This window comes from Mya arenaria, chromosome 9 (assembly GCF_026914265.1).
Source record: "Mya arenaria isolate MELC-2E11 chromosome 9, ASM2691426v1".
Taxonomy (NCBI): Eukaryota; Metazoa; Mollusca; class Bivalvia; order Myida; family Myidae; genus Mya; species Mya arenaria.
This window is the reverse complement of record NC_069130.1, coordinates 47,859,772-47,969,184: the sequence shown is the minus strand read 5'-3', so window position 1 is coordinate 47,969,184 and position 109,413 is coordinate 47,859,772. Positions and strand designations below refer to the sequence as shown.

General features: G+C 36.4%; 4 protein-coding genes across 13 annotated transcripts; 2 read left to right on the top strand and 2 right to left on the bottom strand.

Moving 5' to 3' along the window:
• Nucleotides 1-6,026: 6,026 nt before the first annotated feature.
• LOC128203559 (uncharacterized) lies at nucleotides 6,027-15,548 on the bottom strand. Of its 6 annotated transcripts, none has more exons than XM_052905025.1 (16): nucleotides 15,392-15,548; nucleotides 13,680-13,812; nucleotides 13,154-13,364; nucleotides 12,164-12,351; nucleotides 11,705-11,786; nucleotides 11,011-11,082; nucleotides 10,537-10,643; nucleotides 10,346-10,436; nucleotides 10,070-10,150; nucleotides 9,560-9,694; nucleotides 8,417-8,513; nucleotides 8,167-8,249; nucleotides 7,722-7,864; nucleotides 7,028-7,115; nucleotides 6,332-6,481; nucleotides 6,027-6,131 (listed from the first exon to the last, which is right to left on the bottom strand). In XM_052905025.1, the coding sequence occupies exons 1-13, from the start codon at nucleotides 15,540-15,542 to the stop codon at nucleotides 7,859-7,861; spliced, it is 1,437 nt and encodes a 478-aa protein (XP_052760985.1). In that variant the 5' UTR covers nucleotides 15,543-15,548; the 3' UTR covers nucleotides 6,027-6,131; nucleotides 6,332-6,481; nucleotides 7,028-7,115; nucleotides 7,722-7,858. The 6 variants fall into 6 exon arrangements, with proteins under 6 accessions (XP_052760985.1, XP_052760983.1, XP_052760984.1 ...); XM_052905023.1 differs by having other exon boundaries at nucleotides 7,781-7,864; XM_052905024.1 differs by having other exon boundaries at nucleotides 7,785-7,864.
• Nucleotides 15,549-15,951: 403 nt separating this feature from the next.
• On the bottom strand, nucleotides 15,952-33,195 carry LOC128203562 (protein melted-like). The gene is made up of 10 exons (XM_052905028.1): nucleotides 33,062-33,195; nucleotides 28,988-29,130; nucleotides 28,752-28,817; nucleotides 28,262-28,346; nucleotides 24,477-24,537; nucleotides 23,044-23,295; nucleotides 18,939-19,127; nucleotides 18,583-18,688; nucleotides 17,706-17,823; nucleotides 15,952-16,098 (listed from the first exon to the last, which is right to left on the bottom strand). The coding sequence occupies exons 6-10, from the start codon at nucleotides 23,166-23,168 to the stop codon at nucleotides 15,953-15,955; spliced, it is 684 nt and encodes a 227-aa protein (XP_052760988.1). The 5' UTR covers nucleotides 23,169-23,295; nucleotides 24,477-24,537; nucleotides 28,262-28,346; nucleotides 28,752-28,817; nucleotides 28,988-29,130; nucleotides 33,062-33,195; the 3' UTR covers nucleotide 15,952.
• A 2,427-nt stretch (nucleotides 33,196-35,622) lies between these two features.
• Nucleotides 35,623-69,741, top strand: LOC128203565 (uncharacterized). 4 transcript variants are annotated; one of them, XM_052905035.1, is made up of 13 exons: nucleotides 35,623-35,693; nucleotides 42,330-42,564; nucleotides 43,017-43,167; nucleotides 43,948-44,006; nucleotides 44,651-44,782; nucleotides 46,816-46,899; nucleotides 47,548-47,708; nucleotides 48,927-48,989; nucleotides 50,189-50,292; nucleotides 50,963-51,050; nucleotides 51,708-51,802; nucleotides 65,323-65,698; nucleotides 68,498-69,741. In XM_052905035.1, coding segments are annotated over exons 3-10 (612 nt in total). In that variant the 5' UTR covers nucleotides 35,623-35,693; nucleotides 42,330-42,564; nucleotides 43,017-43,165; the 3' UTR covers nucleotides 50,970-51,050; nucleotides 51,708-51,802; nucleotides 65,323-65,698; nucleotides 68,498-69,741. The 4 variants fall into 4 exon arrangements, with proteins under 4 accessions (XP_052760995.1, XP_052760993.1, XP_052760994.1 ...); XM_052905033.1 differs by lacking the exon at nucleotides 42,330-42,564 and having other exon boundaries at nucleotides 65,323-65,465; XM_052905034.1 differs by lacking the exons at nucleotides 35,623-35,693; nucleotides 42,330-42,564 and adding an exon at nucleotides 36,480-36,615 and having other exon boundaries at nucleotides 65,323-65,465.
• Nucleotides 69,742-77,020: 7,279 nt separating this feature from the next.
• LOC128203558 (uncharacterized) lies at nucleotides 77,021-108,715 on the top strand. Of its 2 annotated transcripts, none has more exons than XM_052905018.1 (5): nucleotides 77,021-77,448; nucleotides 94,181-94,766; nucleotides 97,460-97,618; nucleotides 102,115-102,172; nucleotides 105,403-108,715. In XM_052905018.1, the coding sequence occupies exons 2-5, from the start codon at nucleotides 94,209-94,211 to the stop codon at nucleotides 107,667-107,669; spliced, it is 3,042 nt and encodes a 1,013-aa protein (XP_052760978.1). In that variant the 5' UTR covers nucleotides 77,021-77,448; nucleotides 94,181-94,208; the 3' UTR covers nucleotides 107,670-108,715. The 2 variants fall into 2 exon arrangements, with proteins under 2 accessions (XP_052760978.1, XP_052760979.1); XM_052905019.1 differs by lacking the exon at nucleotides 77,021-77,448 and adding an exon at nucleotides 86,454-86,568.
• Nucleotides 108,716-109,413: the final 698 nt, after the last annotated feature.

Genomic DNA, 109,413 nt, shown 5'->3' with positions numbered 1-109,413 from the left:
AGTCACGCGCAACAACGGTTGGTAAAAAGTATATCATGCCATTTCAAAACAGCGCAATCAGAAATATAAGTATGCAATACTTTTAATTATCAAAGTGCTGAAAGCACTGATGGACTAGGGCTTCATTCAGGGGAATGTTGACAACCATGTTCTAAGCATTGAAAAAATCGGCTCACATCACAAGGGGTCACTGTTTAATGGGCTAGCTTAAACTTTAGACTAAAACTGCTAAAAATCTAGTTAAGTGTGTGTAGAGTGAGAGGGGTGGGGGGTGGGGGGCTAAAGCGTTAAATCAGATAAACTCATAGTTCTTTTGAATTTCTGAAAAGTCGTTAAATAAGACTTGTACAAATTAATTTACGTGGTCGGCACACATACTTCTTTAATTTGATCAAATCCTTTTATATCAAAGGTCTGTTATTTGCAGTTTCAGAGAAGATTTTCAATGATGTAATTATATATTATATAGAAAACCTGTCACCTCTTTTTTAGGGGAGCTTTAAACCAAATGCAGAGCCATACTTTGAACAATCTTTGTAAAAGACATCTACATTGTACACCTATGTCAGACTGCATACACAATGCTATTATGAAGTAGTTTCTATTTAAAAAGTGAAATTTTATTACGGTATGAGTTTAATGCTGCACTCTCATTTTGACAACTTTTGTCTTGGAACGAGCCAATTTTTGCGAAAATCCATAGAAACCAGTTATATAAGACTACTGACCAAAATTTAGATGGCAGGTTTTTATACTTAAGTTAAAAAAAATGATGTTTTAAGCATTTTTCTTAAACTGTTAGTAACGGTTTAAGCCATAAAACATTAATTTCGGAACGGAAATATGACAAAATACGAGCTGATTGTTTGTCAGCAATCTGATATCATTGGTTTGAAGATGTTTACGCAAACATTTGCTCTTTCGAACACAAAAAAAAGTTGTTAAAACGGTAAATCTGTGAGAGGGTAGCTTTAAACTATCACGGAGACATGCAAATCATGTCGACTTCGGAATACCAGCATTGTATACAAAGGATAACAATACTTTTTTTAACCAACTTTCCTGGTTGTTTTCTACTAAGACCGCACGCTTTATTCGCTTTACGTATGAGTTCACAAGATATTTCGAATGCGCGACGGGCACCGCGGTTAGCTGATACTGGTTTCTTTTCGGATAAAAGAGAAAGAGGGTACTAGTCTATCAATACAGAGCATTGAACGGAAAAAATTCGATGCGTACTTTTCCAATATGTTCATATTCTTATTGCATATAATCTGACCGTATGCAAGAACATTCATGTAGTTAACCCGATTAACTCACTCGCTACGTCTGAATTTCTTGTGCTTCATTAAAAGAACATACAGTTAGCTTGAATTGTTCTGTTCTGGTACTACTTTGATTATTCAAATTCTCTAACGGCAATCCAATCAAAATACAGCATATGAATACATTACGTCAGTGAACCCCCAGATGCGGCTAGAGAATGCAGATAGCGGGTTTATGGCTATGAACTAGGCCACAAGTGCGCGCGCCCTAGTCCAAAAATTGAAAATAGATAATCGTAAAACCGATTTAAGAGGAACTATTTGACGTCAATAGTGATTTTAAAATCCTGCGCTTTTTGACGTCAGTACCCTGGGTACCCTACGTCGCACGAGCTTTTTGTGAAATCTTCAAAAGGGCGTTTTTAGTCATTTTTTCCACAAATTCATTATTTTAGATATGCAAGAAAATATCAATTATATAATTTTGGTCCGGATCGAAAAATCCGACACTCGGACACGCTGCGTGGCAAGCGTCGTTACCGGCTTACGCGCGTGCCCTCGGGTGGGATTTTTCTATCCATACCGGAAACATATTATATATACTTATAATCCTCCATCAGGATAATGCCCTACTTCATACTGCGGCGACCACTCAGCATGAGATTAGCGTCCTAGCGCTGGAGGTTTTCCCATATCCGCCGTACTCACCTGACCTGGCCCCGTTTGACTTTGCTATTTTCCCGGAGTTCAAGTCCCACCTCAAAGTTCTCCGATTTAAAAGTTAACGAGAGCTAAAAACAGCTGCAAACGCATCGATACACCAGTACCCGGCAGAGTACATTCGGGATATCATCTTCAACAAATGGCCAAAGAGATATAAACGTTGTTTACAATGGTTCGGAGCCTATTTTGAGAAGAAGTGAGCTCACACCAGGCCCCAATAACACGAAAACACTTCAGTCAAATCTCAATCACAGCTCATTTTACCAGCATCAGAAGTTATTGAAAATAACATACGAGTTTACACCTTTGAATAGGAATTTTATCATAGAATATGTTGAAGTATGACTTTGGTCAAGATCCCAAGGGAATACTTTTCTACAGTCAAAAATGTATTAAGGTACAATCCTTGTTTCTTAACAACTACTCAAGCATACGTTTTGCTTTGGAGTTAATTTGTGTGAGTCATTATAAACAAGTTGATGAGTTTCAATATAAATAGATTAAACACAAAATTTAAATACTAATTTTGAAAGGTTGTCTTTTATAAACAAAATGATAAAGTTATAGGCTAAAACAAAGTTGGTTTTAAGGGCCTTTGCTTAAAATGGTTCTATGTTACAATTTTGTTAATTTATTTTTGAGGTTAAACCTTCAGCAAGCACAATCTTTATGCAGTTCACATTCGTTGTCATTTAATACGGGTTTTTTAAACGAGCTTTCTAAATTGATGGCCCCGAATATTGGGTCATTTATGTCATAAGTTCTTATAGACAATTTACAGCGCTAAAATAAAACAAAAATATCGCTTAAAATATTTTTTGATGATGTAACGTCATATCTTTTTGATTGATATTATAACATTTATGATATAAAAAATTCTTACATCTAAGACCAATCAATTACAAACACGACTTTTGAATATGCTTTTTTTATTATGAAAACACGTCATCACAATTATTATGTCAAGAAAATTTGTTGACATTAGTGACAGATAAAAATACCAAAATAAATGTCAGGCTCCATAACCAGTATAGTTAGTATAGGGATTAACAAAAAACGACAAAGGTATGGATTGTAACAATGACACAGGTGTTCTAGGGTAATAGTTGAAAGTCAGGCGCGTAGCTGACTATACGCGAGTACGCGGCTGAATCCACATGATTTTGACAAAAAGTCAGACAAAGTTGCACTATGCGTACTTGACTACTTGATCCTAAAACTGTCCATTTTCCAGCACTAAAAACACACCTCAGAATGCCCAGAATGCACTCTGGTTATCAAATATTTCCGAGGGAGCATGCTCCCGAACCGCCTAGCCCAATAATGAATCCACGCGAATATAAGGCTAGCTACACCCTTGACAGTCAAGCCTCATAGTGATAGCATTGTGTATTAAATATGGCTGCAGTACTCTCAAATGCTTTGAAACATTCTTGATTCATTTTAATACTACGTCTACAAACGTTATATATTGCACCTCTATTTGAAAAGGTTAACAACAGAAAAATGTCTATATGAACAGCAAAGACACATACAGAAGACCAATACAGGAAGACCCATACTGGAGCCCTATTACAGAATTATTTATTTTTTAATAAAGAATGTGCCTTTACCTTAGAGTCAAGAATTTCCTAATTTGCTGTGTTGCACTCTAAAAGATGCTTATATGCTTAATGTATATTCTGGCATTAATTTATGGAAACTGAAGTTTTAAAACTAAAATAAACTATAGAAAGTGTTAGGTTTTGAAAGAAATTTAACAATTTAGAATTTCACATGTTAGTTATAAGATTCTAAACAATGTTAAGAAATTTCTGCATTACAGCCCCTGTTCTACTAAAAATTAATACAGCAATCGAAATAATTAACTGTAATTATGAAAACATAGGCAAATGGTCTTGTCTTTAATAGAAACAACACTTAATACTTAAAACGCCATTGGACATTTCGTATAATCAGTTCGTTTTTATTTAATTCTTATGAAAATAACTGGCTACACACTTGATGTAAACAAGAAAAATACATTGACATGTTAGCAGATGGTCACTTATGCATTCATGACAATTTCCTATCAAATATTATCTTAAAAGTATTTTAAATTACGATTAGACACTAATACACTGTTTTACTAATTAAAGGGCACTAAACTTTTGTTAGACAGAGCAAAATGGGACAGAGGTGGCAACAGCCCGTGATGACCAAATTTCCTATGAAGTCTTATAATTTCCCATGCTAACCAACATTTCAATGATGTTTCATGAAAGTAGGTGTAATACAATGCTGGAGATGATTTTAATGTAACATTATGCACTTGAATATTCAATATTTTCATTTCTTAACATGACATGAATGTCAACATTGTGGTTTTCTGGTGATAACATTTGCCTTTGGTTTATTATAAATTAAACAAAACTGAATCTTGCATCAATATTGTTATTACTGCCTCAATGTATGCTTTTATTTACACATTTGATAATTGTGTGTATAAACGAATACGAATAAAACAAATAATGTATACTTTAACAAAACACATATATACATGTAAACACCACTTTTCTGATAAATGTGTAACAATGTTTCCATTCTACCATTATCAATTAATACTAATTTTAAATTGTCTTCATAAAAATAACTTACAATGGGTTTTTACTATGATAATCCATTTGCGTCATAAGCGCCACGTTTTGTTGAAATAAGAAAATACAGTTTTGAAGTAATTACCATTTTTTGGAAAAAGGTTTTTTACATGTATGTTTTTTTTCAGATGCAATTATCAGTTCATTAATGTGGACATATACAATACTGAGTTACCTATTAACATTAATAAATGCATGGCCATATCACCATTATAAAATTCACTTTCAAAACATTCACATAAGTATATCCATAAATGTATTTAAATGAATAAACATAGACCAACAAATATAAACTACAATAAAACAAAAGAGAAACAGGCTGAGCCATCAAAATACACCAGCAGTTAAGACACCAAAAAATGGAAAGTGGACACAAATGGTCAACCATCTTTCATCAATAATGTTTGTACTTGGTTACAAACTACAAATTTTTGTATCACAGTATATGCACTTTGTCAAAATGCTAACATTTTTATTCATTCAGATATGTACACTTTGTTATAATTACAGCAATTCTACATCTGAAGTTCTGAAGATCTTAATATCACTGTCTATCACAGCGTGTGCACTGTGTTACAAATGCTATAACTTTGTATCGCGTACAGCAGATCGAGGTCTGTTTGGAATGGTTATGGTGACGTTTTCCACAACAGTACACTCTCCATCATTCTGAGCCTTGGGCACAGCTAGATGGATGCACTGTACCCAGGGCTCAATGTTTTGTTGGCCTTTTGCCTTAAACACATAGTTCTGGTCTGTTGTGAAGATTTCAAACCCCTTAGGAATATCACGAATGCCTTTGCGAACAGCTTTCACACTCTGTATTTCTCGCACTGGTAACGTTTCTTTTCTCTAGAGTGGAAAACATTTGTGTTATTATAAGATCTCCTACTGGAATAATTACAGCCAGGACAAGACAAAATGAAGGTATTTTCACCTTGAATAAGTCCTTGACATGGAATTTTGACCAATGACCTTAACGTGTGACATTGACCTTTGACGAAAAGTCTTTGGTCTTGCACTTAACAGCAAGCTTCACATGATGAACACTTGTGACAAATCACTTAAAAATTACCAAGTGCATTATCAAGTTGGACTTACTGATGGACATACAACCGGACGCACTAACATACACCTGGTTGACCGCCGTTGTGGTAACTATGTCTATCTCACTTCAAGCAGACACAACAAATACAGAGTGGAATAAAATCTCAAGGTGATTTATGTTTCACCATGCCCTTACCTTCAGCTAACACAATCTAATTCCAGTTAGACTTTGGAGTCACATAGGAATAAGTTCTAATGTCAGTTAAATTTAGGTTATATAAAGTGTTACATATGGAATTACTTACCTGTAGGTCTAATGTGAGTTAAAATACAGTGAATATAAAGTGTAACATACCGAATCACTTTTGCTGTAGGTTATCTGGCTGCCGGAGAGAGTAAAGTATCGGTTCTTCCACCGCTTCAGAAACTTCCAGCGCCCTTTCTTCTCCTTCAACTGACCCTGTCCAGTAGAGAATAGTAAATATTATATCTTTTAAATTATAAACAGCTGAGCCGTGACTGGGCTGCCAGCGGGCAGTAAAATCGGGCAAGATTCAAGTGTTCACAAACGATCATGCCTGGATTGCTATCGTGCATCAATCACCAGTACAATTAAAGTATGATTTAAAAATTCAAATATTTGAAAAACTGTTAACATACAGCAATGACTGGACTTCCATCAGGCATCAGCTCAGACATTTTCTTCGGGTGGTTACACATGAAGCAGGCCCAGTACTTGCGAGGGGCGTTAAACTCGAACACATCAAAGTATCGGTCACCATGGAGCTCCTGAAGCAAGGCATCCTGGTCCTGGAAAATGTTTGGATAAGACTGCATTCAAATGGTAACTGGACAATTCGGCACCAAACGAATTCGCCATAGTCAATTTGGCACCAACAAATTCGGCACCCAGTCGACTCGGCACCATAAAGCATAGTCAATTCGGCACATAATTCAAATTATCTTTAACTCAACTGTTCTCACTTGCATTCGTTATATGGTTCGTTTATATCAATTAAACTACCTTTCAAAAAAAATCGATCATCCAATATGAGTATCATGAATCGTTTTTTTTTGTTATACAGTGTATTTTGTTGTGTTTTCTATATCTTTCTTTACGTCTAAATTTATTACAGCGGTTCTTATTGTAACAGCATACGCATTTGTTTATTGGAGGATAGTTTGCTTCTTATTTTTTTAACTCTAATTAAAGTCAGTAAAACGCGTGCGCTGTGAGTAAGTAATGATTACAAGAAACGTTCATTTTCAAAAATGTAATTCAAAATTTAAAAGCAATTCATACATTATCATAAATAGTCATTTGCAAATACAATTTTAGTTAATAATTGAATATACATGAACGTTTGCAAAGATTGGATCTTGAGCTGATCTTCCCTCGATGCGTAAGTTTCTTCGTGTAGCTAAAACTTAACACCAAATGGATCTGAAATGAATGGGTAAAAACATAAAACAATGTTAAACCTATTTTCTCCATTTCGATATCTTACATTGGTTTGGATTTTTAGAGAATTAGAACAGATGCAAGCGAACATTTGGCTGTTTAAACCTAGGTGGTTTACTGAAATGCTAGTTTGTAGTATTCAAAATGAATGCATATTTTCTTATTTTAAAACAAATTATTTAATATACAGCTTTTGTCTTTAAAAAAACCCCCAGAGACCTGTACAATTCTGACAGCGCTCTAAGAGTTAAATGGTTCAGTCATTGATTCTAGTCATTTATCATTCGAACTATTGATTTATATATGATTTGTGGAGATTCTTGCCAGTTCATGTTGTATTATTAACATCGGTTTGATGCTAGTCAGATTTTATAGTTATGATTCTTACCATGTCTAGCCAACTGTTTGTTTTATAATAGTTGCCATGTTCATTTAATTGTAATACAACTTGATATTATTACACAGTCTATATTAAAATTGTTTGTGCAATGATATCATGTTTTATTAATACTACAAAATGTATGCATTTTGAAAGTTTTGTTTAAAACATTTGCCAAAAATGAATTGTCTAAATGTTATTTGATTCACTTTTTCACTAGGTTATATTTGCAAAGTGTAAAGATGAACTGCTTCCCTGGTAAACATACTGACAATATTCAAAATTGCACATAATGTTGCCACTGCTGGGAGTCGAACACAAGTCTTGCCCTTCAAAAGGATGCATTCTACACCTGAAATACATGTACATTGGCTGTCAAACTAGCAGTTTTAACTTAATTAAGGCAGAAAGTTTGAATCTATATATACCACACTGAATTTGTTTATTAAAAAATAATTCACCTGAAACAGACATGAATATTGGATCATTCTGACATTTTAGAACATTAAAAAAAAAAAATCCCTACCTACCGACCCATCATTTTTTCAGCATGTTACAGGAAACAGACATATTTTTTTAGGCCTAATAGTAACTTTATATTTCATAAATTTTGATCTCTTCGTTATTTTCATGTTAACATATTTTATAACTCACAGGTCCAGGATTTTGCTCAACATCATTTGATAAAAGTAATTTTAATTTGGAGAAATCGGCGTGATCTGCGATATCCAATTCATCTGTAAGAAATCACAAATTTCTGAATTCATGTACACTTGAGCCTTAATAACTTTTATTTTTACACAGATATTAAGTTGATAAGTAAGTGTTGACAAAAAGAAGCATGAATAACATGAAAAAATTATATAAACAATGTTTGATTTAGTACCCAAGAAAGAAATTAAACCTTGATGGGGAGGTGAAGTTTTTTCTACAGGGTTCAGGCTGGATGTTGAAATGGTGCTCTTCGAGTTTGGCTGACTTCTGCTGCTCTTCGTTGATTTCTTGTTCGTAAATTGTAATAAAATAATTTCATTAAACATTAATATCCCTTTTTATTATTTTAACATTAAAATTACCCTAATGGGAAGTTCATTATATATAGATGATGCTTGTTTTGTTTTTCAATGTAATATTGTAATTTATTTCACTGAACGAGCAAGATAAATGTCATTTCAGAAAGGATATCATAAATTTATAATTTGAGTTCCTGGACCCTGTTTGCACTAAAGTATGGTTTTGACATTAAAACTGACTAAAATTTCAGAACAGTGTAAATAACCATTTTGTTTTACTGATAAATTTCTTTTATTAGACAGAAAGCACATAATGAATATTACATATAAATCTGTCATTTTTGGCATTAATTCAATTAAATTTGATTAACATTACAATGAATTGACAATTATTGACAAGCAAGAATCATTGATTATCTAATGAGCATTAAGATTCAGTAAATAAACAAAACTAATGCATATATACAATTATAAACATATCTTTCACTGGGGATGAGGGGAATGTCACATAGAGAAAGTAGACAATCCAATGTATCTTACGCCAATATAAATTTATTGCCACATTTTCATCAAATTCTTGTTTTAAATAGTGGTTTGGGTTGTGTGTTTTTTATAAATGACTGTATCACATTTGGATATGTGTTCATGCTCTGTCTTATTGCATAACACAATGTAACAATCCTCCCTTTTTACATGTAAATGTTTACATCAACACCAGCTGGTATCAATTTAAGCTGTTTCCAATACCTGACAAATATGCAAGACGGTTAGACCCGTGTTGAGCATTTTCATATCAGTTAATAAATTTAAGGGGCCAGGGGGAAATTTCCGAAAAGGGGGTGGGGGATCAAAATATACCAATTTAATCATAGCCACCTTATTAAAACTTACAAAGTAGTCATGTAAGAAATGAAGATGCCAAGGACTATGAAAAATTTATTATACAATGTATAATTATAAACTAAGAGGTAAAACCCATTCACTGATATAAAAAAAACTTGTTTACCGTACTACTCAGTAAATATCTAACATACCCGATGACAGAAAGAATTGTCAGTGTTCTTCTTGTATTTGGTCCCTCCAGGTACATGGCGACGACAGAAATGGTCCAGTAGGAAATCTTCTCTAGAACACTTCACTGGGCATAGGGGGCAGTCAAACCATGTCTGCTACAGTTAACGGACACAATGCATTCAATATTTCTTGCTTCAAGTTATAAAATGAGGTTTTTACAATTCACTTCGACACTTTTCGTAATATTGCACGTTAAAACATTTCAACAGAAAGCATCAAAGCAATACACCAAAACATTCTTAGAAATAAATAGAAAAAAAAATATGATAATAATAATAATGCAAACTCAAGGGCTATAACTCTGGTTTTACTAAATGAAGCTGGGAATGAAATCCTCATAGATTAACAAAGGCATTGGTTTTGCATTTGCCTACCCTTTTTTTATTAAATTATTGGAAAACTGAATTGTATTTAATTTAAATGATGCTGCAATTTGTTACAAATTGCAATTTCATGTAGCATGTTCTTACCTTGTTTATCTTCTTAACTCCAGTCATTGTAGAGCAGACAGGTAGGCACTTCTTTGTGGTAATGGCGTTTTCTTTCGGGCACTAAATATGCAAGATATCAAAGCATTTATTATCCATAACCACCATCAAAAGTGTTTCTTCTCTCTATTTCAAGAACACATCAGAACACTAGGACATTGTTATGGCTCAGAAAATGATTAGGATTAACTTTGATAGTTATGTTGATTTTAATCTTCTTTGAAGAAACTACATCACTACAGGAATATTGTAACTTACCATCCAGATGCTATGTACATTGTCTGCCTTCACCTTTACCGTTACATCAGATGTCAACGGAATTTCAACGTGATCTTTATACTGCTCAGATCTACAAATATACATGTGGAAACATAATTGTAACATCAATTAATTGATTTGACAAGTAAATTAAACAGAAGCTTTAACATCAGCAAATATATTTCATTTACCTTTGAACTTTCAGCTGTCTGTGTTGCGTAAATTTTCTTCGCCTTGCCCTTCGATGTTTGTTTGATCTGTGGTTACATGGTCTGGCTGATCTAGCACATTCATCAACCTAAATATTAATGACAAAAAACGTTGGCTACCTTCTGGGTATAAGTCAATCAGGATATATAAAAATATAGCAAAATATGGAAATGTTTCAGGTTGTTTAACCCTTGTCCCTACCAAAGGTAGACAAGAAACAGACATGCTTTAAATGTTTTCATCAATGAATGTATTTAAGCTTAGTTATGTAAATGCTCATTAAATTTTATTAAAATTGTTGCATTGCCCATCTGAAACAGCTTAACAGGCTTTCAAAAAGAACACCAGCACAGGAATCTCAGATTGACATAAGTTTTTTTTGCACTATTACCTATATTTATTAAATAATTATGTTATAATATATATTTTAAGTAGAAAACAAACATAACAGAGACCTTCAATACATTGCGCCTTGGTAACTTCACATTATGCTGCACTGAGGTAACATCTGGAACTTCAGCTGCTGGCTGTAAGAATAAAACAAATGTTCCTTTTGCGGTCATAATATGAAGTTCAGTTCATCTGTTTTATGAAGTCACTATAATTAAGAATAACCTTTGTTATCTCCTCTGAATAGAGGCATTTTCAAAATAAAAAGAACAGTGGTACAAAATAGGAATTAAGGCAAAAAACACATGTAACATATTTGATTCTTCCATGCTAAGGTTAAAACACTTGACATTGACCACTTTTGCCTTAGTAAATAAGTGTTAATTTACTTTCGACACAAAATAGATAAAATATATATTAGCACAAGCCCCATCCCTGCACTGGTAAAATGTGTTTTGGCTTCCTCAATTTCTGGGTTTTATACTGCAGGGCTTGTTAAAAAAATCAAATGCCAAGCATTTATACATGAATTCGGGGTTGTTCATCCGAAAGACTAACTTGATGACTGACCAAATGTTACGAATATCAAATTAGAAAAGGTTCAGAATTGTTTGAATTACCTGTAAATGATAACTTATGAATGAACATCCTATATCTACCAACCAACACAAGCATCTTATCAGAGAATTCAATGCTTTTGATAAATTATAGCTATTCATCTAGCAAATGCCATCCATTTAGAGCAAGTGTTGTATTTACCAAACGGACTATTTCCGAGTACAGAGGCTGCTTGCTGGCCTGGACATTCTGGTCACTGACTGGTTCAACAGCAGCTGCCAGGCTTTGAAAATAGTCAGAGCTAAAAATAAGGCACCAGGAAAATATTGTTTTTAATATCTCAGACGTAGGGAGTTAGGAACACCATATGAACTATAATTAAATGGACATCCTTCTTTTAACTGACTAACATATTACAAACCGAACAAGAGTCATACTTAACCTTGCATCATACAACAAGCAATTAAGTGAGACAGTATCGAACAATGCCAACATTTAATATAATTCTTATCATTGTAAAATATTTCATGTTAATTCATCAACACGACATGTTCATCTTATACCCTTAAACAACACTGAGGTAATGACAATATTCGGATATTTTACACAGGCAAAAAACTAATTAACTCAGCTGAATTGAAATATATTTGAAACAAATACCACTGGTCAAAGCTTGATGCATCAATCTCTGCTGAATGTGGTTGGCGTATGTCTTCATTCCAATGTACATCCTGCTGATAGGCTATTTCACTCCAGGAATACACATCCTCCTCAATCACCTGACTACAATGTCTACCACCAACACCACTCAGATGAAGTCCATCACGACCCAACACATCAGCACATTCCTTAATTGTATATAAAAACAGAATGCATGGTTTAACAAACTTTTCAATCATTGGAATATTAAGTCTTCATCTTTGCTATCTTCAATATACTATCTTGTTAACCGAGATACAGAAACAAAAATAATGATATTGCTCATATACTGTTTTTGAAAAAGTTGGTGAATATTATATAAATATTGCATGCCTTCCAGTGTGACAGTACATATTGTTAACATGAGGGAAATACTGTTACCCGAGGAGATGCCATGCAATATTTATTTTATTATACCGAACACAGTTACATTTATATACATGATATATAAGATTTTTACCATAACACAACTTTCAAGTTTAATCAATTTATTCTGTAATTATTGTTTGTTTACTTTAGCTGTCATTTTGTTGCAAATGTTGTTTAGAAATAAGGCAAACACCGGTTGTAACCAGATTCACAATACATTTTAATAAGCGCTTACCACCTCAGACTTGGGAAACCAAAAAATGCCTATTTTAAGACGTGCGTGCTATGTGACAGTATCATGTCAACCGGTCAAAACGATACTGTCAGTGTGTGACAGTACGAAATTGCCCATGATGGGAATATGAGAAATTAACATGGGCAGGTCACGTGACTTATAATAATGATATATGTATACCAATGAAATAAACAATATCATTATGACAACCCATATCCACAAAGGCATAAAAATGCATTACAGTTACATATTTCTACCTGTCTATATAAATAAGGATCATCTTAAATTTGCCAAATATCTACAACTTTTATTTCTGTATTGCATAAACTTATTTTGTTGATTTATACCTGAGCTCCATATCCAAGGAATCTGATGTATGGGATGGCCTCTGAAATGTCCATTAGCATGGTGTTAGCATTCTGGATCCATCTGTTGAAGACTCTCGCTAATGTTGAAGATACTCGTCTGTCATTCTTTTTTCGTGGCAGAATAGAACATAAAACAATCTCAGTTTCCGGACTCGTCTCGTGGATACTATCACATACCTCAGTGACTCTCCTTTGAAATAAACATACATTATTAGACTATTAATAAAGCCAAGGCAAACAAGTAGTGACTTCTTCAAATAAAGCATTATAAAGTCGTAATAACACTTTGTCATAACTTTCTTGAATCAGGCATATTTCATAACATTAAAACTTGAGGAAAAGGAGATTAAATAAAATTTCATAAATTGTTTTGTTACTTAGTAGACAAAATGTGTGTCATAGAAATAGAGTACGCCGAAGGGAGTTTTTAAAAACTGGTACCTTGACGAAGCTTATTGAAAAGACTGCTTCATACATAATAGAATCAAACATATTTAATGTGTACCTATAAAACACATCCTCTCTGGCTTGAACATCATTGGAGCCAAGATGAATATAGACACATGGGTAAAACTCCTTCTTCAATGAAAGCTGCAGAACTGCCACAAATCCCTTCTTGTCATTCACAAACTTGGCTCCTACAATTGAGGTAAACTGAACAATGGTAGCTTTTGTTTTGTTTTTATGTTTTCTTTAACCACGACCCCCCCCCCCCCCCCTTTGGGTCCAGAATACCGGTGACTTTGACTCTTGGTCCTGCAAATCCCGGGTTTAACCCCAGCCCTGTGGGGACAAACTGCTAACCCTAACCCCGGTAAGGACCATTTCTTGGGGGGGGGGGGGGGCCTGGTTACAATTGACTGATGCATTAATAATATTATTTTGGTATTGGATGGTTCAAATCAATCAAGAAACATTTGATTCAATAATTAATATGGAATGGAATATGCAGTACCATATCTTGTATGATTGGCACATGGAATTTAATTGGTATTAAATAAAAAAACATTTTTCCTTTTCTTTTCACATAATACACTGTTTAAAAAGTGGTTGTGTGGAGTTCTTGTTTGTCCATATACATAAAAAATTTATTCAGTTTAAATATAAACAGTAAAAAACAGTAAAAATAAAATTTATGGTCCAGTGAAACAGCCTTGAGAAGCCTTTGCACAAAATTAATCACTGGAATGCCATGCTAGTGCAATCATGGGTTCAAGCCACACACAGGATGCACTCTTTCTCGCAGGACTACTTAAATACTGATATATCAAAAGTAAAATGCAAGAATCTCTGGATCAGCCTAAAAGGTTATTGGTGGAAGGCATGAAGCGTGTGTATATGCGTGTGTGTGTGCATGTGTAAAAACCAGCTGCCCAGCTAGCCAATTGGTTAGAGGGCTGTGCTATTGTTCTGGTATTCATGTGTCCAGCCACCACACTGGGTACTTTCACTACCTCCACGGATGTCTTTATTGGTGTCAGAAAAGAAAGAACCGAGTGCCAGAATCACCCTTAAATGTAAATAGAGAGTGTTTGGATACGAAATCCTACATGTCCGGAAAGCTCAGTTGGTTCGAGCAGTTCTGGGTTGAAAGCCAACACTGCATGGACACACTTTTCCTCACAGAATACCCTTGAGATAATAGTGCTACGCTAATTCACCAGTCAATATTGTAACCATGGCCCCCAGGGTCAGGGGAATAGCCGGGACTTTGACTTTCGGTCCAGCCAACCCCGGGTAAAATCCCTGCCCTGCGGGAACGAACTGATGGTTAAACCCCGGCCAAATGCCCCCGCACCTCAGAGACTCTACATAAAGCCCAATCTCGGCTTAATTTGGCGCTATGACAAAAACACCGTAGTCACCCGGCCCTGCGGGGCCACCTGGAAAGTAGAAACATGGCCCTTTTCACCGGCTATCCCTGGTATTCCCCCGGACCGGGGGGGGGGGGGGTGGGTTACAATTTACTGGTGCATAACATAGTGTTTACAGTAATAACCATCAAATATATCAGGGCAAATTGGATACTATAAGGAATAAGGTCTTCGGGTTGATGAAATATGTCGTCTGCAAAACTGAAGGAAACTATAAGTTGAATATTGTGGCAGATTATTTGGGTCATAATACATTCACTAACATCTTTATGCAATATTGAAGCAATATAGTTCGCCATAATCATTTAAATAACATCCATTTGCCTTTTAAAAATGTGTGTACCTGATACTGGGAGGCATCGAATAGTGGACCAATTTAGAATCGCTGCTTGGATACGATGTACGTTGGAATCACCTGCCACAAGCGCACTACCAAGACATCCACTTGAATCTGCAATGGAAGAAAACACACGCTCCTCGACCTGGATGTGCATCTCGACAGAAAAGAAAATATTGACAAATAATGCTGGTTTTGTTTTAAATAAAGTCGCGAAATCAAATGACGATTCACAATACAAGCGAAAACGCGATAAATAATTCTAGGAACTTAATTCAGTCACAATTATATTCAAAAAAAAGGCGCGAGTAGTATTTTGATTTAAAGTTTGGTCAGCGATGATATCTAAGCAAGCTTAAATCTCAGTTTCAATCTCAAGAAATTCGAATCGAATCTCTCTCGTGAGCTTTCCGTGACAGAAAGCATCAGTTTCCGGGTCATTTCTCCAGAAGTGTGCGTAGATCGTATAACCTTTGCAATACGTCATGTGCTATTTTAAGCATTTTCCATATAAGGTAATCCTCTACTTCCGATACCGAAAAACTTACAACAGGCCTCTCTATGACTTCATACCTGGACAGCCAGGAACATGAGATGGATCCAGGTCTTTGGAAGCTTGGTGTTTAGGATGAAAAACTGCTTCCCATATAAACAATTTGTCCCCTTTATTCCACACTGGAAATTGAGACGAACATAGCGCTTATGTCTGCCGTCTGAAAATACATAATTTAAACACTTAAATTTTGCAATAAAATACAATTTGGATTCATTTTACAAAATATCTATTTCCAACTTCTGGGCGTTAGTTGTGTTGTTTATTTTATTCCTGTTGATGGAGTTATATTTGGGGGCATGATTAATTGTGTACAACAAGCGACAGACAAAGTCCCCTCCATCACTATTTGCATAGACTGTCAAATCCCCCCACCACCAATATTTGCATAGACTGTCAAATCCCCCCACCACCAATATTTGCATAGATGGTCAAATCCCCCCCACCAATATTTGCATAGATGGTCAAATCCCCATCCACCAATATTTGCATTTACAGTCAAATACCCCCACCACCAATATTTGCATAGACGGTCAAATCCCCCACCACCAATATTTACATAGACAGACACAATACCCCCCCCCCCCCCCCCACCAATATTTGCAAAGACAGACAAAATTCCCTCACCACCAATATTTGCATAGATGGTCAAATCCCCATCCACCAATATTTGCATAGATGGTCAAATCCCCATCCACTAATATTTGCATAGACTGTCAAATCCCCCCACCACCAATATTTGCATAGACTGTCAAATCCCCACACCACCAATATTTGCATAGATGGTCAAATCCCCCAACCACCATTATTTGCATAGATGGTCAAATCCCCCCATCGTCAATATTTGCATAGATGGTCAAATCCCCCCACCACCAATATTTGCATAGATGGTCAAATCCCCCACCACCAATATTTGCATAGATGGTCAAATCCCCCACCACCAATATTTGCATAGATGGTCAAATCCCCTACCACCAATATTTGCATAGATGGTCAAATCCCCTACCACCAATATTTGCATAGATGGTCATATCCCCCATCACCAATATTTGCATAGATGGTCAAATCCCCCACCACCAATATTTGCATAGACGGTCAAATCCCCCACCACCAATATTTACATAGACAGACAAAATACCCCCCCCCCACCAATATTTGCAAAGACAAACAAAATGCCCTCACCAGCAATATTGGTAAATAGGCAGACAAAATTCCCACCATTACCAAAATTTTGCATAGGCAGACAAAACTCCCCCACCACAAATATTTGCATAGACCGTCAAATCTCTCCACCACCAATATGTGCATACGTAGATATATACTCCACCACCAATATTTGCAAAGGTGGACAAATTCCCCCCACCATTATTTGCTAAGGCAGAAAAAGTTCTCCACCACCCCAATATGTTAACATTTATTGCATAACTTGTACTATATTTAGATGTTCACATTCCTACTCACAAACAACTTAATAGATTGATTACCTACAACCTTGACTTTGTAGGTCATTGGAGAAATTGGTGGACTTTTTCTTTGTCCATGGAGGTGTATGGCCATACAACATATCCAATTTTACCCACAATGCCATATTTTGTACAAGGATGGGTCCTATCCGAGGCTATTCCATCTAATTACTTCCTATAAGACAATTTACCGTGCCTTACTTATACCTTATCACAATTTGTGATTTTGCTTAAGTGTAACTACAATCCTTAATAAGTGCATATGGCGTACATGTTCAACATCTACGAACTTGTCCTGCCTTACCCACAATGCTGCATTTGGCTGGTAGGGGAATCCTAGCGGAAAGACTGCTGATAAACTTCCTGATTGTGTCCATGTGTTTCTCGCAGAAGTGCTGAACACCATCTCGAAGTGGCTCAGGCTGGAAAAGGAGTTTGCCTAGTGTTAGCTTTTACTGAACTGTAAACAAGAGAATAATGGGTGTCTTGTGTTGGTTGTTATTCGTTCATCCAAACAAAGGGCAATAAATGCCATTATCATTTAAGCAAGAGTTATCAATCTTGCTTCTCATTTGCATATTGTCTCTTGAAAAATGAGGACTAAGTTGTACCGATGTTTGAATGTATTGAACAGTTTAGAGTAATGGCAATGGTTCAAGTTGTTGCACTACAACAATGAGGACAATGTCAAGACCATCCAAAATACCCTTAATGTTATTATTCAAACAACAGGCAAGATTTGAATGGCAGGATAATTTCATGCAGGAAAGACATTAAAAAAATGACACTGTAATGACTTGTTCAGTATTTGACTAAAGGTCGTTTCATTTAAAAAAAACTTTAAAATTCTTCAATCATATGGATATATTGATTATAGAATCCGTGACACTCATAAAAGGTTTCTAGAAAATTAATATTTAGGGTTACTGGCCTCATTCCTTGAAGTATCCTTAATCCTTTACAACAGGATTAATCTAAGATTAATATTTTACTTTGGGTTTAATTTGTGTAATATTTGAATTTGAAGAGTTTCGTAGTTTGAAAGAAAAATATCTTTTAGATAATCATGATAAATTAATTTTGTTAATTAAAATCAAAATTAAGTATTAAATTAGGTTTAATGAAATAATCTACTTCAGCTTGTTATGCATAAGCAATTTCTAGATAATTGTGGCCCGTACCGGAAGTCCTGAGCTGCTGTTCTCGCTGTTTAGAGATGCTCTATCCAGGGTTGATGTCGGGCTGACTGGTCGGTCACTCAGTGATCTCGAGTTGGCGATACTCATTCTAAAGTAATTAAAAACGTTTGTGGTATGCACATACAGGTTTATAATTGAATAATGCTTTTCAAATGCCAGAAATGTACTTGTATCTTGTTGTATAAAAGTGTTTTCTTTATTTTTGTCTTAACTTCACTCATTTTAGCGAACGCTATCCTTGTCAGCGATAATACATTATACTAAAATATAGTTTTTGTTAATAAGTTATTTTCAAAAGCATGTGTCCTCCTTTCGCATATGATAAGAAAGGTACCAACCTTGATGATGGTGTGAGACTAAGCTGACTGGATCTGTTGCTGTGTGGGACTTGTTGTTGTTGCTGCTGCTGCTGTTGTTGCTGTCTCACACCGACGACATTACTGGGGTAGGCTGAGTTGCCAACAGTGATAATGGTCACTGTCCCTTCCGTCTGGCTGGATACGGACCGCACCTCCTTTGGACCCGAGCTAGAGTAGAAATATGTGAGGCTGACAATTGAGGGGCACACTTTAGGTTGATAAAGGGGCAACGTATAAGTTAATAAAGGGGCGCCCTATAGGCTGATAAAGGGGCACCCTATAAGTTGATAAAGGGGCACTATATAATCACTATAGGTTGATAAAGGGGCACTATATATTCACTATAGGTAAAAAAGGGGACACACCATAGGTTGATAAAGGGACACACTATAGGTTGATAAAGTGACACACACTAGGTTGATAAAGGGACACACTATATGTTGATAAAGGGACACACAAAAGGCTTATAAAGGGGCACACTATAGGTTGATAAATATACACACTATATGCTGATAAAGGGACACACTATAGGTTAATAAATAGACACACTATAGGCTGATAAAGGGACACACTATAGGTTAATAAATAGACACACCATAGGCTGATAAAGGGACACACTATAGGTTGATAAAGAGGCACACCATAGGCTGATAAAGGGGCACATCATAGGTTGATAAAGGGACACACTATAGGTTGATAAAGGGACACACTAAAGGTTGATAAAGGGATACACTATAGGTTGATAAAGGGACACACATAAAGGGGCACACTATAGGCTGATAAAGGGGCACACTATAGGCTGATAAAGGGGCACACTATAGGTTGATAAGGGGACACACTATAAGTTGTGGCTGAAATAAAAAAATATAATTAACTATATGACTCAGGATTACAATATTTTATTGGGCCAAATAAAAAAAATGTCTTGTTTCTGGTCACCCGACCGACCCTACTTTTTACCCCCCGACCGTTTTTTTTTTATAGCGTAAAGACCGTTTTTTATAATTAGCGTAAAGTGAGCCGGGATTCCCGGTCCCGGCGCCGAAGAGTAAACCGCGCTATCCGACAGTAATATTATATTTGTGACGTGTTTTTTATACGGCCGTCTCGAAGATGGCTGGCCCTGCGCAGACGACGTCTGTTACGCATTTGATAGCCATAAAAATAGACAAATGTTCGCACTTCAACGGTTGTAGTGTCATTAAAGTTGCCCATTCGCAAACAACAATAAAAAGTCTTTTCATCGATTTACATGGCGAGCGAGAAAATGTCCGACTTGAAACTAAATGTTCGGTAAGTTGTATGGTTGTTTAGATATCGTAAAAGGGCCATCGTAAAACAAATAATGCCTCGACCAAGAATGACAGTTTTGGCACCGACATTTTCGTAATTCAAAAGACTATCTATACACATATACAAGGTTTATTTGAATCGGACGAATTAAGGCAAAATAATGCCGACGAAGCGTGAATCATTATGCTGAGTGAATGGATTTAAATACTTCGTCTCTCTCAAATACCGAACGTCATATTAAAACGTTTCATTTTTGGACCTTCGTTTTTAAGGTTTTAAAGGATTAAAATTAATTTTCTGTATGAAGAACCATTGACATTACACTTAGTTAGGTGCCCGATACTATAATTAAAGCAGATAGAAGAATGAAGGGGCTATCTCTTATCTGGGTTATTTGATCAGTTTGCTTTTAATAAATAAAGTAGGAACTGTGGTCATTTAGATAAAAAGAGCTCCAGATATAAAACATATTTTGTGTTTTCATGATAAATATTTTCTTTGTGTATCCATCAAATCCTATCTTGTAACACCCAGCTTTTTGAGGCAATACTAGTCCTGCTCACATAGAAGAAAGGGTTTGCTGGATAAATATAAAAGAGATCTATGTGAAGCTCTGCATATATATTTATTTTTTTACAGACCGATGTACTGCCAGATTCTGAATTATTCGAGATTGATCCAGAACTAACAATTGGTGACCTAAAGGGGTTCTATCCTGTCAAATCACTGAAACTGCAATGTGTAACTGCAACACCAGATGAAACGAGCAGTACCAAAGGGGTACCAATAGCCACCACTTTGAATGCCTTCAATATTCTTCTGGCTGGCACGAAGGTTTTGGCTATGAATGCATATATATATATACCTTGATAAATTGGTCTATGGGGTTGGGACATGGGGATGTCTTGAATGAATAATGAACAGGTGAAAATGCTTATAGATTTATTCATATAAACACATGTCATTTTATTATTATTTTCATATATATGTGTGTGTGTGTGTGTGTGCGTGCGTGCGTGCGTGCGTGCGTGCGTGCGTGCGTGCGTGCGTGTGTGTGTAAATATGATCAGAACAAAGACATCATTTTTTATAAAACCTGTGAAAAAAATATTTAGATAAATATCTGACTCAAAATTTTCATATTAAACATAAAAAAATATACAGCTAAAGGTTATCACAGACATAGTTTTATGCATTGCATAAATCACTGAATCTAATAAAATGATATTTTGTCTCTGTGATGTTTAAATACCCAGTATTACGGTTTCTTCCATCCATGTTTATATTTGTTTTCTGACAAAGAATGACAATTGTTTCTTGAGATTATTTCAAATTCTAGTCTTGGACTTGTTGCTTCTTGTCATGTAATAGTGCTGTTGTTGTTCTGTTAAACTAATAAATACATAAATATGGTTATAAACTTGTGTCCAGTTTCCTTTAAGCCATATTTGATGATGTTGTATTGGCAGACAATATTTCATCATTTTTCAAACGCTATACTATTTCATTCCAAAGGTTTGAATAAAAAAATAAAAAAAAACAAAAAAAAAAACACCTACCTACCGACCCTGTTTTTTTTTAGGCATGTGACCAGAAACAAGACATGTTTTTTTTTTGGCCTTAACTTTGCGATGGTAAATGCTATATGGCAAACTTGTTGCATCCATTGATTTGTAATTATTTCTACCTTGTTTCCTTCATTTAAAAAAGTATAAACTATGAACATTAGAGGGGAATTACTTGTATTGAATTGCAATTATTAAAACTAGAGATTGCTCTTTTGAAAAAGTCCTTGTCTCCCCTATTGTGTGGATATAGCTGAGAAAAAATAAATGATGGACGTGAAATTAGTAATTTTGGACTGGAGACAAACTAACAGTGAAGTTTGGTTTATTCACCTCTATTGAATAGTGAAGAGAAAAAAGTGTTGTTGATTAATCTTGGAAAATGTAAACAAAGTTTGCATTGTATTAAATTTCTGGGCGCAAGCGTTATTCAATTTTTGATCAGAAACCCTTTTTCTGCTCAAGGTTATCGTGACCTTGACCTTTGACCTACTGATTACAAAATCATTAGGGATCATCTACATGACCAACTTGTATACCAAGTATTAAGTTCTTGGGTGCAAGTGTTCTTCTGTTACTAAGCGGTAAATGTTACTTCACCTCAAGGTCATGGCAACCTTGACCTTTGACCTACTAATCTCAAAATCAATAGGAGTCACATACTAGTCATGACTAACTAGTATAGCAAGTATTAAGGTTCTGGGGAATAGCGTTTTAAAGTTATTGAGCAGAAACCATTTTTAACTTAAGGTCATTGCCAACACATTGTTTTTTACCTGAAGGTAACCTTGACCTTTGACCTTTTAATCTCAAAATCAATAGGGGTCATCTTCTAGTCATGAACAACTAGCATTCCAAGTATGAAATTCCTGGACCCAAAGGGTCTTAAGTATTTGAGCGGAAACCAATTCTTCACCTCAAGGTCATGGTGACCTTGACATTTGACCTAGTGAACCAAAAATCAATACTAGTCATGACCAACTACTAGCATACCAAATTCCTGGGTCTAAGCATTCCATCATTATTGAGCAGAAACGAAGTGTAACGCTCAGACTGACTGACGGACTGACCAACGGACAGGGCCAAAACAATATGTCTCCCCATGAAAGGGGGTGACATAATTACTTGAATTGACCTTACTTTGTGTGCTTGCATCAATTAGCAGACGTTTTCTATTAACTAAACACAATGTAAGGGAGATAACTAGACAAAAACCAAATACATACTTCAACCGATTCTTTCCCTTTGCCAACAAGGAACAGCACAGAGAAGATGCTGCGAATCTGATGCCACAGGAACGCCCTCCCGACGATCGTGAGTTCGCACATTGTGAATCCGTCATCGGTCTCATCTAGAGTCTTGACTTCAACCTCCATGATTTTTCGAACATAGTTTGTAATGCCATCTTTAACATTGAACTTGCAGAAGTTGCGGAAGTCATATTAGCCAATCAATTTTTTGCCAGCTTCTTCCATGAGCTGTGTTGAATTAAAAAAAATCATAAAATCAGGAAATTTTAAGTCTTCAGATGATGTTTTTCTCCAAATCAATATTTACATGAAAATCAAACATTTTTTAAAGTCACACTCGTATTTAAATTCAATACATAAACATATTCGTATTTAAAATCAATACATAGACATATACAACAAACAAATTTTGAGTAATAAACCTTTAACTGCTTACTATATAATGCATTTGTGGAAAATATATTACTGGTAACAAGATTGTAACTGTGTATTTAAAAGATGAAAATGCACAAATATTAAATGACTGGTTAGTCCTATAGATTTACAATGATCAACTATCATTTCATAAGGTAGAAATACAGTGCTTTCTGCACCTTTCTTTAAAATTAAACATGCTATCCTTCATAAGAAACATGGTGTTGTATACATGTATATTCTTACTTTTCGGTAAATTAAAACAATTGAATTAAGTATGGTACATCTTATTTGGGAGTGGAAGTGCATCTTCTTAGTTTCCTTTGGAGTTTGCTACCCAAAAAATCTTTTAAGCATTTTTGCCTTAAACAAGAGCTTACAAGTTATTACAACATAAAATTAATCACTCTTGTTGGCACAAGGTTGTGCGAGTATGTGGTCTTGTTGAGGAGTAAAACAGAGTACTTGGAAAAAACCCACTTGGTTGGTAACCATGGTAACCACAAATCAAACTCACATGCTGTTTTACCAACCCAGATTGCCTAGGTCAGAAGGGAGTGTACTAACCAATGGCTAACCGGACATGCTTTATCTTTGAGGTAGGGATGTGTGTCTTACACTCAACACATCGTCTTTAACTTCCAAACACATGTGCAAAGTCATTTTAAAATATGACAAAAATACAGTCAGGACACAACAAACTATACGGTATATGCATATATTCTATATATAATGTCCAGGGCTGATCTTAATAAAGCATCTGAAGTCAATTCCTTACTCCTCATTTTCTTCAATGAAGTATCAAACTTATCATGATATATTAACTTAATACAATCTGACATATTTTATTTTCATTGCTTTAATTCAAGTTACATACTTTTATGTAAAAGAACACTGAATTCTTTTAATTTGACTATGAACGTTTTAGAAAATTGACTCAAATTAAGAAATGACTTGAGATGTTTTATGAATACCGCCCCAGGTTTATTACTTACCAGTATATTTCGGTCTCCTTTAGGGAAGGAATACTTGTACGTTCTTGTCCTGCAGCTGAACCTGAAATGATACCATTGGTTGACGGTATACCGTAGGAATCCTCTTTCCCCGTTCATCAATGTACTACAAACATGTCAACTGCTCAGACCTTGCCAGTTTTGAATGCGTTATTTAAATATATATTACAATTTCAGATTTAGGGAAAATGTTAGAGTTTTTCACATCATCAAAGACACCAATGCTATGTGACAATACTTTCGTGTAACTTGGTATACATAGCAGAACTTCTATAGATTGGAATGTATAATGTTTATTTACGCCCCCATCGTCTTTGACCCAAGTAAGGGTATCAGGCTTGTAAGGTAGTGGGGCTTAGCGCACAGGCAGAATGAAACCAACGTAAGGGCAATCCTGCTTTTAAAGTGTGCCAGAGTAAAGCAGATGATATGATCTCGTATTTACCTACCAAAATACAGGTAGTATTTTCAGTGAGGAGCCAGAGATTGGAGGTCAAGAGTCTTACATTCAAGAGTCTGCAACAAGTCCACGCTTCTACAGTTTTGGCAAACAGTTTATAAAGAAATACAATACAGTTTCCACCTACGGAGCATGGATTTCATCCAACTCATAACTTAAAGCCATAAGTGTTATTGATCAGGATAAAATGATGATCAAGTATTGTCGATAATCGATTGTAAAATCTATTATCAAATGTGGCGTATTCTCTTAAACAAGATGCCAATGCGGCAACGCCGCATTAAAACCGGATTTTTATTTGACGATGCAATTTTGCAAACTGAGGATTTGAGCTTGTGACCTAGTATTTTTAACCAAAAAGATCCATATTTATACTGAGTATGTATGTAAAGTAACCAAATGTCATGAAAACTGAAAAAAAATCAATATCCTGCAGGAAAACACTGTAATTTATGCTTAAATTCTATTAAACTTTAATGTGACTATGATATCCTGGAGAAAAAAATGTAAAAGTTTCTTGAAAATCTATTATACTTAAATGTGCCTAAGATATCCTGGAGGAAAAAAATGTAAAAGTTTCATGAAAAGTTTCATGATTTTTAAAAAAAAATATTATGACATCAGGAAAATATTTCCTAAGATTTGACCTAGTGACCTAGTTTTTGATCTGAGGTGACCCATATTCACAAATGTTTAAGACAACAAGCAGACAAATATTCTGAGCAAGTTTCATAAAGATTTGACAAAAATTAATGAATTTTTATGGCCGTGGAATTCTTTCTCCTAAGGCAGTAACTCTGTAATTAGCTGAAATAGAATTGCAATTCCTGTACACTGCACTCCCTCTCATTATGATCTATCACTGTATGAAGTTTTATTAAATTCCAACCAATAGTTTTAAAGTTATGCTCCGGACAAGAAAAAGGTAACAAAGGGCAATAACTCTGTAATTGGCTGAAAAAGAATTGCGGTTCCTGTACATTACACTTCCTCTCATTATGATCTATCACTGTATGAAGTTTTATTAAATTCCATCCAATAGTTTTCAAGTTATGCACAGGACAAAAAAACAAAGGGCAGTAACTCTGTAATTAGCTGAAATAGAATTGCGGTTCCTGTACACTGCACTCCCTCTCATTATGATCTATCACTGTATGAAGTTTTATTTAATTCCATATAATAGTTTTCAAGTTATGCTCCGGACAAGAAAAAGTAACAAAGGGCACTAACTATGTAATAAGCTGAAATAGAATTGCGGTTCCTGTACACTGCACTCCCTCTCATTATGATCTATCACTGTATGATGTTTTATTAAATCCCATCCCATAGTTTTTAAGTTATGCTGCGGACAAGAAAAAAGTAACAAAGGGCAGTATATATAACTCTGTTATCAGCTGAAATAGAGTTATGGTTCTTGTATACTTTTCAAGTTATACTCCGGATAAAACAAGCATTTTCAGTGAAAAGATATCCCCCGCCAACGATGGCTTGTTTGTGCTTGATGGCTTATTTGTGCTTGAAGGTTAAAAAAAAAATCTCAGAAAGAATAAGATAAGCACATTGGTTTATCCCTTTCCGAGCCAAATTATAAAATATCGACCAGGACTACTTTATGATAAAAAAAATTAACGAAATAAATCAGAGGGATGATTAAATAAAATTGTCTTTTCCGAAACTGCTTACTCGGAAACATCAATCATTGCAAAATAGTACAGTATAAGATAAGACGCCACCTTTAAAAGCGGCGTTTTATCTGGAACTGCACTATTTTCAACAGCATAGGTATGCGGTGAATGGGTTAAAAATCGATATTACAAAACTAAGGGGATGTCATTTATTACTACTTAAATAACACAGGAAAAATGTGAATACTAGGTTTTGCTACTTAAACCAACAGTGACACAAATACAATAGATATCTTTACTCTTCTTAAAGTGGCGCTAAAATGCATGGATAATTATATATCAGACAGTGTTATAATAAATGTAAATGATTTGATACCATATTCATTCAGTTGACTTCACAACGGCACATGTTTTGCCCAGTTGCAAACATGGATATTTTAATAAATCAAGAGCAAATAACTCATATAGAAATTACACAATCCAAAATATAAATAAACAGGCATCATCGCAGTATGTTGGTTCATATTTATTTCAAGTTTCAAGAATTTCTACCAACTAGTTACTGAGAAATGGCTGTAAATGAGAGTTTTTCAAAAAATCAAGGGCAATAACTCCAAGTACAATTGACCAATCCATAAAAAAATGAACAGGCATCATCCCAGTATAGTAATTCATATTTATTTTAAGTTTCATGAAATTCTGCCAGCTAGTGACTGAGAAATGGCTGTGAATGTGCATTTTTCAAAAAATCAAGGGCAATAACTCCAAGGACAATTGACCAATCAAATTTTTTTTTGGACGGGCATCATTCCAGTATAGTGGTTCATATTTATTTTAAGTTTTATGAAATTCTACCGGCTAGTTACTGAGAAAACGCAGGTGACAGACGGACAGACGGACGAACAGACGGAAGGACGGACGGAAGGAAAGACGGACGGACAATGCCATTTCAATATCCCCCTCCCTATTTCATAGGCGGGGGATAAAAAGTAACAAGGGGCAATAACTCAGTAATAAGCAAGAGTAGAGTTATGGTTATTGTACACTGCACTTCCTTTCACTGTGCTTTACCATTGTATGAAGTTCCAATGAATTCCATCCAGTACTTTTCAAGTTATACTCCGGACAAAAAAGGAATAAGGGGCAATAACTCAAAAATAAGCAAAAATAGATTATGGTTATTGTACACTGCACTTCCTCTCATTATGATCTACCATTGTATGAAGTTTGATTACCATTGGATAAAAACTCTTGATTTTATTACATAAAATGAAAACTTAAACGCAAAATTGTTAACACCCGCCCGCCCGCCCGGTTTTCGCCATTCTATAACCCGTAATTCTTCGATGAAAAATCCGGCTAAAAAGGCAAAATAGTGTACAACAACTGTATCAATAATTTGGTATTCAGCTAAAACATTAATGGTCTTGAATATATACTTCGTTACAAACAAAACACAGCAGAAGATTTTGCATTCATGTTTTTACCAGAAGTAGTAAACATCAAATAATAATTAAGTTTTTTATAGCCCGATACAATGTGTTCTTTACACCCTAAGCACCCTATTTATTTTCTGCAATTCCCTGCCCTTTATATAGCCTGGCTAAAATTCTAGAGGCATTGTGTTCATGTATTTCTGTATGGAAAACAGACTGTACTGTACAGTATTCATAGTTCCTTACCAGGTCTTTCATGCGCTGTCATCCCTTCTCTCACCTTCACCCCGACCCTCGACAGCAAGTTGCCACGTACATCAAGAGAGACAACCTGGAATGTACAAGAAATGTATTTTGATTGCCACTTTTGAAACTCTGTTAACCTCTGTCAATAACTTAATATATTGTTGCGTTTGGTCAAATTCTTTCTGAAGAAAAACAAATTTTGTATCAGTTGTTTTTATTTATATGTGGTTTTCTCCCTTGGATTGAACAGCAAGTTTATATCCTAAATCTGTTAATTTTTTGTTTTGACATTCTTAGTTAGACTATTAGGTAATTTCATTTGAGTATAAGCTGAAGGCAATTGTTATTGAGTACTCTCAAAAACAAGCACTAAAATATTGATACATTATCAAACTTCAGAAAGTCAAACTTTTGTCTGGGTAACTGAAAGATGTGCATACTTGGACTCAATAAGCTTGCACTTTATAAGGGCCTGGAACAGTTCACTTACTGTGTTCCACTTCCTCTGTGTCATCATATCCTGTGTAGTCATGGCCGAGGTACATGATCGTCAGGGCTACATGGTGTACATGTGAAAGAAATCGTAACAATAAATAACTTAACTTTTCTTACAAATAAAAATCATACATGACATGGTTATAAGGCTTAATAACCCGAACTTTTCTATAAACAAACTGGAAGTGTTTATGTATACAACGTCATTATGATTAAAGATGATATACGTACTTGTTGAAGTCAATGGGACGAAACTTCTTTTTCCTCTTCATAGCCATGCGGGGCATAGGTGGAACTACAGGGTTCTCTTCTTTGCTGGCTCTCTGAAGCACCTTCACATGAGTCTCAAGCTGATGGATTCTCAACATCAGCTCCTGCAACATTGTACATAGGTCAATGGCAGGAAATAATAAAAGCAGCTCCAAGTTTTACTTAATAGGGCAATACTGATGAAACCAAATAACCAATATATATTATTCATTTATTATGACATATTATTCATCTTCTAGTGTTTCCTTTGTGAATGTTTCATCATAATGCATTTATTATGGGTGTGATAAAACTCACAGTTTATTACTTCTTGCATAAAATGGTAATGATATTGTTCCAACTATTGATCCATACGGTTATAATTGCCAGATTAAGAAATATAAAAGAAATCTGATAAAGATAGTTTCTGGTAATTTTTTAACACTAAAGCCGATAAACATATTAAACTGATAATCCCGGGGAGCTTATTTACCCTCGCCATCGGGTTATACCTATTCGACTATGTTTTACATTAATTCTACAGTTTATAAAACATGTTTCTGCTTCGTTGATCGTAACGTGGGTGCTATGGACTATATGTATATATGTTAAATTCTACACAATAAGTAAAAATCTACGGTTAGAAGTTCAATATTAAAATCATTTTAAAAATCATTTTAAAATCGAACAATTCAAATAGAATGAATAGATAAATAGAAATTCTACTAGAAAGAATTATACTCTATGAATATAAAAAATAAAAAATTACAAACATTTTAGGCCCAGCCTACATTTATATAAAGAAAAGGTCTAAATAGTAAAAGAATCTATGAGAATAAATGTTTCATATATATGTTTAGATAGAACGTATCCTTGGAATTATATTAACTAGCTAGTTCGAAAATTTTAAAATGAAGGATTTCTTACCAGCTAGTTTCCTAAACCTCCCCTATCAATGACAGGGGCTGTATGTGCTGTATGGGCTGGACTATGCCTCAGTGCGTTTGCCTGGATTTTATTATTATATTTTTGATTAAGGATTTTTAATAAAGGATTTGTTATACAACAGCGCCATTCAAAAGAAAAAAAAATACACGTATGTTATGAAAATTTATAAAAGTGTCCTATTGTTAATGTTGTTTTTGTTGTTGTAGTTTTTTGTTAGGACTTATTAAACCTGGGGCTACCCATGGGGCTGGCACATGGGGGCTTAATGGAATTTGGGTATTTACAGGGTGCCGATATGTAGTACAGTGAATCTAAAAGTCCTCTTGTAAACCAACCACAGGGGCCGCCCCAGGTTTATTGAACAGCATGATGGTAAATGACAAATTAATATTTTTACTAACAATAAAGTTAATGTCGCTGTGTGACCAGGCAAACCAGGATAAAGAATGTAACCAGTCCCAGCATCAGATTTCATCCTGTGGTGTTACAATATGAGTTGGGCTTGCCAAGGATTTTTTTAACTTGAAAAGAAATAAAAAAATAGGAATTGTTTGTTCCTCCAGGAGGAATTTAAAAGATATATTAAAACCATTTCCGGTTGGTAATTAAATGTTGGCATAAACAAAGACTATACTGATTATTAGATTGAACACGATCCTATTCAAGGCCACTGTTAAAATTGTAATTTATATTTTAAAATGATATAAACATTATTTACATAAAAAAATGGATTCTCACCCAGGAGGAACGATAAATAGATAATATGCAATGGCTGGTTATTAAAACAACATAGAAACAAACTGCACGAAGCCTGGTCTCCCTGTAAATGTGTGGGTTTAAAAGTAGAAAATGAAAATAGAAAAAATATTCTACAGGGGTGGCTCCGTTCAGTATTGTTAATTATTCCTTGCTCCGGAATAGAGAAAAGAACGAGTTCGAGAGTTGCTTCTTTTTTAAAAATCTCTTGTTCGACTGTTATTGGCTATGAAGTGTTGTTTCACATCCTGTGTCATAATTTTAAGTTCTAAAGGTCTACTTTTTGTACCAAACATTTAAATCTATGTCACTTGTGTGCATTTCTTTAGTCCTTGCAGTCAAGGAAAGTTTTCATTCACACACTTCATTTATTTTATCTCTGTTCTTGAACCGAATCCAGTCTCTCGTGTTTTGCACAAAAATATCTTGTAAAACCACTGATATAGCAGGTGCTATCAGATCAATGGTATCAACTGCCTTCTCCTGTTAAGTATCAACTTGGCGGACCCAAACGTCCAGAATGGACATCTCTTAAATTAAATAAAATAGTTTTATCATCATCCAGGTTAGCCAGAAAAATAAAAATATAAAAGACTCTAAAGAGTCTGTTAAAGCTGCACTCTCACAGATTGTTTTACTTAAATATGAAAATCTGTGATCCGATGTTTTGTCATCAGTCTTATATCACTAGTTTTTTTATACGTTTGCATAAATTTGCCAAGTTCGAAGACAAAAAATTAAACAGTTGTCAAAATGTTTAATCTGTGAGAGTGCAGCTTTAATATCAGTCTGATATTTAAATAACTACAATTTACTAGTACATTATTTATAAGCTGTTATTCTAAGACCTGTTTATTTGTTTATATACAGCACAGCAGTCAGTATTTAAATGCCCTTCTTAATCACATAATAATAATAATAATAATAATAATAATAATAATAATAATAATAATAATAATAACTTTATTTATAGAAGGTAACACATTAAGACATAGGCATCATATTATGAAAAACATAACACACGTCTTATTTACAATGCGGCCTTCTAAAAGAACATACACAGACACACACACACACACTAAATAAGATGTGATGCAAATAATTAATACTCAAAACACAAATGTGAAAACACATTTTGAACAATACCGCAAAAATACATATTGTTAAAAAAGCATTATTACATTTTTTCGTCATGGCCTATAACTAGAATTAATTATCGTTTTAACATGTAAAATGCTTAGAATGGGATTTCAGAAAGGTACGTATTAAAATGTAATACGAAAACATAAAGAAACATGAATATAATACATTCATTTAACACATCAATGCTTAATAATACATCAATTTGTACCTAAATGTTAACAAGAAAACTCATCAAAATTGTTTAATTGAGTAAGTAGGACAGTCACACATTTATTTAACACCTTACTCAACAAATACATACGTATAAACTATACCTGTAGTATGCATGGAATTATGCATATAATTTTTACAACGGATTTTGCGATTGATAATGTAAATAGAACTTCTTACAGCGGGTTTTAAATGTCTTTTCCGTGTTAGACTTACGTATTTCTTCTGGTAAAAAATTCCAAACTTTCCCACTGTAGCATGCAAACGAGTGTTTCTTGTATTGTGTTTTATGTCGAAAGTGAGCAATGTCTTGTCGCGTGGAAGATCGTAATCCATATCTTGTGTTGCTAGATATCTTAATAATGTCTCTTATGTAACTCTGTGTAAGATTATTAATAGATTTAAATACCATAACAGCCGTTTGATATCTGCAACGGTATTCAAATTGAAGCCATTCTAATTTTTTAAATAATTCATGCGATGGCGTTCTAATAGGCTTAAAGAGAATAATTTTTGCAGCTCTTTTTTGAAGCAAGGTGATTCTTCTCATATGCGTTTGCTTACTTTTCCCCCAAACGCTACAACAATAGTCAAACATAGGAAGTATATACGATTTATAAAACAATTGTCTCATTTGATCCGTTAAAAAATAATTGAGTCTTTTTAAAAGGTCTATCTTTGCAATTGCTTTAAGCTTCATTTACTTGACTGCTTTAAAGTTGCATATTTTAACATTTTCACACTAATTGTAAAAAATATCATTCATTTAATTTAATAACAAACTCAATAAACCACACTTTAATGCATACTTCATAACAATCAATATGTATTTGAAGTCTTTGAGAACTACTCTGTCTTTACCATTGTTATTTTACCCCACCCACTTAAATGTGTACTAAAGTTGGGTATAAACGTCAAAAACTTCATTGACATTTACAAAAAACGGTATAAATTTATAGAAAAATGTATAAACTGATGTTCATAACATGTTTTACTCACCTATCAATCTATTTGCCAATTATGCTCTTCCTTTCACTCGTATCAATAACTAGGAAATTGAATGCGGAAATAAACCGGAAGTCACCTTTGTCGCAAAGCATTATGGGCTTCTGGAATAAGGCGAATTGGTTGTGCTACTTGAACACTCTCCCCTAATGGAGGTAATCTTGTGGAGAAGCTTCCTAGTCAAATAGCCCCCAAGTCAAATAGCCCCCAAGTTAAAAAGCCCCCATTTTGGTCAAATAGCCCCCACTCACATTTTGAAATTGGTCAAATAGCCCCCAAAAAACGCCCCTAATTTTTTTATATGTATGTATGCATACTTATGTTATTCCAAAACACTTTTAAACCTTTATTTTTACAAAATGAAATTCAATTCACATTATTGGTATATTAATATATCAGAAAATTTTACCAAGTAAGAATAACAAACGTTTTAAATTATTACTTATAAATAATATATTATTACATCAAATCTACATTTTAAATATTTTTAAGTCATAAGTTTTTTTTTGTTTTTTTTTTGGTGTGTTTCTTTATTTTAATATTGATTACGCATCAAACTTAAAGCTGCACTCTCACAGATTTATCGTTTTGACAACTTCTTATTTTTTGTCTTGGAAAGAGCCAATTATTGCATAAATATCTGCAAACCAGTGATAAAAGATTGCTGACAAAAGATTTGATCGCATATTCCCGTTCGAAAATTAATGTTTTATGGCTTAAAACGAAATGCTTAAAACATCAATTTTTGAACTTGAATATAAAAATCTGCGATCTATTTTTTGGTCAGCATTCTTATATTACTGGTTTCCATGCATTTTCGCAAAAATCAGCTTGTTCCAAAATTAAGGAACAACAAGAATATACATAAAAAAAATTGAAATAATTTACACATTATTCACATCTTTTAAATACACATTTACAATGTATGATAAAATGTATAATGTATTCTCATTGTACAATACAATATTACAGTCCAGTGTTTTTGCCCTCCAAACTTATCATTTTGATAAAGTTACCCAGGGTCAGTGTTTATTAACGCCTCTGTGATAATGATGTAAAGCAAGCCACAGAGTTATAAATACTGACTGCCCAGCTGGTATTAAATTTCTAACACTTTTTTCTGAGAACTGAGCTTTACATCGTATTTTCACTTGTTTTTGTCGTTCAAAACATTTCCGAACCGATTTAGTATACTTTAAATATTTAAGTGGAAGAATTAATTATAATGCATTTCTTTATAATAAGACAATTAAAATTTACATACAACATTGAACACTTCAAGGTACATGGAATGATCATTTCAAGGCCAGAGTATGAAAAATACCCCATTTTTCCAATATTCTTTTCTTCTTTTTAAGTTTATTTATCTATTTGTCCTTTCTTTGGGACTCATATGCTATAAACATAGATTGCTAAAATTTCAAATACATTAAATTATCATGAAAAGCTATAATCACACTCTTATTTCAGCTGATACTTTAAAAGTTAACACATTCTTGATTCTTATTATTTTAAGAATGAAAAAATCAACGTGAATACGTGCAGTTTAAATGTTTTCTGACAGGACAACATTTTTATTTCTCTTCAATTACTGCAACATAATATCGCTTAGTGAATAAGAGTTGTAATAAATATTGATATTGATATCTTACGTGAATAAAATTAGCTTCATCATTATGTCTAATGTTCTTTTCAACACAAACTAATGGCATTTTATTAAAAAAAGTCAATGTTATCAATTACCATATAATTGCGTCCAAAACATACCACAAGTGCAAATTTGCAAACGTGGCATAAAAACGCAACATATCGTAATGATTAGATGATATAACTGTTTCATAATTTACTTCATACGGACATACAATACTACGCATTTCAAAATGCAGGTCAAAATCATTAAATGAATGTGAAAATACAAATATGATAATATCGACAGCATTGTTTTGTTAAAATCTTCGTTTTATTTGAAGTCATAGCATAACTACAATCACAAAACAGCTAATAAATATATTTTATCTCTTTTTCCATATTAAAAGTCAAGTCAACCATGCATTGTCCCTACTTGAGCACATCCAGTGTAAAACAAGCTACATATGAAATATTTGTGTGAGTTTCATGTATGCCCATTCAGCCGGACTATATAGAGAAAATGTTTTTTAGCAGGCCGGTGTCGGTCAGATCGCCAGATCTGTACAGGTCCCACGCAGCGAACACACGTCCCTGCATGGACCTGTACGTACGCTGCCTTCTGGTTACGCTGCAAGCGTTGTCCTGAGACCAGACGGATATATATACACATATCTTAAAAATATTACAACTTACATTCAAATATCTTAAAAATATTACAACTTACCTTCAAATATAAATTCAAATAAAAAAAGAAGTGGGGGCTATTTGACCAAAATGGGGGCGTTTTGACCAAATTGGTGGCGTTTTGACCATTTTTTTCCAAGTGGGGGCTATTTGACCAAAAGTGTGGGGGCTATTTGACCAAAATGGGGGCTATTTGCTTGGGGGCTATTTCACTTGGGGGCTATTTAACCAGGTTCCGTGGAGAAAGTGTCACGTGACGAATTCAGTCAATGGACCTCAATGGAATAGGGATAAACTTACGACCTATCGAAAGGTAAGTCTGCCGTTAAATTCACTTTGATTATTCATTAGACACGCACCACTAGTAGTATTATTATGACTGGAAGTGTGCACTATTATGAGATTACGATATATACTACTTACACACACAAACTTGATCAATGGAAGTCACGTGACCGTTGGAATGTTTCCCACGGTGATTACTCATTTACTGTACTGTAAAGATTATTGTAAACAAAATTTTAAGGCCAATGTTTTAACTTTATATTAACCTGTAATTGATCACAGTTTTGATACTATTCTTCATTTAAACAGTTATTAGTGCTATAGATCTTATATTAGTCATTCTAAAATGCCGTCCAGGCTTTTTTTTTAATGATGGTTAGCCTGGACAGGCTAACCATCATTAAAAAAAAAGCCTGGACGGCATTTTAGAATGACTAGATCTGATATTAGTCAATGGATAAAATTTATTTAGGCATTTCGAGTTTTTCTGACATTGTTAAATTGCAGTTATTCATAGTTATTTTTAGTCCAAATAATTGTACGTTGACGTTTTTTTTTAGATTTTTGATATGGCAAATCCAGGAATCCAGGTTAAAGCATATAGCGTCTATAAAATATCATAAAAACTAGAAATATTACCAGATAATGTTATTTTATATTAGTTCCGTACACAAAAAATAAATATCCAACTTATAATTATGAGTTTGACGGCTTTTCTTCATTTCATTCTGTCAAAACATAACGATATATACATGAAGGGCACATGCAAGGCTTCAGGGCACAGTTTTAAATAGCTCGGAACATATTGGCCATGGCCGAGTTGTGACGATTGTATAACGAGGTCTATCTCGAAGCTTTGTCGGAGGAGGCCGGGTAATTACGATTGTATCGAGTTGTTCCCCTTCGCATAATTGTTGTCTGTGTCAGTCAACTTCCGTTTTATTGGAAAGGTAAACAACTTGTTTTAATGCATTAAATGCTTGTTTAGTGCAAAATAACATTTCACTTACATGGTAAAATATTAATATAACTCTTTATGATCAATTTCAACCATAAAATACTTCACTTAAAACAATTTCAATATTTTTAAAACACCCGCAGGGCTCTCGCGAGGGGGCGACTTGGGCGAAGTGGTCGCCTAAAATTCCCAGACTTTGCCCATTTGTATAATCAAAGCGACATTGACTTCGCCGAAAAATTTAGCACATTGTAAATCTGTCAATCAGCGAGTATTTGGCCACTGTCCCATTAGTCAAAACATCGCAATAAGCCATTCATACAAATTGGTAATCTCCTAATCCGATAATTGGGCCGTGTCACCAAAACATCGCCAGTAGGCGGAGCTATTGAAAGTTAACCAATCAGAATGTACAGTGAGACGACCCTGATCAAATGATATAAGATTGTTAAAAATAAGATAGTAAAGGCGACATAATTATGAAAAATCGTGTCAAACATAAATGAAGTTAAAAAGTAATTAATATATGTATTGAATAAACAATGCAAGACATTTAAACATTGTTGCTTTTGAAGCAGACGGTCATAGCCATCTCGGGCCATCGGCAAGTAGGCGCTAAGAAAATCAATAACATGACGTATCACCAAATATTTGATTGGTTTTAATGAAATGTTTATGATAAAAATTGATTTGTAAACACAAAAAATATTATTTTTTTGCTTTATGTAGAGTTTACTTACAGTAATTTTCTCCTGTCACAGTTACGATGTCCAAAAAAAAATCAACCTCCCATTATGTATTGGTAAATTTTTCATCAAGCACACTGATTTAAATGTCATTTGGTTCTTAAATGTCAGCATATTTAAAATTATTTAGCCAGAGACAAGTAAACAACAGCATAGCTGAATTTGACATTCGTACCCTATCCCGAACGTACCAAAACAAGATTCGTCCCCCTACTATATTGACAGTTCATTTATATTAGGTCATTTTGATTATTTCAAATCCTTAGCTGTCTTTTTTTGGTTTCATTTTAGATGCTTTTTTGAGATAAACTATGTGACATTGACAAATACACTTTTGCTGAGCCAAAAATGATACATTATTTTATGAACATTTTATACAGTTCTGGCAATCAATTTTAATGTGAATATAATCTTAGGTGAGTTGTATGGCATAGTTTTTGTATCAGTTGTTACAAAAAGTATCACTTCTCCATAAAGTCTTCCCACTTCTCCCTAAATTGACTGAAGGGAGAAGTCACTTCTCCCAAAATTCTCAGCCTAGTGAGAGCCCTGCACCCCCGTTTTTTTGCACATTTCCGTTAAGACGTTAGGGATTGGAAGAATCTAAGTTATTTTATGCTAGAAAGTTGGTAGGAGTGACCCCTTTGCACTCCTACGCACAGGGTACAGAAGGTAGAAAAATCAGCTCTTTGTATGCTTATCAAAGAATGCTCACCATGAGCCAATTTGTGACCACTGTGCGCAAGAGTGAGACATTGTTTATATTATAATATGCAAATACAATTAAGAAGCTGTATAAGCGAGTTGTGTCTTGTCTCAATCGCTACAATGAAGTCAATAAACGATCCTGGCAGTTATCAGCTAAGGTCCCGACCATAGTGGTCCGGCTTTTCTCAAACATCAGTCCCGGCAGTAACAAGCTATAGAGTCCCGACCTCAGAAGTGGCGGCTTTTCTCAATCATCAGTCCCGGCAGTAACAAGCTATAGAGTCCCGACCTCAGAAGTGGCGGCTTTTCTCAATCATCGGTCCCGGCTGGAACAAGCTATAGATTCCCGACCTCAGAAGTGGCGGCTTTTCTCAATCATCGGTCCCGGCAGTAACAAGCTATAGATTCCCGACCTCAGAAGTGGCGGCTTTTCTCAATCATCGGTCCCGGCAGTAACAAGCTATAGAGTCCCGACCTCAGAAGTGGCGGCTTTTCTCAATCATCAGTCCCGGCAGTAACAAGCTATAGAGTTCCGACCTCAGAAGTGGCGGCTTTTCTCAATCATCAGTCCCGGCAGTAACAAGCTATAGAGTCCCGACCTCAGAAGTGGCGGCTTTTCTCAATCATCAGTCCCGGCAGTAACAAGCTATAGAGTCCCGACCTCAGAAGTGGCGGCTTTTCTCAATCATCAGTCCCGGCAGTAACAAGCTATAGAGTCCCGACCTCAGAAGTGGCGGCTTTTCTCAATCATCAGTCCCGGCAGTAACAAGCTATAGAGTCCCGACCTCAGAAGTGGCGGCTTTTCTCAATCATCAGTCCCGGCAGTAACAAGCTATAGAGTCCCGACCTCAGAAGTGGCGGCTTTTCTCAATCATCAGTCCCGGCAGTAACAAGCTATAGAGTTCCGACCTCAGAAGTGGCGGCTTTTCTCAATCATCAGTCCCGGCAGTAACAAGCTATAGAGTTCCGACCTCAGAAGTGGCGGCTTTTCTCAAAAATCGATCCCGGCAGGTACAAGCTATAAGGTCTCAACCTCAACGGTCCGGGCTATATCCAATTAGCATTATGGACAGTTATCAGTAGAAGACCCGGCTTATTCAAAGATATCCCAGGTCGTTGTAGTTAATATTAACCTTAGGCCAAATAGAAAAATAGGTCCGTTTCAGGTAACACTACCGACTCTATTTTTTCCCGCCGACCCTAACCTATTTTTCCCTGAAAAAAATGTGATTTGGGTACGAAAAGCATTTGTTACGAAATGTATACGAAAAGTTGACAATATTAGAGTTGGATTTCCGATTGTATTTACTGTATTCACCTAAGAGTTCGGACACCTTAAAAAATAATTAATTTTTTTCGCTGTCCGAATTTATTGAAAATAACCAATTTCACATTTTATCTCCATGTATGTTAAACCTGCCTTTTTTCTTCGTGTCTGCATTTTGCCACTATTTAATTTATCCGTAGTTATTGATGGTTATAATGCCTTTAAGTGTAACTCCTTCATCAAGTTAATTAAAATCCCATTCAACACCATTTTATACATGCATTGAAATGAATAAACACCTTCTATCAGCTTCAGATCAAACAGTCACACTGTGTGATGTCACATAACTCACAGTTATACCCACAAGGATTTCGTGGAAAGCATGGATATTGTTATGCAGGTTTTCGATTGTAACTTAAGTATTGCATTTCTAACTTTAATTCATCACATTAAATAGTTACCTGTATCATTGAATGTTTTTTTTTAATTGTTCTATTGATGTTTCAATGAGTATTACTGTACGATTGTTCCTTCATAAAGTCTATATTATAAGTGTGGTACAAGTTTCAAAGTTTATTGGCGGATCGTTTTACAAACATGTCATGTCTGTGTTTTCTTAATCCCTTGATTGCCCTTGTTTTATCTTTAATCCTCTATTATATATATCACACTTCCTTTTCAACAGGCAATAACTCGTTTAGGATGGGTTGTAACTAATTAACTTGTCACAGTGATGTATACGGTTAGGTAATCTAGCCAGGCAAAAACATTCTAAGGATAAAGATCAATAATCTTTGTCTGTGAGACTTAGTAACTGTAAAAGTCATAACTGTAAATGTCATAATCGATGTCCTTTGGGTGTCCGAAAATTAGGTAGTCACTACGCAAAATAAATTATTTTTGAAATTAATAATGGGTGTCCGAATTTTTAGAGTTTCCAAACTCTAAGGTGAATTACGGGTAGTTTGTGCTTGTGTGACAGGTATATTTCAATTCTTGAACTTTATTTTCTTGTCAGATACAAATGTGTCAGATACTGACTTTTGGATTGATATGTCAGACTTAAGTGTTCAATTTTGGCAATAAAACCTGCATGTTACTTGTTCTTCAAACCTGAACCCCCAGGTCCTCTTGACAGCATTGAGGTTTCCTTGGCTGATGGCTTATATGGTAAATTTGCTGTCCCACTCTCCATGTAATTATGTAACAGGCAGGTGAGCATGTGATTGAAAGCAAAAGGGTGCATAAAGAAAAGTAAAACTGTTCCTGGAAAGTCTTTAATAATAAAAGAGTGGTGTACCATAACTTAGTTGAAATCCAACTATCATTGTCAAAGTATTTAACCAGACAAATAAAGATTGTTTCCTTTGAAGCATGGAACATGTTAAAAAAAACTGCTGATAAACCTGAAAATTGATTACTTTTATTTTTGGTACAGTCTGAGTCAACAGTTACTGAAATCGATATATCAAAAAATATATAAATAAAAAAATATTCCGACCTACCTACCCTATTTTTTATGGCAGCGTTACCTGAAACGCACATATTTTTTATTTGGCCTAAGTGAATTAAATGTGAGTAAAAGTGAGTTAAATGACTATAATTATATATTTGTTCGCTCTTCGTTCGCTCCTCTTTTTATACGCCCGAAGGGTCGTATTATGTTATGGCGTCCATCCGTCTGTCCGTCCGTTAGCAATTCCGTGTCCGGGCCATAACTTGGTAACTAATAAAGCGATTTTCAAATAACTTTATACAAATCATCACTACATTAAAAGGATGTGGCGCGCAATTTCCAGGTCCATACCTCAAAGACTAGAATCACCATGGGGGTGCGTTAGCAAATCCGTGTCCGGGCCACAACTTGGTCACTAATAAAGTCATTTTCAAATAACTTTATACCAAGCATCATTACATTAAAAGGATGTGTCGCGCGCAATTTCCAGGTCCATACCACAAACACTAGAATCACCATGGGGGGGGGGGACGTTAGCAATTCCATGTCCAGGCCATAACTGGGTTACTACTAAAGCAATTTTCAAATAACTTTATACAAATCATCTCTACATTAAAAGGATTTGTCAAGCATGCTTTCCAGGTCCGTACCTCAAAGGCTAATTTCACTGGGGGGCGTTAGCAATTCCATGTCCGGGCCATAACTTGGTAACTAATAAAGCGATTTTCAAATAACTTTATACAAATCATCACTACATTAAAAGGATGTGTCTCGCGCAATTTCCAGGTCCATACCTCAAAGACTCGAATCACCATGGGGGTGCGTTAGCAAATCCGTGTCCGGGCCACAACTTGGTCACTAATAAAGTCATTTTCAAATAACTTTATACAAAGCATCATTACATTAAAAGGATGTGTCACGCACAATTTCCAGGTCCATACCTCAAACACTAGAATCACCATGGGGGGGGGACGTTAGCAATTCCATGTCCAGGCCATAACTGGGTTACTACTAAAGCAATTTTCAAAGGTTTTTATTAGCACTGCTAACTTAAGTATCATTAAAGTTTCAATATTGGAAGTTTAAGCCTTTGTTGTAAACACTTCACACCTAGTAAGCAGTATACTAGCATAACCTAAATGTTTATTAAAGACCTCAAACCGAATCTTCTTCGGGCGTATAATGCTCCGTTTCGCGGTGCTCTTGTTTGCTAAATGCAAAACAAATATTTTTATTATTATTTCCCTCACTCGCCCCATTATCTTTTGGAAAAAATCCGATAAACAAGTAATCAATTTGGTTTTTATTTTTTTATTTCAAACAGTTGCAATCAAACTCAAACTCATCTTTATATATATTCCTTGACTAAGCCCAATAAGGCGGGAGATATCAATTCAACGAATTTGCTTGTTCTTACTGTCTCCATGGCTACCGACAGACCAATGATCTGGGCGCCATAGCGTGCCTTCTACCCATGTTCATCCGATGTAGTCTACCAGATCAAGTATATGCTTACTCTCTCACTCCAGAGCCTGATCCCTTCATGTGAGGAAGGCAGGCCTCACATGCTCGGCGTGTAGGTAGGGAGCAGCTTCCTGACAAAGTGGTATACTCCTCCCTTCTGAGTATAGGCTGGTGCCAAGCCCAGACGTGTTACCTTCTGGTATACCCGCTGAGACCAGTGGAAGCTATGTGTACAGCCCTTCACATCGGTGTTGGGAAATACTTCCCGGACTGCTTGCCATGCCGCAGCTTCAAAATATAGTATGAACCACTCCACAATTGGATCACCCAGCCGATCCCTCATCTCATGTCGGACGGCTACATAGTTATCTTTTGGTTCTGTTGGTCGTTACTAGTTTCTGGCGATGGAGGTTGACTGCTGGGGCGACGTTCTCAGGATTGGGAGGGTTTGGTCCATCTGTTTGCATGATTTAGGTTCACACGCATGCGCAATGCGCTGCGCGTGTTGATCCCCCACGTGCAAGTGTGTGTACAAAATGAAAAAAATAATTTTAAACATTAATTAATAATAAAAGTTACTTATGTGTCTCGGTATGAACTTCAACTTTTGATTGCCTAGTGACCATATATAGTTGAATTGCAGTACTTTCTTTATGAAGATCTAAACCGGAAACCGCTTCTCAACCAGTAGCTTGACATTTAAATAACAATAAACATTACAAAAGTGGTAACTTTAATTTCGCTCTTTTCAGAAAGGACAACCTGGCCCTCCCCCATGGTGCAAGGCCAGACTAGCAGCCCCAGTGTGGATAAGTCATGAAAGAAGCGACTCACACAGAAAGATGTGCAACATGCTCAGAGGAACGCTTGTGGAGTAGCAGTGTTTCTGCTTTATTTTGACATGTTGGTTCTTTATCTTCCTTTTCTTTTTTGTAACACATTCATTTTATTAAAAGAAAAGGGTAGTCTAAAATAATAGACATATTATATGGGATTCTTATATTCCCTAACAAAACAGGTTGTCGTGAAGGATTTGCCATATAAAAAATCGTAGAAAAATCTGGCAACATACAATTAGTTAAGAGTAGTAGGGATAAACAAGCCTGTATCCTTCCAATAGTTTGTGGTGCAGTATTTTCAACAAGCCGGCTGGCGGGCTGCAAACTTTGTATACTGGTCTTCTTTGTTAACTGTTTCATATTAATGAATGGCTGTTTCATGAAAAATAAATCTTCAATGTACAGTATTTATTTTATTCTTTTAAAATGCCTCTCTCGAATATGTTGGTGTTGTTCACTTCAATTTGAACATTGTTAAAGTGCAAAATCTTTGAACTTAGCCATAACCCGAAAACCATGTAAGATACGCAGATGAAACTTGGAACACATGTTGCAACAGACATACGAATACAACTAAATACATGAAGGCATATAATTCGAGCTTTATTGATAATTGAGTAATGCTGTTTGACTTAAACTACTTAAACAACAACAGCAAAGCTTTGTTTTTCGATCCATGGCACTCTTGTTTCTTTAAAATGTTATATATGATAAATATGCAATAACGTACTGTGATCTTGTTTATGAATCATTGAAATTTATATAACTTTACATTGACTGCATTTTGTTTATCATATATAAGTTTCTAACCATATTTGCATATGTATGTACCTTTTTTCTTCAGGAACATTTTCTTTCTGAGTGCAGTACTGCAGATTGGCAGGACAGTCTTCTGGTATATAGGTACAGAAGTCATTGTAATAAGTCTTTTGTATGAACGAGCTTTAATTCTTAGATTATAAGTCCTTTTATTTAAAATCCAGAGTTTGAGCAAACCCAGTTAAGTTAACCAGTGAAGGGTTTGCGGGATTGTGCTTATTCCAACCACTGGGTACAGGATATTTTCTGTGGCTTTTTGACTAGCATTGGCATGGTAAAAAAAAAATCGAAAAAACTTTCACTAGTACCTAAAAATCCATAAAACAGTCATCATATTAGACTTGAGTATAGAAGCTGAGGGCATTTTATTTGCTTATTACAAATAGCATGTATTTTTGTTTTCAATGTTTTACAAGTGCGTATTAAATGATGTTTGTGTGTAAATCATAATAGAGATAGATGATAACATATTTTATGAGTAATTTAATGCAGTATTGCTTTGCAAGAAAGCTGTTTTTGGGCATCTAAAAGATTAAAATTTATACAGATCATTCAGACAAAACCTTCTGATGAAAAAGGTAGCAGTCAATAAAAAAATCCTTTTGAAATGAAAAGGTGCACTGAACTATAATAAATTTCTGAACAGCGTTTTAAAGATGAATCAAATAAAACAAAGGCACATCCACCATATTCTTCTGATGGTTTAAGTACTGCCATGTTTGTTTCAGAGGTGTCGTTAATTGTCGTGCTAGTATTCAGTATTGTCTCCGATGTGTTCAAATGCCTCTCGTACTATGTCTTCAACAACAAACTGGAAGTCACTCAGATACAGAAGCGACTCCTTGGGGTCAAGGACAATGGTATGGTTAATGTTCAAGGTTGCGTAAAGTCTTTATGGTGTTTTCAAAATGTTGTGGTTAGTTTCTTAATCTCATGTTTTTCACCCAGTTCCATTTAGGGTGTTGGTGATGCTTTCATATAGCATTAATTACTGCAGCATGTCTAAACAGGGCAATTATTCGTACACCCATATTTCTGTTTATGAAATATCACAGTAGATAAACAACACTTAATGTGTCTCTTCTATTTGTTACAGTAACTTACTGAGATATCGTAACCATTTAAAATAAAACTTCGAGGTGCGTGCAAAATTATTTCTATATATTACTAAAGAGCATGTACCATTCCAGCCTGTCGCCCATTCGCAGCTCTGCTCCATGGCAAGAATAGCCTGGTATTCTCCAGTAGTACTCCATCTAGCTCTCATACTGCTTATAGTCCGTCCAGGTATGATCACTCGTAATTTTATGCACTCAAGCTTGTTCAATCACCCTCCTCACAACTTAAAACACTAGTTGTCCTCTTAGCTGTCAAATAAGGGTCCTGTGTCACAGTTCTATACACTAGCAAATGTGAAATAACCAGAGTTACATTCTGTTTGTGTACTATGCCCCAAAACCTTTCATGACTGAAACCCTTATTTGGGCCAACACTGATGGATAGGCCAGTGCATACACCCCCCAGCTAGCTCATGTGCTGCGTACCTTTCTCTCAAGTAATTGACTCATGATGGTTGTTGTACAGTGAGGGATGAGGTACATGCAGGCTTTTTACAATGTTCATACATGTAATGTCTTAGAAATCTTTTTTTTTTTCAACAGTACAGTTTTTGGTGTGAGGCGGTCACCTATGCTAAGAGTGGTAACCTTTGTTATTGTGGACTATTTCTGACGTTGATCATCAATTATCTGACAAAAATAAGAATTGAATTGATAAATCAAAGAGATGGCGACAGTTAAAATGAAAGAGAGGGATAGTTATGCACTTGGCTTTGTCATGAACTTGCAATGCTCTTGGCGTTGTCTTGAACTTTTGGTGTTCTTGGCGTTGTCATGGACTTGTGATGTTCTTGGCGTTGTCATGGACTTGTGGTGCTCTTGGCGTTGTCATGGACTTGTGGTGCTCTTGGCGTTGTCATGGACTTGTTGTGTTCTTGGCGTTGTCATGGACTTGTGATGTTCTTGGCGTTGTTATGGACTTGTTGTGTTCTTGGCGTTGTCTTGAACTTGTGAAGTTTTTGGCATTGTCATCGACTTGTGGTGCCCTTGGCGTTGTCATGGACTTTTGATGTTCTTGGCGTTGTCATGGACTTGTGGTGTTCTTGGCGTTGTCATGGACTTGTGGTGTTCTTGGCGTTGTCATGGACTTGTAGTGTTCTTGGCGTTGTCATGGACTTGTGGTGTTCTTGGCGTTGTCATGGACTTGTGGTGTTCTTGGCGTTGTCATGGACTTGTGGTGTTCTTGGCGTTGTCATGGACTTGTTGTGTTCTTGGCGTTGTCATGGACTTGTGGTGCTCTTGGCGTTGTCATGGACTTGTGATGTTCTTGGCGTTGTCATGGACTTGTTGTGTTCTTGGCGTTGTCTTGAACTTGTGATGTTCTTGGCGTTGTCATGGACTTGTGGTGCCCTTGGCGTTGTCATGGACTTGTAATGTTCTTGGCGTTGTCATGGACTTGTGATGTTCTTGGCGTTGTCATGGACTTGTGGTGTTCTTGGCGTTGTCATGGACTTGTGGTGTTCTTGGCGTTGTCATGGACTTGTGGTGTTCTTGGCGTTGTCATGGACTTGTGGTGTTCTTGGCGTTGTCATGGACTTGTTGTGTTCTTGGCGTTGTCATGGACTTGTTGTGTTCTTGGCGTTGTCATGAACTTGTGGTGTTCTTGGCGTTGTCATGGACTTTAGGCGTTCTAAGTGTAGTCATGGACTTGCAATGATCTTGGCATTGTCATGGTCTTGCAATGGTCTTTGCATTGTCAGGGACTTGTGGTGTTCTTAGCGTTGTCAATTTTCTTTGTATTTTTATTTGTTTAATCAACCGCATCAAATTTTCAGCGCCATCTGACAAGATGACAGACTTACAGTCCCTGTCAGTGTACCTAAAGGAGCAAGATGAGAAAGGCTACAAGGCAGCTCTCGGTAAGTCCGCGGGTCATGAAGCCTTACTTTATATTGTTGCTTAGCTGTTTCCTTATTAATTCAGACTTTAAAGTGGGCTCACTTTTACCTTCTTCGTCTTTGAAAAGCCCTACTCTTTCTACTTTTTTGGTTGAATAATAAAATACAAGTGTTTTATAAAAATGCTCTTAGAATGGCTTAAAATGCGGGAAATGAAGCACTCAATTTCAAAATATTGGCATGCCACCAACTTTCCCTAGCTCGCCAGTTACTTTAAGATTTGTGCAAGTTCAACACAAAGATCTTTAGAATCTTGAGAAAAATGTAAATGTTTATCAACATAACACTGATGGAAATGTTCAGTAGTCATTACTTTCTTTTAAAAAAAGCTTTGTAGTTTTTGGTCACTTGAAAGCCTGTATTATGTACGATGCAGCGATGCATTTATTCTGCATATCATCTAGGGTTAGCATTATTTGATTTTAATGAAAATTGCTGTTTGGTTGTCAATAACTGAATTATTATTAAAACTACCGCATTGAGATTAAAACTTGCAACTTTAAATATACCTTGTTTTAAGAAAATAATCCTTTAAAAATCCATAAAAACAATTGATTCTGAAAATCAAAAAACGATGCATTGGTTGATAAGATGTTCACTTTATCACAGGTTGCCAGGACATGTCGCTGAACAGTTCATCATTCTGGAGTTATGGCCGTCCAAGCCTGGACCTGAGCCACGTGTTCCGTAATAACCAGTTCCAGCTCGCCAGTCAATCCCAACAGAGCCATAAGTCGTGGACGAATGATAGCGATAATTTGGGAGAAGAGGTAATATACAATATCGAGACAGGGTTTTAGTGGGGACTATCTTTTATGAAGGATTATAAACTTTTGTGAACAAAGAGCTGTCAAGTCCATCTCAAGCTAATTGTTTAGTTTATTATAAAAGGCCACCAACCCAAAATACATAGAATACATCATAAATGCATTAATACTTGAGTCATGGAAATGCATCTGACAGTAAAATCATAATTTTATGATACATAAATATTTAATTGGATTACTTCCCTTTAACTGTTAAATATTCTATAAAAGAGATGAATTTGTGTAATGTTTATAAATGGTTTGATTCCAAATGACTCTGGAATGCATTACATCTGTGCTTTTAGATAATCACTTGAAGACATAATGTGAACGTCCATCAGTATGTATTTTACAAATAAAAAGAAACATTGTATTCACAGTCTAAAACAGTAATATCTCATTATCATGCCATATGAAATTCAATTATTGAATTGTCTCTTTGGTTGCATGTATGCACAAATAAGTCAATAAATCAGTAACTACTTGATTTATTGCATTGAAATATTATCCATATACTGCCCTTTTATTATTTGACTCAGGCATGCTGGTTAAGGTTTTTCATGTTAAGTAAATTTAACAGTAATCCACGCCTGTTTCACTAAAACTTTGCAATCCTTAAACTTAAAAGCGGCAGAGTTGTCCAGTGTGATGTCTTTCTGACAGCTCTTGTTTAAGATTAAACTTCCAACTTATCTTTAGCTTATGAGTGGTTTCCAAGACAATTCTGGACAAACAGAAGTACCATGTATTCACAAACGGATTTAGTTTTAACATATATACCACAGACAGGTAAACAGGACTAACAGGTAATTTATTATATATGAACCAAAACTGGCTGAAATTTGCCGTATAGCAAAAATTAATTGAGGAAGTTACATTTTCTGCATCGAATATAAAAAACCCAGCTGATATAATTATCTTTAAATTGTATAGATTACTGCGGATCACTAGTGTGTCAATGAAACTTTCCGTTTAGTAAAGATTTGAAGGTTAACAACTTTGTTTCTTAAAGCAGAAGTTCCGTATGATAGGCCAAATATTTATGTTGTGGTTTTGATTTCTTGTGTGGTCAATTTTATGATGGGACTGTCCCTTTTATCCGCTTATACAACTTTGTCCTCCCTATGTCCTTGCATATAGATATGTTTCAACTACTTGAAATGTACTAGTTGCATGTTTCAGGTCTGGAGGCCTCTGGGAGTGACAGATGACGACCTGTTCCTCTGGATTGAGCGCCTCAGAAAGGTCTGTATCACAAGAGCAATGATTCTTCTTTATATTGACACTCACTTGATCTCAGTTTAAGGCCACTAGCCAAAGGTACAAATATAAACATAATACATATTATAAGAGGCATAAATATATGTTGCTTCTTAATCGCAGGCCTGGACCATTCTGTTACAAGGTAGAACTCATTTCTCCTGACCTCCATGTTTGCATTTATTTAAGAAATAAAAAAAAACTTTCTTTATTGGCTATTTTCCAAATTGCAGACTAGAAAATCACTGAATCATCCCAGACTAAAAGTAGAAAAAGAAACCGATTGTATTCATTTAATCACTGTGAACAACATTGTGGAGATGTGGATTTTATTAGGTACTCTGAAATAACCTTGGTATCGCTGTCAGCCTAGTTATTGTCAGTGTTGTTGTGTCAAAACTTTTAACTTTCAAGATTCTCAAATGAAACTTGATAGACATGTTGCCAGAAACAATATGCAAATATTGCAATTTGCCAATATAATATTCATCAAAGGCAGCTCTATCAAACAAAAGGCTACAGTTGGGTGAAGTAAAAAGGAGGTAGGGGCCATTAAAGGGCAGTATGGCTCTCATCCCTCCTATTTAGGCATAGCTGGATCACTGGCAAACAATATACACATAAATAGCAAAGAACATAACTCTTGTTTCAATACTTATTAAGTTATGCCCCTTGTTCAAGTGAAAAAAGAGCAAAAGGAACAAGTTTTGGCGTTTACTCTGCAGAGCTCTAGTTTGTTTGAAACCTGTACTGTATATCTTCGTGCCACACAGCTGCTTTTATATTAAGTTGTATGAAGATGCCTAAGGGTACAATTCAGTACAAGATTTGGAGAAGACCACTCTAACCTTAATATGATGGTCCCCTATCTAGATTGTACGTCCAATCAGGAATACCTGGTCAAGAGGATTAAGGGTAGGCATCTTTTCTACTCTTGGCCATCGTGATACATATACCTAACCTCAATATGATGGTCCCCTATCTATCAAGAGGATTAAAGCTAGACATCTAATGTACTGTTGGCCATCGTAAAACATTTATACCTAACCTCAATATGATGATACCTTATCTATCAATAGGATAAAGTGTAGACATCTAGTCTTCTGTTTAGCTCAGTGGGCTATAATGCGAAAATAAATTCATAAAACACATCATATAGGATAAATACCATTGTACATTTTCAGAGTTGGGAAGTGATGGGTGTGTCAGCGAGTTCTTGTGGAATCGAGGTGGTGGTGGGGGCCAGTATGGGAAACCATGGAGCGAACATTTGCCCACAGATACTCAGGTGAGAACTTCAACTCCATTCAGGTTAGAACATTTACTTGGTATGGTTCCCTCGGTTGAAAAATCTTCACTTTGGAGAGAACTTTCACTCGGATGAGAACCTTCCCTTGGGTGAGAACATTCACTCGGATGAGAACCTTCACTTTGGTGAGAATTTTCGCTCGGATAAAATCTATCACTCAGTGAGAGCTTTCACTCAGATGAGAACCTTCACTCAGTGAGAACATTCACTTGGGTCTGAACCTTCACTTTGGTGAGAAGTTTTGCTCGGATGAGAACCTTCGCTTGGGTGTAAACTTTAACTCGGATGAAAGCTCGTTTTTTTGCCAGGTTTTAAAAAGGGCAGTGTGCTGTATGAAGGGACAGGGTGCTTAGGGTGGAAAGGGAATATTGTATTGGACTGTGTTGAACCTTAATATTATGAATTTGACAAAAACAGTTAGAATTGTGTTTACGTAAACAGTTTCAGAAGCTCCAACTACCATAGATACCAAGTGTGGATATATTTATTAGCATAAAATAAGTTTTTTAACATAATAAAGCAATTACTTTATTATCTATAGCATTCAATTCTGAAGGCAGAAGGGTACCCAAGTTGGTCTCCATGAGGACAGGCTGCAACACTAATATCTTTTAAGTTAAAACCTAACTTTTATACAATTTTTTTCCAGTTTGTGATGCACATGTTCTGCACATACCTGGCTTCCCCGGGCCTAAGGTACCCCAATGGCCACTTCCTCAAGACTCCAGATAAACCTAGTAAGGATATGTAGCCTTAGATACTTTGACAACCAGGTTCATCAATGTGTTTTGAAATGTCGAACAACTCATCATTTTCCACTTGTTAAATCATTAATATAGTAGTAGTGTCTGATTTTTTTTAATTATTTTATGTTTTCAAAGTTAGAAAAGCATAAAAATGCCAATATAGTTACATTGTAAATATGATGTTGTTATGGTCAAACATGTAATTATGTCATAATGTGTATATACCTTCTCTAAATAAAGATATTATTATTATTATTATTATTATTATTATTATTATTATTATAGGACAAACATTTTCTTTTCATCATTTCAAGAGAGTAATAATGCTGTAAATTAGCATTCAATTTTATAAATTCCTCACAAGTTCTTCGTTTTGTTATTCAAACAGTACACTACGGAAATATTGCGATATATCACAGTGCTTTTTTCCCATCAATACCCATCCTTTGTGGTAGCCAATGTTTACCAATGTCAGTTATATATTAAGTGTGTCTCATAAAGTCAAATGCTTGATTGCTCAACTTGCTCATTTTCTATAATAAAATAGTTTTGTTAGTACGGTAATTAAGAATTTTTTTATAAAAATACTTTTTTTTCTATCTTGAAATGAAATATGTTATTAAAATGCCATGGTGCCCATTATTTCAGACCTGGAGAAGGAAAACTTACTTCTATACCAGACCAGCATTAACCCACCACATTTCCAAGTGGTCATTAGAGACACTGTGTTCAACCTGCCCAAGGTATTCTATAGCTTATTAGTGTCCTATTATATTTTTTATTATTTTCATCTTCTTTTGAAGAAAAAAAGTTTGGTACTGTTATAGATTCGGTGTTATTTTCTGTATTGTCAATTTTGTATATTTGATATTCAAATGAAACTTGGTACACATGCTGCAAAAGATAGCTTGTATTGCAAGGTCCATAACTCTGACTTTGTTATTTGTAGAGCTATGCCAAATTTTCACTAATAAACAGCAACAGGTCATCATTGGTGTCCGCTCCGCTGCACTCTTGTTTAATATTTGTAGAGCTATGCCACATTTTCACTAATAAACAGCAACAGGTCATCATTGGTGTCCGCTCCGCTGCACTCTTGTTTAATATTTAAATCATTCCCAATATTTATACACCTTTTTGGAGGTGAATGGCCATGTGTATATGATATATTTACTGTAACAGTTCAGCTACTGCATGTCCTTGTAATGTCATTATGAGTTTGAAGGAGATATAATGGAATCATGCTGTTGGTTATTCGGATGGTCTGTTGTAAAATGTATGTGGCTCAAAATAATTGACATTTTAAGATGAAATGTTTTAAAACTTTTCACACATTCAGTGTTCAAAATCTGAATTCATTCAGGAGGCCTTGGTGCAATTGTTCAAGCCTAGTAGAAATGTAAGGTTTTTAGGTTGTTGGGAATGTGGATCAAAATGAGTTATTACAATGGCTGCCTATGCTACCCATGAAAGGTACTAGTGCCTTACATATTTAACCATTAGCCATTGTGACTTGTTAAAAATGTATGTGCCCTTTCACTTGATGTAAACCAGTACTAGCTCTTTCTGTTTTGTGGAGGGAACAGGTTGTCCTGAAATTAGGCACACACAAGGGTTTGGGAATAACAAGGGCCTGACATATAATTTGTGAGGCAGAGGTGTTCCTTTTGTCTTACAAGTTTGTTAATGTTTTGAGAGTTACTTCCCTTTGTTTATTCAGATCACAGGAGATTGTTTTTCAAATTTCCTCGAGGTATTTTATTCACAATTTCCACAAATTGTTAAATTTGGAGTTTTGAATCTAGCAAAATAATTAAACTTATGCCTATCCACTGCTTATGATAAAATAGAAGTGTCTGGCCATCCTACAAATACATGTATCTTTAAGACTGAGCAAAAATTGCCTAACATCAATAATGTGATAAAGTACGTTCAGCAATTAAGAATAATCTACAATGTGTAATGATTGTTACTGAAACCTGTTCAGTATTCAAGGTACAATAGAGGCGTCTGGCCATCCTATCTTTAAAATTGAGTGATATTGCTTAACATAAATAATGTGATAAAGTACGTTCAGCAATAAAAATAATTTACAGTGTGTAATGATTGTTACTCAGGGTGAGGAATCACATGACTTCAACGGGGTTCTCACATGTGTCACAACGGTTCAAAACTGATGTTAACAAGCAAGAAAGTGACCGTAATTCATAAATAACCTTTTTTAGAGAAAAGATAGGAAAATATTTCTTAGCCTATAAACTACTATGATATTTTCTGCTTCTACACGTGTGAAATACTTTAGATTTGCTTGTATCGATGCAATCCTTGGCCAAAATTTCAACTCGACAGAATTTTGTAGAACGATGCAACGCTGTGTGCGCCGTGATTCTTTGTTTTGTACATATGTCTTAGTTATAAGTAATAGTTAATAAATCAGACATGCGTTAAAAAGTTAGTTTTGCCAATTACTTTCATAAAACGAACTATTCGTTAAATGTTTTTATATTTTTTTCCAATAAATATCCAATTTTCAAGAAATGCTGTTGTAAACGTGAATGTTATATGTGCTGCTGTTAACGTGAAATTCTTCTCATCTAAATAAAGCCGACTATGTTTATTCGGTATGCTTAACAAACGTATCATTACATGCTTATTTTATTCCATTTTATACTTTGTATTGCTCTCTTAATTATGACGAGAATGTATACAACCCAAAACTCTTACTCATGGTATGAATTTACATCAATTTGATCGATTTGAAAATGTTTAATTTATGTTGCCTGAAGGGAGACTTCCAAATACCCATTGTCCCTCTGTAGTTTCACCAAAAGTTTACAAAGATAAATGGATGAAGTAATAAATACAATAAAATGGAAGGCAAAATACACTTCAGCCAAACCCGTCCCATGTACATTTAATAACAAAATCGCCATTCCAAAGGTTAATCATAAAACTGCCCACACTCCAGTTAAATCCCTTGCTTCGAAAATGGTCTAAATATATTTATCAAGAAGAAATCAGGAAATAATAAAAAGCACTGACAAAGAAATTGACTACCATGAATATGACTTTCCCTCGTAAGATGATAATTTGTATCTTGCATGGCCTTTCGTGTAAGAAAGGTTCATCCCAACCCAAGCCTAGTGTGTTATGCGAAAACAAGGTTTACAAAGTTTTCACATTTCAAATAATACCATATGACATTGTGCTACAGGTGGCGGTCTTCAACAAGGGAGGCAATTTCGTGATGACAATAGAAGAGTAGTTCATTACGGGTATTTTTTATCTTTAGCCATGAGCACGATAAGGATGTCCATTATGGCCAAATATTTTATCTACTTTTCATCGGGGGGGGGGGGGGGGGGGGGGGGGTGGCTTTGACGCCATAGATTAATATATCACCAACCAGACATTAGATGTGGAATCACAAGCGTCGAGTTGTGATAATACAGTTTCATAGTTTATTCAAATGCATATAGCCAGACCATAGGCTCATGAACATACATATGTACATCAATGGAATATATAATATTTTGAATTAAATTCATTTATATCAATCGATCGTAGGCCACAATATATATTAATACACGTACACTAATTATACCAACAAGGTACATTCGAAACACAAATTGAACATACACAGTACACATAGAATATCATATAACCATAGTGAGGTGACAGTGGTTACAAATATTACTTAAATGAGTTGTTAACATCATTATAAATATAACAGGGACTCTCAATTTAAAAGCCTTGTGGATAAACAAATGCTAATTTCCTTTGAATAGTCTTATTGTATTTGTAAAAATTCAACAAATTTAGTTATATAAGGGTCTATTTAAATAGTATTTATGTATGTATTGTCTTCTTAAATAACTAAATAAAGTACATTTAAACAAGTAATGAAATTCATCTACTATTTTATGGCAAACTTGACTTTTCCTTTACATATTCAGATATAGGAGTAGGTTTGTGGTATCTACCGGCCTCAATTTCTTACCTGTGTGACAAAAGTCTAGGTCTCGTCAATGCTTTCCTAAATTTAACTTTATATTAACAACACACAAAAGTGGCTGCAACTTACAGTCTGCGAATAATACAAATGTTTTGGCTCTAGATGAATTATTAAATTCAGCAAACCAATTTTGTACATAACATTGTTTTGGTCTCTGTTACAGTTCACATATAAATTTATATCAAAAACACAAACACTTTGAAATAAACATACATCATAAAATCCTAGTGATTGTAATATATCTATAATAACTTTTGCCCATGACTAACAATTTGGCAATCTTTCTAAATTTGTATACGATTTTCTTTCAACAGCTTTAACATATTTAATATCATCACATTGTAAAATCTTTAAAAAAAAAATTAATCACATTTACAATTCCTATAATTAGTAATGGTATTCTACCAAGTTCTCCATACACACAATTGTTCTGAGTTTGGGTTCTAACACCCAGTATTTTTTTTACAGAACTTGGAATAATCTCTTTCTAACTTAATGCTATATTGTAGACCCAAAACTTCCCAACCATAGTTTAAAACAAGATATATTGATTTATCAAACAAAGATGAATAATAGCATGTTGCTATACCAGGAAATTTTATTAGGTCTGAATTAAGCTTGTAAAAAGTCTTCATAGCCTGTCCTGTCCAAGTGTCAAACGTTGTGCTAAATGACCCACCAGTGCTTATTACTATTCCTAGATAAGTAAATTTATTCACAATTTCAAACTCAAGCCCTTGATACAAACAAAATTAAATTTTGCCTAATGTTTCAGCCTTTTTTAAAAATTATAACCTTTGTTTTATTTGCATTTACACTAATACTTATGTGAAAAACGTTCTGTCTATATCAGTAATCTTTTAACAACAACAGGTCATTTTGTAACCCACTTTCAGATTCTGATAAAATAGACTGCCCTAAATATGTTTCCTTTTTGAAAAAAAACTATTACAGTGTTTTAAAAAACTTTGATAGATTTGTCATTTGTGTACACATTTCCGATGTATAATGTATTCAAAGTTGTACGAAGGCCATGCCAAACAACAATGGTATAAGATTATATTGATGTCAACAACAACATGACTTTACTTATGTAAAATTCAAACATATATCAAATAAATTGTTATTGCATCCACTACATTCATAACTTAAAAGGGTTGAATTTTTACATTATGAGCGCGACGTTTTGAATCATTTCACTCAAAGGGTTTGGCTTATATCATGAAAAAGAAATAAGTAGTTTATAATGACGTCACATACAAATAAAATTGATCCAACCAGCAAAATATGTAATCATTTATTTCTTCTATTCAATAGTTTAATGATTAATTGTACATTAACACGTAGTTCAATCATTTCTTGACTGTTGACTTTCTTTTACCGGGGATGTACATGGAACGGAGTTGGCTGGAGTATATCTTGTCTTCAATTTAAATGTATTTATCACTGCATCAATTAAATTTATCCATCTTTTGTCAACATTTGGTGAAACATATGAGGGTTAACTCCGTCTCTTACAGAGGGACAATGGATAATTTGGACGTATCACCATGACAGCCTACCTAGAACATAAATTTAACATCTTAAACTCGATCAAATGGATGGATATACATTCATTTCATGAAAGAAATATCATTTGGAATAATAGTTCAATGTTGAATGCATTATCGTCACAGTTGAGAGAGTAGTCAAAACTACTTATTAAATAAAATAAGCCTGTTATAAGAAGAATTTACAGCAGCATATATAAAATTCACGTTAACAACAGCCTTTCTTGAAATACCGATATTTATTTGAAGAACTAAAATAAATTTTACAAACAATTCGTTTAATGGATGAAATGAACAAAATTAACATTTTAACACATGTATGGGACTCACGGCGCACACAGCGTTGCATCGTTCTACAAAATTCCCTCGAGTTGGAATTTTGGCCAAGGATTCCATCATTAAAATGCAAGCAAATCCAAAATATTTCACACTTGTAGAAGCAGAAAATAGCATAGTGAGCGTCTTTTGCTGTGTGCGCCGTGAGTCTTTGTTTTGTATATATTTCTTAGTCCTTCATTTAAATTAAAGGTAATTTCCAGTATAAGTGTGTGATATGAAATGTCCTTGTGTACGGTTAGACATTTGGTGCAACTCAATTAAATTATTGACTACGGCCACACCAAATTGATGTTTTGTTCCGCGTTCTGAATGAATTGCAGAACCGAAGGAATACTATCACCCATTCGGTGGCTTTTTGCATGTGTGGTAAATTCTCATATTTTATAATTAATGAAACAATGAAATATTTCCCACCCATCATTCTTCAACATTTATGCATCAGTCAATTGTCAAGACCTGGGGTATACCAGGGATAGCAGGGGAAATGGGCCCTGTTTTTACCTTCCAAGTGGGCTGGCTGTACTGAGTGAATGCGTAGGTATTGTTTTTGTGCCTAAAAAAGCGGGGAATGGGCCTAACCTAGGTTGTCCCTAGGGTGCGGGGGCATTTGGCGGGGCTTTTCCCAGCAGTTTGTCTGTGCAGAGCGGGGATTTTACCTGGGATTGTCTGGACTGAAAGTCAAAGTCCCCCTATTCATAGGACCTTTTTTTCTTAACTTTACGACAAGGCCCCTCTGCAGTATATTATAGTCCATTAAAGTAATATTTTTTTTTTAAATTTGATAACTTAGCAACTAGGTAAAGTAAACTGTAATGAGCTTTTGAAACCAACCTACATACTTATAAATCAAAATTGCTATTTTATGGTCTTCCCTGAATAAACCCAAAATGTTACTTTTGTTTTGATAAATTCGAACTGTATTTACATGTAAGAACAAATTTTCTAAAAATTCTCTATTTGCCAAAATAGGGCCGACAGGTAAAAAAGTTGCTATTCGTGACCAAAAAAATACTGCGAAATAGTGAGTATTCATTTATCGTTCGTTCAGCAAAGAAGATGCAATGGCATAATAGTGGATAATCTGACAGACAAATATCGTCATGCGTTTAATGTAAAAAAAAGAATACCTTTGGAATAGACATTTTTCTTGCATACCGGACATGTGTTTCCGGTCATGTGACCTGTTCTGGAAAAAATACAACCCCCATCATGTAAGATGAGTCACGCGCAACAACACCCCACTTCTTATTTCTTTTATTGTATTGTTTATGAAAAGTATATTATGCAATTTCAATAAAAAGCGCAATCAAAAATATAAGTATACAATACTTTTAATTAAAATTGAAAATAATAATCCTAAAAGCACGATTTTTAAAGGATCCATTTGACGTCAATGGTGATTTAAAATTACTGCTCTTTATGACGTCAGTACACAACGTCGCACATGCTTTTTGGTGAAATGTACAAAAGTGCATTTTTTACGTCAATTTTTCCACAAATTCATAATTTTAGGTATGCCAAAAATATATTAATCATGTTATTCCGGTCCGGATAAAAAAAATTGACCCTCGGCCACGCTGCGTGACCGGTTACTCGGCAAGCCTCGTTACCGGCTTACGCACGTGCCCCGGGTCGGTTTTTTCTATCCGTACCGGAAACACATGATAGATACTTATAATCTATAAAAAAAGGCAGAGCAAATTGCTTATATTGAAGTAGTATTAATAATGCCTTAGATCGAGCAGTGGATATAACTTCAATGGTGATTAGGAAACCATTGCCACAGTAAGCGATTCACATCCATGGAACTTCTCAGATAGAACAGTGCTTATGAACTTGTTTATTAAATTTTTCATTTGTTGTTGTATTGAAACTGAGACAATTAAAGGAAAAACATCATTGCTGATTTTTTAAAAACAAATCTTCCTACATTCAAATATTTAATTTGTTAGTTGAACTAAGGTTAATATTGATTAGAGATTGCTTCAGTTGGATTTGAACCAACCAGGTTTTGAAATAACTCAGTTTATATGCAGTGTACAGTAATGAAATTTCACACAAAAGTTCCTGAGGGTATCTATATAGGCATCTAGTTTCCAAAAGGATTTTATCAAGGTTTGTGTAATTTGAATTTTATTTAAATCTAAAAAAAATGACATTTCATTTTTTTCAAAGATTTGCCTGCCCCTGGCTAAATGCTTAAATTCTTGGTCTTTGGACTGTTGTCTGCAACTTCAAAACCTGACTTTAGGGAACAGGACACATTTTTCTGATATTTTAGCCAGTTTGACTGCAATATCAATAATTTAGGTAAAAATTACATTATTCCCATTTAATACCTGGTAGTTATTTGTTAATTTGTTTTAATTCATGGATAGATTTATTGAAGAGTGTCATGGAAAGCTGAAACTTTTCAGTACACAACATGCAAATTAAGAATTAACTGTGTGGGACGGCTTTGTGAACAAAAACGCTAGGCGGCTATGGTAAGTTGCGTTATGATATCCTTGGGACCCCCCCTCAGATACGCAATGCAATTCGTGTTTCACTGACAGGGATGATAAAATTCCGGATTAATTTAAGGCCTCACGGATCGATTTTGAGATTAATGTAAATCCGTTGAGTTTTTCTGGGGGGGGGTACAGGGAGCGATTCGAGCTCAGTTCGAACAATATGGGTACGAATGGTCGTATCCTGATATGACAGACGACGAAGACGAATAAACGGGTATTGGAAAATGGAAAAAAAACGACAACACCAACCTCTAAAAACATCGATTCGTCGATTTAAGGGCATATTTGCCATTTATTTTGAAGAGAAATTCCCGAAACGTTTCTTTTTAAGTTGATAGAAAGTGATCAAACTGAGAATGAATTTTGCGCTATAGCATTATTTCGGACATCCCGATTCGGATTGTGTCATAGTAATCGATTTTTAGCTCACCTGTCACTTTGTGACATGGTGAGCTTTTATGATCGCCTTTTGTCCGACGTCTGTCGGGCGGCGTGCGTCGTGCTTCGTCCGTCAACAATTTACTTAAAAGACATCTCCTCTTTAACCGCTTGGCCAATATTAATAAAACTTCATAGGGATGTTCCTTGGGTGGTCTTCTATCAAAGTTGTTCAAAGAATTCAATTCCATGCAGAACTCTGGTTGCCATGGCAAACAAAAGGAAAAACTTTAAAAATCTTCTTCTCCCAAACCACAAGGCTTAGGCCGTTGATATATGGTAGGTAGGATCACCAAATGGTCCTCTACCAAGATTGTTCAAATTATGGCCCTGGGGTCAAAATTTGCCCCGCCCCGGGGGATTATGGGTTTTCTCTATATGTTTATAGTGAAAACTTCAAAAATCTTCTCCTCTGAACTTACTTGGCCTAGAGCTTAGATATTTAGCATGATTCATCGTCTAGTGGACCTCTACAAAGTTTGTTCAAATTATGGCCCTGGGGTCAAAATTGGCCCCGCCCCGGGGGGTCATGGGTTTTCTCTATATGTTTATAGTGAAAACCTTAAAAAATCTTCGTCTCTGAACTTACTTGGCCTAGAGCTTAGATTTTTGGCATGATTCATCGTCTAGTGGACCTCTACAAAGTTTGTTCAAATTATGGCCCTTGGGTCAAAATTGGCCCCGCCCCGGGGGGTCATGGGTTTTCTCTATATGTTTATAGTGAAAACTTAAAAAATCTTCTCCTCTGAACTTACATGGCCTAGAGCTTAGATATTTGGCATGATTCATCGTCTAGTGGACCTCTACAAAGTTTGTTCAAATTATGGCCCTGGGGTCAAAATTGGCCCCGCCCCGGGGGGTCATGGGTATTCTCTATATGTTTAGAGTTAAAACTTCAAAAATCTTCTCCTCTGAACTTACTTGGACTAGAGCTTAGATATTTGGCATGATTCATCGTCTAGTGGACCTTTACAAAGATTGTTCAAATTATGGCCTTGGGGTCAAAATTGGCCCCGCCCCTGGGGGGTCATGGTTTTTCTCTATATGTTTATAGTGAAAACTTCAAAAATCTTCTCCTCTGAACTTACTTGGCCTAGAGCTTAGATTTTTGGCATGATTCATCGTCTAGTGGACCTCTACAAAGTTTGTTCAAATTATGGCCCTTGGGTCAAAATTGGCCCGCCCCGGGGGGTCATGGGTTTTCTCTATATGTTTATAGTGAAAACTTAAAAAATCTTCTTCTCTGAACTTACATGGCCTAGAGCTTAGATATTTGGCATGATTCATCGTCTAGTGGACCTCTACAAAGTTTGTTCAAATTATGGCCCTGTTCAAATTATGGCCCTGGGGTCAAAATTGGCCCCGCCCCGGGGGGTCATGGGTATTCTCTATATGTTTAGAGTTAAAACTTCAAAAATCTTCTCCTCTGAACTTACTTGGACTAGAGCTTAGATATTTGGCATGATTCATCATCTAGTGGACCTTTACAAAGATTGTTCAAATTATGGCCTTGGGGTAAAAATTGGCCACGCCCCGGGGTCATGGGTTTTCTCTATATGTTTATAGTGAAAACTTAAAAAATCTTCATCTCTGAACTTACTTGGCCTAGAGCTGAGATATTTGGCATGATTCATCGTCTAGTGGACCTCTACAAAGTTTGTTCAAATTATGGCCCTTGGGTCAAAATTGGCCCCGCCCCGGGGGGTCATGGGTTTTCTCTATATGTTTATTAAGAGAAAACCTTAAAAAATCTTCTCCTCTGAACTTACTTGGCCTAGAGCTTAGATATTTGGCATGATTCATCGTCTAGTGGACCTCTACAAAGTTTGTTCAAATTATGGCCCTTGGGTCAAAATTGGCCCCGCCCCGGGGGGTCATGGGTTTTCTCTATATGTTTATAGTGAAAACTTAAAAAATCTTCTCCTCTGAACTTACTTGGACTAGAGCTTAGATATTTGGCATGATTCATCGTCTAGTGGACCTCTACAAAGATTAACAAATTATGGCCTTGAGGTCAAAATTGGCCCCGCCCTGGGGGGTCATGGGTATACTTGATATGTTTATAGTTAAAACTTCAAAAATCTTCTCCTCTTAACTTACTTGGACTAGAGCTTAGATATTTGGCATGATTCATCGTCTAGTGGACCTCTAAAAAGTTTGTTCAAATTATGGCCCTGGGGTCAAAATTGGCCCAGCCCCTGGGGGGTCATGGGTTTTCTCTATATGTTTATAGTAAAAAAAAATCAAAAATCTCCTCTGAACTTACATTGCTTAGAGCTTAGATATTTGGCATGATTCATCGTCTAGTGGACCTCTACAAAGATTGTTCAAATTATGGCCTTGGGGTCAAAATTGGCCCCGCCCCGGGGGGTTAGGGTATTCTCTATATGTTTATAGTTAAAACTTAAAAAATCTTCTCCTCTGAACTTGCTTGGACTAGAGCTTAGATATTTGGCATGATTCATCGTCAAGTGGACCTCTACAAAGATTGTTCAAATTATGGCCTTGGGGTCAAAATTGGCCCCGCCCCCTTGGGGGGTCATGGGTTTTCTCTATATGTTTATAGTGAAAACTTCAAAAATCATCTCCTCTGAACTTAAGTTGCTTAGAGCTTAGATATTTGGCATGATTCATCGTCTAGTGGACCTCTACAAAGTTTGTTCAAATTATGGCCCTGGGGTCAAAATTGGCCACACCCCGTGGCTGATGGGTTTTCTCTATATGTGTTGTAGTGAAAACTTAAAAAATCTTCTCCGAACTCACAAAGACAAGTAACGTCTTAATTTAAACTGGAAAACATATTTAGTACACATACCAATTTTCAATATGGGCCACATACAAAAATAATAACAAATATACATATATAGATACACATGTAAAATCAAGTAGTGACAAGAGCTTAGATATTTGGCATGATATATCATCTAGTTGACTTGTACCAATATTGTTCAATCTTTGGCCCTTGGGTCAAAAGATGGCCCCACCCGGGCGGTCATGGGTTTCCTTATATATGTATATGATGAAAACTTAAAAAATCTTCTCCGACGAAACCAAAAGGCGAAGGCCTTAGATATTTGGTATGAAGCATCGTTTATCGGACCACTATTAAGATTGTTCAAACTTTAGCCCTGGGGTCAAAATTGGCCACGCCCCGTGTTCATAGGCTTAGGTTTTCAATATTTGTATATAATGGAAGAATGTGCAATATATGACAGGTGAGCGATTCAGGGCCATTTGGCCCTCTTGTTATTTGGCCGATTGAAGTTTACGCTGTAAACCGTTTCATTATTATTCTCATAATGTTTGAAGCATTGTTCTCAATAAGAAGTGGCTGTTGACCATAATGGGAGGTTCAAATGAAAATTGGTTTGGTTCAAATTTAAAAAAAAAAAACATGAATAAATTTTTTTTAGTAGTAATATATATTACCTTGAGGCAGTCATTTTATTTTCTATTTGAGACAGTTCAACAAAACTTCTTGAGGACCCAGTTTAAGTGAGATTTAAATTCTATAGTTGTAATTTGTATTTCCCCATCCAGGTATGTTGATGGTTACAAAAGTCAGGGATGAAAGACACCTCAGCCAGTGCATCCAGTTGTTCCTGTCAATGACTGACAATTCAATTCATGGGCCATGCTACTCAGATTTATGGCTGAACATGCTCCCTGGCACCACAGTTGTGTGTCTTACTTAAGACACTTGCCAAAGATACAAAAGCTCTCAGCGAATTAAAACTTCAAAGGTGTACAGCATCATACAAGATGACTTACGGAGTGGCTAGCCATTTCAATGATGAACATGTGGAGGAGTTAATGGATATCAGTTTTGTTTCAACTAAGACAAGTCAACAAACACAAACAATGAGAAAACTGTTGCAGCTATTTTTCTGCTATAGAGAAAGAAATAGTGTTGAGACATTTGGCCTCCTTAAAAATCACAAGAACTGATTCTAAATCAATTTTCATAGAATTTGAAAGCCTGTTTGAGAGACTTGAACTGCCATGAGACAATCTAGTTTGTGTGCTTCTGGACTCATGTAACACCATGAGGGGAAAAATTCTGGCTTGGAGACCAGAATACGTCAATGTCCACCATGTCCACAACGGCTACGCTGCCAAAGCATTTAAGTCCCGTTTGGATATTACTTGGAATAAAAAATATAATAATTAATAACATTATATTCTCGTCAAATGTGCAGAAAATGGAATAAATAGTCTAATGATACATAAAAATTGAATAAATACCACTTTTACAATAAACATTTGCAAGCATGATAATTGATGTGTTGTTCATTATTATAAATCAAACATCCCACAGTGTAGACTGTTCATACACAGGCATTTGATCATAGCCAGTTGAGTTTTATGGGAAGTGGACAACTGAACCAAAATGTCAGGTACATGTCTAATGCCTGTGACTTCAGGTAAAAAAAAAGAGTAAATTTAACTTTGTTCAAAGACAAAGGTGTTAAACTTCACTGCTAAGATTCCTGATAATTGTTCTGATTGTGGATGTCTCGTGTTGAACATAATTATATCTACCAAACTGAAAGGTGTACTCCTTGAACACTATTCTAAGGCAAAAAAGGGTATTAGAATTCCTGAAATACAGAAAGCTGAACCCCACGCAGATATTTTCAGGATTGGCAACTTGGCTCTGTTATCATCCCTGGTCACTGATCATCCATTTGGGGATTTAGATATGTTACCCCAGCCAACAGGCTGAATGTTAAGTTGTACTCAATACTTAAGGCTTTGTTTTAATGGGAAACTCTATATTGGATTGAAAACACGTTTTTCTAATTGCATTTGCTGTTTGGGACATTAAAGTTCAGTCAGCAACCGTCTACCGGACCGCTAGATTCATCTCTTCCAAAGGGTGTCATAGCTTTCCAGGGGGTTGTGCATTGATTGATTGATTAATAATTGACTGATTGATTGATTGATTGATTGATTAAGTGTGAGTTTGTTAAAGTGAATTAGTGTGAGACCATAACTCAATGACTGTTGGGCTTTAAATTGTGTCTCCGTCGGCTTACACTTTATTCAGTATTTGACAACTTTCTGATACACTTTTTGTTAATGTTAGATCTTTATGAGGCTACTATCAAGTAACTAGATGCTCTAGCTGTTCATTGGGTGACAAAGGCTGCCCAGTAATAGTTGTTTCTTTTTCCTGAAAAGATATTTCTAGTGAATTGCCTAGTTGCAGTGGTTTTGATGCCACAGAACCAGCACAGCTCCATGACAGATATACATGTTTCGGCATTGTTGTCAGTACTGCTGTATTGGAGGCCTCACAATTTCTGTGTTGAAATGTCATTTGGTACACTTAAAACTGTCTGTGTAGAGAGGCGTATTTCCAGCATAGCTTACATAAGTGCATGGCCATTCTCTGTCATTTTCAGATACACTGTGTTGTGTGTGGATAAGAAATGCAGAGTGGTACCACCAGTCACCTTAGCCACCATTCCCCTCACAGACAAAAGGCTCCTTCGGACAATCCCTGCAGTCTACATAAAGCTTTCAATTGTAGCCCTACGAACTTCAGGTAAGCAATAAATCTGGGCTTCAGGATATCTATGAACTAGCTTTAAGTTCATACTTGATTTGAGCAAAACTTGAGTCTTTCAATGAAATCACAACTGCGACACCTTTGGAGACTAGCTACAAATTAAGGAACCATTATGTGTAGAAATCCTTTTGGGTGATTTAAAATCGGATAGGTAAATTGGATTCTTATAGTTTATAAGAGGCCATGTGGACCTTTCATTCTTTACTTGGGTAAGAGCAGATTAAGTATGTAAGAAGTTGGGGATACAGGTGTGATAGTAAACAGTGTTTTATTAGGTATATTTGTCTTTATTTTATCTCAATTTTAAGGTAATGATTGTATGTCTAAGATTTATGCTAAAAATAGGTCATTTTTCATAACTTTTGCATTTTTTTTTTCATGATTCTAATTTGGAAATGCATGATTTTTTAGTGAAAATTCCAAGTTTTTTCTATCATAAACCTCTCAAAATCACATTTCAAATGGTGTGAAGGGACCAAATCAGGGATAAGGAACAAGTATAACCCAAACACTGTAATATGTTCTTTATTTCATGTAAATCTATAGATTATCTCTGTAGAGTTTAGTGTGATCTCCATTTCTCAGAAAATGTAGCTGTCTGAGGGCCTATTCCATCAAGGAGTACGGTATCACTGTCTTTAAATTGCTAATGCGGTACAGTTTTAAATAGCAAAAGTTTTATGGCCCTGCTTGTTTGCAACTCCTCACTCATTTTTGTACAGCGAGAAAAGTAAGGGAATTCTAGAGATTTACTAGAATTATGGATTGTTTTTCCTGACTGAGTAACACAGTATATAAGGAAGAATTTGTGTGTTCACAACTCCTCATTTTTTTCATATGTTGTTTGCAGACTTTATAAACAGAAAATTACTGTTTATTATTTATACATGTAACATAGATGTGCAAAAGACTAACATTAGAAACATGCCAGAAAAGAGATCACTATGATTTATTTTCACAAAAAACGATATTTTTACAGTTTTAAAGTTAGAACTTTGCAAAAAAAAAAATGTTAAAAAAGAATCGAGTTGGAGACTGAGTTCGAACCGGTCGCCAAAATTGCAGTCCAGTGTTGTATCCACTGTGCTACGAAGGCTTACCCTAAACGGTTGGAATATTTAAGCTATATACCTAACTTCGTAATATCACGTGGTAAAGAAGAAAGTAACATTTTGATAAACTGGTTTACTTCCAATCAAATGCAGGCTTAAAACCCTGACAAATTTCAGGCAATTTCAGTTGGCTCAAGGTCAGTTAAAGAAATAAAACAATTCAATATACTTAATCACACCATTGTTTTTGAAGAGCAAGTGAAACTTTTAGGTGTTGAGGTAGATAGTTAATTAAATTTTGATGCCCAGATTTCTAAAATGTGCAAAAAAGCTTCTAAGTAATTGAATATTCTTCAAAGACTAAGCAAATTTTTGACAACCAATACTAAGCTTATTGTCTTTAAATCTTTTATCAGATCCAATTTCAACTATTGTCCTGTCGTTTGGCATTTTTGTAGCAAAACCAAAACAGAAAAAATGGAAAAGATTCAACACAGAGCTTTAAAAATTGATTTTAATGATTAAACCTCAACTTACGAAAATCTTCTTCATCGAGTTCAATTGCCAACATTACATTTGAGTAGGGTAAGATACATTGCTATTGAAACTTACAAATGTCTGTATGGTATCTCACCAGAATATGTTCAAAACCTTGTTACTTTTAAGAAATGTAATTTTAATCTGAGATACGAACACTGTGTAGGCGTTCCATCAGTAAGAACAACTAAATATGGAAAAAACTCTTTCCGCTTTGAGGCCAGTCAGGTATGGGACAGCCTCCCAAAGGAAATAAGGGTCTCCCAAAACTACCTGGAATTAAGAAGGCTGATCCGCACCTGGACAGGTCCCTCTTGTAAATGTTCAATGTGTAATTAATACCTTTTTGCTTTAAAAAATAGAAGAAATTGAGAACTATAAATTGTTGCACTGAATATCTTTTATCCTTTGTCTTAACAGAAAAGCAGTTTTGTTTTCAGTGGGATGGCTTACACCCACTGGACAAGATTATGGGATTCAAATACCAGAAAAGATTTCAGCAGACTTCTTTGACTGAAATAACAACTTATTAAATTAAATTACATGGGCTAATATCTAATTGTGGTTGTTCAAATTTATATAACATCTGTCGAACACATAAAACTACTTGTGTTTTTCTTTCTGCAAGTATTTTGTTTAGGTGTTAAGACTTTACTTTTTCAATTTTTTCAATTAACATTCTCTTACAGTGATAGGTGTAATATCAAAATAGCATGATACATATCATACCTCCTTGAAGCAATACTTGCAAAGTATTTTTCCTATCATGTTAGATTAAGTATAAGTTGTTTTTTGTTTTGTTTTACAAACTACAGGTCAATGTACAAAGCTGCTATTCCCTTGTGTATTTTGCTACTTACAATTTTGCTTCTTCAATGTATATGATTACCCCTTAAGCTATACTGTTGAAACAACTAACCATTTTACAGTGGTATATCAACTAGTGGAACCGTGCGCGTGTGGACTGGCTGCACAGCCAGGAAAACTTGTTGGTGTTATCACTGTTCACGATGCTCTAATCCTATTTTCCTATTTGTATTTGTATTTGTTATTCATTTTGGAAAATAGCTCATTGAGCTAATGTTTCTTGTTAACACATACCCGACTTTAAATAAAGATTCTTGTATCTTGTATAACATCGACTAGCCAATCACGCATAGGGAATGGGAAAATACTAAAAAAACTGTAAAAACAAATTAATTGTAAACAATGTGGTACTTAAGTTATCAAGTTTCAATGCATTGTACACACAGATACCAAGTTTATGTCAGTTTTTGACAATTTTCATTTTTTTATTTCGCTATTTCATCATACGGAGTACAGCCTCTTTAATAGGATAGAACAGATATGGTAAATCATTGCAAGAAATTATGACATAAGTGATGCCTTTCTTGTTTTAAATCATTTTTGTGTTTTAAGGTAAAGAACGCATGGATGATTTCCTGGATATGGACAAGACCCACTCCCTGCAGGAATTCAGCAGAATAGAGCAGTATTGAAAAACAAGAACAAAACTTTTTTATGAACACAAAAAACCTTTGTTAGAATAACAGAGGAAAAAAGCAGCAATGACGATAAACTGAAGTGATTGGAGTTTCACCACGATATGATACCATAAACAGTCATCAAGTCGGTCGGTCTTGCAGGTGGTCTGTGCAAAAGTGCAAAAAGTTTGTGCGCAAACCAAACTACTTAGACTTAAGTTTTCAAGATTCTGTCTTTGAACTTTAAACATATGTTTGCATGAAGTGAAGATGTATTTGACATATTTATGATATGGATCAGTCCAATATTTGATAGAGCGGGGAAAGGATTCTTAAAAATCTTTTGATGCAAACAAGTAATCATTTTCAAGACAATAATGAATTATAAATATTTAAAAGATACATACTGTGGAAGAACTTTTTATACATACTTATTCACATTAGTTAATAAAAATCTGGACTCAGTTTGATCTGTACCTAGCAAGCAATAATATGCAAAAAAAGTAACTTTATTATTCATATGAATTTAGTCTGATGACTTGATTAACAGGTGTGAAATAAATAGCACAACAGCCACCTATTTGTTTGACTGACCACTGTGCACACACTGTTATATATAGCCATGGGTATTAATGTGACCATTAAAGCTGCACTCTCACAAATTGACAGTTTTGACCTTTTTTGTGTCAGAATCTTTATACTTTCAGGATTAGTGTGTCACTTTGTATGTAAATACACGTGCAAGTATAAAACTGACAGGAAATTTTGGATATTTGCTCAGTAACCACAACATTATGTCATACTTGTTGTATTCATCAAAAGCTAATGTAGCTTTAAAATTTGTGTACAGTTTTCCACAGTTTGTCAACTGCATGCTGCATTGTTGTTACAGTTATAGTGAATTTCCATAAAATTGAGATTGAGTTTCAAAGAGACAAAACATAAATCAGTCAACAATTCATTAAATGGAGGTTTATTGCATTGATGAGATATTGTTGCACCCAAATCTAGAATATTTGAGCCTTAGGCCATAATAATACAAAAACCTTGTCATATGTACACAAACATCATTCAATATAATTATTTTAAGAGATTTGGTAACATGAGTGCTTAATTATAACATTGTGTCAAAGTTTGTGAATGTTCGTTTTGGATGTTCAGTAAATATTTCTAGATCAATTCCGGTGTTTATTCTTTTCTAAAATCATCGTAGGTTTTCCACTGACATGGACAGGCATAGAATAGCATAAAGTATGAACAGAGACACCAGTATCTTCCATAACCCTCAGTTTTACTAAATGTTTATAAACATAGTATGATACAATGTTACATGAAACAGTATTAGAACTTAATACAAGAGTGAACAGTACAAATACAATTGGAAAGTTGGAATTTATTTTAACAATACAATGTAAGTTTCTATCAGTTATTCTATCCCCACCAAAGGCAGATGGATATTCTTTCAGTGTTGTCTGTCCGTCCCTCCTCCCCCCTGTTCGTTCGTCTATAACACTTGTTTTTTGTCCCGAGCCATATCTTAGTACTTGATAGTAAAAATTTGTTGAAACTTTGAATGAATGTATATTTGATAAGGTAAATTATGTGTTAAGAGCTTTTACATTCCACTAATGTATAGCAGATTTATGGCCATTTGGAACTTGATAATGGCTATTTCTTTAAGGAAAATTTCCACCATGAGCCATATCTTAATACTGGTGGGTATCACTTTCCATAAGGTAATATACAGCAATGGGAATGATGCATGTCAAACGCGTCAAAATCTATATATTTATGTATAGTAGAGTTATGGCCCTTTGCCTGTGACAAAAACATGTCCAATCAATAACTGATGAATGGTTAAGTATAGTGTCCTCAAACTTGGTAGTTTGTTGATATTGACAAGTAGATGACCCCTATTGTTTTTGATGCCAATATGATACTTTAGGAAGTATTTTTTTCTCTAATTAATGTTTATCACTATGCCGAAATTTGACCCCCAATTTGAAATCATTTATATCCATGGGTCACAATTAAAACAAGTAACCCATTGAACAATGTTCTTTAATCATGAGCTTACTGTTTCAAGCGTTTACAGACAAATTTAACAAGCACAAAATTTGTATTTAGCATTTACAGTTTCTATTTGATTCAACTGGAAGTTCTTTTTAACCATAATATATCAAATATTAAGTCACCATTCACTAGCGGGATGAGAGGGGGCGTAGCCGGCGCGCACCCCCTCTAAAATCGTCCAAGTTTACTTTTTATGTCAATATAAGAGGAGAAGAAAATAATAAAATACGCCCATACATGCATCATTTCCGACTAGAAATTGTTAAAATTTTCTTGATTTAGTAACCCCAAACCCACATGCAAACGCCCCTAAGTTACGCCCCCTCTAACGTCAATTCCTGGAGACGCCCCTGACCATTGAACGAGCTGGTCGGAAAAAGATTTACGATGAATATCCTATTAAATTAGCAGCCCTCCCGTTTCGACTGGTCATTGTTTCGGGATTCATTACAAACAATTATGAACAATTTCCATTACTAATTTGTCTCTTAAAGCTGCACTCTCACAGATATACCATTTTTACAACTTTTTTATTTTTGGTCTTGGAAAGAGCAACTTTTTGCGTAAATATCTACAAACCAATGATATAAGATTTGACAAAATAGTTGATCATAGATTTTCATATTTCCGTTCGAAAATTAATGTTTTATGGCTTAAACCATTCATTCTGGACGAGGGGCTAATTTCTATGCGGCTATCCATATTCATAAAATTGAATAATTTCATTCGGTTCTAGGGACTATTTTCTATATGAGGCTATCCATGTTTATATAATTCGACAATTTTCATTCGGTTCTAGGGACTATTTTCTATATGAGGCTATCCATGTTTATATAATTGGATAATTTTCATTCAGGACGAGGGACTTCTTTCTATGGGGCTATTAATATTTATATTATTTGATAATTTTCAGTATTGACAAGTGGCTAATTTCTATATGAGGCTATCCATATTTATTGTTACCAACAAACTTTTCTCTCGCTAATCGTACTCTATGTTTTTGATCATTTTTTCAGGAAAAGATTGTATGTGTCTTTTCTGTCGATGAAAATAAGAAATCTCGAAATAAAAGTACCCAAATAGAAAAACAGTAATCTGAAACTCAACACACACATTGTTTTCAGAGAGCTCAAATTATGTTTTTGGCTGATAAATGGCCATTAACTGTCAAAAGCGCAATCAACTAAACTGAAGTATTTGCCCATGCAAATTATTCAACAATAGATCAAAATTTAAACGAGGTAAAGTATAAAGAAAATATTAGACCAAATTTTATTTTCCTCAAATACTTCAAAAGCAGACAATCATAATATTGATATATAAGATAAGACACAAAGGATACTATATATACACAACGACGGGCCCATTAGAAAAAACCACACATTGTATTACGATCAGATATAACATACATTCACGTGTTAAAGGGTCAAACAACGATTGTTAGTATATCTTTTGAAAAAATCACAAAATGCTTGTTTCAATGATAAAGAAATTTTATTTAAGAAAAATGGCTGAATGGGTAGTATATGATATTTGAGATTTTGTCAATGCATATTTATGTTACATGTACATGTCTTCTTCATTTTGGGACAGAATTGTTTACTCAAAAGATGTACTATGTAGTGAAAGTTCTGTATACATCGATTAAAATAATCTGAACTACGCCCACATTTCTGCTGATTAACATGATATTACATAAGTCATGCAATTTCAAAGTCTACAGAAAATACAAGAAAAATATATCATCCATGCGTAAGGTTTTTCGAGTTGTCATGACTTTTTGACGTTACGTTTCGTATATCGGTATAATTGTGATGAACACTTGTTTTTGTTAAACGATCTTTCGTTGTACTATTTTTAGTTTTTAAAACGTATTTTGAAGACCTCCCCAGGGGATTTTTTTTCAGAAAACCAGGGAAATTGTACATTAGGCCGGGGATTTTTCACGCTTCTCAAAATGCGTCAATATAATATGATATTATCGTACGTGCCATATTTCTGGAAACCTGAAACAAGAAAACCAGGGCAGTTTGCCCTCAACTTGGAGATTTTCATGTATCGTCATTGCTTGTAAGAATAAATCATCACGAGAAGAATGAGATAGAAGTTATTTCCCCCGAAAACATTTCTTTTTGAACACGGTTTTCTCGAAAGTGTGTATGTACGCACTTCAATGCAATTGTACCTAAAACTATTTTTTACCTTTGGCAAAGCCGGCGGTATACATTCCACTCATATTTCAATGTGAATAGTTATTGTTTTGTTACTTGAAAAACAGGAAAGAAACGTTATAATATATGTTAGCGATAGGGTGTTTATAAGCGCATGCTCTTTGTTAAATCTTTGTCATTGTCATATTTTGTTGACTTGGATTCCAATGTAACATTGATTTTGACTCCGTAAAAACGGACCCATGTGTCATTTTTCAACGTTGAAAACTGACCCTGCCTACATTTCAATATTATATAAAGAAATAAATAAGTCATCGAACAAACAAGTTATCACAAATGATTTACGATCTTAGTTGGCAATAACAACACTGATGACAAATTATAAAATAGTTTGTACGTTTGCATCTCAATACACAGTCATGTATTTTAAGATGCTGCATGTGCTCTAAGTATACAAGTCATAATGCACAGTAACTATGTTTCAGGTCATGGGTATATACACAAGAGAGTTGATACACAGTAATGTTAACACATGAATGTCTTGAATCTATTCAGCTGCATCATAAAGCGATATTCGAAAAAGGTACCTCTAGTCACCAAACTGTACATAAATTGAATCAGCATGTAAATAAAATTATCCAGCATCAAACTTATTTTTATCTGACTTGTATCGTTTACTCTTTTAACGTTTATTTCGAACAGTTAAAATATTGATCAAATCGTGACAATTTTAAAGTACATTTGTATGGCATTAAGAAGCGTACACCCCTACCACTTCAATTTTAATGATTTTAGTATTTTGGACTTGAAAATCATGTGCAGACTTTGGTCTTAAGTGCATATATACGCGAAGATACGTCAGTCATAGATCCAGCTATCGCATTTGGTTAATAACCTGGTCGTGAACTAGAGGCTTTTCACGTGGGCACGCGCACCCCTCTAAAATTGTTCAAGTTATGTTTCATTGTGACAACTATGTCTCGCACTGACGCACGCTACACGCATATACACGGAACCGGCATTGTGACAACTATGTCTCTCCCACAACACTGACGCACGGTATACTCATATACACGGAACCGGCATTGTGACAACTATGTCTCGCTACCGCACTGACGCAGGGCACACGCGTATACACGGAACAGCCATTGTAACAACTATGTCTCGCTCACCACACAGACGCACGGTACACACATATACACGGAACCGGCATTGTAACATATAGGTCTCGCTCACCGCACTGACGCACGGTACACCCATATACACGGAACCGGCATTGTGACAACTACCTCTCGCTCACCGCACTGACGCACGGTACACCCATATACACGGAACCGGCATTGTGACAACTACCTCTCGCTCACCGCACTGACGCACGGTACACCCATATACACTGAACCGGCATTGTGACAACTATGTCTCTCTCGCCGCACTGACGCACGGCACACGCATATACATGTAACCGCCATTGTGACAACTATGTCTCGCTCACTGCACACACATAAACACGGAACCGCTTTATTGACAACTATGTCTCGCTCACCGCACACGCATATACTCGGAGCCGCCAATGTGACAACTATGTCTCGCTCACGGCACACATATATACGGAGCCGCCATTATGACAACTATGTCTCGCTAACAGCATACACTTATAAATGGAAGCGCCAATGTGACAACTATGTCTCGCTTACCGCACACACATATATATGGAACCGCCAATGTGACAACTATGTCTCGCTTACCGCACACACTTATATACATGGAACCGCCATTGTGACAAATATGTCTCGCTTACCGTACACACATACATGGAACTGCCATTGTTACAACTATGTCTCGCTTACAGCACACACATATACACGGAGCCGTCATTATGACAACTATGTCTCGCTTACCGCACACACACATATATATGGAACCGCCAATGTGACAACTATGTCTCGCTTACCGCTCACACATATACACGGAACCGCCATTGTGACAACTATGTCTCGCTTACCGCTCACACATATACATGGAACCGCCATTGTGACAACTATGTCTCGCTTACCGCACACACATATACACGGAACCGCCAATGTGACAACTATGTCTCGCTTACCGCACACACATATACACGGAACCGCCATTGTGACAACAATGTCCCGATTACCGCACACATATACATGGAACCGCCATAATGACAACTATTGTCTATCTTACCGCACACGCTTATACACGGAACCGCCATTTTGACAACTATGTCTCGCTTACCGCACTGGCGCACGGCTGACACATATACATGGAACCGCCATTGTGACAATTATGTCTCGCTCACAGCACACACATAAACACGGAACCGCTATATTGACAATTATGTCTCGCTCACCGCACACGCATATACTCGGAGCCGCCATTGTGACAACTATGTCTCGCTCACGGCACACATATATACGGAACCGCCATTGTGACAACTACTTCTCGTTTTCTGCACTGATGCACGGAACACACATATACATGGAACCGACATTGTGACAACTATGTCTCGCTCACCGCACTGACGCATGGCACACACATTTACCCGGTACCGACATTGTTACATCTATGTCTCGCTCACCGCACTGACGCATGGCACACGCATATACACGGAACCGGCATTGTGACAACTATGTCTCGCTCACCCCACTGCCACACGGCACACGCATATACACGAAACCGACATTGTGACAACTATGTCTCTCTTACCGCACTGACACACGGCACACGCATATACATGGAACCGCCATTGTGACAACTATGTCTCTCTCACTGCACTGATGCACGGCACACGCATATACACGGAACCGGCAGGACGCACGGCACACGCATAAACATGAAACCGGCATTGTGTCAGCCATGCTCGCTAACCGCACTGACGCACGGAATACACATTTACACGGAACCGACATTGTGGCAATCATGTCTCGCTTACCGCACTGACGCGCGGAACACACATATACCCGGAACCGACATTGTGTAAACTATGTCTCGCTCACCCCACTGCCGCACGGCACACGCATATACACGAAACCGACATTGTGTAAACTATGTCTTTCTCACCGCACTGACACACGGCACACGCATATACATGGAACCGACATTGTGACAACTATGTCTCGCTTATCACACAAATGCACGGCACACGCATATACACAGAACCGCCATTGTGACAACTATGAATCGCTTACCGCACTGACGTATGGCACACGCATATACACGGAACCGCCATTATGAAACTTTGTCTCGCTCACCGCACACACATATACATGGCACTGGCATTGTGACAACTATGTCTCGCTTACCGAACTGACGCATGGCACACGCATATACACGGAACCGCGCTATTTTGACAACTCTGTCTCGGTCACCGCACCGCTCGACAAAAATGGATGTTAGAATAATTAAAAAGTTCAGATTTTGTTTTAACACATGTGCTTTACTGAATAAGTTAAAAAGTGGTTTAGATTCAAGTTAGATATGCATTGCATTTTCTAATATTTTCGATTCTTTAAATGTTCATGTGAGACTTCAGGAAGACCTTAATATGCACTTAAACAATACGACTATACCTCTTTGTGACGGCTTTCATGGAATGTTAATTATAGATAATGTGGTTGCTTTGCTAAATCATTATGTGAATAGACGACACAATGGGATGTTTAAATGCAAACCAACGAAAAACATATTCAATTGAGCAATCTTTCAGACAATCCTGTTTTATAGATAAGGATATGTTATAGTAAAACAAAATACCGAGTTTTGTTTGTCTAAATTTAACAGCTATCAGCTTAACAAAATGGCAAAATGAAGATAAAATCAAGCCTTGTTTGGTTTATATCATATTTTGCACACCTTTTTAAGCTTGCACGCGATCTGACTATTATCATGATATATTTATATGTTTTAAAGTTATATTCCTGCCTTGCCTCAAATTCCCATGAGCCACTTACTTACTTACCTAAACTTGATTTCCACTTTAAATGGAAAATTTTGACAGTAAACGCGTACCGGCCACGCAGTGTATTCGAGGCTCGGATTTTTCCAGCCGACTCAGAAACGTTTTTTTCTTGCTTACCTTAAATTATATCTATTTTTGTACAAAGTGACGTAGAAATCGCATTTAGTACATTTCTATGGTGACACAGAGATGACATCCGCAACACTTTGTTTATATTGTGACCACAACATAGTAAATTGTGGCCACAAGTTAGTAAATTGAGTGCTACGGATGTCACCTTTATGCCACCGTAGCCTACCAAAAAACTTAACTTTTGATTGAGATGTAAGCGGACAAAGAATATCGATTACCTTATGAAAACTGTTGATATCAACGCATTTGTGATTTAGCTGTGTTAGTGTTTATTTAAGAATTTGTGTCTGCATTGTTACAAACATTATAACAGAACGTGATCTTCATCTGTGTCAAGGACAAACGTCGCCTGTTTGCACACAAGATCGTCTTTGGAAACGAGGTTGTTCAACGAGCCATGCAATCTACCGCTTACTATTTAACATGCCCGGGTGTCTCTGATTTGCGGAGGCTACCATAGCTGGCTGGCAGTTAGACAAACGGTGCTTAAATGTGTGGACTGCTGGAATAAGCGAAAAACTGCATATTAAAGTAAGTTATAGTTTCTTTTTTGTTCTTTCAATGACAATGCAAAACTCGAAAACAAAACTTAATTGGTACTACTGTTTAGAAAATTTTAAATAACCCTTATATTTTTCTGACGAAAACCCGGCCAGGTTTTGTAAAGTGTTTAGGTTATTTAAACTATGTTGACAGTGTGGTAACGCGCTTTATGGAATTGCAAAATCACAGCCTTGCTTTTATACAACGTGATCTTGCGAAAGTAACAAAGCAGTTGTAATTAAGCACAAGGCTCTGTAATAGTTAGATGACATAAGGTACGCTCAATCCACCCATTCTTATTCATTAAGTTATTACTTCAGGTCATCTAACTGAATTAGAATACGGCCTCATTGGCTGATACATTGACAACGCAAAGCCTGACACAGGGAGTGTCGGACCTTTAAACACGCTCGAAAGGTGAAATTCTTAATGATTAAGTTTAGTACTTAACGATTGTCTATCTGCAATTTCACTGGCTTAACATGTAGGTTGTATTCTAAATATGATCAATGAGGCTAAGGTCTTGGGACTGTTCTAGTCAGAATCATGGTGTTAAATTCTCCTGACTTATAACCATATCGTTTTGGAAGATCTGATCGATTTGGAGTACCCGGGCGTACATATCCATACTCCAGATCGCCCAGGCGTACCTAAGCATACTCCAGAGCCCGGGTACGACCGGGTACTCTGAAGTGTATGTATAGGCACGCCCGGACACTCTGGAGTATGCATAGATACGAACGGGCGTTCGAGTGTATGCAGAGGTATATCCGGGCACTCTTTAGTATGTACGCCTGGGCGTTCTGGCGTGTGCATAGGTACATCCGGGCACTCTGGAGCTTGTATAGGTACGCCCGGGTGTTCTGGAGTATGCATAGGTACGCCCGTGTGTTCTGGAGTATGCCTAGGTTCGCCCGGGCACTATGTAGTATAGATAGGTACGCCCGGGTACCCTGGGGTATGCATAAGTACGCCCGGGTGTTCTGGAGTATGCATAGGTACGCTCGGGTGTTCCGGAATACGCATAGGTACGCTGGGATGTTCTCGAGTGTGCATAGGTACGCCCGGTTGTTCTGGAGTGTGCATTGGTACGCCCGGTTGTTCTGGAGTATGCATAGGTACGCCCGGTTGTTCCGGAGTATGCATAGGTATACCAAGGCATCTGGTGTATGCATAGGTACGCCCGGTTGTTCTGGAGTATGCATAGGTACGCCCGGTTGTTCTGGAGTATGCATAGGTACGCTCGGGTGTTCTGGAGTGTGCATAGGTGCTTTTGAGTATGCACTGGTATGCACAGGCGTTCAGGATATGCAGATGTACGCCCGGGCACTCTGTTGTATGCATAGGTACGCCCTGGCCTTCTTGGGTATGCATAGGTACGCCCGGGTTTTCTGGAGTATGCATAGGTACGCCCGGGCACTCGGAAGTATACATAGGTATGTCCGGGTACCCTGGAGAAAGCATAGGTACGCCCTTGCGTTTTGGAGTATGCATAGTTACATCCGGGCGTTCTGGAGTGTGCATAGGTAAGCTCTGGCGTTCTTGAGTATGAATAGGTACGCCCGGGCACTAGATGGTGAATGCATAGGTACACCCGGGCGTTCTGGAGTATGCATAGGTACGTCAAGGCACTCGATCTGGAGTATTACGCCTTGGCGTTCTGGAGAGTGCATAGGTACGCCCTTGCGTTTTGGAATATGCACAGGTATGTCCGGGTGTTTTCGAGTGTGCATATAGGTATGTCCGGGCGTTCTGGAGTGTGCATAGGTATGTCCGGGCGTTTTGGAGTATGCATAGGTACGTCCGGGCGTTCTGGAGTGTGCATAGGTATGTCCGGGCGTTTTGGAGCATGCACAGATATGTCCGGGTGTTCTGGTGTGTGCATAGGTACGCCTGAGTACTCTGGTGTATGCATAGACATGTCCGCCCGTAGAACGTTCGCACGTGAACTCAATTTTCGTCTTAGAATCAAATTTGGCGACTGTGAACTCATGTATTTATTATATAGTCGGTTAATGGACTTACCGAAATACGATTATTTACCGAAAGACGGATACAATTACCGAAAAACGCATGAAAGTTACCGAAAGACGCCATCTAATGCATTTATTTTATTGTTTTTATATTAATTTTATACAAATATATAACCAAACCAAATTTTAGAGAAAAATATTAAAATATAATGATGTAATAGGCAGTTGAAATTTCAGTGTTCGAGATCGAATTCCGCGTGCCAACTCGCCAACCGAAAGACAGATAAAAGCTTCCAAAATAAACAATTATTCCAATTAATGATGATCTCATAATATTCATATAACTAAAACACACTCATAAAAATGAAAAAGATAATGAAAATATTTACTTATTGGTCAATTGAATAAAGACAATATGTCAGTGAAATAGTTGTCTCCCTTTGCCAACCGAAAGACGATTTAACGCAGGTAAAATTAACTTATTAGTTGTTGTATTATGGAAATGATTATGAATTTGGATTCAAATAATAGCATTTATATTCTTATGGAAATGTTAGATCAATAAACAGCATTTGAAAGTATTTTGGAATATATTTGAAACATTGCCTTTGAAATAGGTCGAAAATGTCGCTAAAATCATTTTCTTTTAAACAACTTAGATCAACAGTATAGTTTAGGGCTTTCAAATTATAATATTGTATTATGAAAATTGAAAAAGAAGTTTTTAAACAGCGAAGTTCTCATATTCAGGTAAATTAGCTTACTTATGGACAATATTAACCAGACCACACCAAATACACAAAATCAGGCGATGTTTAAAACAACATAATTATCACCCGGTATATGACACCCCACAAAGTAGCGGCACGTTTTTTTGGGGACAGTTTGGTATAACTGGGAGTGTGTTAATTTGGGTAAACCCTTTTCGGCTCTGTGACACGTGTTGAGTAAATACCATAATAATTACGCATTAAAGGACCGCAGTACGTGTACATTTATCATTGCGGGTGATTTTTACACAAATTGACGGCCTCATTTGAAGATTCATAAATAACAATCGCGAGTAAAAAGGTAAGTTATTGCTGTAAGTATTAAAGAAGTCCAAATTAATAGAACTTTACACTCTGAAATCATTAATGATGGATGAGTTTCCTTGTGCTATATGTGCTGTTGACTGAAGTAGTGATCAATGCATACATTGTTCTAATTGGGTTCATGCTAAATGCTCTGAATTGTCCGAGCAAGACCTTACGTCTTGGAGTGCCAAAAACCTCAAATTTGTTTGTAAATCGTGTGCATATAGTGGATTATCATATGATGCCGGAGCTGCACTTGCAAGGTAAGTACCTGTTATATTGAAGGAGTAGACATATCTTATTCCTAATAGAAACATATCAAGGCCGAAATACGAATAGTGTTTTAACACGAAATAATTTGGGAATATCCGTTACGAACATTATTTATTACATTTTACACAGTAATATAGAGTGTCTTCTCATTCATTTTGTGATTGCAATGATATATCCTTTTTGATATGCTATTAGAAGAAATTTTTTATCATATAATGGAAATGTTAATTGTAGAACTATGTTACCGGTATTGATAGTATGTTTGTTCGTGAACCGTATATGTGGTTTGGTGAAACAAGAGGTTTTGACATTTAAATATTTATTACGTATTATTTACCTGCGGGTTATGTTACGGAATTATTCCAAAGTTTATCTAATAGCATTTAACAGACATACTTTCAATATCGATACCAAGAACGTTTTAAGTAGTAAAAATGGTACAATTGTGCACTTACAGACTCCAACATGCCATGTCCGGAAAGTCATTAAGTCTTACAAACCAGGGCAAACCTGAGCGTATGCTGCTCGATACCTACGATGTAGCGATACAACTTGATGCGCTTATAAGTCACACAACGGCAAGCATTGATAATAGTTCTTGTGACTTACTCACACATATCAGTCCAATTATTTTGACCAAATACAAGCCCATAAAAACTGTTGGCGATGGCAACTGCCTGTATAGAGCTGCATCTATAACGTTGACTGGGTCAGAGAACAAACATGTGTTACTTCGACTGATGGCTGCCATTGAAATTATTCAAAATAAACACTATTATGATGTTAAGAATTCAAAGAGCAAATTCCTGCGTATAATCATTATAAATACAAGATTATTTAAAAATAAATGCATTAGAAGGCGTCTTTCGGTAACTTTCATGCGTATTTCGGTAATTTTATCCGTCTTTCGGTAAATAATCGTATTTCGGTAAGTCCAGTTCAGTAGGGTCGGTGGAATTACCGAAATCCCGAACACCTAGTAAATACCGAAATCCCCTTTCATTTTCATAGGTATATATCGTTTTCTTTTATACGCCCGGATGGAGTGGAAAAGTCAGAGGAGGGGTGGGGTGGGGGTCGTTGTGACTAAAACCCGGGACCCCCTTTCATTTACATAAGTTCATACAAAAGAAGAGTATGCGAGGAGGTTCGTACGCCGGGGCTTCAAAACTGCATTCTGTTTTGGTGGGTTGTATGCTGTATTTTATGGTGGTTAGAGAGGGATGGGGGAGTCGGAGTAGTTTGGGGTGGGGCAGGAAGTGATTGCAACCCGGGAACCCCATTCATATTTCTAAGTACATACAAAAGAGTATGCAGTATGGTTTATAACTGTATTGTGTTGAAGTGGGTTGTATGTCGTGGTTGAGGTTGGTTGGAGAGTGGTGGGGGAGTCAGAGGAGGGGGTGGTGGCTACGAAAAAGTCTCAAATACTACTTTCCGATACTTCATTTCAAAGTGTGGAGGTAATGGATGGTAGGGATCATACTTTACATACAATAGAGTCTGCGAGGTGGTTTGTGTACCGTAGTTGTCGGTGGTTTGAGATGCGTGGGGAATTGGGGGTGGCTATGAAGAAGTCTCAAATACTACTTTCACATACCTCATTTCGAAGTGTAGAGGTAAAGGAGGGTAGGGCTCGTACCTTACATACAAAAGAGTATGCGAGGGTGTGTGCGCCGATATGTGTTACTTCATTTTGATCGTGACCTGTATGCCAAAGTTGTTGGTGGTGGAGAGGGGTGTGGAAGTCGGACGAGGAGGGGGGGGGGGCTAAATCCCGGGAAGTCCTTTCAATTTCATATATGTTAATGTTTTAACGACTAGTTTAATATCACATTTTATTTTTGTTTGATTGTTTTCGTATTTTAGTATGTCGTATATTGATTGTTTTAAAGGTGGCTTATTTTTTTATTGATATTGCCTGTAATAAGTTATATATTTCGTTGTAAAACGCCTTTGAACGTGTGTATCGAAAGGGTGCTATATAAAGTTAACCAATAAAAATAATAAATGTGTATTGTGAAAATAACCTCCCTCCCTTATTGGTTTTCATTTCGTATTATTTTAAGACGGACTGCTTACGCAGTGTTAAATATATTCATCAATTAATCCCGAAAGAAATCGATACTTTATTTTAAAATAAACATCCTATTCTGCGAAAACAGTTTGGTTGCCAAAACATTTACGGGAATGACCGTTAAGTGATAAGTTCGAATTAATTAATTACCGTCTTGCCACTATGACAGTACTCGTGAACTGTACGTTGTTTGTTTTATGGACCTATCTAGCTCACAAACATTTTTCTATAAACCTCAATATCCCGTTTTAGAACTATTCACATAAAAGCACACCAGAATTTAAATGGGTTAGTACTCATACAGGAATGCAATGTTTTAAGTCCAAGTGAGCTATGTAATGGCTCTCTTCGGCAGAAATGTAGCACTCACAAACGCGCAAGAGTTGTGGCAAATGTATGTATAATAATTGCAGTTAAATACACATATGAAATCCTGAACATTCAGTGTATAAAACAAAATAAATAAAATATATGTACAAGCTGATTTGTGTAAAGGAAAATATGGAGTTATCTAACCTCATGTGATGGCCGTGAACAATTGTGTGAAGTATTAAGTCAATTGAAAAAGGGTATTGTACTTATGAGTGAAAATCCAAACTTGTCCTAAAAATATAACCAGGCGCCTGCGCCTGGGCGAGTAGTAGACCTCATTATTCCTCGAATAGTCCAGCTAATAAATTGCACATGCGATTGATCTACCGTCATTCAAATTACAAAGGGGTCCTGGCCCCAATTGCTCGAAACTTCTTAAGTCTCTTATAACTGGATTAAGCTAAACCCACTATTTTTGTCTTTCAATATTTTGCGTTTTATATACTTTTTTAATTGCTTTAATAATCAAAATAAGAATTATCATTACGATTATCACAATAAACAATATTTCATATGTAAAAAAAATCTCTATCAGCATGTATTTTGTCTAATTGAAATAAGCATCTTAAGAAGTTTCGAGAAATTAGGGCCTGGTAACTTAAACCTTACAAGTTTAAAACAGCACTTTTGACAATCTGACAATTGTGCTCAAGCCATGCTAAGGTGTTAATTTTGCTACAAACACTCATTACACGGTTCTAGCTTTGATCTATCAACAAGCGCTTTCATTAGGTTTTGCGAATTCACACCTTTTTGCCAAACACGTGAATTTTGACATATCACGTTCTCAAGCCTCAAGGTGTTGAGACTTTATGAGCCAATTTTAAATTCCACATTCGCTTTCAACTTTCCCCCTAATATTCGTCGCCTTTCTTTTTAAAAGCAAATGCGTACAACGCTTTTCTTAAAATCTATTCCCTATATATATATTAAACTATTAATATACCAAGAACAATACGAATAACATTGATAAAACGTACATATATATTAATAGTAAATATTGACCTGCAATGTACTATTGAACTGCATTGCATTAAGAAAATAATATTCAGACTTTAGATGTTTCTCTCATACATCGCGTACTCTTACTTGTTACCTTTGTGTAAATACAAGGTTTAATTTCTGGTTCACAGGAGCATTCCGTTTTGAACCAGAACGCCATTGGGGTTCAATACACATCGTATTATAGTCATCAGTGACAGCATGTTTCCAAATACTGACCGCACGATAAGAATCTGTCACAGCGGGGTGTCATTACAGACATGGACCAATATCTCACAATGACATGTCCATATCGATATTGAGACGAGTATTGCATGTATGTATTTAAATGGTATGCTTTATGATATAAAATCTTATGCGTTTATTCAGTAAGTACACTTTTCTAATATGACCAATGTTAAAATGATGTTGATGATTCGTATTTACGTGCAGTGATGGTATTTAAGTGAAATTGTATTATTTGCATTTCTTTCTTCACGAGATTGTGCAATGAAACATAGCAAGCGATCCCACAAAACTGTTGAGACACATACAAATCGTTATGATACACATAAGGACAATTGTATAATCAACTCCCGCTTGATACCAATTATTCACCTTTCTCGACACACAACTTGTTCACAATACACAATTATTATTTTTATTGACTAACTTATATAGCACCATTTTTATATACACGTTCAAAGGCGCTTTCAACGAACTAAACTGATAACTAATTACGAGCAATATCAATAAAAAAATAAGACAGCTATTAAACAATCAATGTACGACATACTAAAATAAGAAACTCAATAAAAATTTTTATGTGATATTGAACTACTAGTTTGAAGTTAAAACATTAGATATCAATATCTACGAAAACAAAATAACTCCAGCCCGTGTAAAGAACACAACTTCAGTGTATTGCTCTTTATCTTTATTATCGTCTGCTGTCTTATCAGATCTCACATTTGAGAGTCTTGCTGTGCAGTACCGTGCGGTGCCGTTCAATACAGTACAATTTTCATAAAAGAAATTGAATGAACAAAGCATGTTATTATACTTTGTTGATTTTGATTACGTTCAAGTCACCCCAACCCCCCTCCACCGACCCTCCTTCCCCTCTCAAACTACAACCAACTACGGCATACAGGCGATGACGCAATTAATTAATCAACCCTGGCGTACAAAACCTCGCATTACTTATGAACATAAAAAGGGTGCCGGGTTTAACTACCCCCCCCCCCCCCCCCCTCCACATACTACGTGTGGCATACAAGCGATGAACACAATGAATTAGATCATCCCGGCATACGAACCAAGTCGCATACTCTATTGTATGTACTTTTGAAAATATAAGGGGGTTCCGGGTTTTCGCCCCCACCACCTCATTTGACTCCCACTGCCCTCTCCAACCACGAACAACTACGTACGGCATACAAGCCATAAACACAATGCAGATTTGAAGCAACGGCGTTAGAACTTCCTCGCATACTCTTCTTTTGTATGAACTTATGTAAATGAAAGGGGGTCCCGGGTTTAAGTCACCACGACCCCCACCCTCACACCTCCTCCGGCTTCTCCAACCTCCAACAATTACCTCCTCGTATACTCTTCTTTTGTATGAACTTATGTTGATGAAAGGGGGTCCCGGGTTTTAGTCACCACAACCCCCACCCCCACCCCTCCTCCGACTTCTCCACCCCTCTCCAACCTCCAACAATTACCTCCTCGTATACTCTTCTTTTGTATGTACTTATGTAAATGAAAGGGGGTCCCGGGTTTTTAGTCACCACGACCCACCCCGACTTCTCCACCCTTCTCCATCCTCCAACAATTACGGCATTTAAGATTCGAACACAATAAAGTATTGAATCCGGGCGTATACAAGAAAACGATATATACCTATGAAAATTAAAGGGGATTTCGGTATTTACCAGGATTTCGGTAATTCCACCGACCGAGTTCAGTAAGGCGAGCGTTTACAAAACGCTCGCGAACGTTTTGTTTTGTATCTCTGTTGCAACGCAGTGCATGTACACGTTAAGCGGGAAAAACCAAACAGGAAATGTTCGCCGCAAACATTTTTACTGAACGCGTTGGAGTAACCTTTACATAGTCACAATTCATTGATCTGATTGGACAGATAAATAATTAAAACTCTTATGGGAGGCAAATGCAAAAGCAGTTTGGGAAAATATGCTAGTGTTTGATAACCAGTGTGGAGTATTAGGGTGGCGTTTTTTATTTACCTGGTAGTGTTGTGTCTGTTGACATTTTAAAGGAAGCGGCAACATTGAATTAACTTGAAAATCAACAACTGTACCTAAATTAATGCTGACATAAGGGATACGAGGTATTTGTTTATCTAAGTACAAACAGTCGTTCTATAATTACGTTATCATGATTATTAAATTGAATTGTGACATTCAAGACATGAAAAGACCACAGTGATTTGGAGGGAATGTGCTGAATTTTGACCTCTACAAAATTTGGTGCCATTTTACCTAAAATATATATTTTTTTCTTCAGATATATCAAAGGGGTCACTCATACCAACTATCTAGCATAAATAACTATGAATTACGGCACTTTTACAAAGTCAGAAAATCTCGATTTGTCTAAATAGAGTAAAGTGAAACAACTCCAATTTCATCGAAATGTGACAGCTAAGAAAAACATGCCTACTAAAGCACCCAAACGAAAAGTTGCAACAAAAACATGCAGCCAACATGCAGATAAACCTTCAATCTTTCAATTGCAACCACTATTCTCACCTGAACATGCATCTAGTTGGAGAAATTTGATAAAGTTTCTGAAAATATCCAAAAAAAATCTCAACACAGTTTTGCGTCGCATTAATGAAAATATATATTTTTTTTTAAATATTGTATTTTATAATACAATCAACCTTACTAATATTTCATCAATTACCTTTCATTATAAACGAATACAAAAGTCTTTACTTGTGAAATAATATGTGAATTTAAAAAAATAGCATACATGTTGTGACTACATTTCACTATTACTTCTTCCCCAAATTCGGCTATGAAGAAGTAATAGTGTAATGTAACCACAACATGTATGCTATTTTTTTTAAATTCACATATTATTTCCGGGCCGTTGTGTGAAAATTGGGTATGAAGGACACAAGGTCAACAGGGGCGGCTCCAGGATCATTGACGTTAGAGGGGAAGTAACTAAGGGGCGTAACGTTTTGACTTGCGCCTCTCCGTCAGAACCTATATTTATTTTGTTCAAATTGTTGGCGTGGGTGTGTGTGTGTGTGGGGGGGGGGGGGGTGCTCCCCCATGAAAAATTTAACAACTTCTATGCCACTATTCCAAAAGGTGCATTCTGGGCGTATTTCATTAGGTTTTTTTCTCAGGACTGTACTGAAATAAAAAGTAAACTTGTACGACTTTGGGGCGGGCGCCGGGTGCCCCCCCTTTCCTTGGGTCCGCTAGTGGTCAGTTGATGGCTTGTGATAGATTAAAAATCAACCTGGGCAGTCGACCTGCTGAATTCTGAAATCATGAAAGGACACACTTCTGTATTAACCCTAAGTGACATCAAATAAGGCCTAAAAAAATGGTTTGTTTCTGGTTTTTTTTTTTTTTTTCTGGCAGTCAACTTCAACATCTTCTTTTCTGCCATGTAACTCATCGAAAAGGTATTTTACAGGTTGTCCTTGTTCTACACACTTTATTTGTTTGAATCCCAATGCACAAGGAGTGCAAGGGTATACATTTACTGCAATCAGGCATGTTATTGTTAATTTCGTCACCATTCCGGTCAACTCAAGGGGCATTTTGTTGTCAGGAAAAAAGAACTAATGCACCGGTTGGAGCTGAAAAATATCTAGTTGTGAAATTTAGCAAATGGCATAAATTTCGGACAATTTTTTTGCGGATACCGGATTTTTTTGGCAAGTGATTTTTTTTGCAATAAAATATTTTGAGTCGGTGGCAAATAAATTGAGTCGGTCGGGTAACCAGAAACAAACCTTTTTTTTGTTTAGGCCTAAATAATGGGGGTTGGCTAGTTACTGATTCCGTATACCGTATTTATTTTTCGACTTAGGTTTAGTTCTTATTGAAAATGACACAATCACTGAGAAAATCCAAAGTTATGACATTGTAAATCAAGTGTTATCATCATATTATTATGGTAGAAACATGTTTCTTTTCATTACTCAAAATGATCGTGTTTGCCCTTTTTACAAAAATAATTAAAAGGTGTTTGTTATTTCGTGTTTTTCTGCCAAGGAAAGAATGAACAAAGGTGTTCACACATTTTTTACCTGGTGTCATGGCAACACTAACAGAAAAGTAGGTGTAGTCTGTTCTTTCCATAACAGGTATATTCCTGAATATAGCCGTAATTGACGTCATGTTTGCACGTAAAACAAAATTACGTCATTGACATTTGACGAATTCCTTGTTACATAATCTATTTTCATGATGTTTGAGTTAGAGTCATAATTACTTCCTTTATCAGAGTTTGGCTCCAAATATGACTTAAGTTAAAATTTACACAAAATTGATTCTAACTCAATTTTTGTTTGAAAACATCTGACATTAATATAGCTTGACAGTCTATCATGGAACATCAACCTAACAGGATACGCTTAGGACAGAGGTGCACTTTACACTATATGTATTTTTTTCTTTTTCGTATGAAAACAAAACGTTTTAACACCAATTCATTACTATAATGGTACACTCATTTGCCTCATGCCAAGATACACTTTATAAATTCTATGCTGCTGGGGGGGGGGAATAAAAATCCGTGTCATTTCGTGTGTAAATTAGACAATTGACTATATTGGTAATTTATTAAGTGGTCTCTGACCAACAGTGCCTGCAGCTAGATAAGCCCAAGTCAATCGGAACATCTCGGCCAGTATCCAAAAGGTGTACCCCGAAGCTTGCCGGAGATCGCCGAGTTGTTACGATTGACGCAAATGCGCTTGAAATTGTAACTTGCTGTGTTACGTATTTCTTTACTGGGATAGCGGCCGTAAATGTGAGGTTTTTTTTAAATTCAACTCTTTTTAGATTAGCATCACATGATAGGTGTAATCAGAGACATGAGGAAATGCAAAACCATATATATCTATTTAGTTTTATTGTTGAAATTCATGTTTCATTTTACGTATATTTTCATGATCCCGTTAGCTGTTAACTGCTTTTATACTTAACTGCTCAAGGCTTGAACGTCTTTTTTTCATCAAGACCTCTAAATAAACAGTTACTTATACAGGGTTCCCGCTGGCGATCGCCATTGTCGCCATTTGCGACAAAATCGCAAAAGTGGCGACAACTTTTCAAATTTGGCGAATTTATGGCGACAACGATTTTTTTCTAAAATATTTTCTTAAATGACGTAAGTGGTGACCATGCGGCCTGCATGATAATCGATTCTGTCACTGTCATAAATCAAGCGCATCTGCTGGTGCGACAACAAAAATTAATCCGATAATTAGGGCAAGCAGTCACGGCCCAGTCAACACCTCGCTAATTATTGCAGAATTTTATTGCTTTCACGGATAAACAATGACATCCTTTAACTGTTATGTCTCTTATTAGCAAACAATTTTAATATTTAGCTCAACAGCCTTGTTGTTGCATAATTATCGTGTTAGTTTTAAATATGCAAATCATAGAATTTTATGTTGTCGGAAAGTCACGTGATATGCAAATTTCGTAATGACGTTTACGCGCTAAAAATAGACTTGCTTTCGGTTTTGTCGCAATTGCTATAAATGCAGCATTCTAAGAGTTCAAAAAGTGTCAAAAAGATTAACAGAAATCAAATAAATAGGATTAAACCCCATTTGATAAGGCTCCTAATATGTTGGCTGGAGTAAAGAGTAGGTAGACAAATTTCTATTAGGAAAGTTATGGCCCTAGTTTGACAATGTATATTTCTTTGAGTTTCCATTTATTTTAAATTTATCTCATAATTTCACAAATGTATTCTTTTATTGTATGCAGGCATTAGACTGAAATCAACATATTGATGTTTATGTCACATTTTTTGCAATATTTTTTTATTTATATACTAGTCCATATATACAATGAATTTTGTCAACAGAATAACAATTTGCTATTAATATCTTGTGCTTCATGTACAACAAAATGTTATGTTTTTGCACGACAATGTGCTAATTAAATGCAATTTAAGGCTCTTAAAATGCTTAAACCCCATGAGCTTCAGGGGGCTTCGCCCCCACAAGGGCGCTGCCCTGGACCCGTAAGGGGGCCTATCGCGGCCCCCTTAACCCCCCGCGAAAAAGTGGCGACAACTTTTTAGAACCCAGGGGGAACCCTGCTTATAGATTTATATATACATACTGATTAAAGAGGGGAAACTAACAGTTTGATAATTTAAGGGCATTTATATAATATAAGGCTTAGAATAAGCAAAATACTTTCTGATGATATTGCATACTGGACTAATTACATGTTAACACATATCATATATGCCAAATGTGAGCTATTGGTCTTCCGTCCGTTCTCTTCCTGTTTCCTTCAATAAAAGGGCTTCCATGCAAATCTCCGGTTGCCATGACAACCGAAAGGAATTGATTGGAAAATCTTCTTAAAAACCGCTGGCCGAATTTCAATATAATTACACAGAAATGTTCCTTATGTGACCCTGTATCAAATTCCTCCACCCCTTGTTGATTCGTAAAAACTGTCCACCAGGGGACTGGGATACTTTCACGATATGTATATATTGTAAACTTTGAAAATCATCCAGCCCGATATAAATAAAAATCACATAAATCTTACTTAGCTATCACATGTTTCACATCACTAGTTCATCCCTTGCTGGCTCATTAAAGAAATGGCAACCTGGGCGGGGATACTCTTCACTATTATAAATATTAAGTCTAAATCTGGAACTAATAATAAATAATCCTACTTTCAGGTCTCAATGGAAATCTTTGAAAGCCTTCTCTTCAGACCCTTTTAACAAGATTTATTTTATTAATTTGAACAATCATTCAAGTTATCAACTTCAATCTTTTTCATGGTATCAATGTGTTTTTTACAAGTTTTATTATTCTTACTTAATAAATTTTGTAAGAGTTACGACCCTTTGAAATTTTGACAATTTTAGTAGATGAAGTAATCCATTATTGTTTAGTCAACAATTGTTGTTTTTTTCCATTTTCTGCTTTATTAATTATAGGTTAATTATCCCTCTGTTTCTCACCAAGATGTTTTTAAGATTCTTTGGTTTGCTTTCAAATTCAAATTCACATTATGATCTTTATAATAATGAACAATTTACTTTTTGCAGAATTTAAGGGGAAACCTACATACATTTAATACGCTTTGACTAGCGGATTCAGGGCGGAGGGCTTTTTTCAATATAAGAGATGAAATGTTATGAAATTCGCCCAAAATGCACCATTTCAGACAATATTTTTTTTTATTTCCTAGGGGCATGACCCCCCCCCCCCTCCAAACAACAACAACAACACTTTAAACTAAATACATTTATTTTCTTGGGGGAGAGGCGCAAGTACAAAGGGTACGTCCCTGAGTTAAACCCCCTCTAACGTCGAATCATGGACCCACCCCTTGCTACTTCTTTTTGTTTCTAACACCATCGCATTAATTATTTTAACATGTCACGTCAAAAAGTAGAGGGAGAGATTCTTTATTTCCTCCGATATGAAGGGACTTGACACATGATAATCATAATTGGATGACAGTATGTTTAAAATCTGCAGTACATTTATTTAAGAAAATTATCAGTCAGCGGTTATAGGGGCTGGACCAGTAGACAAAATATAGTAACGAAAACTAAGCTGGTTTAAGGGTTGTTAGTGTGTAATAAAAAAATGAAATAAAAAGCTAGGCAACTGCATCTCATTAAATTGATTATTTTGGTAAACACCATATTAATAACTGTGAACCATTACAAAGGTTATTACTTAAATAATTTATGCTTTATATTATGTAATAATTTTAACCTCGTAACGATTTCATCGTAGGGCCTAAAAAAAAATACATTTGGTTCGGGTTACCCGACCCTACCTACGGAATAGGCGCCGACCCTAACGTTTTTATAGTCAGTTTGAAAAAAAAAATGAAAACTAAAAAAAAAAAAAATTCTTTTTTTTTTTCTTTTCAATATGTAGTTTAAAACCTTAATTGCTTATATAGAAGATAACTTTAACACCATTCTCCAATGATGAAAATGACATTCTTATATAAAGCCTAATAAAAAAATAATATAATAAGCCTACCTACCCTACCTATTTTTGAAAAGGATGTAACCCTAACCAAACATTTTTTTTAGGCCTAGGAGATGTCTGTCCGAATACATGTATCATGCACATCATTTTATTCATTGTTTGACAAAATTGTGGTTACCATGGCAACATAAATAGTGAAAATGCTACTGAAACGCGATTTTTACATAACTAAAAAGTGTTTAAAAACTTGATATGTCGAAAGCTCCAGACGAAATGTGGTTGATATGACAACAAATAGAATAAATTTACATCACTTGAATAGGGTCGTATTATAACAGCAAAAATGACATCAAAGGATTATAAACCCTGCTTTTTATAGCACCTATGATATTTTGGCTTCTATGGCAGTGAATATACCAATCTCTTACCTGGATCTTTGCCCTGTAAAATGAAGTATTAAAACTTTGTTCATGTAATGTTATATGCGGATAGAGAGAAATAGGGATATTATGCAGGCCAATAATATTTTTAATTTACGTTGTGAGAAATGTGGCTGTTATTTCAACATTTTTTTAAATCTGCACTCTCGCAAATGGAACGTTTTGACAACTTTTTAAAAGTTTAGGTACAAAATATTACAATATATTTGATAAAAATACTTATCTCAGAAATAAATCTGTGTTAACTTCACGTTGAATTCTTGAAAGGCATCTGTAAATATCCATAGTGATCTGGATGGAATGAGCTGAATTTTGACCTTTACAAAATTTAGTGACATTTTACCTAAAATAACCTAAAATATATAAATGTTTTCTTCAGATTCATCAAAGGGGTCACTCATACCCCCTTATGTCTTTTAGGAGGCGTTAACATATATGGTGACGTCATCAAGTTCGTGTGAAACAGGAAATTGCAGTGCCACTCGTTTTTCGTTTTGTGCTTTGTAAAACAAAAATCGAAAAACGGAATTACTGAATCAATTTCTTGTCTTGATTTCCGTTAGTCAAATTGAATTAATGAAAAGAAAAAGCCTATGAATTTTGGTTTTCTATTCAGTCATTAGAAAAACGAAAATGATTTGAATGTTCCTTTTTCTTTTTTTACTTTCAATCATAAAAAAAACGAAATACGAAAAAACGGTATATTAAGGATAGCTTGTTTTTCAATTTTCGTTTTTCGTTTTACACTTTGTAAAACGAAAAACCAGAAAACTGTATAAATAAATAGTTTCCTTGTTTTGTATTCCGTGATTATAATTAAAAAAACGGAAAAGGAAAAACCTATCAATTTTGGTTTTCTCTTCAATCATTAGAAAAACGAAAAAGGATTTGAATACTCCTTTTTCGTTTTTTACTTTCAATTGTAAAAAAGCGAACAAACAGTATATACACGGACCAAACCAGTGATATAAGACTGCTGACAAAATCAGATCGCAGATTTCCATTGTTTAGTTAAAATGATGTTTTATGCGGGTTTTTTTAAACCGTTTAACTCTTAGTCATCAAACCTCAATTTTCAACGGAAATATGAATGTCTGCGATCTGATCTTTTGTCAGCAGTCTTATATCGCTTGTTTGCAGATATTTACGCAATAAATTGGCTCATTCAAAGACAATAATGAATAAGTTGCCAAAACAGTAAATTTGTGAGAGTCCAGCTCTTATTTATGCTAGTAATATCAAATTGTATAAGAATCTGAAGGGGACTATTGTAATGTACCTAATACTCAGTGACTTGTTTCTTTTACCAGGTATTGAATACAGTGTAATGGCAAAACAATGGCCTCTTATCGGGATTCGTTGAGGGAAAAGGAGGCCCAGAACTGGGTAAAGGCCGCCCTCGCCCTCAACATCACCAAGGAGGGTTTACAAATTTTTGTGGAGGAGGTGCTGACATGCGTTCACCAGGACATCTATAACAACGTTAGAACATCCAAGGGTCTTCCAGGCAGGACAACATGTGTACAATGTTTCACAGAGAACGTGTTGAAGTGCTCCACTCCTAAGATATGCACAAGTAAAAAAAACTGCAAATTTCATAACGGCCCTTCAAAACAGTATGTTCCTTGTCCAAATGGGATTTGTGAAGGCGTCCGTGATGAAATAGTTCAACATCACATGTTTTTGGGACCATCATGGAAGAACACGAACGCAGACAAATGGAGCACCATTCCCTGGGAGATAGCCAAGTGTTTTCTTCCTCCTGATGGCTACAAGACCGTGTCCTCCATCAAAGACAGTGACTTTAATGGTGTGATCAGCGTCATGATGAATTGCAAGGATTTCCAGAACAAGCTGTCATTTAACATTGCAACACAGGCAAATTTGTTAACAGAGGTAAACATATTAATCATACTATAATCATATTATGCGATTTCGATGACTTTTTAAAGCTGCACTCTCACAGATTGACAGTTTTGACTTTTATTTATTTTTTTGTCCCAGAATCAGCTTATTTGGGCATCAATACATTTACTAGTCATATAAGATAACTCACTAAAAAAACAGCAAAAAACCTCATTTTTTCTAAAAGCGTTACGAACATTTTTAGCCATAAAACATCAATTTTCGAACAAAAAAATATGAAAAAACCCCAGATCAGATCATTTGTCAGCAGACTTCAGTGTTCAAAGTGCCGAAGTCTAGGGACTTTGATTGAAATTTCAATGACAGTCAGGTTAGGAATGGAAGGACATCCATTAGTAGATGAGTAAGTGCGATGAATCTGAACTGAGACACCTCATGAAGAAGGCCTTTCGCTGCAGGTTCTGTAGTGGCATCAGCCTCTAGGCACATGACTAGAGCAGGGTAGGTCCTGTAGATTGCCCTCACAGCTGCCTCAAGACTCAGCCAGCGAACCGAGTGGACTTCAGCAAACTTCAACTGGGGGAGGTTCAGTACTGTCGTATGTCTCGGAGACGGTTCGAGCGCAGGGCAGAGTTGTGAAAGTACCTGAAGACTTTGGTGACCGTCCTTGAGAAGTCATTCATCTCTGGGATGAGTTTCGCAGTCTGACTGGTAGCGAGAGCAACTCTATGGGCAGCACAGTGGACACCTACAAGGACTGGTGAATAGTCTCTCAGAAGTTTAACGACACCACCCTTTTTCCCCCATCATCACACTTGCACCATCAGTGCTAATTCCAACCATGTTCTTGATGTCGATGCCTTTGGAACAGAGTTCTTCAACAACCAATTTAACAATGTTAATTGCATTCGCACTGCCAGATGAAATTTGCTTGTTTGCAATGAAAGTATAATCTAATCCGTTATCACTGATAGACTGTGCATACACAATCAGTCTCTTTCGATTGCTATTGTCAGTACTTTCATCAAGCACCATTGAAAATACTCCAGAGTTCTTAATGCACTTAATTTTGTCCTCAAGTATGATATCACTGATGGCATCTTGTAACTCAGTTACACTCTTGTTTGATGTGTAAGAGGGTGAGGGCCCATTCATGAGATGGCTGAGATCAGCACCTATGGCCCCGGCAAGCTGGAGGTGGTACTGAAATTCCTCCTTGAGGAGCTCCCGATTGGCGAGGTGGTAGGCAGTCTTAAGGAGCTTGACCGCTAGCTCGTCATCCTTGGACAGTTTGGCCAGTATGATTTTCTTCATGGGTTCCTGGGAACACAGAACTCCAAGGCGGCCTTGTGCTGAATTGCTGAAAATACACAAAATATTTCTTCAAAAATATTTCACAGTATCTCATCATTTTCAGCTGTCAAAATATTTTGGGCATGTATTACAACATGTTTAAAAATATATAAAACCAGACACCTTAAAATGAATACCACTTTGAATTGATTTATATGCGGACTAAGCAATGCATCTGTTGTTTTAATAAATACTTACACAAGCCATGTCTCTGATGATTGGTTGTTTTTGCTGGTTGGTCATGTCCACGGGCGTAGGCGTTGTCCAACTTAGCACCCATACAAACTTCGCAGTGCCATTTTTTATCTGCATCTTGTTTGTACCAACTGAAATTATTTTGATAATTTGACTTTTTGAATGATTTCTTATTTGAACTGTCGATCATGCCATCACTATCAACATCGTCAGCTTTACGTTTCAGGCCTGGGGAATCCCGCAGAAGCCACGTAGAAAGCATGATTACTATTAAACGGAATGCAAAATATCTCATATATACAGAATATTGATGTGAACCGTTTGAAGAAAAACTAATAATGGAAGCATTTCTGAAATAAAAAACAAACCTGGAACTGTGATTCGCACTTGCCCTTCTCGCTAACTTCGCGGTAATCACACCCAATTAAGTTCATTTGTCATCAGTGCACATCATTTAAACCGCTTTTGTTATAAAGTATAAATCCTAATTGGCACTTATACAAACATCGGCAAGTGTAAATATTAATCCCTTACAATTTTATTACATCGATGACGTAAGCGCATGTACACAAAGTCAATAGTGCAAACGTGTGCCTCGATTGAATAAAACAAGCGTTCTCATTGGCCGAAGTCAATGGAACATATTTACTAGGTTTAACACGATTGGCTGTTTGTCAATCGAGCTGACAGGCGGGAGGCGGAGTCGCTCTGATTTGACAAGCGTTAGTTCTTAGCGATATCGACTTTTTGAGCTTTGAAAAAGTTGGCGAAGTTGACTTCGCTTTGATCTTAGAAAATAGCGAAGTCGCCGTGGGCAGGGCGACTTAATCGCCTAAGTCGCCTGGTAGGATGAGCCCTGATAAGACTTATATCACTGGTTTCCAGAAAATAACGCAAACATTGGCTATTTCCCAGACAAAACCGTGGCCCAAATAGTCAATCTGTGAGAGTTCAGCTTTTAAGAATGTTCATAATAAGTGTAGAATGTTTCAGTATTCACTTGAAGTTGCTCTGATTATTTTGTACATTCGTTACTCTAATCCAAACAACCAAGAAGTCTTAAAGTGAATATATAGTTACTACATATTGCATGATAGTATGCATTTCAATTGTGCCATCTTCACCACAACTACAATCTATGTTAGTCAAAACTTATTTCAAACATTACATTTAAGGTTCGGGACATTGGTCGACGCGTACGCCATTCCCATGACCAGAGGGTCAAGAACACAGAACTAGTGGACTTTGTTTTCAAGCTACGCACCCTGCTGGAGGATAAGACTGAACTTGCAAACAGACCAGAGGCACAACACGCTGTGGAACAGCTTAAGAAGGTACAAATTTACATGATAGCGGACTAAACAGATTATACAGGTATGACTTTACAAGAGAGATGGCAAAATTGAACTAGCATACCGACCCCAGGCACAACAAGCCGCGAAACAGATTAAACAGGTATGACTTTACAAGATAGATGACACAACTGAACTAGCATACTGGCCCTAGGTACGACACGCCGTGGAACAGAATAAAAAGGTATGGCTTTCCATGATAGATGACACAACTGAACTAGCATACCGGTCCTAGGTACGACACGCGGTGGAACAGAATAAAATGGTATGGCTTTCCATGATAGATGACACAACTGAACTAGCATACCGGCCCTAGGTACGACATGCCATGAAACAAAATAAAAAGGTATGGCTTTCCATGATAGATGACACAACTGAACTAGCATACCGGCCCTAGGTACGACATGCCGTGGAACAGAATAAAAAGGTATGGCTTTCCATGATAGATGACACAACTGAACTAGCATACCGGCCCTAGGTACGACATGCCGTGGAACAGAATAAAAAGGTATGGCTTTCCATGATAGATGACACAACTGAACTAGTATTTCGACTCAAGGCACAATATCCCATGAAACAGATTAAATAGGTATGCTTGTACATGATAAAAACCACAACTGAACTAGCATACCGGCCCATAGCACCACACTCCGTGGAATAGTTTAAACAGGTATGACTTTACAAGATAGATGACAAAACTGAACTAGCATACCGGCCCATACGACATGCCGTGGAACAGATTAAACAGGTTTGACTGTATGCGATAGATGACACAGCTGAACCAGCATACCGATGTAAGGCACAACACGCCACAGAACAGGTATGAGAAAGGGTATAAGTTAACGTTTACTTGTTTGTATTAAATTCGTCGACACGTGTAGAAATACATAGTAATTTGCGGGAAGAGTACTTTTAAATTATAACGTGTGTACTATTTTTTGTGTAGTTCAGGTATGAGTATTAAAAATAATTTTATTATGCATGGTGAAACTTCGCAGACGACTTGACTGCCAACTTCTGCGCATGTGTGCACCCGGAATTGACTTATTATGTTATGTGACACAATTAAACTAGCATACCCTAAGCTCAAAAACGGTAGAAGTGCTTCAACAGGTATGAACTTATATCCTAGAGGACATAACGAAACTATCATACCGACTCGAGGGTGCGAGGCTGTGAAACAGCTGAAAAAAGGTATGATTGCAAGTGTCCTTTTTAGCTCGACTATTCGAAGAATAAGGAGAGCTATACTACTCACCCAAGCGTCGGCGTCACCCCTTGGTTAAGGTTTTGCGTGCAAGCACACATAGGTTAATATCTCAGCAACTGCTTGAGGTATTGCATTGAGACTTGATACAATGGTACTCAACCATCCAACCTACTTAATTTATGAAGTTAGATAACTCTAGTTTGCATTTAATGCCAATAATAGGCCTTTATTATTTGACTTAGAAATTCTGGTTACGGTTTTGCGTGCAAGCACACATAGGTTAATATTTAGCAACTGCTTGAGGTATTGCATTGAGACTTGATACAATGGTACTCAACCATCCAACCTACTTAATTTACGAAATAAGATAACTCTAGTTTGCATTTAATGCAAATAATTGCCCTTAATTATTGGACTCAGAAATACTGGTTAAGGTTTTGCATGTAAGCACACATAGGTTAATATCTCAGCAACTACTGGATGAATTGCATTGAGACTTTATAAAATGGTACTCAACCATCCAATCTACTTAAATAACCAAGTAAGATAACTCTAGTTTGCATTAAATTCAAATAATGGCCCCTTTTTATTCAACATAGAAATTCTGGTTAAGGTTTTGCATGTAACCACTTTTAAGTCAATGCTTCAGCAAATACATCATGTATTGCATTGAAACTTTACACACAGGCTCCCAACCATTTAACCTTCTTATTTAATCAAGTAAGATAACTCTATCTTTCACATTATATAATTTTTGCCCCTTTATTATGCTTCATAGAAATTCTGGTTAAGGTCTTGTTAGCACACATAGGATAATATCTCAGCAACTACTTAATGTATTGCATTGAGACTTTATACAATGGTAGACAACCACCTAACCTAATTGAATAATCAAGTTAGATAACTGTGTTTTGCAAATAATGGCCCTTTATTATTACGCTTAAAATTCTGGTTAAAATTTTGCATGTAACCACATTTATGTTAATATCTCCGCACATCATGTATTGCATTGAAATCTAATCTAACAGTGATCCATGCATGTTTCGCCAAAAATTTTCAATCCTTACACTGAAAAGCGGCGGAATAGTCGAGCGCGCTGTCTCTGTGACAGCTCTTGTTTTATATCAGATTCGATAAACTCGTGCAAAGATATTTCTGTACTCTTGTGTAAGAGGAGCGATTGGGAATTATATCGAGTGGACTACCTTTTGTGCGGATCAGGTATGCGTTTATTGAATACAATTTAGAATAGTATGGTTTGACCTCGTCACCGGACTTTAGACCCTACTTGACCTTGCACCTAATCAGATCAACGGACTTTAGTGTAGGTGGGGGGGGGTCCTATTTGACCTTTCACTTAATCAGATCACCGGACTTTAGTATGGGTGGGGGCCCTATTTGACCTTCCACTTAATTAGGTCACCGGACTTTAGTGTAGGTGGGGTTCCCTATTTGACTGTGCACCTAATCAGATCAACGGACTGAAGTGTAGGTGGGGCCCCTATTCGACCTTGCACTTAATAATATTAACGGACTTTACTGTAGGTGGGGGTCCCTATTTGACCTTCCACTTAATTAGATCACTGGACTTTAGTGAAGGTGCGGGTCCCTATTTGACCTTCCACTTAATTAGATCAACAAACTTTAGTGTAGGTCAGGGCCCTATTTGATCCACCTACAGACAAAGCGAAAACATTTTTTCCTTCACAGGACATTGCGACAGGTAAACACTGGAAGTAGGTGCGGGTCCCTATTTTACCTTGCACTTAATTAGATCAACGGACTTTAGTGTAAGTGGGCGTACCTATTTGACATTGCACCTAATTAGATCACCGGACTTTAGTGAAGGTGCGGGTCCTTATTTTACCTTGCACTTATTTAGATCAACTGACTTTAGTGTAGGTGCGGGTCCGTATTTGACCTTGCACCTGATTAGATCACGGGACTTTAGTGTAGATGAGGGTCCGTAATTGACTTTGCACCTGATTAGATCACAGGACTTTAGTGTAGGTGGGGGTCCGTAATTGACTTTGCACCTGATTAGATCACCGGACTTTAGTGTAGGTGGGGGTCCGTAATTGACTTTGCACCTGATTAGATCACCGGACTTTAGTGTAGGTGGGGGTCCGTAATTAACTTTGCACCTGATTAGATCACCGGACTTTAGTGTAGGTTGGGGTCCGTAATTAAATTTGCACCTGATTAGATCACTGGACTTTAGTGTAGGTGGGGGTCCATAATTGACTTTGCACCTGATTAGATCACCGGACTTTAGTGTACGTGGGGGTCCGTAATTGACTTTGCACCTGATTAGATCACCGGACTTTAGTGTAGGTGGGGGTCCGTAATTGACTTTGCACCTGATTAGATCACCGGACTTTAGTGTAGGTGGGGGTCCGTAATTGACTTTGCACCTGATTAGATCACGGGACTTTAGTGTAGGTGGGGGTCCGTAATTAACTTTGCACCTGATTAGATCACCGGACTTTAGTGTAGGTGGGGGTCCGTAATTAACTTTGCACCTGATTAGATCACCGGACTTTAGTGTAGGAGGGGTCCGTATTTGACCTTGCACCTGATTAGATCACCGGACTTTAGTGTAGGTGGGGGTCCGTATTTGACCTTGCACCTGATTAGATCACCGGACTTTAGTGTAGGTGGGGTCCGTATTTGACCTTGCACGTAATTAGATCACCGGACTTAAGTTTAGGTGGGGTCCCTATTTGACCATGTATCTAATTAGATCACATGACTTTAGTATAGGTGGGAATCCCTAATTGACCATGTACCTAATTACTAGTAGATCACCGGAATTAAGTGATGGTCGGGGACCCTATTTGACCTTGCATCTAATCAGACCAACGGACTTAAGTGGAGGTGGGAGTCCCTATTTGACCTTATTAGAAGCGAGGCCAAACCAAGGTTGCGTACCGATGGGTCACGACCCTTGACAGACCCATGACACAAATCGTCAACTGGTCTGAACCCTCCCACGTCTTAAACGTACGAAGTGGTGGCCTCGAAATTATTAAGTCGTGGCAACAACATGCAAGTCGTGGGAACGAGTAATTTAGTTGAGATCCCGAGGTAAAAAAATAGTTTTATTTACACATGTCACCTTTATGACAACGTACATACACTTTCTGATGTAGTAAAACTGTTTTCTGTTCAAATTTGTCTTTATAATATAAGTTTATAGTTCATATTATTTTGTAAAATAGCCTTTGCATTATTGGATGCTTAATGTCTTGATCTGTTTTGTTGACAGCTGCAAACAGACGATTTCAAGATCAGTGCTGAGAACGAAGGGGAGATATTGAAGGAAGGTAAGAGACGCTTTTGATCAAATTGACGTATATGGATATGGATGAAACTGTGTGTATGGTGGCTTATGTAATGAGCTAGCTTGGGGCTGTGATGAGTAGTAGGGTGTAGGTCACTGTTTCTAAGAAAGAAAAATGGTTTCCGCCCACTAACTTTCGTTATAACTTTCGTTGAGAAAGATAAGATAGTGTTGAAACTCTGCATTTCTAGCACACCGGATAGGCATTTCCGGTGACGTCAGCCGTGCTGGAATATAAGTATCATGTGTTTCCGGTACGGATAGAAAATCCGACCCGAGGGCACGCGCGTAAGCCGGTAACGAGGCTTTCCGAGTTATCGGACACGCAGCGTGCCCGAGGGTCGGAATTTTCGATCCGGACCGGAAACACATGATTATTTTTTTTTTGGCATATCTTAAATTATCAATTTGTGGAAAAATTGACGTAGAAAACGCACTTTTGTGCATTTCACCAAAGCGCGCGAATACTTATATATTTAATTGCGCTTTATTGAAATGGCATCATTTACTTTTCATATTCCATACAAGAAAAGAAATAAGAAGTGGCGCGTTGTTGCGCGTGACTCCTCTTACATGGGGTGTGTAAGACGGGTTTTTTTCCACCACTGGTCACATGACCGGAAACACACGTCCGGTGTGCAAGAAAATTCCATCTGGCACCCCTGTCATGCCAGATGAGTCACGCGCTGTGACGTAATACTTTCTATTTCTTTTATTTTACACTTAATGTAACTATAATTATGAGATTTCAATAGAATAGTGCGATAAACATAAACTTTACTAAAATATACCTTCAAAACAAAAAGTAACCCTTAAAAGACGTGATACTCAGAAACTTCTTGACGTATGCCGTGAATAAAACTTACTGCGCGTCATGCCGTGAGTAAACATCATCGCACGCCCTTTTTGGTAAAATGTACAAACATGCGCTTTTCCATGTATTTTTTCACAAAATATTGTAATTCAAGGTATGCTAGAAAAATGTCTATCATATGTGTCAGTTCCTCGGTTCCAGATCGAAAAATCCGACTCTCGGGCACGCTGCGCAGCCGGTAATCCGGCAAGCTTCGTTACCTGGCAACGCAGGTGCCATCGAGTCGGGTTTTTTTTCTATCCGGACGTGTGTTTCCGGTCATGTGACCGGTGCTGGAAAAACTCATCTAACACCCCCCATGTAAGATGAGTCACGCGCAACAACGCGCCATTTTTTCTATTCTTTTATTGTATGGTTTATGAAAAGTATAGTATGCAATTTCAATAAAGCGGAATCATAAATATAAGTATATAATACTTTTAATTAAAATTGAAAAGAAATAATCGTAAAAGCGCGATTTTTAAAGGAACTATTTGACGTCGATAGTGATTTAAAATGACTGCGCTTTATGAAGTCAGTACACGACGTCGCACGCGCTTTTTGCTGAAATGTACTAAAATACGTTTTCTACGTCAATTTTCCCACTAATTCATAATTTTAGGTATGCAAGTAAAAACATCAATCATGTTTTTCCGGTCCGGATCGAAAAATCCGACCCTCGTGCACGCTGCGTGACCGGTAACTCGGAAAGCCTCGTTACCGGCTTACGCGCCTGCTCTCGGGTCGGATTTTTCTATCCGTACCGGAAACACATGATAGATACTTATAAGAACGCATACAACTTTTAACTTATACAACCATTACACTATTGCTGCCTTTCTTCTTACCAAGCGTCTTGTGATATTTCTGCTTCTTATCACCTGTACCAAGCGTCTTTTGATATTTTTGCATACCGGACGTGTGTTTCCGGTTATGTCACCAGTGCTGGAAAACCCCGTCTTACACCTCCTATGTTAGATGAGTCACGCGCATCCACGTGTCACTTTTTATTTCTTTTATTGTTTGGTTTATGAAAAGTATATTTAACCATTTCAGTAAAGCGCAATCAAATATAAGTATGCAAGACTTTTGATTAAAATTGGAAATAAATAATTATAAAAAACGCGATTTTCAGAGTAACTAGTTGACATCAATAGTTATTTAAAATAATAGGTTGTCCGGTTAGCGCACTCGCTTCTCACCTAAGCGACCCGGGTTCGATTCCCGGCTTGGGCGCATGTGAGTTTGGTTTGTGGTCACCAAGCCGGACAAGTGAGTTTCCTCCGGGTTCTCCGGTTTCCTCCAAAACACAAGACCACACTCTCGCGTAATATCGTGCCAACGAGAGTGATTAATATAATGTTGTAATAACTTGTTTCACAATCGTTGTAAAATAAATATGTTTAAACTAAACTAAAATAATTGCGGTTTATGACGTCAGTAAACGATGTCGCACGCGCTGGTTCGTAAAATGTACATAAGTGCGTTTTCTATATCAATTTTACCACAATTTGATAATTTTAGATGTGCAAGAAAAAAATATCAATCATGTTTTTCCGGTCCGAATAGGAAAATCCGACCCTCGGGCACGTTGCGTGGCCGGTGACTCGGCAAGTCTCGTTACCAGTTTACGCGCGTGCCCCCGGGTCGGACTTTTCTATCCGTACCGGAAACTTGTGATATATACTTATAATGTTGCTTCTAATCGTCTTATGATAATGCTGCTACGTATATTCTGCAACAAGCGTCTTGTGATATTGCTGCTACTTATCTTCTGTACTAAGCGTCTTGTGATAATGCTACTTCTTATCTGATGAACTGAGCGTCTTGTGACAATGCTGCTTTTTATTGTCTGTAACAAGCGTCTTGTGATAATTATACTTCTTATCATCTGCAACAAGCGTCTTGTGATAATGCTGCTTCTTATCTTCTGTAACAAGCGTCTTGTAATAATTCTGCCTCTTATCTTATGTACCAAGCGTCTCGTAATAATGCTTTTACTTATCTTCTGGACCAAATGTCTTGGTAAAGGCTGCTACTTATCTTCTGTAACAAGCATCTTGTGAAAATGCTGCTTCTTATCTTTGGTCCCGGGCCTCTTGTTAAAGGCTGCTACTTATTTTTTGCAACAGACGTCATTTGATAATTCTGCTTCTAATCTTCTTAACAAGCGTCTGTTGATATTACTTATCGTCTGCATCAAGGGTCTTGTGATATTGCTTATTTTTATCTTTTGTACCGAGCGTCTTGTCACAAAACTAATTCCTGTTTTCTCACCTCTCTCAAGTGTTTTGTGATAATGCAAACGTATATGTTCTTATTTTTATGTTTTTAATGATATATCTTTACATTTACTCCAGGATTACGACTACGTTTGGCAAACCATTACCGAACCACGTTGGCCGACATGCCGATATCTCCCATTCTCGGAGAAAAGAACGCCAAACTCAGGAAATTCTACGTGGCACCAAAAATTGTGGAGAAAGATCATCGAAAAATAGGCAAAATTGACAACAAAGAAAGCGGTCAAAAAATTGCAAAATTTTCAGATGTTTTTATAAAAGAAATTCAGTTGCTCAGAAATGTTTTCCTTGTTGGAGAACCGGGCAATGGCAAATCTACATTCTCCGTAATGTGTGCCCTGGATTGGACTCACCAGTATTTACCAGCGGAGGAAAACGTCGGTATTAAAACAAGCTTTGCCGACCCAGAATTCTTCAAAGAGTTTGCATTTTTGTTTCATATCACCCTACGAGATTCAGGTAAAACGTGTGATCTAGCACAAATGATCAAGGATCAACTTATACGTAAAATCTACCACGAGAAGGATGCCGATGATGGTTACCGGCTATTACAGACGGTGCTGGAAAGTGAAACATGTTTAATCATAGCTGACGGCCTCGACGAATGGACCCATCCGGAAAACGTAAACTGTACCTGCAAAACTGAGGAAAAAGTCATCCCTTTCAGAAATTCGGCCAACAAGGCCACACTCCTCACGACAACGCGTCCCTGGCGAATGTCACAGTTTAGAGTGCAGGATTCAAAGATCGACAAATATCTTGAAATAGAAGGAGCAGCAGACACAGAGCAACTCGTGGAAAATATCATCAACATTCTTAATGAGGGAAATAAGGATGAAATGACACTAGAGGCTTTCATGAAAATGGTGTCAGCGAAAGGTCTTAAAGGATTATTGTCGGCACCTATCAGTATCACCCAGCTGGTGTGCCTCTGGTTCGAGGGCAAATCGTTAACCGATTCAAAGTGTGACATTTATGCTGGCGTGATAAACATGCTATCATGTAGACTAAAATGTATGCAAAGCGGGAATAACATTCCGGAAATTGAACTGCCATCTGTATTAAAGGAACACGAATGCTTCTTGCAAAATCCCATGGTTTACCTTGCGCTGGCAAAGTTAGCATACACAACTTTGTTTTCAGAGTGCAGAGATTCGTCTGTTGTCTTCAGCAACAAAACAGTCAACGCTTTGTTAAGCAGGGAGCAGGTTGAATTTGCATTGAAGTCAGGCTTACTCACTGAGAAGAAATCCAACTCTTTGATCAAGAGATCATCTCACTTTTCATTCTTTCATAAAACACTTCAAGAGTTTTTAGCGGCTCTTCATTTATGTTTAAATGAAAACGACTACAGTCAGCTATCAAACAAGTACGAACAAGATAATAAGGAAAATATCTTGGGAGATGTTTCTCAGACATTTATTTTCATATGTGGAATGAAGCCCGAGCTCGGTGTACAAATGTCTTCATGGATCAATAGTTCTAGACCACCATACCGACCATCAATCGACAGTGAAGAGGCTGAACTACTTCGGCACCTGATTCTCTCAGGACACCGTGAAGCCAAGGCGAACAACTATGGTGACATACCGCTCTATCTCGCACACTTCCTTATTCATAGTGACGCGGATTTCGTAGTGTTAAAAAAGCTGATGATGATAAACAAGGAACGTATTCAGTCACTATTCATCTATGAATGCAATGATCAAATTAATGTGGAAGAGCTGCAGGAGGTGATCACATCCTCCTCCGACTCCCTCAAAAAAGTGACACTGTGGAAAGGTAATGGGCAGTTTGACCTGTCCCAGTGTCACAGGCTGGAACATCTGCGTATAGTGGGACGCAATACAACACGTGTGCAGGTTGATCCAACACATATTACAACATGTGACTTATATAGTGTATCATCGAATGTTGAAATGTACATATTCAGATTATTTAAACACGATCAAAGGTGGAGTAAACTACAACGTGTTGAGTTAGGGGAAGTTAAGAATGTCCAGTTACTTGTGGATACACTACCAAGTCTCCCTCAGTTACAACGCCTTGAAATACTGAATACAGATCTAGGTGAGCTCCACCTCCTCCCTCCAGCCTCCATCACCGATATTAAACTTGTGCGTGTGAAAATGACAGCGGGGGCGGTGCGGAGTCTGATAGAGACGATGAAGAACATACCACACACCATTACATGCGACATGCACTCCTGCAAGGTGAAACCTGCCAGTGAGATGAAATACATCGTAGAACATATCAACAGTTCGCCGTCATTCGAGGTTCTCGGATTTGACGATACGAGTTATTTCAAATTCACCAAAATGTGAACAATAAGTTAAAAGTTCGCATCGATGATGGGAATTCATGTTTGATGAAAAACAGTGGGAAGTGTCATTCTATTTATAGAAATATATGTCACTTTTCCCGGAACTAATTATTATCAACCACTTTCTATGTGTATTTAATTAATTTGATTTATGTTGTGTATTTGCATGCATCCTGAGTCCTTAAAAAATTGTTTGGTTAGGGTTACATCCTTTTCAAAAATAGGTAGGGTAGGTAGGCTTTTTTTTTTTTTTATTTATCTTTTTTATTTGGCTTTATATAAGAATGTCATTTTCATCATTGGAGAATGTTGTTAAATCTTCTATATAAGCAATTAAGGTTTTAAACTACATATTGAAAAGCAAAAACAAAAAAAAAAACATTTTTTTTTTCATTTTTTTTTTTTTTTCATTTTTTTTTCAAACTGACTATAAAAACGGTAGGGTCGGCGCCTATTCCGTAGGTAGGGTCGGGTGACCCGAACCAAATGTATTTTTTTTAGGCCTAAAATAGATTTAACTGGACACAGCAATGTCGTTGTGGCAGACGTTATTAAATATATCTGATGGGGATGAAAACTTTCTTAATTATAACACAACAGTCCGTAATCAACACGTGCAATAGTCGGTTTAACTTGATCGACATTTTTATAAGAATCTCTTAATAAAGCAACTCATTTCCTAGTTTAAAGCGATATCATTTGATAAATGTTAGGTATTTACTTCGCTTATGGATTATGAATTAATGGGAAATATTTAGTTTTTTCTTTATTTACAATGGCATCCTTGCTCAGCTGTATTTTATATTCTGTATTAGAGGAGTATACCAATAACACGTTGACTTTTTATGTTTATTATCGATTACATAAATTGAACATTATTATGAAATCTACAAAATGATATTATGTATCAACAAATACTACAAAAGAAATAACCAAACATTGAGTAGATTTAGTAACCTAAATAATAGAATATATAATTGCCTATTATTTAACATATCACACAATTTGATTATAACTGAAGAATATATGATTAAACGTTGAAAATATTGTTTGATTTGTATTTAATACAATGAGGGTGAGGATGTGTTAGAATGATGATGATGATGATGATAATGATTGTGGTGATGGCGGTGGTGGTAACGACGACGATGATGATGATGATGATGATGGTGGTGGTTAATACGATGAGGATGAAAATGTGTTAGAATTATGAGTATAAGTATGATGATGATGACTACAACCACGACGCCGACGTCGATGATGATGATGATTATGATGATGATGATGATTCTGATGGTTGTGGTGGTGGTGGTGGTTGTGGTTGAGACGATGTCGATGATGATGATGATGATGCTGGTGATGGTTGTGGTTGAGACGATGACGACGACGTCGATGATGATGATGATGGCGGTAGCCGTGGTAACGACGGCTATGATGATGATGATGATGATGGTGGTTGTGGTGGTTAATACGATGAGTATGAAAATGTGTTAAAATGATGAGTATAAGTATGATGATGATGATGACTACAACCACGACGCCGACGTCGATGATGATGATGATTATGATGATGATTCTGATTCTGATGGTGGTGGTTGGGGTTGAGACGATGTCGATGATGATGATGATGGTGGTTGTGGTTGAGACGATGTCGACGACGTCGATGATGATGATGGTGGTAGCCGTGGTAACGACGGCGATGATGATGATGGTGATGGTGGTGGTTGTGGTGGTTAATACGATGA

What these genes read in the sequence shown, in the direction of transcription:
- LOC128203559 (XM_052905020.1), bottom strand. Translation starts at nt 15,542, where the DNA reads ATGCACATCCAGGTCGAGGAGCGTGTGTTTTCTTCCATTGCAGATTCA. An exon ending in AGAGAGGATGTGTTTTATAG is followed by an intron (nt 13,365 to 13,679) that starts GTACACATTAAA and finishes TTTATTTCAAAG; the next exon opens with GAGAGTCACTGAGGTATGTG. An exon ending in ACAATTCTTTCTGTCATCGG is followed by an intron (nt 8,514 to 9,559) that starts GTATGTTAGATA and finishes TTTACGAACAAG; the next exon opens with AAATCAACGAAGAGCAGCAG.
- LOC128203562 (XM_052905028.1), bottom strand. Translation starts at nt 23,168, where the DNA reads ATGAGACCGATGACGGATTCACAATGTGCGAACTCACGATCGTCGGGA. An exon ending in AGTCTCACACCATCATCAAG is followed by an intron (nt 18,689 to 18,938) that starts GTTGGTACCTTT and finishes TAATTACTTTAG; the next exon opens with AATGAGTATCGCCAACTCGA. An exon ending in AGCCAAATGCAGCATTGTGG is followed by an intron (nt 16,099 to 17,705) that starts GTAAGGCAGGAC and finishes ATGTATTTTCAG; the next exon opens with ACGGCAGACATAAGCGCTAT.
- LOC128203565 (XM_052905033.1), top strand. An exon ending in CCTTGGGGTCAAGGACAATG is followed by an intron (nt 44,783 to 46,815) that starts GTATGGTTAATG and finishes TCAAATTTTCAG; the next exon opens with CGCCATCTGACAAGATGACA. An exon ending in GGATTGAGCGCCTCAGAAAG is followed by an intron (nt 48,990 to 50,188) that starts GTCTGTATCACA and finishes GTACATTTTCAG; the next exon opens with AGTTGGGAAGTGATGGGTGT.
- LOC128203558 (XM_052905018.1), top strand. Translation starts at nt 94,209, where the DNA reads ATGGCCTCTTATCGGGATTCGTTGAGGGAAAAGGAGGCCCAGAACTGG. An exon ending in CTGTGGAACAGCTTAAGAAG is followed by an intron (nt 97,619 to 102,114) that starts GTACAAATTTAC and finishes TTTTGTTGACAG; the next exon opens with CTGCAAACAGACGATTTCAA. An exon ending in AGGGGAGATATTGAAGGAAG is followed by an intron (nt 102,173 to 105,402) that starts GTAAGAGACGCT and finishes CATTTACTCCAG; the next exon opens with GATTACGACTACGTTTGGCA.